Here is a 144179-nt window from a genome sequence, read left to right on the forward strand (position 1 = left end):
ATCAAGCTTGGCTATTCTCCAATCAGATTCCAAACCAACGTCGTGGTGAGGGCCCTCAAGAGGACCAAAGCTAATAGTGCACCTGGTGCAGACAACATTAGTGGCCAGGTCCTCAGACACTGCACTGACCCAAGACCCTGAAAAAAAACTTCACCCTGTGGTCCTCACTTCCCTTGTGATGAAAGCCATAGAGAGAATCATGAAAGAACACATCTTCTCTTTTGCCAACTCACAGCTCAGCTGGCTCCAATTTGCATGTCGGACAGGTAGAGGTATCAATTATGTCAAAGCCTTCATCATCGACACCTTTACCCTGGATGACTAGCTCATTCTCTGGAGCCTTGACTTTCTTACAGGCATCATAAAGAGAGTCTGGGTCAAAAAATAGACTCTACTTAAAGGAGTTCAAGTACATGGAGACCATCTTCAACACCCACCTGGGGTTCTCCTCCAACGCTGAGGTGATCCTGAGAAAGTGCACCCAGGGGTTGTACCTCCTTAGAAAACTGCTTTCTCTGTCAGTAATAAAATTCTACTGACCTTCCACTACACTTTCATTGACAGTGTCATCACATTTTCTACTGTCTACTGGTGGATAAAAAAAAAAAAAACTTACACAAGAATGTAAAGCTGTGTTCTAAGATTACTGGACTTCCTCCCCGATTCCTGGCATCTATTTAAGAGCAGCAGGTTTGCGGCCTGGCTGTCCCAATTCTCAAGGACTCCTCCCATGCTCCTTTTCCTTCATTTGAGCAGCTGCCATCTGGTTACAGAGTCCACTGTCCAGCCTCCTGGACCAAGAGGAGAAGCGTGACCTTTGTTCCTCTTTCTGAGAACAGAATGAGTTAAAGCTGTTCACAAGGGTCAATAACAATAAATGGGTGGTTTTAGTGTTGTAGCTGGACAAAGTGTGTGACTTTTTTATTACTTGCCACATCTGTCTCTACTTTATGATTTAAAGTTACTTTTGCAGTTTAATTTTGGATTAAATTTCTGTTTAAATGTGTTTGAATCTAGTTGGTATTTTGTAATGTCAAATATGTATTTGTTTCCATGAACTTATAAATCCATTTAAGTGAATGTTGTAAAAGATCAATAGTATAATCTTGTGGTTTTATTTTATGTTTGATCTGCTTTTTGAAATGGAACAACAGCAAAGAGTCCAGGCTCCATTGAAATTTTTGGTATATATGTTATGTAAGCATAAACTATAAGAGGTCATTCACTTTTAAAAGCGCATGTATATCATGGACATACATACTTGAAGTGTTTCATTCTATTGTTTATCTAAGCAACTGACACACCCAGTACCCCCATTTCCCTCTTACATGGTAGCACTCTCTCTCCCTGTCATTAACACACACTGACAAACACACAAATGTCATAAGTCAAAGAGGATTTTCAATGGCAGGAAGGGAGTGGGATTGTTAATACTGGACTTTACAGTAATATATGGTGTGAACAACTTTCTCTTCCACCAAGTACAGAAAGTCTAACTCCCCTCTACACACACACACAATCACAAATGCGCGCACACAAGCACACACACAGACATACACAATCACAAATGCTGTGTGCCAACATCTTATCGCTTCATCAGCAGACCTGGGTAGTTCCATTAGCTTCCTTCCCTATTATGCTATTATGGAGAGTCATGTTTACGTTTGTGTATGAGTTGTGTGCACTGCGCTGTTTGCTGGAGCCTCTACAATTGTCCCACCTTTACTTCCTGGAAACTACAACAAAAGCAAATTTATAAAACAAAAATACCAGAATCTAATCCCTAAGATATCCAAAAGAAAAACATAACATATAGACCACTTTTCACGTTTTCATTTATTATTTAATTTATTCATTGCTCAGAAGGCACTTTGAGACCTGTTCATAGTTTGGTGGGACAAACGCACACACCTTTTTCACACCAAAATTAGTGGATCTGTGCAGGTGTTTTGAGCACTGGTTACTGCTTTATTTGCTGTTTGATTTGTGATCACTTTAGCTAAGGGCAGGTCATTTACTAATCGGAAGGTTGGTGGTTTAATCCCTGGATGCTCCAGTGTCCAGTCTGGATGCCTAAGTGTCTAAGTGATAGTGACTTCCAAGTTGCTCTCTGATGCTTTCATTAGAGTATAAATGCGTGTGAATGTTAGAAAAACCTTAGGTGTAGAAAAAAGTGCTTATATGAATGGGTGTGGATAAGGTACGTTGTATAAAGCACTTTGGGTACTCAAGTAGAAAAGTGCTATATAAGAAGCAGTCCATTTACCTTTTGATTTCACAAATTATCTGAAAAACAGGGTCTATCAATGAAAAAAATAGCAGTGAGACCAGAACAATAGTAGTCATTAAGAGATATTTTCAAAATGTATTTTATTTAAATCTTTTCTAACTTGTGATGATGGAAGTAAGTATAATATACATAAACTCCTAATAATATTTGGGTTCTCTGTTAATGTCTGTTTTTTGACTAAGATTTGGCTGTAAAGAGTTTTTTTTTTTTTTTAATTTATCTAATGTTTTAGTTGCATACAACAATTCTTGTTTGTGCAAGAAATACATCATTAGTACAAATACTTCACTATTGTACTTAAATAGAACTTTCAGGTATCTGTACTTTCCTTTAGTCTTTTTTTGTCTGACAACTTTTTACTTTTACTCCCTACATTTTTAAACAGTGTGTGCCATAGTCAGGGGTTAAAGTGGGCCGGTATTTTTGTTTTGTTTTTGTTTTTTTCTTTGGCACAACACCGGCACTGGACTCCAGGTTAAAGTTGCAGTTGCGGTACTTCAGCCTCTAGCCAGCCATATAGAAGATGAGCAAGCATAAAGGTGTAACATGTTGTGGCAGATGATTTCAAATTTAAGGTTTTTATCAGGTCAACAAACATCAGCAAACACACAAACTGTGTGCAGTTTGATATACATTTTATTTAGATTTTATACATTGATTAATGACCTGCAGAATCTCATCATATTAAGTGATTCATAATTGTCATTTTATGCTTTCTCCATCTCTAAAGTGATGACATCCTTGCATTACATACTTTAGGTTCATTTTCTGCAGGCAGGTTTCTGACAGAGAACAGGCAGATTTACACTATAACATGCAGCGTTCTATAGATGGACACATAAAGAAATGAAAAATTACATGTATGTGCTAACTTTCTAAACACTTTGTTACATTTATGATAAAGTAGATTAAACACATTTATGTCGGCCTTGGCTCATAGTTCTTGTCTGTAAATTAACTTTGTCTGTGTGTGTTTCAGGTCCTGCACTCTCAAAGACTGAATGAACCAGCATTGCAGCCTTGGGTCATGGTGAGCATCACAGGGAAGGTCGAAGCCGCCCACTGCACCTGTAAGGCCGGAGTCGCGGAGACCTGCATCCATGTCACTGCTCTTCTGTTTAATGTAGAAGCCGTGTAAATAATTTGCATTTACTGAATATGTACTGACTGAGTCCCACTGTTCAAAAGTTGAATAAAGAAACAAACAAATGTGTGCCTCTTTTTTTTTTTTTTTTTTTATTAAAACAATTTTATAGAACATCACATCAGTTACAGTGTAGAATCCATGTCATTTATAGTTTACAAATGACAAAATGTTTACACAAAATCATGACAGTGTTTACATGATATCACCCACTACTAACATTTCATTGGCTGGTTTGCTGCAATAATGCCAAATAATTAGCAACTCTATAAATAGGAGGTAGTTCTGCAAAATCACTCAGTTTGTTCTAATTTGCTATGAGCTCAGAGCGCATCACAAATAAAACTAATAGGCTATAAAAAGTGATATGAACATATTTAGAACTTACCGGAATGAAAATGTCTGGAGCACCAACAGATATTTGGAGATGGAAGAGAACTGCACGTCAGCTCGTCTCACAGCTGCTATCCAGGCTAGACGCCTTCGTTTGGTAACATCGATACACGAGCTGCGTCATGTTGCTTCCAGGTTGGGAAAGAATGAAAAGACAAACCCTTTTCAAGCTTATTCTCTTGCTGGTCGTGCGATCGAACATTGCAGCCGACCACACAGCAAATACAAACCATGGCTGTTGCGTGTCTTCACTCCTTTTTCGCTTGCGCTTTGTTTAGACCCCCAAAATGGCGGATCGGGCCAAAATCCTTTCCACGCCCACCCCCGTGACATCACGCTCCAAAGCCCTATAATGTATGCAAATAGACCCTGTGCACGAGAAAATGCTAACTTCCTGGTTTGAGACCGGATGTGGGGTTGTACATTTTCGGTAGCTTTACTTTGCGGTCAATCGCTACTGCGAAGATATCCTCCAAAATCATGTCCAAAACTCGAAAACGGAAAGATCGCGTTAAGTTGCAAAGAGCAGAAGGTGGGAACACTCACCACTGTTGTGTCATAAAAAATCTAATGATCAGTTTTGACGTTTAAAGCGTTTAGATCGATCAGTTGTTTACATCACTCAACACAAGCAGAACTGCATCACTGCAGCAGAAGACACATCGTCCACATTCAGAAGCACATCTCTGTGTAGTGACTGGTCTGATGATTTAAACAGGCAAATGTTCAGCGTTTAAACTACAGGTGAAGAATAGTCAAACCAGATGTTTCCCCCGTTATGTCGAGATCAGCTCGTCAAGTACACACCTACACAGCATGTTAACAAACCCTGAAAAAAAGCCACACAAAAATGAATGATTGCTGGTAACGGTTTCTATACGTTAGTATTTACGAAGGCTATGTTGTGACTTACCTTCAAAATTACAGCGGTTCACCTTTCACCTCGCTGTTTCGCAGATTTTTTAGTGCAAGTTTGCATGCTTATTTTTTTTTACATCACATTGCGTCCTGCGTCCTGATCGCTGCAGACGATCTCCTCCGTGACGTCTCTCCTGTACAGTACAGAATCGCTGCATCGATCTCTGGCAGTGTGACTCTGAAGTGCAGTACTGTATGTCCACGATGTCCATGAAACGTTTTGCACCGTCAAAAAATAAAATTGGCTACTTGATTTCACCTATCACTGGTTGTTTTTAGGACATAACACCCGCGATACACGAGGGACAGCTGAGAAATATAACATTTGAATCCCTTTTCTCTTTTGCTCTGAGGCGCGGGGGAAAAAATATCGACAAGTCGATGAACATCATTTACAGAGATATTGGATAAATGCCCGAGACATCTATAGAAATGTAAATCACTGCTTGATTCATTCATTTGCTTAATTTGTTTTGGACCGTAAACAGGGCGCGAATAGGACACCGGAAACAAAGCTCCCCACAGGAGTTTCCGCACCGGAAGTAGCATATGCTAACGTGCGCATAGTCTATACATGCGGGTCGAAATTCTCTCTCTCGCCATTACCATCAGATAGCTATCTGATGGTAATGGCATCCTCCACCGATTTGCTCTGTAAGCAAACTGTTGTGGGTTAGTAGAGGAGGCTAGACAGTCTCTGATGGTGCTGACACACTATCTGCTCAAGGTACTTCATGACTAAAGACATGAGGGCTATAGGTCTGTAGTCATCAAGGCTGTCTATGCCAGTCTTTTTGGGAATGATGGTGAAGGCCTTCAGAGAGGTGGAGACCGTCTTCTTCCCTGCCAGTTGGTTGCGAGTTTGAGGCTGCTGTTGGGGTTTGGGGGGTTCTGTCCTTTGTAGTTAGTGAAAGTTTGGATACCTCTCCACACCTGGCGGGGGGTTGTTGTCAGTGAGGAGTCCCTCTGGCCTCCTTGGCCTGTTTGATGCTCTTACTCAGATTGGCTTTGGCAAAATGTTGTGCAGAGAACTTTTCCTCAGCCTGAAGGCTGAGTTGCGAGTTCTGATCACTGTCTGGACTTCACTCGTCATCCAAGGTTTTCGGTTAGGAAAAACCCAGATGGTTTTTGTCAGTGTTACATTTTCTACACAACACTTAATGTAGAAAAGGACAGACTGAGTGAATGTCTGCAGGTCCTGCTGTTCACAGACGGACCATTCTGTCAGATCGAAACAGTCCTGTAGTTGGAGGAGAGCATCATCTGGCCATCTTTTAATGACCCTGTTTCTTGGAGGATTTTGTTTCCTGAGGGAGATGTAGGCAGGGATGAGGAGCAGTGAGAGGTGGTCAGATTGTCCCAGGTTGGGGAGGAGTGTCTCTCTGAAGCGACCAACATGTCACTTAACATGTTGGTGGAATTTGGGGAGTACAGGTTTTAACCATACCTTAATATATCCCCTGGAACAATATGGATGCCCTCTGGGTGCTCTCTTTGCTGTTTGCTGATGATAAGTTGGAGGTGATTGAGTCAGGTGAGCTTAAGTCAGGTGAGCAGTGACTGTCTATATTTCTTCTATTATGGCACCAGTCCTGAAGCACATAAGCACAGAGCCTACCACCCCTTCCCTTACTGGTTTCTTTGTTGCAGTCCTGGCAGTGTAATGTCCAGCCCAGTAACTCCATTAATGGCCTGCGGATGTTTGGATGGATTTTGAATTTAGTTACAATCAGTAGACTTCGAGACAAAGCACAAAGCGGTTGTACTAAATCTCTAATTGTAGCTCCTCGTTTTGTTTGCGAGGGTTCTGGCGTCGGTGAGGAAGATGGAGGCAGGGATTTGTGCTGTTATTTTTGCAGCTGGATGCAATAGCCAGCTCTGCATCCTCACTTTTGTTTCCTCTTCCTGCACCATCTGCGCTGCTTGCTGTTCCCGACAATAACCCACAGAGCATTAGTTAAGAGTGCTGTGCAGCTGCATACATCCATACAGAACCAAAATATGTGTGCCAAGAGAGCTGAAATCGGGATACTGACAAGATGATGGGACAATATGAAGCATTGCCCTGGTTATTGAAAAGCAGATTGTCCTGGATGATGTCTGTGACTTTCAAACTGTATTTGCCCTTTTGTTTGGACTCATCTATGCACTTAATGTGGACTATCCAGAGGACTTTTGAAGTAATTCAAAGGGTGTTCATTGGTCTTGGTACCCATTGCTCTGCCTGGGTTAAGACGTTAAAGAATCATTTGCTGAAATAGCCTGTCAGCAAAGTGCTCATGATAACAAAGCCTGTTCTCATGCTGGATTTTTTTCTTTTCTTTTTGTTTTACTGACCAAGTGATATGATTTGACTGTGACTTGGTCAATAAAGTAATGATGAAATCTTAGTGCATACACTGCAGTTATTTATTCTATGTTCATTCTAGAATGGAAAAAAAGCAATATCTGACTAATATTTCAGAAATGTCCCATTTTGATATTGTAAAGATAAAACATATTGGTAATGGCATTTTTATTTGGTATCTTAGCAGTTCTTGTTGAGGTAATATCTTTTTAACTTTGTTGCAGAGCTTTTCATGTGCACTACACTGAAGGGTAAAATATTAAAGTTTTATTCAGGAATGGTCAGTCACGCTACCTGTGGTCTTTGAGCAACTTCGTTTTGTTGTCAGATCATCCAGGGTTAGGATACAGTTAGATGCGATAATATATACGACATACGATACCATTCCAATGGAATGTAGTTACTAGAGAACGAGTGTGAAATAAATCAGGAAGTCCAAAATAGTTACTGGGCCTGAATTATTATGTAATAAGTTGTTCATAATTGTCTCTTTCTTCTTAAATGTAATTCCAACACAGAAAAATACAGAAAAGTAACTGTTGACTTTGAAGTTATTATTGAAGTACTTATGAAAGATCCAACAACTAGGAGGAGGTTCCTAATTCATACCCCTTCTTTAGTAGATGTGTATTTGCTTATTGTAACATGCTAGCCGATATGTCTGGTTCTGCGTTCAGGATGTATTAGAATTTAATGTTGGGTTTTTTGTTGTTGTTTTGCTTTCATGTACTATCAAATAGGTGTTCTTAGGTTGTTGGGGTTTTTTTTATTCACTTTACATGGCAGAACTTTAGGGGTGACACAGGACTTTGTATTGCTAGAAAAACTCATTTTAAGGATGTATGTAGACCTAATAGAAATGGTATTTTTGGTTTACAGAAAAGTTTGCAAATTTTGATATTTAAAAGCCCATTGTGGAAAACTTTTCATGGTCCTTTTGTTTCAGCTTGTCCACAGCAAAACTGTACAGTTTCTAACTAAAAAATAAGGGCAACACAGCAAAAGATTTTTGAATATACTTAACTATCGAGCAGTGAAGCTAAACTAACAAAATACTTTAAGTTAAAAGTAATGTTCTCTTAACTAAAAATATGCAGTGCTGTTGTCGCATGTTGTCAATTTCTATATTATATATATATATATATATATATATATATATATATATATATATATATATATAGTTCAGTCATAATGTTATGCCACATTTTTTATTTTTTAAACTTAAGTCGACACAACATTATAGCCCTTACTGGAGTGAACTCAAAAATCCTTTGTTGCTTTGCTTTTTTAACTTTATTCAAACTTTCTTCTACAGTGTTGTACAGTGTTGCTACAAAAGAATGGATCAGTGTTTAGGTTCGAGAGGTAGGCATTAAAGGTGTGAGATTACAAGGAAATAACTGGAGGCTTTGACAGTGTTTGTAACACTCACTATATTTTGCAATGCAGGAGCACAATAAACAACTTAAAAGACTACATTTACTGAGTAAAAATGAACGGTGATTCCAAACCAAATCAAATGTAAAAAATTTTTTAAATGCCACTACAAAGTAGGTATGGGTAGGATTTATACAAATAAAAACGTAATAACACAAGTTCTTTAAGTCTGTTCTCTCAAGTTCAAATTCGCTTCTTTACACTCAACTCCGGTCCAGTCAATACTTAGTCTGGCAACTTAAAAGAGGCCAGCATTGCGTTATTATCTTCTCCAAGATGCAGAGTATTCAGTATACCCAATGGTATTCGTCGTCAATGATGTGTAGGCTTCGTTTGCGTGGCCGGGGAGAGGGAGGTCTGGGCTTCTCTGCTTAGGGTGCTCCCGGAACCTAGCCCCGGATAAGGGGAAGAAGATGGATGGATGGATGGATGGATAAATAAAATTGAATTGACTTCAACATTTAATATGCTAACTGAGGTCTGCGTTTTTTTTTTTAATGTAACTCTTGGGTTTTTGGAAGTTCCTTTGCTAATAGTAAATAATTTATACTTTATTTTTAATCAAAGATAAAATAAAAGTTAAATGAAAAATGAACTGAGTAATGAAAAGTATTCTTTCTGGATTTCGTGTGCATAGACATGATCCAGCTTTGACCTAGGTAGATTAGTGTATGTGTAATGCTGCAAGAATATGAAAGATAAGACAAGAGAAATGGTATTAAGTGTCGCAATTGTTGAACATAGAACAATACTTCAAATGTGATTTTGCTCATAGTTAATTGATGCTTAGTTGCTTAATCTAGATCAGAGAATAACCAGGTATAGATTTAACAGATATAACAAAAAAGAGAAATACAGTAATGACTCTAGGATAGGCCTCACACTGAGTCTGTGTGAAGACGGCCTTGGAAGGATGGGCGGGGTGATTGAGCGACACCAAAGAGCCACTAATCTAAAACAATGTATGACTTTTTAAATGTATGTATTTTAATAAAAGAAATTGTATTGAGCATATTGTGATCAACAAACTCAGTTTCAAAGACAAGTAAAAGAAAGTATTGTTATATAACTAGATTAAAAGGAGATTATGTAGAAATCGATTTTCATGTGAGAATGAACTGAGGATAGATCTAATTGAAGATAAATTGTATGAGCTTAATGAAACATGAAGTAAAATATAATATTATGTGACTAAATGTTCGGATAACGGAATTTTCTATGTTAAGAAAAACATAGAAAAGAAGAAAATGTGATTATGTGATTTTAAAATGTAAACTTTGTTTTAAATTATGCATGCGGAAAAGTCAGATAGTCAGATTATAAGGTGTGGCTGGAAATCAGGTGATTAGATGTGATTGGATGTCATCATAGGTGAGGTGTCAACTCAGAGGATGTGACATCCAGTTAGAAAGCAGGGAGAAAAGATGACCAGGTATAAAACTTTGTGCAGAAGAGATAAGTGGTTCTTCCCTTCATTTTCTGTAAAATGAGCATTTCAGACGATTGGACCTAATATGTTGACAGTTTGAAATGAAAGCCGAGCCCCAGAGGCAATCCCTGCCCAAACTGTGAACCTGCAAATTGGCTTTTTCTCTGCTCATTTTTTATAGAATCAAGAGGATTTGGATTTCTAAATAACAGAAAAGACAGAGATAAGTGTGATCCTCCTCACAAGATCTACTCAGAGTACGTTGATTAGATACGGGCAGAATAAATGCCATTGCCAGAGTATACAGTTTACATTTCATTTCTGTGTAAACGGCTCAAACAACTGCTCTGTAAAATATCTACATAATATCTATCAAACATGCCTTGCATCCTCAGAGTCACTAGCTGCAGCTATTGTAATTGGAAAAACATGGTTCTTGATCATAATGTCTGTGTTTAGACATTGTAATAATAACACAGCGCTGCCACTATGGTTTGCCAGAGAGCTTATTTGTGGAGTTTGAGTGTTCTCACTGGAACAGTGTGGACTTCTTCCGGGTATCCTCCCATAGGACATTCATGCTATGTAATTTAAAATTACCAGTTACTATGAACATTTAAGGCTGTCTGTCTGTTTGTGTTAGCCCAGCAATAAACTGGTGATCTGTTCTGCTGTGAAAGCTGAGATAACAGACTGGATAACAACCTAAATTAACAATATATAACATTCAGTATACTTTATTTCACATATATATTTTATATGATACAAAAATACTGATCGGTGTATTTTTATGAAAAATACAGAAATTGCAAGAAAGTTGAAAAATAACCTTTAATAAATTATATAATCAATATCTGACATAAGAATACTGCGACATAATTGATACAAAAACCCCTCAAATATTTTAAGAGAAATTACTTAGACAGTATCTTAGAAAAAGTGTCTTTCCTTCCAATGTTCATCTCAGATCAGTCTCCCATAAAAATATCTTTATATCAAAATCAGTGCATTTATCACCTTCAACTCATCAGTTTCCCATATCTTCATCCTAATCACTAAGGTTTCGCCACATTTTTTAGGGCCCACACACGTAGCTGCCCCCACATCTAATAGGGATACTTATGACCAGTAGATCTGAGGAGAATGGGTGATAAATAGTTTTTTTGTTTTTTAAGTTTAATATAATCTTGTTAATGTCCCATAGCATGGAGGTTAGTCTATCCTTCTCCAGTGGGATGGAACGCAGCGACATATTTCATCGCTGAAGAAGAAATCTGGTTCACACCTTCGCCTTCTTACTTCACAGGAAGGCCTGACGCAACTGCAATGAAAAAAAAAAAAAGACAGGACAGGATTAGCTTCAAAACCACTAACAGTCCAGTGTAGGTCAGGATATGTATTGTACAGTTTTAGTTAGCTGTTTACATACACTCATAGGCATATATCATGCCTATATATACAGATACATATATATATAGATATATATATATATAGATATATATATAGATATATGTATATATACACATATATACAACAGGGCTCGCAAAATCGCTAGCCCAACGTCCCGGGGCTAGCGATTTTTCCAGTCAGGCTACCAAAATCTATCTCTGCCCTGCCCGTCGGCCTATCATAGGAAGGAAAAATATATGTCAATGCTTTTGCATTCTTTCGGAAATGTAGCTGGGTAATTATGTCATTGGCATCGGTGAGCCACTGTCAATATGTGACATATTGAAATCGCGTTTGAATTTGCGCTTGTTTTTTGCTTTCACTTTGCAATCGCGCGAACTGTGTATAGAGAGCGACAGCACTGATCTGTGAGTGATGATAATTTGCGCACCAATTCCTCTGACATCGTCTTATCAATCGTTAGCTTACTATGCAAACATGACAAGTGAAATCTCCCGCAGCTTAAACATGTGAGAGGTTGATCGCGCAGAGAATCGCTGAGCATTATGTGAGTGCGTGTGTGTAAAAGCAGCAGCATATATATTTTAGTTCTGCTGAGCCAAATAAGACAGGTCAGGGTGAAGAAGTGACAGCCAAAGAAAAGCTTACCACAAAACGGAGAAGTTATGACAAATCAGACTATAAGGCAAAAAGAAAGTGCAGCTTTATGGTTTCATGGACAAAAGAATTTCTGTGGCTGCGATATGACAAGCTAAATAACCAGGGCTGCACATAAGTGGTCCACAGGTGCGCATTCGCTGTCAAAATAAAAAACGCGCACAAGATAAGAAGTTGCAACGCGTGTTTGTATACATAGGATTTTCTGGAGGAGGACAGACATTTGTTTAGAACTCTTAAAGATGTCGAAGAAGCTCCTTTAAGCAATTACTGTGATGTTCCTCCACCTCCAAAGAAATGTCAGGAGTCCGAACCACAAAAGAAGCGCGTATTCTCGGAAAAGTGGTTGCAGGAGGTGAGCTGGCTTCAAACAAATGATGAACGCACAGAGATTTGGTGCAGAATGTGCCCTGAAAATCCCACTCTAGCGGACAAAAACAGTGCTTTTTATATGGACGCAAACTCGCGTTGCAACTTCTTATCTGGTGCGCGTCTTTTATTTTGACAGCAAATGCGCACACGCGGACCACTTATGTGCACCCGTGTAAATAACATAATGTTCTGCCGAGTGTGTTGTTGGTTTTCCCTCGATTTCTCGATATTTCATTTTCTTATCGTTGCACAAAATTATACCGGTATTACCGTGAACTGTATGATATAGCCCAGCCCTACTGACTACGGATACTGACTACAGAATGGAGCAGTTGTCAGCCAGCTCCTCTACATGAATGACATCGAGCTGTATACCAAGAGTGAACATCGATTCAGTGATATAACCTACTAGGATCTACAGCAATAAAATTGGAATGTCGGACTGAAGAATTGTAGTCAGATGGTAACGAAGAGAGGGAACATAGTCTGAGGGGATTGCACTACCAGACTGAAGGATTGGAAACATCGAGGACAGCTACAAGTACCTGGGAATACCACAGGCAAATGGGAACCACAAAGAGGCTACTAAGAAAGCCACAACCACCAAGTACCTGCAGAGGGTTAGGCAAGTCCTGAGGAGTCAGTTGAATGGGAAGAAAAAGATCTGGGCAATCAACACCTGCGTCCTGCTGGTGATCAGGTACCCTGCTGGGATGATAGCCTGGCCGAAGGAGGAGATAGAAGCCACTGACATCAAGAGAAGGAAGTTCCTTACCACCCATGGAGAGTGTCACCCCATAAGAAATGGAAGGACTAGTGAGTCTCAGAACCACTGTTCAGGATGAGACAACAAACATCCATGAAGATCACCACAATCGGCTGTGTGCTTAGTAAATACCTCAGGCAGCAGAAACCTGAGAAATAAGAGAAGCAAGGAGAAGAACCATCATAGAAGGACAGGCCCTTGCACGGTATGTACCACCAGCTGATATAGGAAATAACTGACATCCAGAAATCCTACCAGTGGCTGAACAAAGCTGGACTGAAAGATAGCGCGTAGGGACTAACTATGGTAGAACAGGAACAAGCTCTGAGCACAAGATCCATCGACACTGGGATCCACCCAGCAGGGCGCAAGATGCTTGCAGGCAGGAAATACATGGAATGCCATAACCAAGTGGCTGGCATAACATCTGTGCCGAATACGGCCTGAAAGTCCCGAGGTCAAAATGGGAGACACCCCAACGGGTGGTTGAGAATGACCGTGCTAAGATCCTATGGGACTTCCAGATACAGATGGACAAAATGGTGATGGTTAACCAATCAGATGGGGAGATATGTGACACACATAGTGGGTAAAATTAAATAACTGTATGGCATGCTCAAAGTAACTAAATGAGCATGTCAACTTTTTTCTATTGACATGACATTTTTTCCTAATGTCAATAACAACCCATCCAATCCGCACATAACAAAATCAAACCATAGATGTCCATAAATTATGTGTAATAATTAGAAATGACATAGGGAAAAGGTACTGAACACACAAAGAAAGGGAGGTGCAAAAAAGCACAGAAAATCATGGCACCGGCTGAAATTTATTATCAGAACTAAAATCAGCTGGTTCTGTCTAATGGCCTCCAAATAATGGCCTATAAAAAGTGCCTCTTTACCAAGACACAAGAAACAGCTCATGATGGGTAAAATCAAGGCCATCTCTCAAGACCTTTTCAACCTTAGTTTTGCAAAGCATACTGATGGCAATGTTTACACAAGAATTTCTCTTTCCATAAAACTATTAAAAGAGCCATAATTCAGAAGTGGTAAGAACATCATTTTACTATAAACCGGCAACAACCAGGTACTCACTGCAAGATTTCAGACAAAGGGTTTAAAAGGAATTATCAGAAGAGTTGTCCAAGAACTAAGGATCACTTGTGGTGAGCAACATAAAATCCTGGAATCAGCAGGTACAATTGTTTCAAAGAAAACAATAAGTAATATGCTAGTTGCTATGGCCTGTATGCACGCTCACTATGCAAGGCTCCATTGCTAAAGAACAAAAGGGATGTGGAAGGGGGTTTAAATTTAGCTGAACAACATTTAGATAGGCCTGTGAAATACTGGGAGAATACAGTCTGGTAGGATGTGACCAAAGCTAAACTCTTTGGATGCCATAATACTCACCATGTTTGGAGTTCACAATATACTGCATATCTACAAATATACTTGGGCTCATACAGTCCCAATCAAAAGTTTAAGACCACTTGAAAAATGGCAAAAAAAAATATCATATTTTGCATGGTTGCATCTTAACAGTGTTTTAAGTAGAGCTTCTACATGCAACAAGAAGAAATGGGAGTGAGACAAAACATTTTTAACAACCCCCCCAAAACAGAAATCAAAGTTCCAAACATGACCTCAGTAATGAGTAGCTCCACCGTTATTGTTGATCTCTTCAAAAATTTGTTGCAGCATGCTTGATGCAAGCGTTTCCATGAGGTGAGTGGGGACATTTCTCCAAGTGGTGAAGACAGTCGCATGAAGGGCATTTACTGTCTGGAACTGTTGTCTATTTTTGCAAACTTCCATTGTCATCCATCCCCTAAGGTTCTCAATTGGATTTACATCAGGGGAACATGCAGAATGGTCCAAAGGAGTGATTATTCTCCTGGAAGAAGTCCCTTGTCCTGCAGGCATTGTGTACTGTAGCGTTGTCTTGTTTAAAAACCCAGTTGTTACCACACAGTCATGACGGATGCTCTCTGCAACATCTGCAACATCAGCAGCTGTTTGATGCTCCTGCACCTCCTGAAGCTCTATTGTTCCACTGAAAGAGAAAACACCTCCACTGTGGTGTGTGGAAAACATCTCAGGTGGGATCTGCATGTCATGCCAGTAACACTGGAAACCACCAGTACCATCAAGGTTACATTTTTTTCTCATCAGAGAATAAAACTTTCTTTCACCTTTCAGTGTCCCATCTTTGGTGCTCTCTTGCAAAGTCCAAACCGTCAGTTCAGTGGCACATTTTTGCACAGATTTGACATTTTAAAGGTATGTGGTCCTAAACTTTTGATCAGCTGTTAATCAGCCTGTTTCAGTTTAAGCGTTGTTTTCAATAAATTGCATGCTCAAAAAAATGTTTTGTCGCACTCCCATTTCTTCTTGTTGCAGGTTAAGATCCAACCATACGATTTTTTTTTTAGCCTTTTTTCAAGTGGTCTTAAACTTTTGATTGGGACTGTATATATCCCTGTACATATGTGTAATAAATGTTCTGTGTTCTGTGTCCCAGAAGCCTGCAAGTTCTCACTTCAGCCAACACGGCTTTAAGACAAACACTTTCCTGTATGTTAAAAAGGTCAAAGGTTACAAATAGTAGCCCAAACTACTCCCTTTAGAGTTACCAAATGATTTATAGCCAATGCCAGATTTACCAGAGCTTTCAACACAACAGAACAATGTGAATGTTTAAATTTCTTACTTTCCATCTTGATGCAATTAATCTTCTTTGAAATTATCTGGAGTTTTTTTTAGCCTAATAAGAAAAAAGTCAAATAATTGACTACTTAGCTATTTTGGAAATAAAAAAAATGTTCATTTCTCAGTCATAATTGGCAACAGAAAAAGAGCTTACATATCTTAAAATGATATGTCCTAGCTCATGTTTGGTTGACTATAACCTAAAACGTAGGCCTCATTGTCCAAACAGACAGACAAGCCTTGTAGCCAAGGAAGTTTAAGGAACAAACAATGATTTAATCCTTTATTATACATACTTTATCATTATAAATTCTGCAATCGCCCATGCTTTTTCAGCTGCACAGGGTCTCACGTGGTGAATGACAGAATATTTAGTTGCTGTTACTTAATACGACCAATAAAGCCCCTTTGAAATACACAGATGAGTTCAAATGGACAAGCATAATTTCTTTTAGACGCATGTTCATAGTTACATATGCATAATGATCAGATCCCAGACACTAGATTCCTACTGTTATGTTCTACTCATAAATCACACTCAGACAGGGTCACAGTGGGTTGAAAGTGGACCAGATGGAAGGATGTGTGTGTATGTGTGCACGTTTCCTCCTGTGCCATAGAGGAAATGGTTAACTGACAGCTAGGAGAAGTCATTAGCACACTAGGGTCTTGTGTTACACACCGTTGTACTGCAACAAACCCCTACATACTGGTGTGGGATCAGTGCCTTACACAGTGCCACTAACATCCTGAAGGTTTGAGTGTGTGCATTTATGTGTAGCTGTAGAGATCTTTTCCATGAAAGTGAAAAAAATGAATTGCAAAGTACATCATTAGTTAAAAAATACTTGGTACATACAGTAAATTTGCTAAAATGTTTATACTAGCATGCTTCACCTACCAAGTCAGTAAGGTAAGGAGTGAGGAGTCACAAAACACTGACCAGAAAATAGAAAAGAAAGCTTTTATTATTGCATGTAGAGGGCTGGCCATACACTGTACAGCATACACTACATTGTTAAGTTTGTGTTTAGAAACTTAACAATGTAGACATAGAAGAGCCACCTCCACAGGACAAGACTCAGTCCATCTTCATCTAAAGGACAAAGGTCACTCTTTCGAGGATGCCAATATTCACATTTTGGACAGAGAGGACAGATGAGTTTGAAAGAGGAGTGAAAGAAGCCATTTACGTCCACTGTGAACGACCATCTTCTCACCACATTCCCAAACCAGAAACCGTGGATGGACAGATCGATCCGCACTGCAGTAAACGCCAGGACCGCCTCCTACAACGCGGGTCTCGCCACTGGCGATATGAGCGCCTACAAAGCGGCCTCATACGGCGCGCGGCGCGCGGTGAGAGATGCCAAACGCCGGTACCGGGAACGTGTGGAGTCCCACTTCCACCAGGGCGACACACGGAGTATGTGGCATGGACTACGCACCATTACGGACTACAAAGCCAGGGACACTGCGCTGATCAACGCGGACTCTGCATTCACCAACGAGCTGAATCAGTTCTACGCCCGTTTCGAGGTTAGCCAGGCAGCTAATGCTATCTACCGCCTGACTACCGAGGACAGTGACGTCATCAGCGAGAGACCGGTGACCAGCATCGCGGAGCATGACGTCCGAGCGGCACTGAGGAGAGTGAACACAAGGAAAGCGGCGGGGCCAGACGGCATCACCGGCCGTCTGCTGCGCTGCTGTGCTGACCAGCTAGCAGGTGTGTTCACTTACATCTTCAACGAGTCCCTGGCGAAGTCTGTGGTCCCCACATGCTTCAAGAGATCCACCATCATTCCTGTGCCCAAGAACAGCAAACCCTCATCCCTGAACGATTACCGGCCAGTTGCACTGACCTCGGTAGTAATGAAGGTGTTTGAGAGGCTGCTGAAGAACATCATCTCCTCCTCCATCCCAGACACCACAGATCCGCTGCAGTTCGCCTACAGATCCAACAGATCCACAGAGGATGCCATCGCCCACGTCCTACACACCACTCTCAGCCATGTGGACAAGAAACAGGGTAACTATGTGCGAATGCTGTTTGTTGACTACAGTTCAGCGTTTAACACAATAGTGCCCTGCAGACTGTTCACAAAGCTGAGGGATCTGGGACTTAACAGCCGTCTGTGTGCATGGGTGTTGGACTTCCTCACTGGCAGAACTCAGGTGGTGAGGGTGGGCAGGTGCTTCTCCAACAGCATCACCATCAACACAGGAGCACCTCAGGGATGTGTCCTCTCGCCACTGCTCTACTCCCTCTACACTTCAGACTGTGTGGCCACCCATGGCTCCAACACCATTGTGAAGTTTGCTGACGACACAGTGGTGTTGGGTGCCATCTCCAACAACGATGAGACGGCCTACATGGATGAAGTGAAGAATCTGGCATCGTGGTGCCAGGACAACCACCTCCAGCTGAACGTCAGCAAGACCAAGGAGCTGGTGGTGGACTTCAGAAGGGGTCAGCACAGAGACTACAAGCCCATTATCATCAATGGAGCTCCAGTGGAGAGGGTGCAGTCCTTCAAGTATCTTGGTGTCCACATCTCCTCAGACCTGACATGGGCTGCCCACATTCAGGTCCAGACCAAAAAGGCTAGGCAGCGCCTGTATCACCTACGACAACTGAGGAAGTTCAGGGTCTCTCCAAAGATCCTCAGGATTTTCTATACAGGCGCTGTGGAGAGCATCCTCACACAGAACATGACATCGTGGTTTGGGAACAGCTGTGTGAAGGACCAAAAAGCTCTCCAGAGAGTGATCCGTACAGCAGAACGCTGCTGCAGGATTGCTCTCCCCCCGTTTCAGGACACCTACACCAGGAGATGCCGGACTAGAGCAGCGCAGATACTGAAGGACCCGTCCCATCCTGGCAACAAACTGTTCCATCTTCTGCAATCTGGTAGAAGGCTCCGCATCTTCCGGGCAAGGACAGAGAGACTCCTATCCCCAAGCCATCCGTGCCCTAAACACACACACCCGCCCTCTCACATCATCTATAATTGACTGAGTCAGGACTCTTCCAGACACTAAACCAAGGCACAATGTACATTTCAATTCCTTTAATTTTAAATATGTTTATATTGTCTATCCTGTAAAATAGTCAGCTGTCTATTCATATTAATGTACAGAATTCACCTGCTTGCTGCTACTACTGCACATTCACCCAATGTATATACTACATATCTATCTATCTATATATATATATATATATATATATATATATATATATATATATATATATATATATATACTACATATATATATATATACTACATATATATATATATATATATATATATATATATATATATATATATATATATATATATTACAAAAAAAAATAAACACCGAGCACGCCCCTGCGGGTGGTTTATCCTTCAAGCTCGGGTCCTCTACCAGAGGCCTGGGAGCTTGAGGGTTCTGCGCAGTATCTTAGCTGTTCCCAGGACTGCGCTCTTCTGGACAGAGATCTCCGATGTTATTCCCGGGATCTGCTGGAGCCACTCGCCTAGCTTGGGAGTCACTGCACCTAGTGCTCCGATTACCACGGGGACCACCGTTACCTTCACCCTCCACATCCTCTCGAGCTCTTCTCTGAGCCCTTGGTATTTCTCCAGCTTCTCGTGTTCCTTCTTCCTGATGTTGCTGTCATTCGGAACCGCTACATCGATCACTACGGCCGTCTTCTTCTGTTTGTCTACCACCACTATGTCCGGTTGGTTAGCCACCACCATTTTGTCCGTCTGTATCTGGAAGTCCCACAGGATCTTAGCTCGGTCATTCTCCACCACCCTTGGGGGCATCTCCCATTTTGACCTCGGGACTTCCAGGTTATACTCGGCACAGATGTTCCTGTACACTATGCCGGCCACTTGGTTATGGCGTTCCATGTATGCCTTGCCTGCTAGCATCTTGCACCCTGCTGTTATGTGCTGGATTGTCTCTGGGGCATCTTTACACAGCCTGCACCTGGGGTCTTGCCTGGTGTGATAGACCCCAGCCTCTATGGATCTTGTACTCAGAGCTTGTTCTTGTGCTGCCATGATTAGTGCCTCTGTGCTGTCTTTCAGTCCAGCTTTGTCCAGCCACTGGTAGGATTTCTGGATATCAGCCACCTCCTCTATCTGCCGGTGGTACATACCGTGCAGGGGCCTGTCCTTCCATGATGGTTCCTCGTCTCCCTCCTCTTTCTTGGGTTTCTGCTGCCTGAGGTATTCACTGAGCACTCGGTCAGTTGGGGCCATCTTCCCAATGAAGGCATGCCGGCTCGGACGTCGCCCGGATCAACAAGGTCCGCGTCAGGTGTTGAGGAACCAGGGCACCCTGACGAAAAGTGGGCTACTGGAACAAGAAGGCATCGGTGGGCAAGAGACGAAAACAGGGCGTTGTTGGAATGCTACTACGCAAGTAACCCCGGCGGAAGGGGCTACATGAATAGGATGAGGGACCTATGGATTCTTCGATACCCAACATCCACAATGACGGCGAAACAACTAGTAGCTCAGTGTTCCAACATTCGAAAGAAGGGACTGCTCTCACAGCTAGAGATTGACGAGGTACAACACAAATGCTACGGCAAGGAGGAGTCAGGACGCCAGGTCAGGGGGGCGATATCATCACCCCCACCCGAGATTGGGTACATAGCCCCAAGTGCGATAGGAGAAGGATCGTTGAGTGCGAGAGGAACTGACCTGAAAAATAGGATCATGGCCAAGCTTGAAACCTGGATCCCCCGTAGCCGGTTACCAAGATTACGTGAAGTACCCTCAGAAGGTCTGCTAGATGATGTTAATGCAGCACTACAGGCAATACCTACAACCACGATTACCGACACTAACAAGCTGATCTACAATACGGCAGCAGTGATCAGTGAGATGCTTGGCTACAAGTTGAACAGCGACAAGGGGCAGTACCCTCCATGGAGAAGGAGGCTAGAGGGCAAGATCAAAGTAGCACGGAGGGAGGTTAGCCAACTAACGGAGTTGCAGAAAGGTAAGACAAATAAGGTGCCTAAGAAATACAGCAAGCTGTCCATACCTGAGGCCTTGGAAACTGCCAAGCAAAGACTCACAGCCTTGGCCAGCCGCTAGAGAGATAGAAGGCAGGAGAATAAACCAGCTGTTCTCCACAGAACCAGCAAAGGTGTACTCTCAGTGGCAAGGGAACAATAAGAGAACAGCACCACCAAGGCTGGAGACGGAGCAATACTGGAAGAGCATATGGGAGAAGGATGCAACCCATAACGGCAATGCTCAGTGGCTAGAGGATCTGAGGGCAGACCACAGCAACCTCCCCGAACAGGGTCCAGTAACCATCACAGTGGCAGATATCCAAGAAAGGGTCTCCAGTATGAAGAGTTGGACAGCACCAGGGCCCGACATGGTTCACACCTACTGGCTGAAGAAGCTGACTGCACTCCACGAGCGTCTGGCAGCACAAATGAACCAGCTGCTAGTTAACGAGAGACACCCGGAATGGCTAACTGAAGGCCGGACGGTCCTGATCCCCAAGGACCCCAAGAAGGGACCGGTCCCCTCCAACTACCGACCAATAACCTGCCTCAGTACTACATGGAAGCTCCTGTCAGGCATCATATCAGCTAAGATGAACAGGCACATGGGTCAATACATGAGCGGGACACAGAAAGGAATTGGCAAGAATACCAGAGGCGCAAAACACCAGCTACTGGTAGACAGAACAATCAGCCGAGACTGCAAGACCAGACTGACCAACCTGTGCACTGCCTGGATTGATTACAAGAAGGCCTATGACTCAATGCCCCACAGCTGGATACTGGAATGCCTAGAATTGTACAAGATCAATGGGACCCTAAGAGCCTTCATCAGGAACTCAATGGGGATGTGGCGTACAACACTAGAGGCCAACTCCAAGCCCATAGCACAAGTCACCATCAAGTGCGGGATCTACCAAGGAGATGCTCTGTCCCCACTGCTGTTCTGCATAGGCCTGATCCCCCTCAGTGAGATCAAAGAGAGGGAAGGTAGTCAGAACTGAGGGGATTGAACTACCAGAAGGCAACATTGCAGACATAGAGGACAGTTACAAGTACTTGGGGATCCTGCAGGCGAATGGGAACCATGAAGAGGCCGCTAGAAAAGCTGCAACCACCAAGTACCTGCAGAGGGTCAGGCAAGTCCTGAGGAGTCAGCTGAATGGTAAGAACAAGATCCAGGCCATCAACACGTATGCCCTACCCGTGATCAGGTACCCTGCTGGGGTAATAGGCTGGCCAAAGGAGGAGATAGAAGCCACTGACATAAAGACAAGAAAGCTCCTTACCATGCATGGAGGGTTTCACCCCAAGTCCAGCACCCTGAGGCTGTACGCTAAGCGGAAGGAAGGGGGCCGGGGACTGGTGAGTGTCAGCACCACAGTCCAGGATGAGACAACGAACATCCAAGAATACATTGGGAAGATGGCCCCAACTGACCGAGTGCTCAGTGAATACCTCAGGCAGCAGAAACCCAAGAAAGAGGAGGGAGACGAGGAACCATCATGGAAGGACAGGCCCCTGCACGGTATGTACCACCGGCAGATAGAGGAGGTGGCTGATATCCAGAAATCCTACCAGTGGCTGGACAAAGCTGGACTGAAAGACAGCACAGAGGCACTAATCATGGCAGCACAAGAACAAGCTCTGAGCACAAGATCCATAGAGGCTGGGGTCTATCACACCAGGCAAGACCCCAGGTGCAGGCTTTGTAAAGATGCCCCAGAGACAATCCAGCACATAACAGCAGGGTGCAAGATGCTAGCAGGCAAGGCATACATGGAACGCCATAACCAAGTGGCCGGCATAGTGTACAGGAACATCTGTGCCGAGTATAACCTGGAAGTCCCGAGGTCAAAATGGGAGATGCCCCCAAGGGTGGTGGAGAATGACCGAGCTAAGATCCTGTGGGACTTCCAGATACAGACGGACAAAATGGTGGTGGCTAACCAACCGGACATAGTGGTGGTAGACAAACAGAAGAAGACGGCCGTAGTGATCGATGTAGCGGTTCCGAATGACAGCAACATCAGGAAGAAGGAACACGAGAAGCTGGAGAAATACCAAGGGCTCAGAGAAGAGCTCGAGAGGATGTGGAGGGTGAAGGTAACGGTGGTCCCCGTGGTAATCGGAGCACTAGGTGCAGTGACTCCCAAGCTAGGCGAGTGGCTCCAGCAGATCCCGGGAATAACATCGGAGATCTCTGTCCAGAAGAGCGCAGTCCTGGGAACAGCTAAGATACTGCGCAGGACCCTCAAGCTCCCAGGCCTCTGGTAGAGGACCCGAGCTTGAAGGATAAACCACCCGCAGGGGCGTGCTGGGTGTTTGTTTTTTGTTTTTATATATATATATATATATATATATATATATATATATATATATATATATATATATAATGTTTTTCCTCTACACCTCCCCCCCCCCCCCCAATTTTTTTGCACATGTCGAGGAGCGTGTCAGGCTACATTTCACTGTGTGTTATACTTGTATAACTATGCATGTGACAAATAAAGAACCTTGACCTTGACCTTTGGTGGTTTACAACACCAGCTTTCTGCCATCTATCCAGTTTTGAGATCCTTCCCAAATGCCTTAACGCCCACTCACATCCTGGGCCATCTGACCTCAGGAAATCACATGATAGGGTGGGGCTAGGTTTCACAATGAGCTCACCTGAAACCTTGGCTGACTGTGACCTACACCCGTTTTCACACCTTGGCTCATGTGATTAGGTAGAGGATCATTAGGGGGTCCTTTTGTCCCTCTCAGGGGGATTATCCCACAGGGCTTAAATCTGGGACTCCCCATCATTTGACCCTAGAACTGAAGAAGCTTCTCGGATGAGAGGTGAAACGTCTTCAAGCAACTTAAAGAAGTCCAGACGGTTTTCTTTCCAAGCTCCTCAGACAACAGGGTAACACAGCTGGGCCTAATCTGACATAACAAGACAGGGAAGAAGCAATACACTAACACAGGATACAGCTCTATCAAAATAAAACAGGAAACATGAGACAGAGGGTAAGACGCAAACTTTACACTGTGATCAGTGAAGAACAGACATGAGAACACAACTAACTTGACATGACACATGGAACACAGGGGAGGCACAGTAACAAAACTAACAAATATAACCGGGGCATAACTAAGGAACCTCGAAATACAAATGACCGTACCAAAAATGATACCAAATCAAAGATAATTCAAAATCAGAAACTGTCATAAACACTGGGTCCCCAGACTCAGGACCATGACACAGCCACTATAAAACTTATGATTTTATAAAATATGATGCAATGCTGTCGATTAAATCAAGTATTAAGTGCTTAAAATAAACTCAATCTAAACATCTGCAACAGTAATATTAATCCATATAACACTGATGGTAACACCTTGCTGCAAAATAATAAAGATAGAAAATAAGTACTTTTACTTTTGATCATTTATGGAAAATAAATTTATTGTAGCCATTATCTAACTCTCTGTGAATAGTACTCATGGTCATTGATCAATGGTCATATTAATAATAATGAAAGTGAGCTTGAAACTCATTGTTAGCTAGTGATCTGATCCTAGTTTTAGTCATTGTGCATCTGGACCATGTATAAATCCAGGCATTTTTCCTACTGAAAATGCAAATGATTTTTTGTGATTTGGCACTATATAAATAAAACTGAATCAAATTGAACTGAAAACACTGCATCCAGAACAACAAAAACAACTTTCTAGGAAACCCTTCCCTAGTTTATTGACCATGAATCAAAACTAATAAACTGATGTTTTCTTTGAAGTTATTTTGGTCCCTGTTGGTTTCTTCTTCAGTGTGCATCACCCGTCCCTGAAGCAATAAATCATTCCAACTTATACTGCTACCTCAAGCCTCGACCATAGGTACAATATCCTATTTTTGGACATCTGTGTTTGGTTTATGCCTCATGTAAAAGAGCTTTCTGTCATACTGTTAGGTTGTCTGAACATAAATCTTGTCCAAATGTATATAAAGTCTCTGAATGTTGATCTAGGAAAACCTGTAGGCTTATATTAACTTTACAAACCTTTCCAAAATGATCTATTTTCTATCTATTTTTGAATATTTTGCATCTGGTGATCTCTTTTAGTCAAATCTGTCATGATCCTGGGTCTTTTGACCCAGCATTTTGAGTTTTAGTTTATGTTTAAGCCCTTCAGGTTTTCTAAGTTCATTTTTCATCATGCCTAGGTTGTTATAGTTCTTTGTTATTAGATTCCCCTTGTGTCTTCCACCCATGTTAAGTCTCCCTTGCCCTTCATGTGTTTCATGTCTGTGTCTTACGTTGTCTAGTTCAGGTTGTCATGTCAGCGTCTTATGTTTCCTGTTTTATTTTGAAGAGGTCTGGTGTTCCTGTGTTCCACTGTGACGTCGTTATGTTCATGTGTGTCAGCCATGTGTTCCCACTTCTCTCATTAGCCTCCTGTGTGTATTTAGTCTGTGCGTTCTCATTCAGTCTTTGTCGGATCGTCTGTGTTGTTCCCATGCCAAGTCCTGCGTTCAGGTTTTCATATATATATGCCCGCCCAGCAGTCCTCCCTGTGTTCCAGAGGCTCAGGAGAGTTCAGTCCACAACCATCATCTCCACCATTACTACTGCATGCATTTCAGTCTATAGCTCAGTCATTAGCTCTGTTAGCAGCCCAGTCCATAGTTCATTTTCCTGTGTTTCCGTTAGCTCAGCCATCTCCCCAGTGTTCAGCTCCGTCATTTGTTCCACCACCCGCTCAGCCTTCTGTTCAGCCAGTGGTCTCTGCCCCTACTGGTCCTGCATCTGCGTCAGCTGGAGGGCCCGAGGAGCCTGTCTAGCCACCTGCAAGGCCCGAGGAGCCCGTCCAGCTACCTGCCACGCCACCTGCGGCTCCGTCGCCTGGTCCAGCTTCTGCACCGCCTGGTCCAGCTTCTGCACCTCGGAATCGCCAACCACTTTCCGGGCCACCAGCTGGACGTCGCTGCCGTCCGCACGGTCGGCTGCCAGAACTGTTTCCACACCGCTGCCATCCGCACGGTCGGCTGCCAGAACTGTTTAGACTCTGGTGCTGCTGTCCTCCGGGTTGGCCCACTGAACTGAGCTTTGGACTGTCCCCTGTGCTTCTGGTGGACATTTTGTTTTGGACTTTGTTTGGACTTTAGTCTGTGCGTTCTCATTCAGTCTTTGTCGGGTCGTCTGTGTTGTTCCCATGCCAAGTCCTGCGTTCAGGTTTTCATATATATATGCTCATCATCATTGCCATGTTTAGAGTTTTGTTTGTTTTTCTGTTTGCCAGGGTTTTTCATAGTTCGTGCTTCCTTTCTAGTTTACCCAGTTTAGGTTATTGCTTAGTTTGCATTGTTTTTGCCCTTTTATTTTGTACTGTTCTGTCTGCCTTAATAAACAGCTAATCATCAGTTAAGTTTGAGTTTTAGAATGTCTGTACCTGGGTCCACTCTTCACACTCCACGCAGTTTGCCTCGGCAAACTGTGACAAAATCTATGCGTCTAAAACTTTAAAAGACGTTGATTTAACGTGGCTGATAACAGTCTTTGGTGTATCTAATCGGTTATGTATAAGCTTAGATTTAATATTCACGCTGTTGATTGAAGACAAGGTTCTATCTATTCCAATCCCATTATTCTTGCCAACAATGTTATTTTAAATGAGTAAACGGCAGATGGAAGGTAGTGAACTTCTGACATCTTTCCTTACCTGCATGTGGCTTGGTGGAACCTCCTTCCTTTCAGGAAGCACTTATTTGGCGACTCATTGCATTCACAGGAGCACTTTGTCTTGTTGAGAGGCTGATGTCTTGGGCATGTCTTGCTGCATGTGCACTGACAGGTCTCCTTGTTGAATACATGGCAGGATAGGCTAGGTGGCAAGTTGCAAACACACTGGCAGGTATTGCGATTCAAGTGATGGTTAGGACCACAGTCTTGAGTTTGGTGGCACACACACTGACAACTTTCCACGTCCAGTTTCTTATTGGGGCCACATAAATCTGCTGAGAATATGTCTGTAGAGTTGGAAGAAAGAGAGACACTGATGAAGTTGGTTACTTAAACTTAGCATGAACTACATAGATCAGCACAAACTGATGGCCAAACATTCTACTTCAGGATTTTCTGGTACAGAGCAGAATTACTTTCTCACACAGATCCAGGTAGAATAGAATAGATTGAATAGAATTTTTTTTCCATTAATAGATTTCCATTAAATACACTGCAGGGTCCTGGCCTGACGAGGTAGCTCTTCTGTGTTGTGCCATCCGTTTCGCCAGAGGTTGTTTGGTTTCCCCGCTGTATAAATCCTGGCAATCCTCCTGGCAATTAACAGTGTACACTATATTACTCTGTTTGTGTCGGGGGACCCGATCCTTGGGGTGGACCAATTTTTGGCGCAGCGTGCTTTGGGGTTTAAAAGCCACAGAGACCTGGTGTTTAGAAAAAATGCGTCTCAACTGTTCCGATACTCCTGACACATACGGGATCACTACAGATTTTCTCTTAGGCAACGGTTGTCCATTTTTACAAGAAAAGGGAAAAGCCATCTCTGAATCGAGGAGGGGGCTTAAGGGTACATCTTTCTAGTGATGGGATTTCCGGCTCTTTTTAGAGAACCAGCTCTTTCGGCTCCGAACCGGCTCTTGAGGTTGTTTTGTTGCTTTAATTAATTTATTATTAACAATAATATAAAAATATGGAAAAGGAATTACTGATGTAAAAAAAAGTGGTTTTATTTATATATGCTTAAATATAAATATATGCAGTGGCCCGTAGAGACAAAGCACGTACAAACTCCAAAACACATTTCTAGCGTTAACTGAACTTCCAAAACAGAGCTACTATACAATTGAAAGCATATGTATATTGTTTGTGTATTTATACACAAGCACTCATATATATATTCAAATGATTTAAAAAAAAAATGTTAATTTACCTGTTACTACCACACACCAAATCCGGTCGTTGGTACTTGCTGGCTTGTGTAGCCACTAGGTAACAAAAGCTCAACACTGCGCTCTAGCATCCTGGAGCACTTCTGTTGTCTTTTGTACATGTTTTGGAGTTTTTACGTGTTTTGACTCTAGGGTACCGTAAATATACTTTTATTTAGTCACTCCACATAAAATGTAATAAAGAAATCATATAATACAAAAACCAACTATTCACATTTCAGCTTTTAAATATTTAAATTTTCAGCTTTTTCCTTTTACAAATTTAAAGTGAAACAACACAAAACACTGCAAAATACAACACAATTAAATAGAAATTACAATATGAAAACAAAAAGAAGATGCACATTCTCTGTCATATGGGCCTGCATGAATAAACTTTCTGAATCCTTTATCATCTGCAACTGAAAATAGTTGTGGATGATTACTATACCTTTATAATGTGACGTTGTTGTCCCTGGCTCTCTTTCTCTCTCTCTCTCCCTCCCGCTCTGTTCCTGTGCTACTGCCAGTGTAACTACTGCCCCTCCCCCCTTTTCCCACCGACACATCACTATTCCTCACCCATACAAATCATTGAATTCAGATGTTCTAATCACTTACATGGCCACAGGTGCATAAAATCAAGCACCTAGGCATGTAGACTGCTTCTACAAACATCTTTGAAAGAATGGATCGCTCTCAGGAGCTCAGTGAATTCATGAGTTGTTTCGTGATAAGATGCCACCAGCAACATAAGTCCAGTCGTAAAACTTCTTTGCTACAAAACATTTCAGTCAATTGTTAGTGGTATTATAGCAAAGTGGAAGCAACTGCGAACAACAGCAACTCAGCCATGATGTGATAGGTTCGTTAAAATCACACAGCGGGATGCTAAGGTGCTGGCCAATTTTCTTACACCAAATCATAACAGACCTCCAAACTTCATATGGCCTTCAAATTAGTTATAGAACAGTGCACTGAAAACTTCATGGAATGGGTTTCCATGGCCATGAAGCTGCATCTAACTCTTACCCAATGCAATGCAAAGCATCGGCTGCATGGCATGAAGCATGGCGACACCGTACTCTAGAGCAGTGTAGTGATGGATCACGCTTCCTTGTCTGGTTATCCAATGGATGAGTCTGGGTGTGGTAGTTGTTAGGTTTAATGTATGTGTTGTAGGTTTCCATTTAAAAAGCTAGAATGCTTCTGTTTGCTCTCTATGTAACCCACACATATGAGTACGTGGATTATTATACCTTTCTAATGTGACGTTGTTGTCCCTGGCTCTCTTTCTCTCTCTCCCTCCCGCTCTGTTCCTGTGCTACTGCGAGTTTAACTACCGCCCCTCCCCCCTCTTCCCAGCGCAAAGCACAAGGCTCGCATGCAGAGTGAAGCGGAAAAAAAGTGCGAGAGGGAGGGTGAGAGAAAGAAAGAAAAAAAAACAACAACCCACGGCTCGCGATGAGGAGCTGGCTTGCGTCGTTCACGTCAAAGGTCCCGCTCTAAGAGCCATTCCGTTCGCGACCAACACATCACTACATCTTTCGCCATCTTACAATGCTGTGATTGCAGCCATTCTCCAACTCTCTGTGAATGGTACTCATGGCCATTGATCAGTGGTCTTTGATCAATGGTCATGAGAATTTGCATAATGATGAAGGAACTGACTTCCCAGCCCATTGTTCCTTCAGTGGTGCTAGTTTCAGTCATAATGCAAATGCACTGTTTACAAGGTTGGATGAAACCTGCAGTCAGCTGAGACTGAAGAAGTCACTTGGATGAGTGACGAAACGTTTCTCCCACTGAAAACGCTACGTTCAGATGAACAGAATCAACTTTTGGAGATTTACTTACCTGGATGATTGAGCATGCATCAAATAATAAATTGTGTTTAATGATGACTTAAATGTGATATATATGCAAAAAAAAAAAAAAAGAAGAAAGAAGACAAAAACTATCAAATCAGAAATGGGACAGAAGCTTTTACATCACATGGGACAACACAGTGAAGAGCAACTACCTGAACTGTGCTCCCATCGAGGTCGATTATTTTGTTAATAGTATTACATGTCATTGCGTATGACTCTGAATACTGTGACACCTCTTAAAAAAATCAAAAGTACTTGACTCTCTAGTATAACTCTCAAACATGCCCCTTAAAGCAGATGAACTATAAGCTAGAGAGGAAAGGGTGTCTCACTAATTTAGAAAATCTTCATTTAACCTGGAAAATGAGTTTGCTACTCCACAAGAAAAAAAGCTGCAGTAATTAAACCATTGCTTAAAAACCATCTAAGCTAATTATAGGTCAACATATAGACTCTAAAACAGCTAACTCATTATCTGCAGAAAAGTGGTTAATTTGCAGTTTCAGTAAGGTTTCAGTACTCATCACAGTACAGAGACAGCGTTAGTGAAAGTTACAAATGATCTGTTTATGGCCTCTATGAACTCATCTCTGTGCTTCACCTGACCTCAGTGCAGTGTTCTATACTGCTGACCATAATATTTTATTACAAAGATTAGAGCATACACTAGGAATTAAAGGTACTGAGCTGCAGTGGTTTGAATCACATCTATCCTAATAGACTCCAATTTGTTCATGTAAATGGTGAGTCCTCCTCACAGACTGAAGTTAATTATTTAACAAATTTAACATTCTGCTCCTCACATACAAGGTCTTAAAACAATCAGGCCCTTAACCTTGTACCATACCATCCTATTAGAGCACTTTACTATACAGTATAAAGCACCTTGAGATGACTGTTGTTGTGATTTAGCACCAGAGATGGGCAGTAATGCGTTACTGTAATCTGATTACTTTTTTCAAGTAACGCGTAAAGTAAGGGATTACTATTGCAAAAACGGTAATTAGATTACCGTTACTTTCCCGTAGGAACGCTGCGTTACTGCATTACTAAAACCGTGATTTTTTTGCGAGAATGTCTCATGACAGTGACGTAAGCGAGTGCGACGTTGGTGACAACAGCTGTGTGCAGATCAACAATGGATCACATATCGATTGTGGGAGAGAGTATGAGCGTGCAGCGTTTAAAGCGCGGAAGTACTGACCTTACTTTGAGTTTGATTCCATAAAAAGTGACAAAAAATATTAGCGTCTGCTGTGCGTGGGAAGAAAACTTCTTTTTACAGCGAAAAAAAGCCCTAAACAAGAACAAAGTGCGCAACGACGTAATGGGAAATTCACAGAGAAACTTGCGGATTCTTCAACTGACCGCTGCGCACACCTGCACCAGGGCAAACCACTCTGCACACATACATAAAAAAAGACATCCTCATTATTATGAGTGAATAGTGTTATCATGTAAGGTTACTCTGAATTTCCTCTAATAGTTTTATCTAATCTAATTGAATCTCTCTACTCTAACCTTAAATACCAACAATAATATTTCACAGCCCAAAGGCTTCATTATAGTCATTAGATTTCTAAACAAGGCTACAATACAGTCAACTCACAATAACTTACATGACATGAAAGAGGTTGTATAGGAATTTTGGTGTTGTAGTTTACCTGCACTATAAAGCCTAGCTTTCTGCCATGAACCTGGCTGCAGATGAAAATGAAACTTGTCTTTTCGATTCTAGAACTTTGCAACTGGTCTCATAGAAACTGCTAATTTGTCCTTTTTTCAGTTTATTGACTTTGTTGAATTTTTTGGTCTCAGTTGAATTTGCTTGTGTTGTTGTACATGTAGTGTTTTGTCAGTGACACCACTTTTGTAATTTTGCTCCGTACCCTGTGTCCAATTATTATGTGATTAAAATACATGCTTTCAATAGGTATTTTCAAAAGTACTGCATGAACTGTTTAGATATTACAGCTGTATTTACATATTGTTCCCATTTTTAAAGGTTCAACAGTCACTGCACAACATATTGTTCAATGTAAGGATTGTTATTGATGCTTGGATGAAAATCTATTTCACTTATTGTTTGGCTGAAGTCTACAACCCTGTGCCATCACAAATGCAGTATCTCCTCCATTGAGACACTGCCAGGCCTTTGCAGTCTGCCATAGTGTCAAGTACTACCCAGTGGGGTCCAAACCCTTTTCTAGGTCTCCGCAAAATAAACTGGACAAGCTGAGAGCCAGGATTACAACACAATGAGAAATAAGAGAGCTCTAATTTTCACTGAGACCTGGCTTTCAGAAAAAGTTCCAAGACTGCCGTTCAGATACAAATTCACTCCGTAACTTAAGTACATGCCACACAGAAACAACTATTGTCACGGCTGTGGCAGCAGTCGTGTGGTGTAGTGAAGGAAGGACCCAAACTGCTGGCACTGGCTGTGATGCGAGTAAGCTTTATTGCAGAAGGTGAACACAACAAAAGCAAGGGCAAAACTAAAACATAACCTAAACTGGGAACAGCTAAAGAACAAACCTAAAATCATACAAACACGGGATGAAGAGCAGAAATGGCACAGAGGATGTTGGGCAGAGAGACACAGAAATTACACTAGGCTACACAGACGACTTGGCTGAGGTGTCCTGTGGGAGCAACACCAGAGCTGGTGATACCACAAAGTAAGCAAACTGATCAGGAAGACTTTATTGTTGGCTGCAAACTGGAAACCTTTGGAGATGTTTCCAAAGGTTCTGGCTCTGTTTCCTCAAGGACAGATTCTTTTAGATCATGTTCAATAGTTTTTTACAATATATTTATCATATCTTCATCATATATATATCGTACATATATCATATATATATGTTATATATCATATAACACTTTTGTTATTGTGACGAAAGAATTTCCCAAATATTTGATAAATGAATTATTTTCTATCTCATCTTAAAGTCCTGGCAGAGTATCTCAACGGGGGAGATACGCATTTATGATAGCACAGGGTTGTAGACTTCAGTCAAACAATGAATGAAAAAGATTTTCATCCAAGAATCGTGGCTCAGGGGGTTGGGAAGCGTATCTGTAACCGGAAGGTCGCCGGTTCGATCCCTGGGCTTTCTGTCCTGGTCGTTGTGTCCTTGGGCAAGACACTTTACTCTACTGGTGTTGGCCAGAGGGGCCGATGGCGCAATATGGCAGCCTCGCCTCTGTCAGTCTGTCCCAGGGCAGCTGTGGCTACAACTGTAGCTGCCTCCACCAGTGTATGAATGCGAGAGTGAATGAATAGTGGCATTGTAAAGTGCTTTGGGTGCCTTGAAAAGCGCTATATAAATCCATTATTATTATTAAAAACCTTTAAAATGGGAACAATGTGTAAATAACTGTAATTCCTAAACAGTTCATGCTGTACTTTTGAAAATACCCTTAAGCCACTGTGGGCATGTAGCTCTTGTAGCCTTTTGAAAAAGGCTACATCAAGGCTAACAAGGCTTTATCTATCCATGATGCCAGATGACTCACAACAATTAGTTTTACTGTAGGTACATGTTAAAGACATAATGATAGGTTTGTAGCTTGAACCTATTCGCTGGAACGTTGAAGGCAATATAATTACACATCAAAAGAGGGTAGTCTCACCCTAGATAACACGGTGAGGAAGTCCAGCAGTTAAAGCACTTAGACTAGAACAGACGTAGCTACGTTAATCCTACCATAAAACAATAAGACAAGGTACGACCTCTCTCGTGCTCCCAGAGTGCTCTCTAATACACACAAAGTTTGCAGACTATCACTACACAATTGATTATACACCTCTAAGCATATATGGTTAAATATTTCTAAGCATAAATGACAATCAACAATACAAAACCTAACACATAAATTCTAAATTCAGATAAAAATTAGGTTATTGTACTTGGTACTAAACATTTTAAAAACATGGTATCTAACTAGATTCTTACTCTGGATGGCATTACGGTCTTTTTTGACCAGCATATGTCCTTCAATGTACACAACAAATATGCATATCTCTAAAATTAGAAACATTTTCTTCAGAGCCATAATGAAAAACTAGTTTATGCATTTATTACTTCTAGGCTGGACTGTTGAACAGTAGCTGATTTAATTAGAGTACTTTAATTTCACATGAATTCGGTGATGAGGTTTGATTTTAAGTAGTGCAACTACATAAAAAATTAAGAACCCCACAGTACCATTAACACTGCTTAGTACTGCAGATTTAACTTTGTGGAAGCAGATGATAATCTTATGCCTACTGCATGCCTGTCACCAGCTATAATTGTTGTTTTTCTTACTCTTTTTTTTTTTTTTTCAAAATTGCTTGGGTAAAATAACCAACTGTAACATTGCAGTATTTTCTTAAAAAATGAAAAAAAAAAGATACACTCACCAGTGTGCTGCTGGGAGGGCTTTGTAGGGAACACTAGTGGAGGAAGAGGATTGACATGCATACTGGCAGTGATACTGATGCACCTACATTGCCTGTTGCTCCAGGTTTGACCAAGAGGACACGTCCTGTTGGCTAATGGACACCTTCAATAGACGGAGACAAAAAAGATTGATAGTACTTAGTTAATCCACATGTTCTGACATTTTGTTTCCTTTTTTCTGTGTTAGGCAATATAGATGTGCTCACTGGTTCACTCAGAATGCAGCAAAATGCAGCATCAAAAGAAAAGCCCATCACACAAACCATTGTGCAAGGTCTTTCTGCACCTTTGTGCTAGCAATATGCAAGAAAATCCTGAATTTAATTTTCTTGAATATATTAAATGACTTAATTCAACCTTATGTATTTTATATGATCATCAGTGATGAGCAGTCCTAAAACATTTTTAATGAGAGTGCCTTTGTTTATTTGTTCTCCCAAGTCTGGGTAATTGGTCAAGAGGAAAATAATAATTTGGACACGCATTATGTGTATATATGGACAGAGAAGAGACAGATTATGATGGAAACGTCATGGATTTAATTATTATAACAAATACATTCCTCCTAATAGATGGTTTATGCTTTTTCAGTGCTGGGGAAAAGTATTTGTATATTTATCACTCTAATAAATGTGTAAGATCACCAAAAACATCTTACTATTAGATTGAGATAACCCAAGTAAATATGAAATACAGTTTGTAAATGATGAAATACACCTTGACTTGGTCCCTAATGCTCAATGTAGCTCCTCTGTCGTAATTCCACCCCCTTCTCACTTCCTCTCTGTTTTTCAACTTCTGTCTTTAATTGATATGCTGATCTCATCCACAAATCAAAGCCTTCTACCTGCCAGTTTGATCCTATCCCCACTGTCCTTGTCAAAGCCAGTTTACCCTCTCTCCTTCCCCTCATATCTGCTATTATTCACTCTTCACTCACCACTGGAACTGTTCCTGCTTCTTTCAAAGTTGCCGCCATTACCCCAATCCTGAAAAAAACAGGTCTAGATCCCAACAACTTTAACAATTTTTGTCCTATCTCCAATCTACCATTCCTCTCAAAATTCTTGAAAAAATAGTTGCTTCACAAGTCCATCTACACCTAACTGATAATAACCTTTACAAACAGTTCCAGTCTGGTTTCCGTCCTCTGCATAGCACCGAAACTGCTCTTATAAAAATAACAAATGATCTTCTTATGGCAGCTGATTCTGGTCTCCTCTCCATCCTTATTCTCCTTGATCTGAGTGAAGCCTTTGACACCATCTGTCATCCCATTCTTCTTAGCAGATTAGCTTCTATTGGTCTCTGTCATACTTCATTAGCCTGCTTTAAATCATACTTGTCTGACCGCACTCAGTTCATTCAATTAAAATCCTTCACTTCTCAGCCTTCTCCTCTATTTACTAGGGTGCCCCAGGGATCTGTCCTCGGGCCCCTCCTTTTCAACGTGGCAAAGACCAAGGAACTGATCGTGGACTTCAGGAAGACCAGGAAACACTTGACCCCTGTTTCAATCCAGGGGGTCAGTGTTGACATTGTGGAGGAATATAAATACCTTGGAGTACACATTGACAATAAACTGGACTGGGCTAAAAACACCACAGCACTTTACAGGAAGGGCCAGAGTCGTCTCTATTTTTTGAGGCGACTGAGGTCCTTCAACATCTGCCAGAAAATGCTCAGGATTTTCTATGAGTCTGTGGTGGCCAGTGCGATCCTCTATGCTGTTGCATGCTGGGGGAGCAGGCTGAGGGTCGCAGATGCCAACAGACTTAATAAACTGATCCGTAAGGCCAGCAATGTTGTGGGGATGGAGCTGGACTCCCTCAAGGTGGTGTCGGAGAGGCGGATGCTGTCCAAGATAAAGACAATGTTGGATAACACCTCCCACCCACTCCATGACATGTTGGTCAGTCACAGGAGCTCGTTCAGTGAGAGACTGAAATTACCGAAAAGCACCACTGAACGACACAGGAAATCATTCCTGCCTGTGGCCATCTCCCTGTACAACGCATCCACTTAACACACTGTTTGCTGCTACAGCTACACATGTTTCTTTTCCAAATATTTATTTATAAGTGACTTATGTATGTATGTATGTATATATATGTATATATTGTACTATTCTTAGTTAGCGTATTGTCTGTCTTGTCTTAATGTTGGTTTAAAATGGAGCACTGTAACAAAAAATAATTTCCCCCAGGGATCAATAAAGTATTCTGATTCTGATTCATCCTTTACCTTCTTCCACTCGGACACATTTTTCATAAGTATAACATTCAGTTCCACTGCTATGCCGATGACACCCAGATTTACCTCTCTAAGTTTCGCATCCATTTTAAAATAATCCTTTATACATTTAAGGCTATTCATTCTCTCTCTCCACCATACCTCTCTGATTTAGTACAGATGAACTTCACATCTGTGAAGTTCATCTGTACTAAAGAAGAGAAGATGAAGATGTGAGGCACCGGCCTCACATCTTCATCTTCTCTTTCTCTATCTGTTCCTTCCGCTCATCTGATTACAATGGGGAGCAGGGCTTTTAGTTGCTCTGCCCCTCGACTTTGGAATTCCTTACCCCCTGACCTCAGAAATATTAGTTCATTCCCTCTTTTTAAGTCCACCCTCAAAACTCATCTGTTTTAAATTGCTTATGTTTAAACCTCTGTATGCTCTTAACTTTTATCTGTTATTCTTATTATTGTGTATATTTCCAGTTTTTGTGTTTTTATTTGTTGTACAGTGTCCTTGGGTGCTTTGAAAGGTGCTATTTTTAAATAAAATGTATTATTATTATTATTATTATTATTATTATTATTATTATTATTATTATTGTTGTTGTTGTTGTTGTTGTTGTCGTTGTTGTGTGGATGCTTTAAGGCATCCACACTATTGAGTTCCTGTTTCTCTTTATTCTTTATCCTTTATTGTTCAAGTTGCTGCTTTCTTTGCTGCTTAACTACTCCCTCAGTTTTCAGCCGTTTTTCACCGTTCAAACTCTCAACTGTTCTGCTCTTTCTGCTAATGCTTGCTATGACTTTTGGTACTTATTACTATTATACTTTTTTAACTTTTTAACTTCCAAAATTCTGCTAAAACTTGCTTGATTTTGAAACTTAACTACATCCTCATACTTTCACGTAGAAACGCCATTCAAACTTTAAAACGTTCTCAAATTATTGGGCTATCCATGTACGATTCAGCTTTTTCATATCTGTTACCGTTTTAATTTAATGCCTCTTCAAGTTTTCAGTTGCAGCTTTGTGATTTTTCAGAAAATACATGCATCGTTATGGTTGCTATGCAATTAACTTAGAGTGGACACTTGAGCTTTTTGAATTTTCTCTTCATGTCCGAACAACTTCTTGCTACTCGCTCAATTTCTACTCAAACCCCACAAATTATACATCAAAACGTAGGTATTTTTGCTGGCTTTCAGAAAATGTCACTATCATTGTTGTGGGAGTTACAGGTTTTTGCAAATCTCCTCAGAGCAACACAAAGTCTGAATACTCTCCATAGACGGTCAATGGAGAGCTTGTTCAAAATCAGCGCTGGAATTCTCTAATGAGACGCATTTTCAAATCGTCATATCTCCTTAACGAAGCAAAGTTAAGACATGAAGCTTGTCTTGTGCCAATATATCTTCAGACACTCCTGAAGACACTCACAATTCAAGAATTTTTCATTAACCTTTTATCATTTGGCCATGAACTCTCTCTGTGCCTGTGTGTGTGTAAAGGGCTGCACCAGGTGCAGCTGTTTAGGGGGGTAACAGGCAGCCTCTCTGATCAGTGGATTCAAATTGAGCAGCTCCAGGCTGTTTGACTGACCTGGAAACGTAGGTTGTGTCCAAATTCATGGGCTGCATCCTCCTGAAGACCCGGCCTTCGCGGTCTATGTGGGCCGGGTCCTCAGAAGGTCGGGTAGGCCGGAAGTAAATGGCTGGCGAAATTGGACGGTCTAGCCTTCTGATTAGCGTCACCGCTGTCTCGGCGGAGTTTAATAAACTCGGTCGTCTGCTCCTTGCTATCTAAAATATAACAGGACACTGGTGTAAATTCTCGACCGTCTCATACTTCTGTTTAATCAGTTTTCTGTTTGACGTTTAGTCAGCTGTGTAAAAACCAAGGAGGAACCCACCTAAAGTTTTATTTTATCTAATCTAATCTAATAACTTTAATCGCAGCCAAACCGATTTACTCACAAACAAACAAAACACTGAAAAAAGCCCAACAATAAATTTTTTAGGTTGTCTAAGTGACTTATATATTACGTTTAACCCGAGTAGCGAAAGTCTGCAGTGATCTGAAAATGATGTGCCGGGAGTTGTGCCGTTCTCGGCGGCTTCAGTGACTCTCGGGCTCCCGGCTAGCTATCGAGCTGGTGGGTAGCAGACGTCTCCGAAAACGTCGAAGCACTTTTGCTAATATGCAATATCTTGATAAACCGAGCAGATATTTGATGTTTACACAGCTACTTTCTACCCTGAAAATATGTTAAAAGTTTATTTTGTGACCCAGAAATAGTAGTATGAGTAATTTTAAAACTTAGTAGTGACCACCATTGTTGGAAACTGGAGTTTGGCTCGGCCGCGCTATGAATTCTGGGATATGGTAGGCCACAAAGGACACACCCGACCATCCTTCAAATTCGGGGAAAAGGAGGACGCATTTGTCGGCTGCATTCGGAGGAGTCTACGAATTTGGACAGCCTTTGGCGCGTCGCTGTGACGTTGGTTTACAAATGCGGCCTCAGGAGGATGCAGCCCATGAATTTGGACACGACATTAGAAGAAACACTATTAACAACCCCTATTCACATCCTCTCTATCTCTCTGTGTTTGCGTGTGTGTGTGTGAGTATGAGAGTGAGAGAGAGAGAGACCGTTTTTAGGCCGCATCTCATTAGTGGATTCAAATTAAATATATTCAGACTGGTTGACTGGCATAGATCCTGTATGTGTGTGTGTCTCTCTGTACATGTATTTCCATATGTGCCCATAGCTCTAATTTTGCGTATCTGCTGGCTGTTTTTCTAAAGTTTGTGAAAATTTGTTTTAGTTAAACAATAAGTAGTTTTGAGGAAAATCCACCTTGTTAAGCTGGTAATATTTGTTTTCCAATATTTCTATTTAAGTTATTAATATTCTGCTAACTCATAGTATTTCTGCTATCACGTAGTATTTCGGGTATTTTTTAGTGTTTATGGTAAATCATAGTGTTTTTTCTAAATCATAGTATTTCTGCTAAATATAGTATTTCTAATAAATATAGTATTTCTGCCAAATCATAGTATTTCTGCCAAATTATAGTTTTTCTGTTAAAATATCATGTCTTTGTTAAGTCACAATATTTTTGCTAAGATGTTATGTTTGGGGTTTTTTTTGGGTTTTTTTTTTTTTGGTTTTTTTCTTGCCTGTCCCGTTTGGCTCTTTTGCCATCAGAATTATTGTCTAAAGGCAAAGAAAGATGCCCAACAGATTTACTTTACCAAATTGACCATCCCAGCCTTACTGTAATTGTCCATTTGATTCACCTTTTATTGTTTATTTTATTTTCACTTACTGAATACGGGACAGACTTGACTGGGGGAAAGAAGGGGAGAAAGAAAGAGGGAAAGAGAAACAGCTGAGAAGAGGGACGGGGGAGAAGGGCAAAAGAACTAAGATGTTATGTTAATGCTCCATGTCAGAAATATTTTGCAGAAAGCCCATGTCTCTGTCTATGTTAGGAAGGGGTGCAGCTGTATTGACAGGAACAACTACACAGCCTGACAAAGCAGACAGAAGCAGCATCTCTGATTGGTGGATTCAAATTGGGCAGATCCAAGCTGTCATAGATACAGTTGAAAATATAAAGCTGAAAAAAGCTGATGTCAGTATTTGAAAAAGGTTTTGAACTTGTAATAACTTCACAGAAGCACTGTGTTTGTGTGTGTGTGTCAAAGTCAAAGTCAACTTTATTGTCAATTCTGCCACATGTACAGGACATACAGAGAATAGAAACTTCGTTACTCTCAATCCCTAGATAAAATAGAAAATGAACATTTAAATATAAGAGTGATTAAAAATGCAAGTAAAATATTTTAAAGTAAAAAAAATTAAATAATATAATACAATTTTACATATAACAAGAAAGCTATACAATATACAATATAAGGGTAAATGACATTGAGTGCAAACCAGGCAGAGTAGTGCAAATGGAGATTTGGTAATGTACGGTATGAGATAGTGTAACACAAAGTTAATGTGTATGTGTGTGTGTGTGTGTGTGTGTGTGTGTGTGTGTGTGTGTGTGTGTGTGTGAGAGAGAGAGAGAGAGAGAGAGAGAGAGAGAGAGAGAGAGAGAGAGAGAGAGAGAGAGAGAGAGAGAGAGAGACCCTTTCTTGGCAAAATCTCATTGTAGGATTCAAATTGAATATATTCAGACTGGGTGACTGGCAGAGATCCTGTGTGTGTGTGTGTGTCTCTGTGCACTTGCTTTTCCATATGTGTCCATATTTGTAATTGTGTGTATTTGTTGGCTGTTCTTTCTTGTTTTTGTTTTTTTGTTTTTTTTTTTATTTCTGCTCATTTGTCACAGGTGAACAACAATTAGTTTTGAGGGAACTTAACCATGTTCAGCTTTTTTCAGCTGGTCATTTTGCTTTTCCAGTATTTCCAAGTGAGTTATTACTTTCTGCTAAATCATAGTATTTGTTCTAAATCATATTAATTCAGCTATATCATAGTATTTCTGCCAAATCATAGTGTTTCTACTAAATTATAGTTGTTGTTTTTTTTTTTACTAAATATAGTATTTCTGCTAAATCATGGTATGTTATAATATTTGTGCCAAATCATAGTTTGTCTGCCAAATTGCAGCATTTCGGCTAAATCACAGTATTTCTGCTGAATCAGAGTATTTCAGCTATATTGTAGTATTTTCCTAAATCATAGTATTTCTGTAATGTTTAAGTATTTTTGCTAAATATAGTATTTCTGTTATCTTATAGTATTTCTCCTAAATTCTTGTATTTCTGAGAAGTTACCATGTTCCTGCTAAGTTACAATATTTACAATATAACTTCTGCTCTTTTATTGAATATCTGCCAAGAATCATGTTTCTTTTAAGTTATTGCAGTTCTGCTAAGTAATTACATTTTTTGCAAAGTTCTTATGCTTCTGCAAAGTTTTTACACTTTTTGCAACTTTTCAGCTTTTTCAGCTAGTTTTAGCAAACAGCTTCAGCTTTACAGCATCTACACAGCATTTTCACAGGAAATGCCAATTTTTCTATTTTTTATTTCAATATTCTACACAGAATACTCCATAATGACAATGTGGAAAAAGCTTGCTTGAATTTCTTTCAAAATTATTACAAATAAAAACAAAATATATCATAAATATTAGGGATAGTTGAGTTGGGACATGTGCAAAACAGTGGCATTACTGTACAGTATGTAGTGCATAATGTTGAAGTTCCAGTAGTGAAGGTGAGGTGTCTATGAAGTGTTCAGCAGTGTGATGGCCTGGTGGAAGAAGCTGTCTCTCAGTCTGCTGGTACGGGACCGGATGCTGCAGAACCTCCTTCCTGATGGAAGTAGTCTGAACAGTTTATGGCTGGGGTGACTGGAGTCCTTGATGATCCTCCCCGCTTTCCTCAGGCAGCGCTTCCTGTAGATGTCTTGGAGGGAGGGAAGCTCACCTCCAATTATCCGTTCAGAGCACCGCACTACTCGCTGGAGAGCTTTGCAGTTGTAGGCGGTGCTGTTGCCATACCAGGTGGTGATGCATCCAGTGAGGATGCTCTCAATGGCACAGTGATAGAAGGTCCTGAGGATGCGGGGGCTCATGCCAAATCTTTTCAGTCTCCTGAGAAAGAAGAGGCGCTACTGCGCCTTCTTCACTGTTTTGTTTATGTGTACTGACCACGTAAGATCCTCAGCCAGATGTACACCAAGGAACCGGAAGCTGCTCACTCTCTCCACAGCAGCACCGTTGATGGTGATGGGGGTGTGTACTTCTCTGCACCTCCGGAAGTCCACTATCAACTCCTTTGTCTTTGCGACATTGAGGGTGAGATGGTTGTCTTGACACCAGTGGGTCAGGGCGCTGACCTCCTCCCTGTAGGCCGTCTCATCACCATTGGTGATAAGACCCACCACTGTAGTGTCGTCCGCAAACTTCACAATGATGTTGGAGTTGTTAGTGGCTGTGCAGTCGTAGGTGTAGAGTGAGTATAGGAGAGGGCTCAGTACACACCCCTGTGGAGCACCAGTGTTCAGTGTGACGGGGGATGAGGTGATGCTGCCCAGTCTGACCACTTGGCGTCTGTCAGACAGGAAGTTAAGGATCCAGCTGCAGAGGGAGCTGCTCAGTCCTAGATCCTGCAGTTTCCTGTCCAGCTTCGAGGGAACGATGGTATTGAATGCTGAGCTGTAATCTACAAACAGCATTCTCACATACGTGTCTCTCTTCTCCAGGTGTGACAGGGCAGTGTGTAGTGTCAGGGCTATGGCATCATCAGTGGACCTGTTGTGGCGGTATGCAAACTGTAGAGGGTCCAGTGAGTCGGGTAGTGCAGAGCAGATGAAGTCCCTGACCAGCTTCTCGAAGCATTTGCTTACGATGGGGGTCAGGGCTACAGGTCGCCAGTCGTTCAATGAGGAGATGGTGGAGGATTTGGGTACAGGGAGGACGGTGGCTATTTTGAAGCAGGCTGGGACTACAGGCAGAGAGAGGGAAAGGTTGAAGATGTGCGTGAACACTCCAGCCAGCTGAGCCGCGCATGACTTGAGGACGCGGCCGGGAATCCCGTCCGGACCAGTAGCTTTGCGCGCGTTCACCTTCCTGAAGCACTTCCGCACATCCTCCTCAGACACAGTGTGCGCACTGACGTCATCCGCGGTGCGCACACTGTCCGGTCTCATGGTGTTCGCTGTGTCGAATCTAGCGTAGAATACGTTTAGATCCTCACACAGAGAGGCCGTGGTCTGCGGTGTGCTGGTTTCCCCTCTAAAGTCTGCGATCGTGTTTAGTCCCTGCCACATCCTCCGAGGGTTGTCAAACTGTTGCTCCACCCTGTCCCTGTACTCACGTTTGGCTGCTTTGATCGTCTTCCGGAGTTGGTAATGTGCGTGTTTGTAGTCCGATGTGTTCGCGGAGGCAAAGGCGGTGCTCTGTGCCGCGCGAACATCTCCGTTAATCCAGGGTTTTTGATTTGGGAAGGATTTAACTGTTCTGGATGGGACGACATCTTCCACGCATTTCCTGATAAATCCGCAGACTCAGTCTGTGTATTCATCAATGTCCCTAGCAGCCACGTGAAACATTTCCCAGTCCGCGTGATCAAAACAGTCCCGCAGCGCAGACTCCGATTGGTCCGTCCAACGGTGCACCGCCCTACGGGTTGGAGCTTCCCGTTTCAGCTTCTGCCTGTAGGCGGGCAGGAGCAGGATGGAGCGGTGATCTGATTGGCCGAATGGGGCGCGGGGGAGGGCTTTGTACGCATCCCGGAAAGAGGTGTAGCAGTGGTCAAGTAGCCGGTCTCCACGAGTGTTGAAATGGATGTGTTGGTGGAGTTTTGGTGAGACTTTCTTCAGGTTTCCCTTATTAAAGTCCCCGGCTGTGATAAACGCCGCCTCTGGGTGTGCGGTTTCCTCGCTGCTGATCGCGCTGTACAGTTCCCTGAGTGCTCGGTCAGTGTCGGCTTGTGGGGGAATGTAAACAGCCGTAATAATCACTGCTGTAAATTCCCTCGGTAGCCAGAATGGCCGGCACTTAATTATCAGGTACTCCAGGTCCGGTGAGCAGAAGGATTTGACCGGGTGCACGTTCGCATAATCACACCAGCTGTTCTTGATCATGAAACATACACCACCGCCTCTGCTTTTCCCAGTAAGATCCTGTGACCTGTCCGCGCGGTGCACAGAGAACCCCGGTAGTTGTATTGCGGAGTCCGGTACCTTGTCCGATAGCCAGGTTTCTGTGAGGCAGATCACGCAGCAGTCCCGCATCTCTCACTGGAATGAGATCCGTGCCCGAAGCTCGCACAGCTTGTTCTCCAGAGACTGCACATTAGCCAGTAATAAACTGGGTAACGGTGGTCTGTTAGTGCCCCGTCTCAGTCGAACCAGAACGCCAGATCTTCTCCCTCTGCGTCGGCGTTTGCGGCCTCCAGGGACAGAGAACAAAGGCGTCTCAGGTGAGATGAATGGGGGGTCTGAAAATGGAGCGTCCGTGTTGCAAACCTTGAACTCCGGAAAGTTATAAGAAAGACCGTCTTTTATGTCCAGTAAGGTTTGTCGGTCGTACACAAGGAGACAAGTGCTGCTCGTGAAAAAATGAAGGAAAAGTAAAATTAAACACAGAAAAAAGCTGTTGCTTGGGGGAGCTCGTGACGAGGCTGCCATACTCGGCGCCATCTTAGATACCCATTTTATTTTATTTTATTTTATTGTTTACTCTATTTAATTAGTAAAATATGTGTACACACACACACACACACACACACACACACACGTAGAAACATATTTAGTATACACATCCAGAAATGCATATACTATTATATATTGTACATATATTTATTAGTTTCAGATGTAGCCATTCTTGTATTTTGCTTGTCTACGTTATTGTATTTTGCACAACTCTGTTGCTTGTGAAGCTCGCACACAAGAATTTCACTCACATGTACTGTACCAATGTACCTGCACATGTGATGTGACAATAAAAGTGATTTGATTTGATTTAAATAGGTAACAGTCTTTGCCATGACTCTCAAAATTGAGCATTATGTTTCCGCAGATCATCTACAACTTGATTTCAGTCTACCTGTGCTAAATTCAGTTAATTACACATGATTTGGAAAGGCACACACCTGTCTTTAAAAGGTCCCATAGTTGACAGTGGATGTCAGAGCATAACCCAAACCATCAAGCTCAAAGACTTGTCAAAATACAATCTGAGATAACATTTTATAAAGCTCTTCTTTCAGCCCTTGGTACTTCTCGAGCTTCTTACTTTCCTTTTTTCTCATGTTGCTTTCACTTGGTATAGCTACATCTATTACTGTGGCTATCTTCTTCTGCTTATCCAACACTAGGTTAGCCATCACCACTTTGCCCATGTGTATCTGGAAGTCCCACAGGATCTTAGCTCAGTCATTCTACACCACTCTGGGGGGCATGTCCCACCTTGGCCTTGGGACTTCCAGGCCATACTTGACATAAATGTTCCTGTATACTATGGCGGCCACTTGATTATGGCATTCCATGTATGCCCTGGTTGCTTGCACCTTACTGTTATCTGCTGGATTGTCTCAGAGGCATCTTTACACAATCTGCACCTTCATCTTATTATCCCATCTGATCACTGGGAGGGCGTAGGTGTTGATTGCCCAGATCTCGTTCTTCCCGTTCAGCTGACTCTTCAGGACTTGCCTTACTCTTTGCAAGTATTTGGTGGTTGCAGCTTTCCTATCAGCCTTGCCATGGTTCTCATTTTCCTGTGGGATTCCCAGGTACTTGTAGCTGTCCCCGAAGTCGTACAATCCCCTAAGTTCTACTTTCCCTCTCTTTGTTACCAGTCGACTACACTTCAACAGTCTGAATGACATTCCAATGTCATTGCTATAGATCCTAGTGGTTTGAATCAGTGAATCAATGTCTCATCCACGACTGGCATAAAGTTTGAGGCCATCCATGTACAGGAGGTGGCTGACGCATGCTCAATTCCATAGTCGGTATCTGTAGCCAGTCTTGTCAATGATCTCACTTAAGGGGGTTCATCCCTATGCAGAACAGCAGTACGGACAGAACACCTCCTTGGTAAATCCAGCACTTGATGGTGACTTGTGCAGTTGGCTTGAAGTTGGCCTTGAGTGTTGTTCGCCACATCCCTATTGAGTTCTTGAGTAAGGTTCTTAACGTCCTGTTGATCTTGTGTAGTTCTAGGCATTCCAGGATCCATGGGTGGGGCATTGAGCCATAGGCCTTCTTCTAGTCAATCCAGGTGATGCACAGGTTGGTGAGCCTGGTCTTGCAGTCTTAGGCGACTGCTCTGTCTACCGGGAGCTGGTGGCCCCTTCTGGTGTTCCTGCCAGTTCCTTTCTGTGGCCTGCTCATGTATTGAGCCATGTCCCTGTTCATCTTAGCTGCTATGATGCCTGATCATGTGGTACTGAGGCAGGTTATTGGCTGCTAGTGGGATGGGATCCTTGGGTATTAGGACTGTCTGGCCTTCAGTTAGCTATTCCAGGTGTGTCTCATCTACTAGCAGCTGTTCCATTTGGCACAGTCTGCCACTGTGATGGTTACTGAATCCTGTTCAGGGAGGTTGCTGTAGTCAGCTCTCAGAACCACTAGCCACTGAACACTGTTGTTATGGATTGCATCCTTGTCCCATATGCTCTTCCAGTATTGCTCTGTCTCCAGTCTTGCTAGGACTGATCTCACATTATTCCCCTGCCAATCCAGACTCCACCAGATTATCAGCTCACCTTGTGTGGTAAACAGGCCAGTTTGTTTGCTCTTTCCTTGCTACTTGTTCCCGTGTGATACCATACCTTTTTTTGTCTCCAGTGTTAACCCTGCCTGCCTCAGAAACTATTTCCATGTGCATTCACCAACCTCTGCTGGATGCCATTTATCTCCTGTTGCCTGGCATCCCAACTAAACTGTATGTTTAGTTAGGAGCCACTCCACACAGCCTTCCTGCTCTCACAGGAAGCCTGTGGAAAATGTTGCTAAACTCACCTCCCTCTCCTCCCTCCCAGATCTTGCCCAGCTTCTCACTGCCAGTTTCCATTTTCTCTCGTTCTAGTTAATGTAATCCTTGTGTTAAGTCAATCTCTGACTCTTGCCTAAGTAAAGGCTCATTCATGAGTTTTTGTTTGTTTGTTCATCTCTGTAAACATTTGTATCATTGTTTGTAAACATATCATGATTGAATAAAGTCTTTAACTGATTCGTGTGCCTAATTTTTTTGCCTGGGTTCTGCATTTGTTTGCAATACCACAGTAATAAACATTACCCTGTATCACAGTATTTCATCAAATTCAAAATAATAATTAAAATAAATTGTACTTCTTCTCAGTTTGACTGTTGGATATGTTTTCTGTGTTCTATTGTGAATAAAACATTTGTTCGTGACATTCAGAACTCTATGCATTCTGTTTTTATTTACATTTTAACACAGCATCCCAATTTCTTTGGGATTGGGGTTGTAAATTATTGTATAATAAGAGACTAAATGGCAAACAGATGCAGAGGCGTTAAGACTGGTGGCAAAACCCTTTTCTGGCTGTAAGGGAAGGTATCAATTTATAATGATGCTACTCCTACATATAATGTAGAACACTTGTAAGCCATTATGTTATAAGTAACTAAATATTGTTATTAATCTTTTAATATTTATGTAACTGAAAATAAACTGAACTGTGAATTACTCTGGAAATCAGATACCTAGTTTGGATTTTTAGAAAATGCCAACAAAAAAATATATTACCCTTGAAAACATTGTACATAGAAACACACATGATCAATTATAAACCACCTGAATGTAAAAATTGTTGATCTGAAATGCCATATTTAGGGGAACCATTGACTTAGACACAGAGATGGACAACAGTGTGTTTGCAGACAGGGAAATTGTTTGAAGTCGTGAAAGCGTCTGGCAGTGAAAAAAGACCCAACATGGTTTCAATTATCTGCTGCGACCCCAACCGGTCGCAGCAGATGGCCGCCCCTCCCTGAGCCTGGTTCTGCTGGAGGTTTCTTCCTGTTAAAAGGGAGTTTTTCCTTCCCACTGTCGCCAAAGTGCTTGCTCATAGGGGGTCATATGATTGTTGGGTTTTTCTCTGTATCTATGAAGCGCCTTGAGGCGACTTTTGTTGTGATTTGGCGCTATATAAATAAAATTGAATTGAATTGAATTGAATTGAATTAGAGCTGCAGTGGTTTGGATGCACAAGCACACATACAAAGTATTAGAGGATGAAGTGGAAAGGGAAAGGAAAAGTTTAAGAGAGTGATAGAAAGAGAGAGATAGCTTTCTGGCGTGAGCAGAGGGGACTTCACCTAATGTGAAACATATCTGTGTGCTTCATGTTGATGCATGAGTTTTTGCAGCTATAACCTGTTTAACTTCACTGTCTGCGTTTGTCCACATATATGTGTCTCCATATTTGTACAGAAGAGTTACAACAACCTCCAGACATGAAAACAAATTCACCATCTACTGTTCAAATATTTATGGACTAAATGTAAAAAGTTGGTTAATGGGTTTGAAGTCTAAATATACGTGATTTATATTTTGTTAGTAGATCTTTGGGCAGATCATCATATTATACACTTACTACTTTTTACCTACAAACATAATCTTAACTGTCTTACTTTCCCGAATTTAAATCTAGTCTTGAGGTATAGGAGACATATAACTTCGCCTTCCATATCTGAGCAAGTCATTACTCTCCAATTTGTAGTGTATTAGTGTATTTCAAGCAGACACACACCTGAAGAGGGCTTCTTCCATTTCCTATTTCGATTTAATTCTCACAAGTCCCAGGAAAACTGTTGGCCATCACAAAATGTGTACGCAAGCCAGTTCTGTTCCTATGACCTCATAAATATAAGTGAACAATAATCATTCTAATTCAAAAAATTGAAGGAAAAAAGAAAGAAAAAGAAACATTAAAGTTAAAGTGAAAGAAGAACAAGTTTTCAGACCATTAGAGCAAATATTAGAAAAACTGTGCCCTCCATTCATCTATCCATCCACCCAATCCAGGCTTGGGTTGGGATAGAGGTACCTAGACCTTTGCCACGCCTGCAGTTGTTCTGGAGGGATACTGAGGCACTCCCAAGCCAGCCAAGAGATTTAATCCCTCTTTCCTGGGTCTCCTCCTCCTCCAGAGCATATCTGAAACACTTCACCTACTAGGTGCTCAGGAGTAGTGATATGCGAATCATATCATTCAATACTCGAGAATCACTTTACTGACTCGTGAATCATGATTCACAAGCCCAAATGACTCATTCACTGACTCATCCCTGTTGCTGTTAGCAAACTAATTTCAATAGTAGAAATATATCTAGCTTGTAATTAAAATTGTGCGGAAAAAAACAACAGCCAGTTTCTTAACAGAAACATTTCTGCTCTGAACTGGAAGAAAAAACCCTGAGTAGAAAGTTCACATCAAGACAATAGCAGGATAGACGAGATCTGCAAAGGGTGGTGCGCTCGGCAGAACGCATCATTCAATCAGAGCTCCCTGACCTGCTGTCCATCTACACCAAGCGGTGCAAGTCCAAAGCTAGGAAGATTATGATGGACCTCTCCCATCCCAACAATGGACTCTTCTCACTGTTGAGGTCTGGGAAGCGCTTCCGCTCCCTTAAGGCCAAAACAGAGAGAATGAGGAGGAGCTTCTTCCCCCAGGCTATTCGGGGCCTGAACCAGGTGTAGGACTGGACTCTCCCAAACACGTCACTATAAGACTGGACTCTCACACACGTCACCACACGCACCACCACACATTTCCTATAATCCTATAATTCCTATAATTTATAATCCTTATCTTTATAATCTCTTCTGCTATTTGCACATTCTTTACTGTAAATTCCTAAGTTAATTTGTAAATTTTTGTAGTAAATTGTAAATATTGTAGAACTTTTCTTCTGTCATTTAATGGTCGGGCATTGTACAGCTACAAGCATTTCACCCCCATGTCATACTGTGTATGGTTGTGTGTGTGTGACAAATAAAATTTGAATTTGAATTTGAATTAGCTCCTCAGTTCACAGTAGCATCGCTCTGCTAACAGCACATTTGAGTTACTCACCCCCTCCTTTCCTGTGCTGAATCGTAGCATAAGCGAATCCCTCACTCACTCACCCCCTTCCCTTGCTGTGCTGAATCGTAGCATGAAAGAATCACTCAGTCACTCACTCACTCACCCCCCCCCCCCTTTCCTGTGCTGAATCGTAGAATGAACGAATCACTCACTCACTCACTCACTCACTCACCCACCCCCTCCTTTCCTGTGCTGAATCGTAGCATAAGCAAATCTCTCACTCACTCCCCCCCCACCCCCTCCTTTGCTCACAGCTTCTTCTTCTTGGTTGTTAAGGTGCATTACCACCCCCTGGCTCACAGCTCAGTGGACATTTAGATGAGAAAATATATATTTGACACATTTGAGGAAAATACTAATAAAATAAAAATAAAAATAAATAAAATACATTTTCCCTGTAGAAATCTAAATTTTTTTGCTCTTTTTTGCTCTATAAAAATAGTTGTTTTTCTTTTTCAATCATCTTAGCAGTAGGATATACATGAAAAGAGAACCAAATTAAGTTTGAGTGAAAATGTAAATTTTTTGCACTCTCTGGGCAACTGACTCAGTGACTCAAGTGACTCAAAAAACACGATTCATTTTGGTGAGTGACTTATTCAAACTTGTTTCAGTAAAAAGAATCGAATTTATCATCACTACTCAGGAGGTCTCCAGGAGGTCTCAAATGCCTAAACCACCTCTACTGGCTCCTGTTTGACATTGAGGAGTAGCGGCTTTACTGAGTGTCTTTTCTTATTTTTTTTTCAACAAAAATAAGCACATTATAACAAGAATCAGGCAAGACAAAGAAACAGTCAAGATAGTCATTTACCAGCTCATATTTTAAAAAGCCTCGTAAGGCTATGTTAATGCAATTGGGTGATTTTCTCTCATTTCTGCATTGTAATTTGGAATCAAATGGATTTAAGGAAATGGCATTTCTTTATTTCTAAGCCAGAGCTGCTGAAAGTTCATCAAATTTTTTTACGCCAATGGACCATTGTTTTTACAGCAATGGTGGATCATGGAGCTTAGCAATATTTTTTATAAGCCAAGCTTTCCGGTTGGCTGTCTTGAGCCAATCTCTCTTTCGGCTTTGTCATGTGACAAAGTAAAAATACAGATTCAAACGGATGAAGAAAGACACAGGTGAAATGACCATGGAATGTACCAAAAACTGATCCTACACTATCTTTTGGTCTTTAGATAGAGATAAACAATGGCTTAGGTTTTGTCTGAAAATATACCCCTAATTTCCTTCGGGATTAATAAAGTATTCTGATTCTGATTCTTTCTCCTGATTATGAGAGTGATCTTGTTTTTATGGGGTTGTAAAAGAAACAGTCCACCAATCTCCACTGTTTGGGCTGTTTGAATGGGTGCAAATACATTGAGATTTTTGCACATTACATGTAGCACATTAGAGCCTCTGTTGTGGTGGTTCATTGTCTTAGATTCTGGCATTAACACAATTACTATTACTTCATAATATCCTATTAGAGCGATTAGAACATGCTGTAGGTATTACAAGTACTGCGCTGCAGTGGTTTGTATCATATCTATCTAATAGACTCCAATTCGTGCATGTAAATGGAGAGTCCTCTTCACACACTGAGGTTAATTATGGAGTTCCACAGGGTTCAGTGCTAGGACCAATTCTGTTTACATTATACATGCTTCCCTTAGGCAGCATCATTAGAAGACATAGCATACATTTTCACTGCTATGCAGATGACACCCAGCTCTATCTGTCCATGAAGCCAGATAACACACACCAATTAGTTAAACTGCAGGAATGTCTTAAAGACATAAAGACCTGGATGGCCGCTAACTTTCTGCTTCTTAATTCAGATAAAACTGAGGTTATTGTACTCGGCCCTGAAAATCTTAGAAATATGGTATCTAATCAGATTCTTACTCTGGATGGCATTACCTTGGCCTCCAGTAACGCTGTGAGGAACCTTGGAGTCATTTTTGACCAGGACATGTCCTTCAACGCACATATTAAACAAATATGTAAGACTGCTTTCTTCCATTTGCGCAACATCTCTAAAATTAGAAATATCCTGTCTCAGAGTGACGCTGAAAAACTAGTTCATGCATTTATTACTTCCAGGCTGGACTACTGTAATTCATTATTATCAGGATGTCCAAAAAACTCACTGAAAAGCCTTCAGCTAATCCAAAATGCTGCAGCAAGAGTCCTGACAGGGACTAGAAAGAGAGAGCATATTTCTCCTGTTTTGGCTTCCCTTCATTGGCTTCCTGTTAAATCCAGAATTGAATTCAAAATCCTGCTCCTCACATACAAGGTCTTAAATAATCAGGCCCCATCTTATCTTAATGACCTTGTAGTACCATATCACCCTATTAGAGCGCTCCGCTCTCGCTCTGCAGGCCTACTTGTTGTTCCTAGAGTATTTAAAAGTAGAATGGGAGGGAGAGCCTTCAGTTTTCAGGCCCCTCTTCTGTGGAACCAGCTTCCAGTTTGGATTCGGGAGACAGACACTATCTCTAATTTTAATATTAGGCTTAAAACTTTCCTTTTTTCTAAAGCATATAGTTAGGGCTGGACCAGGTGACCCTGAATCCTCCCTTTGTTATGCTGCAATAGATGTAGGCTGCCGGGGGATTCCCATGATGCATTGAGTTTTTCCTTTCCAGTCACCTTTCTCACTCACTATGTATTAATAGACCTCTCTGCATTGAATCATATCTGTTATTAACCTCTGTCTCTCTTCCACAGCATGTCTTTATCCTGTCTTCCTTCTCTCACCCCAACCGGTCGCAGCAGATGGCCGCCCCTCCCTGAGCCTGGTTCTGCCGGAGGTTTCTTCCTGTTAAAAGGGAGTTTTTCCTTCCCACTGTCGCCAAAGTGCTTGCTCATAGGGGGTCATATGATTGTTGGGTTTTTCTCTGTATCTATGAAGCGCCTTGAGGCGACTTTTGTTGTGATTTGGCGCTATATAAATAAAATTGAATTGAATTGAATTGAATTGAATTGAATACTATTTATTCCTTCTAAATAAACAAATTTGTAAGTATTGTTTTAGCACAGGAAATGTGGTTGCAGGATATGGAATTCAAGAGGCTAGAGTTCATATTTTGAGGCAGGAGGTAGTCAGTGGGGCAAACTTTTGTCCAAAGGCTTCCTAGCAGGTAAATTGTCATGCTGGTTTCTGTCATCTAGTCACTTCTATGACTAGAAGTGACTGTCTTTTAAAAAACATACACATGACAATCATAGATACATTTTTCTGTTACCGTAGCATGATAAAGAATAAAAATGGTACAGTGTACAATAAATAAACGCCACATTCCAAGTGCTATAGGCCTTATACTATGACAATTTTTTCCTGAGTGATGAGTAAAAGGTAGGAGTGCAACCGAGCAGTGCAAATTGCATTAACACATAATATGTATACCATAAAGAAGAAACAACTGCAAAAGGGTATAATGCAGAAATACGTGGGGGCAGGGATACCTCAGTAGGTAGAGTGGTCGCCCCATGATTGGAAAGTCGGGGGTTCGAATCCACTGAACGGCTACCCTGAGGGACCCCTGAGCAAGGTACCGTCCCTACATACTGCACCCTGGGTTCCTGCTTAGTGGCTGCCCACTGCTTCACTGAGTGAATGGGTCAAATGCAGAGAAAAACAAGTAATTTCCCCATGGGGATTAATAAAGTATACATTATTATTATTATTATTACATGTATGAAAAAGTATGTGTGAAAACATTTGCCTAACAGGCGTGTTCTGTCGGGCATACGTTTCTGTGGCATGCCTGTCACAGAAAGAAGAATTATGTTACAGCTTTACAGAGAATGGTGGGAATGATTTCCTGAGGTGTTCTTTTTAGTAGCAGGGTTAAATCACAAGTGGGAAGGATTTCTGATGGCTCAGTAGTGTTGAATGGAGTGGTTGAGATGAATTGTCCATGAGGGAGAGCAGTTTGTTCAGTGAACAATGATAGTTTGCATGTGACTGGACATATGCAGACTGCACAAGTAACTTACCCCACCTTTTAGTGGTCATAATTTTGGCTTATATGTGTGCATTTAGCCAATTTATTATATAATATAATATGTAAACAAATAACAACATGTAATGAACATTAAATAAAAAATTCTGATATAATGTTCTCTAGGAGAACTTTAAAATGATTTTGAGGGAGGCTGGGGACATTGAGTCCAAATGAACTATGTTCTGCACCTCTGTTTGAGGCTGCTGCGAAGGAGTTGGGGCTACAAGGTGGTTGGTGCCTGTCGTGGTGGTAATTCCTAAATGAGATGTGGACCAGCAGGCCAAGCGGAATGCAGCTAAAGTAATAGTTTAACCAAACCCCAGGTGAGGGAGGAGTTTGGTGAGACAAGGAAAAAGACTTTCAGCCTGCCTCAAAACAATTTTGGGCAAACCATCAGGAGACTCAGGATGGGAAAGAAGTGTTCTACTCACATGGTGTATAGTCAAGTCAAGTCAAGTCAAGTTTATTTATAGAGCACATTTAAAAACAACCAAGGCTGACCAAAGTGCTGTACAGTAAATACAGATAAAAATACAATAGAACACAATTTCGTAATAACACCTCGCTGATAAAAATAAAATAAAAATATATAAAACAAATAAATTAAACCTTTCTAAAAGCCAATGAAAAGAGGTGAGTTTTAAGAGCGGTTTTAAAAGTTTCTAGGCTTTTGGAGAGTCTGACGTGAGGAGGTAAACTGTATAGTGTAGGTGGGATGTTGCTGACTTCAACTGACAAGACAGTCGGGCGGTGGAAGGGAGTATGGGGATGAGGGGGAAGACTTGCCCATCACTAGGGCAAAATCATTGAGGCAGTTAAACAACTCATTGGTGTTTGGGTTTCTGGGGTGAATGAGGTTTCTGTCAATACAGTTTCTGAAGGCCCAGAATGTTGCAGGGTTGTCTTGGTTGACGCAACTCTACTCCATCATGTGGCACTCTGGAGTGGTTCCTCTGGATTATCAGACTGCTGTGGTGGTCACCATCTTTAGGATGGGGTATCGGAGGGTTAACTACAGGGAAATTATACTCTTCAGCCTCCCTGGGACGGTCTATGGCAGGGTACTGTAGAGGAATGTTAATCCATCTTTCGAACCTCAAATAAAGGGGGAACAATGCGAATTTTGTTCTCTGGTTGCTGAACATTTGATTAGTTCTTTATCCTCTCAAGGATATATAAGACTGTGTGTGAATTTGCCCAACCACTCTACATGTGTTTTGTTGATTTGGAGAAGGCACTCAATTTGGTCCCATGGAGTATCCTGTGGGAGGAGCATGGGAAGCATGGGGTGTCTGGCCTGTTGCTATTAGCCATTTGAGCTCTGTAATTGTTGCAGGAGCTTGGTCCACATTGTCAGCAATAACTCATTTCTGGTGGGTGTTGGACCGAGTGAGGGCTGCGCTTTGACACCAGTTCTGTTCATAGAGAATTTCTAGGCATATCCAGGTTGATGGCCAAGTGGCTTCAGAATATTGTCTTTAATTTTGCAGATAATGTGGTTCTGCTGGGTTCATCAGCTGGTGGCCTCCAGCTCGCACTGATTAAGGGGAGAAAGGAAGAGGAGATTGACAGGTGAATTGGGGCTACGGCTGCAGTGATGAGGACATTGCATCAGGTTATTGTAATTAAGGGAAGAGATGAGTGTAAAAAAGCAAAACCCTACCCTAGCCTAGCTTATTATCACAAGATCTGAGTACTGAGATCTGGTGAACACAATAAATGAGATCCTGGATACAAGCGGTGGTTAATAAGCTATCTCCGAAGGGTGGCTCTCCCTTAAAGAAGGTGAGGAATTCAGCCATCCAAGAGTGGTTTAGAGCAAATTCACAACTCCTACACATGGAAAGGTGCCAGTCAAGGTGGTTCAGGGATCTGACTAGAATCCCTCCTGGATGAGGTGCTTCGGGCATGCCCCACCAAAGGAGGCCATGGGACAGACCCACGACACGCTGAAGAGATTACCTTTCTCAGCTGGCCTGGGAATGCCTGGAGGTGTCTGGGGAGAGGGAGGTCCTTGCTTAGGCTGCTGCCCCCACGACCCAGCCCTGGATAAGCAGCAGAAAATAGATGGATGGATTGATGGAAGAAATCTTAGTTCTCACCGTCAATCGTTTCCAATATGAAAAGTACACCTCTGTTTCAGGTAATGCTCCACAGCGTAAGCCACTTTGTCTGCACCTAAGTAGATCACACTTGGCTGAACAAAGTAAAAAACATTTGTCACTGTAAATATGCGGATTTGTGTTAAATTATTTGCCATTTTATTCCATTCTATAACAGCAGTGTTTTCAGAGGACACAAACTGGCAAGAAGAACTTGCTAAGAGAATTCCAAGGGTCAGCTGGTCATAAATCCCAGCATGTATCATGCAGGTATAAGCACAGGAACATACAAATGCCATAGTTAACCTAGAAAAGGTTAAAGGTCTTAAATAATCAGGCCCCATCTTATCTTAATGACCTTGTAGTACCATATCACCCTATTAGAGCACTTCGCTCTCGCTCTGCAGGCCTACTTGTTGTTCCTAGAGTATTTAAAAGTAGAATGGGAGGCAGAGCCTTCAGTTTTCAGGCCCCTCTTCTGTGGAACCAGCTTCCAGTTTGGATTCGGGAGACAGACACTATCTCTACTTTCAAGATTAGGCTTAAAACTTTCCTTTTTGCTAAAGCATATAGCACTTTATATAGCCTCTGTAGAAATTATCCACATATCTCACTTATCTTAACTGCACTACTGTATAGCTCTGTGTAAATAATCATTCTGTACATACGATAATTTTTAACCCTACAACTGTTTACAACTTGCATAGTTCCCATTTCTGTATAACTGTATATCTCAGATTTCTGTAAAGTTATTTATTTCATATTCTGTATAGTTTTTCATATTTATATCCTGTTCATAGCTTGTACTCACTACAGCCTGTACATACCTATAGTTATAGAATATTCACAACATACTTCATACCGTGTACATTATAACATACCATAATAGACCCATTCTGTAATATAATTACATATCTATACTATTGCTAATATATATTGTAATATATCTATATCACTAAAGCACTTCTGGATGGATTCAAACTGCATTTCGTTGCCCTGTACCTGTGCAATGACAATAAAGTTGAATTCTATTCTAATTCTATTCTATATAGTTAGGGCTGGACCAGGTGACCCTGAATCCTCCCTTAGTTATGCTGCAATAGACGTAGGCTGCCGGAGATTCCCATGATGCATTGAGTTTTTCCTTTCCCGTCACCTTTCTCACTCAGTATGTGTTAATAGACCTCTCTGCATTGAATCATATCTGTTATTAACCTCTGTTTCTCTTCCACAGCATGTCTTTCATCCTGTTTTCCTTCTCTCACCCCAACCGGTCGCAGCAGATGGCCCCGCCCCTCCCTGAGCCTGGTTCTGCCGGAGGTTTCTTCCTGTTATATAGGAGTTTTTCCTTCCCACTGTCGCCAAAGTGCTTGCTCATAAGGGGTCATATGATTGTTGAGTTTTTCTCTGTACCTATGAAGCTCCTTGAGGCGCCTTTTGTTGTGATTTGGCGCTATATAAATAAAGTTGAATTGAATTGAATTGAAAAATTTGCAATGTGTTGAATTGCAACACCTGCTGTAGATACACACAGTCCAGGAACCAACCATCGTCATAATAGAATGAAACCACCACTGGAAAAGCAAAGGCTGTTTTATTCCTTTTCACACACAAACACACACACACACATATGCGCGTGCGCCGGGTTATTAAGTCAGATCTTGTGATAATTAGCACATACAGCTAATCTGTGTATGTACATTGACAGAGACTTACTCAGGCAATGCTCTTCTGATGATGCTGTGAACTTGCTTGTAGATATCCAGTTTGGACAGACAGCTGCACTGGGTGTGGTTGGCTACACTGATGGTCACTGGTTTCGTCCCTTGGGTGATTGGCACTCTGATCTCAAACAGCTGCAAAGAGTTGTAAAGAAGCAACGTGAATTAAAAGAATGTATATTGATATGCACTGTAAAAATAGCAATGCACATCCTATCAATTTGTCAAGGAGAGTATCTCAAAAAAGTCAATACAATGGTACATTACAATGTGAAATAGCTACTATGGTAATGGTCTATACTCACTGAGAAGATAAGGGCCTTCTCTAAACAACTATTCAGGAATGGAAACATAGTCTAAGGCCTAAAACCTATTAGCTTTATTTTTCTTTTACTAGTTTGGGGATCACAATATAACTAGAGAATAACTAGCCCGTGTTACATATGGTTTATGTGTTTTGAAAATGAATTAAAAGAAAGAGAAAAAGTCTAAAGCCCCATACACTTATAAAATAATTTGCTTGCCAGACATCACTTGGTAGCTAGTGAACATTCAAGGCTCCAGTGGCGTAGGTAACCCTCAAATGGATTTACCACCCAGTCAAATGTCAATCAGTGTCATCCTTCACTCCCAAATATAGTCTGTTCAGCTGCTCCATCACACTTAAACTTGCACATCAAAGGTTCAGTGTGTAAAATATCACAGCTAGATCCTAGTAGGTTGCAGATAACAGTTAACTGAATTCTTTTTTCATACACCTCAGATTTCAAGTGCATTAATGCTGAGCACATTGGGCACTGTAAGACAAACACATTTCAGTCAGCCAAGAGAGATCAAGAACATTACATTTAGACTGTAACACCTGCGGTTGGCCACTTTGGATTTCCCTATAGCAGTGCTTCTACTGCTTCTACAAAGATCACCAAAAAAAATTTGGCTTCAATTCATTACCAGTACTTTGGTTTGGATCACTTTTTTCTCAGTATATAGTAGTATATCATATATATCATGTATCAAATCACAGAGTACAAATGAGTAGAACTGTCCAAACTTTGACTGGTACTGCATTTGCATCACCTTATCCCCAATCTCCTCTAAACTTCCTTTCATTGTGGCATTGTGTGATTCTGAGTGAGGCAGTTTAGCCAGCTTTACTTTGCTAAACAGTCAATCTGGTGAGCATTCTGGTACAGCATACCCAGTTACCAGTAAGTACTTTTCTACACTGCCAGTTGTAGTGTTGTAAAAAAAAATTTAAAAAAAATATGATTCAGTGAATACAGTGAAGTATCTGTATAACATCTTTTGCCTGGTCAATGCACAAAGTTGCAATTTGACCGAGAGAAGACAACAGCAATAAGATGTTAGTTTTCACTGGCTGAAAGAGGGGCCAAGTGCAAATTATACTGGCATTTTAAAATAAGATTTGCTCTGATTATGCAGTATGAAAGCTCAATGTGTGGAGAAGGGCGTAGTGGACAATTTTAAGATACCAATTCCACAGCCACAATTTGTACAGCGGGAATGGCTTCTTAATTTTTTACAAGAGAGCAAAAAAGAGCAAAAAAATGTTTTCTGTAAAGGAAGCATTTTGTTCTCTCAGCTTTTGAACAATGACATTTTTTATTAAATTGTGCCTTTTGTATCAAAACAGTGGATTTTAATCCAATCAAAGATGTGCAGATTCTGCAAACAAGTGCAGAATTTCAGCTTTAGTTCAAAGGTTTAACAAAGCATTTGCATTATTATAGAATTTTTTATACATCTTTAATCACAAAAAAGTATTTTTGATTGCAGACTCTGACAATGTAAGCAAGGAATCTGAATTTGTGTTATTTCAGTTATTACATTATATATAGTATAATGTATATATATATATATATATATATATATCTGATGATGTCTAAGGCAGGAGAAGGAGGGGAAAAGAGGGGTAGGGGTACAATAAAATGATAGAGTGCAAATAGAAATACACAATATATTGCCAACTGGTCCTGTAAGAAAAGAAAGCAAAGAAAGATAGAGCACCAGGACCACAGAAATTAGAAAATACACAGATACATAAATCAAGAGTCTTGTTGTAGTGTGAGTGGGAGAGAGTTTGTGTTAGAATGCCTGTCTTTGTCACAAATGTACTTAATAACAAGGGTGGGAAGCCTCAACAATGCCCCCCGGAAGCCAGAGGCAGACAGACATGGAACCAGGACAACTGCACCATCCGCAGCCTCCAAGAGTACTGAAGACTCAAGGCCACACATCTTGGTGACAACCAGAGATGGGCAGTAACGCGTTACTTGTAACGCGTTACTGTAATCTGATTACTTTTTTCAAGTAACGAGTAAAGTAAGGGATTACTATTGCAAAATCAGTAATTAGATTACCGTTACTTTCCCGTAGGAACGCTGCGTTACTGCGTTACTAAAACCGTGATTTTTTTTGCGAGAATGTCTCATGACAGTGACGTAAGCAAGTGCGACGTTGGTGACAGCAGCTGTGTGCAGATCAACAATGGATAATATATCGAGTGCGGGAGAGAGTATGAGCGTGCAGCGTTTAAAGTGTGGAAGTATTGACCTTACTTTGAGTTTGATTCCATAAAAAGTGACAAAAACATTAGCGTCCATCGTGCGTGGGAAGAAAACTTCTTTTTACAGCGAAAAAAAACCCCTAAACTTCCGAGCAAGCACCGAGTAGCTACGACGTGATGGGAAACTCACAGAGACACTCGCGCGGATTCTTCAACTGACCGCAGCACACCTGCACCAGGGTAACCCTCCGCCTACCCTGCTCCTGCTTTACAGGTGAAAATAGAGCAAAAGGACCGCTGAGTCTTTGACTTTATTTATTTTCTGCTGTGTTTTACTTGCATCTGTTTGAAAGAGTGAGTGAAAACACAAAAAATATTTTATTTTATGTGCTGGAATGTGTAGAAAATAGGTTTAAATGTTAAACTAATTTATTCAAGTCAGAGAATGTTGCATATAATTAAATGTTTTGCTTGATGCATAAAGTTAAAAGATTAAAACTGATAAAACAAGTTAAAAAAAGAGACTTTTCCATTTGATTACATTTTGTATGATGGATTATGTAGAAAAAGTAGAATTGGGCTGAAAGATCTATCACTTTATCACCTCTTCAGGTTGTAAATCGTGTTTTTAAAAAGTAACTAAGTAACTAAGTAACGAAGTAATTAATTACTTTTGAAAATAAGTAATCAGTAAAGTAACGGGATTACTTTTTTGGGGGAGTAATCAGTAATTAGTTACTGATTACTTTTTTCAAGTAACTTGACCAACACTGGTGACAACCGCACACCCGTTCCAGCAGAAGAAGGAGGGAGGCCCCGATGGGCTTCCCACTGCCAAAGGGCGAGAATCCCAGAGAGTCAGGGGCAATGGGCAGTCAACCCTGCTAGAGCCTAGCCACCCTGGTACGAGTTGGAAAGGACCACCCAGCACCCGGCAGCGTCAGAAGGTGATTTTTTTCAGGGGCTCCTCCATTGCGTTTCCCTGTGTAGACCTGCAAGTTACATGCATAAGATGAACCTGCATCACAGGCGCCCAAATCTTTATACCATGCTTGGCAGGCTTAGATGGTATATACTGGGCAGCAGCCCTGAAATGGCATCAGCTGCTCATCAATGATGACATTGGGGCCAGGGTTGTAAAACAGTTGAGACCGGCCGCTCATTTGCCCCACACCATCCTGATGGCAGCTAGCTTGTCTCTCTGCCGTCAAGCTGGTCTATGATCATGGTCATCAAAACGGATGGTCCTGGAAATTATTTTGAAAGTTTTCAGAGACATCCTGGTCCAAAAAAGATCTCTGCCAGTTTCTTCATCCTGCAGGGATTCTGTGGTCTCCCATTTGGACCTGAAAACACCAGCAAGGATAAGAACCCCAAAGTGAGCATCCAAATCGGTTTTGTCCAAGACTTTCCATGTCTTTCCAAAAACTCTGCTTCCTTTAAATTGGTGCAATCCAGGATGATTTTCTTGATAGGGTATTGCATGCAAAGGTCAAAAGAAGACTTGATGTTTTTTGCATGACTGCCCAGCGTGTAGGTTCTGGTATTATTCGAATCACATTGGTTCACATTGGTTCATTTCGTAAGCAGGAAGACCATTCAATTTTGCCATCTTTTACCATCCATACGGTGTTATTTGCAAGCTGCTGACAGTCTGCTCACTGGTCTTGGGGCTGGCTGCTCCCTGCTGGTCTTGGGGCTGGCTGCTTGCAGGCTGGTCCTGAGGTTTGAAGCTTGCTAAACTTTAGAGCTGGCCGATGCTCATCGTCCTCTTCAATCCTCACATTCTTAAACTTTTTCCTCTGCATCGCCATCAAAACCCTCTGTCTCTTCCAATAGCAACTGTAAGGCAGTCTGAACAGAGAATCGCTTTGCCATCTTGATCAGGTGTGGAACCACAATGAGATATTTATAGTGTCAGGTCCCCAATATTCATTCCTGCAAGACAAAGGGTGAAACGTGTGGGAATGTGTGTGCAGACAGTGTTGGGTGCTCCAATTTTGCAACCTTGTGCGGGAACAGCACTGCTGGGTCACACCTGGGTCAATTCACAATGCTTTACTTTCTCCTTCTCTCTCTCTCTTCCTCACACACACACACACACACACACACACACACACACACACACACACACACACACACACACACACACACACAAGCCCAGAGAGGAGGAAGGAGAAATGAGGGTACACAGGACCTATGATTTCCACACTTCCACTAGCCACGGGTCCAGTGGACCTGAAGACCTTGCCTGTTTCTTTCTGACTGCCCAGACTCATTCATGGCCAATTTACAGTACCATGCATCAGCTGCACATGCTCGCAGGTGCTGGAGCTCAAGCAGATATCAAAGACGTTTAACAGGAACGACTACTCGGTCACTGAATCCCCAGGTGTCCGTGTCCATGTCTGAGTATAATCTAGGGTTAAGTGTTTTAAAGTATGTGTGCTCATATCTGATGCATCAGAAACTACAACACAGTTTCTCTATATGGTTAGTGGTAATGTCTTGAATGAGTTTTAAAAACCTGCCAGTGTAGATTCTGTGTCACATTTTAAATCAAATTATGTTTACAGGTTCTGAAAAAACAAGTCTTATTTGAAGCATAGGGATTCTTTGAAATATCTTCTAGTGATTTATGACAGCATTAAATTTAGCACACTGGCAGCACCGTGGCACGGTGGTTAGCACCGTTGCCTCAGAGCAACAAGGTCCTGACTTTGACTCCACCATCTGGCTGTGGCCTTTCTGCGTGGAGTTTGCATGTTTTCCTCGTGTTTTTGTGGGTTCTCTTTGGGTACTCTAGCTTTCTCCCACAGTCCAAAGACATGCAATTCAATCCATCAATCAGTCTTTATTAACAGACCTTATGTCCATAGTTAAAGCCATAATATACATAAAATTAATTTTGGTTTAATCAATTTAACCAAAAATCTATTTCAATATAACCTAACCCCAATTTTTAAAAAAAAATGGGGTTAGGTTAAATGATGATTCTAAATTGCCCATAGATGTGAATGTGAGTGCAAACTGTTATTTGTTTCTATGTGCTAGACCTGTTCAGGGTGTACCCCCCTCCCTCTCGCCCTATGACAGCTGGGATAGGCTCCACCCCACTCCACCTCTCAGACCCTGATAAGTAAAAGCGGAAGAGAATGAATAAATGATTTATGTCAACATGAAATTTATCATACTTGCAGTGATAACAGAGAAGCAATTTACTTTCATATTTATGACAACTATTCATTCATCTGGGCTTAAAATAAACTAATGAAAAGTTGCATGAAAAAAATGGCATACAATATACACCCAAATACAGTGAGCAACAGTTACATTCACATTCTTCTGTGGCATAGTTAACTTAGTTAACATAGTTAACTTAAATAGTTAACTTCCTGTGCTGAGTGAATCCACTAAAACAGTTCATCTGACTCAGAATGCTACCCCCCGTTCATTCAAGCAGTAATGAATAGGAAATGAATAACACAGCTGACTTAAAACTTAAAACTTAAAACAATAAGCCATCCTACAATTCATAACTGAGTCCATAAAAACAGCTATGTGACAATTAGAAGGTGAGGGAATATACTCTTTGTTTCAAGGTAAGTGAAAATCCAATGAACCACTTGGTGCCTCTGCTTTAACACAAACTGTGTGACTTTTGATCAGCTGCAAGCCCTCTGTTTTATTTGGGGTTTTTTGCCCTTCCATGTCTGCATACAAACCCACTGCACCCACTTTGCTATGGTTAAGGAGAAACAAGTTCAGGTAAACTTTTGCAATTCTGGCACATTTTTTAAATATAAAACTCTTCTTGACTTTTCAGAATCTTAGAATCTGAAGGAAGGAACGCCTCAAAATTACAACATCAGAAACATATTTATGCTATGCTTTTTTCAGTTTGCAAAGTGCAATTAATCAATGGACATTTAAGTATCATACAAAAGTCCAATTTTTGTTGTGATTAATTCAGTCCCAACGGAGGAACAACAGAAGTCCTAAATAAGTTGATTGAATACATCAGTTCGAATGATAAATACCATAAGTACCATTGTTTTTCTTGTGACATTACCAATAAGTGTGATGTGTCACATGGCCCTCTTCCTATTGAAAAAACAAAAGTTGTATCCAAGATGGCCGACTTCTAAATGGCCACCATGGTCACCACCCATCTTGAGGAGTTTGCCACTCACATATACTAATGTGCCACAAACAGGACTTTAATATCACCAACCATTCCCATGTTATTACGGTGTATCCATATAAATGGCCCACCCTGTACAGTCTCATCATGTACTTAGCTGTGCATGTCCTCATGGTGTTCTAATGTTTTGCACTCTGCTCCTTGTCGAGCTGCTAGAGAACTACATACTGCATGATCTGCCTCTTCAGGAAATGTTTAAAGACAACATAATCTAATCTGTACAACTTCCACATTTTTGAAACACTGGCCTGGATCAGCAGCAAGCAGTAACATTTACTTTACTCCAAATGAAACATTATCATGTTATATGAGACATCAGCCTCGAACGACTGCTTGCATGCCTCGGCTCCTTGTGTGCATTCTCCATGCGAAACATCATTGTTATCTGTCACAGCTGTCTGTGTTCTGAGCAGTGTCGGTCAAGTTACTTGAAAATAGTAATTAGTTACTAATTGCTGATTTCTTATTTTCAAAAGTAACTAGTTACTTAGTTAGTTTTAAAAAGCATGATGCAAAACCTGAATAGGTAATAAAGTAATAGACCTTTCAACCCAGTTCTATTTTTTCTACATATTTGAGTATATAAAACTGAATCAAATGAAAAAGCCTCTTTAAAAAAAAAATGTTAATTTGAATCTTTTAACTTTATGCACATTGCATCAAGCAAAAAATAATTCATATGCAACAGTCTCTGACTTGAAGAAATGTGTTTAACATTTAAACCTATGTTCTGCATATTCCAGCATATAAAATAAAATAATGTTTTTTTGTTTACACTCACTCTTTCAAATAGATGCAAGTAAAACACAGCAAAAAAATAAATAAAATCAAAGACTCAGCGGCACTGAGTCCTGTCACTCTTAAATCTATTGTCACCTGTTTAGCAGGAGTGGGGCCGGTGGGTGGAGGTTTGCCCTTTGCGGTCATGTCAGTGGGGGATCCGGGGGTTTCTCTGTGAACGTCACATTCCCGTGGCAGCGTGCAGGGTGCTCGCTCAGATTTGAAGTTTAATTTTTCACTTTGGAAACAAGTTTTATTCCCACGCAGAGTGTACAGCAGACACTAATGTTTTGTCACTTTTTACAGACTAAAACTCAGTAACCCGTTGCTGCCCATATCTGGTCCTGAGTGTCTTTTAATTTCAAATTCAAATTCAAATTCAAATTTCAAATTTCAAATTTCAAATTCAAATTTTATTTGTCACGTACACAGTCATACACAGTACGATATGTAGTGAAATGCTTGGACAACTGCTCGTGACCTAAAGAAAACAAAAAAGGAAAAGGCTATGAATAAGATAGGAAATAAATATGAAAGATTAAAAAGGGTAAATTTAACTAGGAAGGAATAAAATATAAATTAAGGTTAAAAATGAAATAACTGTACAACACAAATTAGAATGAAGGGTAAATTTAACTGGGAGAATAAGATAAAATATATAAATTAAAGTTGAAAATAAAAAAACTGTACAACAAAATACACAATATAGAACTATATAAGAATGTATGAAGAAATATAAATAAATATATACACAATAACAGCAGCGTGATTTAAGTAATGAAGTGAAAACAATGTCCAGAAAGTCCAGTGTGTGTGTAAGAACTATATGTGTGGGTCAGGACTGTGTGGTGGTGTGATTGAGAGACCGTATCGCCTGCGGGAAGAAGCTCCTCCTCAGTCTCTCTGTGTTGGTCTTCAGGGAGCGGAATCGCTTTCCTGACCTCAACAGAGAGAACAGTCTGTTGTTGGGATGGCTGAGGTCCTTCACCATCTTCCTGGCCTTGGTCCAGCACCGCCTGCTGTAGATCGAGTGCAGGTCAGGGAGCTCGGAGCGGATGGTGCGCTCAGCTGACCGCACAACCCTCTGTAGAGCTCGTCTGTCCTGCATGGTGCTGTTCCCGAACCAGGTTAAGATGTTTCCCATCAGGATTCAATTCAATTCAATTCAATTTTATTTATATAGCGCCAAATCACAACAAAAGTCGCCTCAAGGCGCTTCATAGATACAGAGAAAAACCCAACAATCATATGACCCCCTATGAGCAAGCACTTTGGCGACAGTGGGAAGGAAAAACTCCCTTTTAACAGGAAGAAACCTCCGGCAGAACCAGGCTCAGGGAGGGGCGGCCATCTGCTGCGACCGGTTGGGGTGAGAGAAGGTAGACAGGATAAAGACATGCTGTGGAAGAGAGACAGAGGTTAATAACAGATATGATTCAATGCAGAGAGGTCTATTAATACATAGTGAGTGAGAAAGGTGACTGGAAAGGAAAAACTCAATGCATCATGGGAATCCCCCGGCAGCCTACATCTATTGCAGCATAACAAAGGGAGGATTCAGGGTCACCTGGTCCAGCCCTAACTATATGCTTTAGAAAAAAGGAAAGTTTTAAGCCTAATCTTAAAAGTAGAGATAGTGTCTGTCTCCCGAATCCAAACTGGAAGCTGGTTCCACAGAAGAGGGGCCTGAAAACTGAAGGCTCTCCCTCCCATTCTACTTTTAAATACTCTAGGAACAACAAGTAGGCCTGCAGAGCGAGAGCGGAGCGCTCTAATAGGGTGATATGGTACTACAAGGTCATTAAGATAAGATGGGGCCTGATTATTTAAGACCTTGTATGTGAGGAGCAGGATTTTGAATTCAATTCTGGATTTAACAGGAAGCCAATGAAGGGAAGCCAAAACAGGAGAAATATGCTCTCTCTTTCTAGTCCCTGTCAGGACTCTTGCTGCAGCATTTTGGATTAGCTGAAGGCTTTTCAGTGAGTTTTTTGGACATCCTGATAATAATGAATTACAGTAGTCCAGCCTGGAAGTAATAAATGCATGAACTAGTTTTTCAGCGTCACTCTGAGACAGGATATTTCTAATTTTAGAGATGTTGCGCAAATGGAAGAAAGCAGTCTTACATATTTGTTTAATATGTGCGTTGAAGGACATGTCCTGGTCAAAAATGACTCCAAGGTTCCTCACAGCGTTACTGGAGGCCAAGGTAATGCCATCCAGAGTAAGAATCTGGTTAGATACCATATTTCTAAGATTTTCAGGGCCGAGTACAATAACCTCAGTTTTATCTGAATTAAGAAGCAGAAAGTTAGCGGCCATCCAGGTCTTTATGTCTTTAAGACATTCCTGCAGTTTAACTAATTGGTGTGTGTTATCTGGCTTCATGGACAGATAGAGCTGGGTGTCATCTGCATAGCAGTGAAAATGTATGCTATGTCTTCTAATGATGCTGCCTAAGGGAAGCATGTATAATGTAAACAGAATTGGTCCTAGCACTGAACCCTGTGGAACTCCATAATTAACCTCAGTGTGTGAAGAGGACTCTCCAGGATGCTCTCTATGGTGCACGAGTAAAAGTTCCTGAGCACCTTGGAGGGCAGTTGGAAGTCTCTCAAGCGTCTGAGGTGGTAGAGACGCTGTCGGGCCTTTTTCACCACGGTGTTGATGTGACAGGACCATGACAGGTCCTGCGTGATGTGAACTCCGAGGTATTTGAAGCTGTCCACTCTCTCCACTGGGCACTCGTTGATGACGGGGGTCTGGTAGTTCCTCTCCTGCTTAGTGCTGAAGTCCACTATCAGCTCCTTTGTCTTACTGACGTTTAGAAGGAGGTTGTTCCTCTGGCACCAGTTCTCCAGATTCCTAATCTCCTTCAGGTAGGCCGTCTCGTTGTTATCAGAGATCAGGCCCACCACGACGGTGTCGTCAGCAAACTTGATGATGGTGGTGGAGCTGGTAGTGGCCACACAGTCATATGTGTACAAAGAGTACAGCAGGGGGCTCAGGACACACCCCTGGGGGGCTCCAGTGCTGAGAGTGGTGGAGGCTGAGACATGTCCGCCCATCCTTACTGCCTGTGGTCTGCCAGTTAGGAAGTTGGAGATCCACTGACACATAGATGAGCTGAGTCCCAGATGCTCCAGCTTGGTGGTGAGTGTGGAGGGAATTATGGTGTTAAATGCAGAGCTGTAGTCTATGAAGAGCATTTTAACATAATTCCCCCTTCTAGTGTCCAAGTGAGTGAGTGATGTGTGGAGGAGGTGAGAGATGGCATCGTCTGTGGAACGATTTGGACGGTAAGCGAACTGTAGTGGGTCCAGTGTGTCTGGTAGTGAAGAAATGATGAAGTCTCTGACCAGGCGTTCAAAGCACTTCATCACTACTGAGCTGAGGGCTACAGGGCGATAGTCACTGAGAGAAGCAGGGTGGGGTTTCTTCGGGACAGGAACAATGATGGACTCCTTGAAGCATGTGGGGATCACCGACTGAGATAAAGAGATGTTGAATATCTCAGTGAACACAGGAGCTAGCTGGTATGCGCAGTCTCTTAGGATACGACCTGGGATGCCGTCTGGTCCTGCTGCTTTCCTGGTGTTCACTCTCTTGAAGGCTCTCCCTACTTCATGCTCGGAGATGCACGTTTCCGCTGCTGGCAGTATCTTCTTGTCTGCAGCCGTTAGCGCCGCTAGCACTAGCATTGTTGGAGTCCTTAGCTGCAGCCTCGAAGCGAGCATAGAAAGTGTTCAGCTCGTCTGCCAGAGTCACGGCCGCGTTCGTCATACCGGTTGTTGGTGCTTTATAGTCCGTTATTGTCCTTAGTCCCCGCCACAGGCTCCTAGAGTCACGCTGTTGGAGTTGTGACTCTAGTTTCCTCCCGTAGCGCTGCTTCGCCTCTTTCACCGCCCTCCGCACGTTATATGACGTGGCTTTGTACGGGTCCATGTCCCCCGTCGTGAGTCCCGTGTTGTAGGCAGCGGTGCGGGATCTCAGAGCGTCGCGGATGGTTTTATCCACCCACGGCTTCTGGTTGGGAAACGTTGTGATAGTCTTTGTCTCCACGGTATCATCCGCTAGTTTCCCGATGAATCCCACAACCGCTTCCGTAAACACGTTGACATCATCATCGGAGCTGTTTCTGAACATGTCCAGTCTGCGTCATCGAGTGCGTCCTGTAACGCGGCCACCGATTGATCCGTCCAGCGCGCGACCTTCCTCTGAACTGGAACTTCCGGAATTTAACAGTGGTACTGAATAATTAAGCAAGTCACTTTGTAAATGTCCCAAAAGGCTGGTTGACATCTTCCACCTACCCTACCATAATCAATGCATAATCGATTTCTATAATAATCAATAAGAACAGGTTAATCTGAGAAAATATCTTATGCTGACCCAAGCCACTCTGGATGTCATTCTAAGAAGATGGAAGAAATGAGATCCACAGGTTTAGTGCCCTCGATGGGGAAATGCAGAATAGAAAACATTTGTCTGCTACGCACAAGAGATAGAGAGAGAGATGCAACAGCTGGCTATGAAAGCTTGTTTCCTACGTGCTCCTGGCATATGCAATGAAAACAGTTCTCCAGTGTTTTTGAGGGACATTTGAAAGCTCTTCTTTGGATGTTGGCTGACTTTTGGTTTCGATCCCTGTCAGGATGATCCTGCACTGCTTAAATAACGTTAAGGTCCATCAATATGCTTTTAATGTATTGGCAGTATGTTTGGGATCACTGTCACGTTACAAAAGAACAAAAAAAACAAATCACACACTTTCCAGATGGAAGTGGATCCAAATATGACAATACTCAATTTTGACAAGATCCCCAACACTGCTGGCGGAAAGGCAGCCCTAAACCACAAGTGAGTGGCTGGAATATTTTTCAGTCATTACTCCATACAACCTGCTGCCACTGATTTTAAGTCCAGTTCTTCTTTGGCATACCTCAGTTTCTTCTCCCTGTTGTTTTCCTGTAAATATGAGATTCTCGGTTTCAGATTCCCAGATTTCTCCGTTCCTATGTAAGGTTTTTGCTCGAATTTTTCCTTTTTACTAAGACCATGACTTTCAGATACTATTCATCTACTTTAGATATTTTTTAGGCCTACCACGTTTTTGCATTTTTTTCAATTTCCTCACTATTTTTAAATTCACACCTTATACCATGCTGGCAAGGTTTGGGGTAACAGCGCTTTGAATATGACTATTTTATGCCTATCAAGCTGTGTTATGTTTTGCATTTTTCCTAGATTCAATTAAAGAAATGGGAACAAATGTGTTTTAGTGAGAGGCCTGTTAGGTTTTGTATTGTTGATTGTCATTTATGCTTATAAATATCTACTTATACATGCTTAGAGTTTTATAATTAGTTGTAGATTGGTAGAGGTTTGATCCTTGATAGTCTGCAAACTTTGTGTGCATTAGAGAGCACTCTGGGAGCATGGGAGAGGTCGTACCTTCTCTTATTGTTTTATGGTAGGATAAACGTAGCTATATCTGTTTTAGTCTAAGTGCTTTTCTTTAGATGAACTGCTGGACTTCCAGACCAGCAGGTTTAGGGAAGTCTTTATGGGGTCACACTCTGACCACACACACACACACACACACACACACACACACACACACACACACACACACACACACTAGTATTGTTCACATGTATACCTATGTAAGATGTTATATGTTAATGACCCTATGCATATTCATGTAACCACAATAAAAGGAGCGCTATGGGGAACCTGGCTGAGAGTCTGACGGAGGTCAAGTGGTGGAACGACACTTGGCTCCAGGCAGGTCTCCCTCATGCACGAGTAACACGAAGAACTTTGCCTACTTGGTGTTCAATGCTTTTGCTGCGTTTTTAAATTGTCTCGTTCCAGCGGTGGGCCTGTGCTAGACAGACCCAACATTAATTGGTCCTTCAAAGCCGGATCCCTAGAATTGACATTCACCGAGGGGAAAAGGAGACATGCCGAAAGACGTCAGCCAAGACGTATAGAAGTTCCTGTAGTAAAGTCCCGAGACATGAGAATTTGTCATCGGGCCGGTGGATTAGCTGTCTGTTTTTTCTCCTCGCTGGATGGTGATTGACGGGATTCGAGATTAATGCAAGAACAGCACCAAGTAAGTACTGTTCAAAGAAGAGCGCTGTAGCTGCGCGGGTTCACGCGGACCTGAGCCGTGCGGTTAATCGCAGGCTTATAAACAAAAGAGAGCAACGCCTATGCTGTGCGGTTTCACGCAGGCAGGTGCAGCTCAGTGACTGCGCGGGTACACGCGAGTCCAGGAGCTCAACGGTCGTGCGGATTCACGCAGGCTGGGGAAAGTTATAGGCCTATTTGTGTTGTTTGTGTACGTCTGTGTCAGTTGTTAAAAGTAATCTGCATTAAGCTTAGGGTTGCTCAAATTCAGTACAATGACATATGAGGTGAAGTGATAGATGAAAAAATTGTGAATGTGTCTGACGTCACAGTGTCTTTGTGCACTGTGTAAAAGTAATTGCCTCCGATTGTGAGAGCGGTGATGTCTTAGTTTGTCACTTTCAGATGAAAAGCAGACCTGAATCAATTTTCCACATGCAGCGGTCGGAAGAAAGTTATAGTTTAACATCACTGGAAACGTTCAGGCCAAGTTTATTATTTACAGCTCCATGTGTCCCTCAACCTCACATGCGAGCTCTCACTCCTCCCTGAAGACAAGGAATGCAGCTCCAAAGAGCAATAACATGGCAGATAAAGAGACAGCAGCAAAGTCCTGAGCAAAGAGACCCAGCAAGCAGCAGCAGTGTGGACAAACAGCATCAGAGAAGAAGGGCAAACCCACCATCCTGCCTGACTGGATGAATGGCACTGTGTTTCCAACAAGCTGCACCTTCACTGTGCATGTGACAAGAACATTTGAGGAGAACTGAGGAGACTGTTGGAGTTTGACATTTGCCACCTTTGGAGTAAAATGGCAAGAAGAGACAGTGGAGGGACTCATACCAGGTTCCCCCCCTCGATCTACACACAGCTTGGAGTGATCACACACCTGTTCCTGATAACCTTGCCTGGCTGCCACTACTTAAGGGATTCCACCATCTTTGGAGAATCATTGGAGAACTAACAGTTAGTGAGGCCCCCGTTCTGTCATCTGTGATCACTCTGGTCGTCTTTTTCTCTAGAATAAATACCCCTGTCTACCTGTGCACAGATTCCTGTGGCAAAAACTGTTAGTGAGAGTGGTGAGTGGATCTGTTTTTGTGAGAGAGATTCTGTGGAGAGACTGGACCCTTGGAGAACCTTGCCCTGTGGAATCAGGACCATCCCTGATATTGTTCTTGTGTTTTGGATTGTGCTTTACCTTCACCTTGTAAATAAACATTCTGCAATTGAGTCCTGTTGACCTAGTGGTCCGTTGATAGAACAAATCAGCAATTAACATCAGAATCTGAATCAGAAAGGGTTTTATTGCCAAATGTTGAGCAGGTTTACAACATTAGGAAATTGCTGCGGTGCTTCAGTGCAAACATACTGTCATAAATTACGCTTAAATAGACATGAAAATAAAAATAAGAATAAGAATTAAAAGTGCTACGTAGATAGATAGATATATACATGATATATACATGAGTGCAGGTGGTGATCAGTGCCAAACATGGAATGATGCAGTGAACACAGCGTAGGGTCATGTGTTAGTGGTGGGAACAGTCATATGGTTATTGTTCATGTGTCCAACAGCAGAGGGGAAGAAACTGTTCTTATGGCGAGAGGTTCTGGTGCGAATGGACCGGAGCCTCCTGCCTGAGGGGAGCAGGTCAAACAGACTGTGTCCAGGGTGAGAAGGGTCAGCTGAGATCCGAGCTGCACGCCCCAGTGTCCTGGAGGTGTACAGGTCCTGCAGAGATGGGAGTCTGCAGCCAATCACCTTCTCAGCAGAGCGCACAACACGCTGCAGTCTGTTTGTCCCTGATAGTGGCTCCAGCGTACCACACGGTGATGGAGGAGGTGAGGATGGACTCGATGATTGCAGTGTAGAATTGCATCATCGTCCGTGTTGGCAGGTTGAATTTCTTCAGCTGCCTCAGGAAGTACATCCTCTGCTGGGCTTTCTTAATGACGGAGGTGATGGTGGGCTCCCACTTCAGGTCCTGGGTGATGGTGGTACCCAGGAAGCGGAATGAGTCCACAGAGGTGATGGGGGTGTCAGTCAGGATGATGGGGGGGAGTGGAGCTGTGTGTTTCCTGAAGTCCACAATAATCTCCACTGTCTTCTGGGCATTCAGCACCAGGTTGTTGTGGCTGCACCAGGACACCAGACGTTCAACCTCCCTCCTGTAGGCAGACTCATCCCCGTCCGAGATGAGTCAAATAACGGTGGTGTCATCTGCAAACTTGATTAGCTTGACAGACTGGTGGGTGGAGGTGCAGCATTTGGTGTACAGGGAGAAGAGCAGAGGAGAAAGAACACAGCCCTGAGGGGAGCCGGTGCTGATGGTCCGGGAGTCCGAGACATTCTTTCCCAGCCTCACATGCTGTTTCCTGTCGGTCAGGAAGTCAGTGATCCACCGGCAGATGGGATCAGGCACATTCATATGGGAAAGCTTGCCTCGGAGCTGGTCTGGAAGGATGGTGTTGAAGGCAGAGCTGAAGTCCACAAACAGGATCCTGGCGTAGGTTCCTGGGGAGTCCAGATGCTGCAGGATGAAGTGTAGGGCCATGTTGATGGCGTCATCTACAGACCTGTTGGCTCTGTATGCAAACTGCAGGGGGTCCAGGAGGGGGGCCGTGAGGGTCTTGAGATAGGAGAGAACCAGGCACTCAAATGACTTCATGACCACAGATGTCAGAGCCACGGGTCTGTAGTCATTTAGTCCAGTGATCCTTGGTTTCTTGGGGACAGGGATTATGGTAGAGGACTTGAAGCAGGCAGGCACATGACATGCCTGCAGTGAGGAGTTGAAAATGCCAGAAAACACTGGGGCCAGCTCGTTTGCACAGTGTCTGAGGGTGGCAGGAGACACACCGTCTGGGCCGGGAGCTTTTCGAGCATTCAGACTCTTAAACTGCTTCCTCACATCTGCTTCATGAATATGAAGAGTTGTGGTGGGAGGAGGTGGTGTGAAATCCTCTTTTGTGTGGTGTGAGGAGGGGGATGTTGTAGGTGAAGTGTTTGATGATGGTGATGGCTCTATGGAGGGGGGAGAGGTGGGGGAATGAGTGTCCAAAGTGTCTCTATTGTTGGGGCCGTTGGAGGTGTGAAGGCTGCCTGATGGCTCGTCAAAACGGCAGTAAAAGTCGTTAAGGGTGTTGGCTAAGAGCAAGTCATCAGTGGAGTGGGGGGTTTTAGGCTTGTAGTTGGTGATATTCCTAAAACTTTTCCACACAGAGGCAGAGTCATTCTCTGAGATCTGCTGCTGCATCTTCTCAGAGTGCTGATGTTTAGCAATGTCCACTTCTTTAGTGAACCTGTACTTGGCCTCTCTGTAGCAGTCCCTGTCTCCGCTTCTGAACGCCTTTCTCTTTTCCAGCCACAGCTTTTTGAGTTTAGGAGTAAACCAGGGTTTGTCATTATTATAACTCACCCTGGTGCGTGATGGCACAATGCTGTCCTCACAGAAGTGGATATAGGAGGTGACGGTGTCCGTAAACTCGTCCAAGCGTTTAGAAGCAGCCTTCAATGTGTCCCAGTCTGTAGACTCCAAACACGTGCGAAGCTCCTCCTCAGCCTCGTTGCTCCACAGTTTTTTGGTCCTCACAACAGGTTTGGAGAGCTTCAGCCTCTGTCTGTACGCGGGGATTAGGTGGATCATGACGTGGTCAGAAAGTCCGAGTGAAGCGCGGGGCACCGCACGATAGGCCCCGCTGATCGTGCTGTAACAGTGGTCTAATGTCCTCTCCTCTCTGGTCGGGCATTTAATATACTGCTTGTATTTGGGAAGCTCATGGCTCAGATTGGCTTTGTTAAAGTCCCCAAGAGCAATAATGAGAGAGTCCGGGAATGTCCGCTCCATGTGCAGTATCTGCTCCGCGAGTGCGCACTGAGCTGCCTGCACATCCGCATCTGGCGGGATGTAAACAGCGGCCAAGATGAATGAAGCAAACTAGCGCGGAGAGTAAAACGGTTTGCAGTGAATAAAAAGGTATTCCAGAGAGGAAGAGCAACATGGAATCAGAGTTAGTTTGTAGGATCCTCTCAATTCACAAAGCTTAGCTCAGAAAACATGAAAATGCTCTGGAGAGCAGGGCACAATTGTTCAAAAGCTTGCCAAATTAAAAGATATGATGAAACCTCCAAATTTTTAACCAAATGTTAACCCTACTCCATCTTTGAGTTCCACACAGGTACTGCATTTGGAGCTTCCACAGAAGCCACTTTTTCTGGCGAGCTAGAAAATAGTGGTGGATATCTCACACAGTGTTTTTTAGCTTTTTGGGAACGCAGTAGAACTTTTTCCTCAGGCTGTGTAAAATTGCCTGCATGGTTGAGCTATTGCCTGCAAGTGTTTTGAGAGCTCAGGCAGAGTATAAATGCACTATATAAGAACCAGTTTATTTACCATTTACAAGCCCTGAGATGGGCTCAAGCTGTCCTCAAGTCTAATCGAAAACTCTTTTTTGAGCACTTCATCGCAGAGTATAAAATTTCTGACAAGGGATTGAACCCTGATCAAGGAGTCGAGGAGTGTGGTAAAAGGCAAATTAGCTACAAAGGATCTTAATGACTCACTTGATGCCTTACTTTCTGTGTAAATGTATCAGAATGGATGACCATATATGGGAGCATAGGAGAAGACACTGCAACTGCCATGGATCATCGGCCGAGCCATTTCTGGAACTGAAGGGGTTGCCCTGCAAAAGCTTGGCCGTACAAGAAATGAGTCAGAGGAATTCTGTAACATTTCATTGATGCCTGACCTGTGCCACCAAAAAAGCAGAGCCTGTCAGTAACTGTAGGGATATTGGTGGGTAAAATAAACAAAGCTAACTGTCAACTCTCAGACCCACTCACTTGAAGCATTAGTTGACTCAGACACCGAACAGACTTTTATTGATCAGACTCTGGCTAATGATTCAGTCATTCCCCTGATCACACTTCCCAAAGGATTACAAATTTCTGCAATAAATGGCACGTGGCTCCCACAAATAACCCGTAAAACTCAACCTGTTTCTCTCTCTCTCTGTCTGGCAATCACCCAACACTGAGGCAGGCAACACTGCCCTGGTTCTCAGACACCCTTGGCTCAGCACACATAACCTGAACATTGATGGAACACAAACGGTATCTCCAGTTGGAGTCTCAGGTGTCATCAGTCCATTTAAGTAACTGGTATTGCCGTTTGGGACAATACCAGTTGTCTTTCAGACCCTAGTCAGTGATGTCCTGTGTGACTTCATCAATCACTTCTTTGTGTACCATAATAACGTTCTGATTTTTTTCTAAGTCAGTTACAGAACATGAATGTGATGTCTGCCTTCAGCAGCTTCTGGAGAGCCGCCTGTATGTAAAAGGTGAGAAATGTGAAATTCATGTCGAATCAGTGTCATTCCTTGGGTTTCATTGTTGAAAAATGCCAGTTAAAAGTAGATGCCGTGAAGGTGCAAGCAGTGATTGTGTGGCATATCTCGCGCCAAAACTTCTGCACTGGTGGACAGAACCAAAGAGCGTGAATGTAATTGTCTGGTGTATTGCCTTGACAGTGTGAGCAGTTGTTGGAAGATGTAAAGCCCATCTTGAACATCCAATGACCTGTATAGTGCACTCTATGTATGGAAATTAATCATATTATTGTTTTGTAATATGTCAGGGTTATTCCAGATAGGTGTACGTTTGCATGGGATTAATGAAGACTCCGTTATTTTTAGAAACTCCCACCATGCTGTCAGAGAGAAGCTGATGTTGATACTTTTAAAGCATTCATGTCTTTTGATGTTTGAGCTAATAAATGGTAGGTCTGAAATCTCTAGATCCTTGCATAGTGCCTGTTCAACATCTAGCTAGGGCTCATCTAAGAAGGTATGTTTTAACCATTCTGAGATGAACTGAAGCCTGTTGGCTAAGAAGTATTGGTGAAAATTAAGCAGATCTAATCCTCCTCTATCCTTGGTTCTTTGTAGCATTTTTAAGCTGATACGCGGGGGTTTATCTTTCCAAAGGAATTTGGAAATATATGAATCCAGAGATCTGAACCAATCTTGTGATGGTTTGTTAGGGATAATCAAAAATAAGTAATTTATTTTTGGCAAGATCATCATTTTTATAGTGGCGACCCTTCCCATGAGTGATATGGGTAAAGATTTCCATCTAGTCAGATCGCCTTCTACTTTCTTTAGAAGTGGGATGTGGTTTAATTTAGTTAAGTCTGAAAGCTTAGGAGAAACATTAATACCTAAATATTTAATATTTCCGGATTGCAGTGGGGCAGAGGAAGAATTATGGAAGGAGCAGTTAATGGGGAGAACTGTAGATTTTGGCCAGTTAATTGAATAATCTGAAACTCTTGAAAACCAGTTTATTAGAGTAATTACCTCAGAGAGGTTGGTTTGTGTGTTTTGCAGAAAAAGCAACACATCATCCGCATAGAGACTAATTTTATGTTCTATGTTCTTACATTTTATGCCCTTAATTGTTGTAGCCTGTCTAAATGCTGCTGCTAGAGGTTCGATAAAAATTGCAAAAAGTGAAGGGGAGAGTGGGCATCCCTGTCTGGTGCCCCTCAGGAGACAAGCTGGAGGATGTCTGGTCATTTGTTCTGATACGAGCTGTTGGGGAATTGTATAATATTCTTATCCAGTTTATGAAAGAGTTTCCAAAACCAAATTTGTGTAAAGTTGCGAACAAAAATTTCCAGTTAACTCTGTCAAATGCTTTTTCTGCATCTAGATATAATATTATGGTTTCGATGTTTTTATTGTATGAGTAGTCTATTAAATTAAGTAATCTACGAGTGTTTGTTGAGGAGTGCCGACCTTTTATGAAACCAGTTTGGTCAGGATGAATTAAGAGGGGGGTTATTTTCTCTAATCTCTTTGAGAGAGCTTTGCAGATTATTTTAAGGTCTACATTTAAAAGAGAAATTGGACGATAGCTTGAGGGAAATAAAGGGTCTTTGCCTGGTTTTAGCAGGAGACTAATGTTGGCAGAATTCATATTTGGTGGTAGTCTGCCATTTTCCTCGATTTCCTGCAACATGCCGTGGAATACTGGTGCCAAAATTGTCCAGAATTCTTTGTAGAATTCTGCAGGGAAGCCGTCTGGACCTGGAGCCTTATTATTGGGCATACTTATCAGGGCTTCCTGGAGTTCACTTGGCGTCAGTGGCGAATCCAGTTCCATTGCTTGACTCTCTAGTAATTTTGGAAGAGTTACGTTGTCAAGAAACAGATCAATTTCATTTTTAGATGGGTTTATTTGTGGTGAGTATAAAGTTTCATAGAAATCCCTAAAAATGTTGTTTATTCTTCCAGGGTCATATATTGTGTTCCCCGATAAATCTTTAGCAGCACATATAGTTGTTTTTTCTTTCTTTATTTTTAACTGGTTAGCTAGAAATCGACCTGATTTGTTACTGTGTTCAAAATTCTGCAAGCGAAGTCTTTGTATAAGGAATTGTGTTTTTTTTATTAATAGTTTCATTTAATTCTAGTTTTGTCTTGCGTATTTTGTTCAATGTTTCCTGATCTTGGTCGCACGCGTAGGCTTCTTCTAGTGATTTGGTGTTTTTTTCTAATTCCTGAATATTTTTGTTTTCTTCTTTCTTTTTGTGTGATGAGAAAGAAATTATTTTACCTCTCATCATTATCCTGGACTTTGTTACCGGCGTTCCTCCATTTTCAACAACCCTAATACTGTTGTACTTACATAACTGATTGCTTTTTGAAGGCTGCTCATTTTATTGCTCTTCCAAATCTTCTTTCTACTTTCAAGACTGTAAATAAGTAAGTAAAGTTTATTTATTAAGTGCTTTTCACAGACAGGCAGTCACAAAGCGCTGTACACAAAGATTAAAATAAAAAGTACAATCAATAGACATTATGCACAATGTAAAAGGTCAAATATAAGTTAAATAATGTGAAGAATATAAAATACGTAGATCAACAAAAGGCTTGTTTGAATAGAAAAGTTTTTAACTGCTTTTTAAAAGAATCCACAGAGTCAACCAAACGTAACTGGTGGTAGACTGTTCCACAGCCTTGGTGCAACAGACTGAAAGGTTCTATCCCCTTTTGTCTTCAGTCGTGTTCGGGGAACAACCAACAGACTCTGAGTCTGTGAGCGGGGACGACGAGCAGCAGTGTATTTTGTAAGAAGCTTGGATAAATAATCTGGGGCCGTTTAATGCTCTGTATGATAAAACAACGCTTGCTAGAACGAGTTAGTAGTCTGGCTGCTGCGTTTTGTATTGCCTGGAGGAGAGAGAGAGAGATGATTTATCCAAGCTGGTAAACAGGGAATTACAGTAATCTAAACGCGATGACACAAATGCATGAATGAGTTTTTCCAGTTCAGCTGACGAGACCATATGTCGCAGTTTAGAGATGTTTGTTAAGTGAAAGAAACACTGCCCACTTGCTCACTGATCATGTACTCTGGCTATACGACATCCCCTTGGACATAATCTTTGACTGTTGGCCCTGGTTCACCTCGCAGGTATAGAAACAACACTGTTCAGCAATTGCAGCCAGGTCAGTCTTTCATCCTCAGAGTAAGTGTCAAACTGAGTGAGTAAATCAGGAGCTGGAAGCCAGCTTTTGCTGTGTCACTTCGGCTACTGGACGGTCCCCATTTGAATCATCACTTGGGCATCATCTTCCACTATTCCCCACTACAAAAGGTGAGCTCTCTGTCCCTTCCATGCAGCACCACCTTCACCACAGTCGCACCTTCATATCCTCCAGGTCAGAAATTGGTTTTCTACCAAAAAATGTTTCATTGCATACTGAGTCAAAGAAATGATCTCTCAACTTCGTTGGATCTTTTGAAATTAAATCCATGACCAACCCAGTGTCTGCTCACCTGAAACTGCCTTGTAACTTGACGATTCATACATTTTTCCATGCCTCTCAGTAAAAACCACTCTGTTATGTCTAGGCCCCCCACGAGCCCAGTTCAATGACAGCCAGCCAGCCTTCCCTGTAACACGAATCCCAGACACTATGGGAGAGGCTTCCAATATGTGGTTGACTGGGAAGGTTATGGTCCAAAAGAACACTCCTGGGTGTCACAGATAGTCAGGGAATTCCACCGTAGGCATCCCAACAAGGTTGGAGTGTCGCCATGAGGCCCTGTGGAATCAGGACTTTTTCTATATTATTATTGTGTTTGAATTATTGGTTTATCTTCACTCTGTCCTCAGTAAACCTTTCGATTGAGTGCCTCCTGCCTAGTTACCCCTTGACAATACACAAACATAGAACATAGAAGCAGGTTAAGATGTACCTGATGTTAACACAGAAATGCCACCAAATAATGAACCGGTTAAAATTGGATTCACCAGGCTTTATTTCTTCATTATGAAAGCAGGTTTAAAGTAAAAAACCAAAAATGCAGCGACAAACTACAATACGGGATAATCTGTGATTTATTATAAAATTAGCATAATAAAACCTTAACTTTCAGTTATTTTTGTATCAAAGAAAACTGTCATTACACAAGCAGTTCAAAGGATTTGGGTTTTGTTTTTGTCTATTTCCACACTTGTACTTCCATATCTTTTTTGTTCTCCGCAGGCAGAGTCATGGCTGAAGCTGTCATCTCAGCCTGCCCTGTGACCGCACTGATGACTTTTGCACTTCTGCTGAATCTGAGTACAGTACTTTACTGGGTAGATGGCAGAATTCCATCAGATCATTTAACCTCCTTTGGCACTATGTGGATCCCAATGAAAACCTGTTATCACTTCACAGCTTTCCTTAACTCCTTGTTTCAGTCTGTTCCACAGCTCCTCGTTTCCTGAAATCAAGCTCATCTGCTGTTCTGATTTACCTGCTTGTCGGAAGAGCTCAGTAGCCATCATCAACCTCCCTCACCTGACTGCCCACTCTCTGGCACTACATGCTTTGCCATTCATCCATTCTCTTCTGCTTATCCTTGGGGGTGCTCTAGTCTATCACAGGGTGAGAGGCAGAGTAATCCACCAGCCAACCAGACTCCCCCATTGACTCAAACCTGGACCCCCCCGAGGATAACTCCATTCCTTGTCCTCTGACAACATTTTCATTCCAACGTTGACCTGGAGTAATCTTGCCTCTTTTCTCTCACAGATAGCACTTCCATGCTGCCCACCGGTTCCCAAGGCCATTAACTTAGTGCTCAATAAAGCTTTTAAATCACTATCAGTGTCCTGAATCTGTCTATTGTGTCCAAACATTGTAGGTAAATGGCCTGTATTTGTATAGCACTTTACTTGGTCCATAAGGACCCCAAAGCGCTTTACACATTCAGTCATCCACCCATTCACACACACATTCACACACTGGTGATGGCAAGCTACATTGTAGCCACAGCTGCCCTGGGGCGGACTGACAAAGTGGTCTTAAGGTGTGCTGACTGGGGACTACTAATGCTTATCAATAATAATAATAGAAGGAAACATTTTAAAAGATATAAAACAATGTGCTTACATTTTTGCTGAGGTAACCAGTGGAGATATTCCTGCATTGTTTGTCCTCAGAGTGGCAGCATCCTCCACATCTGTAGACGGACACACATGGTGGCTTATAGAAGACGTTGGTAGGAGCACCAAACTCTCTCCCCACATCAATACACACTTCTCTGGGAGAACACTGAGTCTTCCTCCATTCTGACTCTATACCTGCACACAGAGAGACAGTCAGACCACTGTTACGGTGACTTGTTGTTCTTCCTAATGTAGTATTTATCATGTATATTGTGGAGAGAAAAGCAGACCTAATAACAATCATTTGAATAGATACATTTTGTTTTATTACAGTGGCTATGATTTCTGTGCAAGATGTCAAATCCTAGTTGACTCATTCAATCTCAAATGAGCATGGGCCTTGGATTAGATTTAGAACTGGATACATTCACTAAAGCTTAATTATAGTAATTCTAGATGATCCAAAATCAAAGAAGACTCACTCTCCTCTTTATGAAACTGAAAGAATTAAGAAGTAGAATTTGAAGAAAGAACATAATAAACAAAACATAAACATACTTTTCAGGATATCCAAGTTGAGGTAGACAGCAGCAAATGTTGGCTCTTCTGTATCACCCAGTGGCCTAAGCTGACGGACCTGTGACTGCTGGGAGAGTTTGGAGGATGAAGATGCAGCAGCAGAAAGTTTGGATTTACACTTCACAGCAGCCCAGTATGAAGGATAGATGAGACTCATCAGCTCATCTACACTGGAGGCTGAACGCAAACTCTGTTCCAAGTCTGGCGTTGGTGAAGTGTCCTAAAAGTGAAAACAGACACCTTTACTCAGAACACTGCTTTCACTGAGAATTATTACATATTTTATAATAGTCAAATGAAGAGGGCTAGAAACACTTTTCTACCTAAATGAATGATCGTAAAATTGTATTTTTGCAAGCTAGAAATTTCAATGAGGTAACAGTCAAGGCCAAAGACTGGTTTCAAGTTTGGATCAACACAATTCAAATCAATATTGGAGTTAAGGCAAACATCCCAAACTAATTCATTTCAAATTGTCCAAAGCATGCCCTAAAACTTAAAGGTTATTTTCTTAAACGCAAATAAAAATTTCCTACTTTTTAATGTCAATGTTAAATACCCCTAAATTCTTCACAACAAAATCTTTAATCAGAGTCTCAGAAATATGACTCTGACAAGACTATCAGCCTAATGACTCAAAGCCTTTTCCTATGTAACCTATGTATACTGGGGACCTTTATTCATTTTGTATATCACCTGTTTTTGTGGGAGCACTTTAAATGGCTTTGACTTTATGACTTTTATGAATATAGAAAAGGATTCTTCAGCATTCTTCAGCACTGCAGCTTTCTTACTGCTGCCAGTTGGAAGACTCGAGGGTGAAACCACAGGAACACTGGGAAAAAACACTTTTCTTTTCTACTACAAAAGTATCTGAAGTAACAAGACAACAAATAAAGTTTGTGCAAGATCAGTGAGGCAGTTCATCTTATTGGTTTACCATGAGCAAACACTTGCTTTGGATATCACAAATGAAGAACACGTGCTAGTGGTTACTCACTGCCAAATGTCTGTCAGTATGACGAGGATCTTAACCAAAGGGCAGGAGGGTGGGAAGAATTACAGTATGCATCACTTATAAGGTTTCCAGTCTGATGGAGTTAATGAATAGATAAAGCAATTTACTGCTGTGAACGTAGGCAGCCATACAACATATTTAAAACACCTTAAAAAAGCCCACTGAAAAAAGAAACAATACAAAACAAAATGCAAAAAAAAAATAATAATAATAATTAACGGAGAACTGGAACATCAATTCTACCTCAAATAACACTGGAGCTGCTAGTCCATTACTCCGTCAGTCAGTTTGTGCGTTTTGGGTGACTTTGACATATCAATGCATTAGTCCACAGGTGAGCCCATTTTAAATGGCTAAACTCCATTTAGCTTTTCAGAAGTGTTTGGTTAACTCATTCTTTTGGCTGCTTCTCCAAGCTTGGGTGTCTGTGCAGATCCCATCTTCTACTGCAGATAATATGCTGTTTATGGATGACATATTTTGATTTTTCATTTACTCTGTGGGGTACTAAAGACTTCCAGTCTATTGGTGGAAACAGACTGGAAACAGTCTTTAGTCTTTTTTTCTTTTCTTTTTTTGCCTGTCCCGTTTCGTTCTTTTGCCATCAGAATTGTTGTCTAAAGGCAAAGAAAGATGCCCAACGGATTTACTTTACCAAAATGGACCATCCCAGCCTTGCCGTAATGGTCTATTTGATTCACCTTTGCTTTTATTGTTTATTTTATTTTCATTTGCTGAACATGGGACAGACTTGACTGGGGAAAAGAAAAGGGAGAAAGAAAGAGGGAAAGAAAAAGAGAGGGGAAGAGGGACGGTGATAAAGGGCAAAAACCAAAAACCAACAAAACAAACAGACAAAAAATACAAATATCAATCACCTGGATCACCTGTTGAAAAAGAAAAAAGAGAAAACAAGCAAAAAAAGAGAGCAATATAAAAAATAACATCATCGCAATGATCTATGTGAATATAACAGTAAATACTAAATATTAAACATTATTGTGCAGCACGTAAGATCGACAGCGCACAGTGTGCATTGAGGTAGAAGCCAAAAAGGGTGTACTTTGTGTCTGTGAGAACCCGTCTGTACACCTGTGAGCGTGAGCGAGCTTATATTTAAAAGGTTCCTTCATGTAATGATCTGCTAGAGGGTGTGGGGGGGCCACAGCCCCGTCCTCCAAGGAATGAGCAGTGACTTTGTGACTTTTTTCTATTAATTAACACACTTTTGTTAATGAAATGACAGGAAAAGCAGATTATTACTGTACATAAAGGATGGATGAAGCCACAGGGACGTCACCGTCTGATGAAAGTGAAATCCTGCCCCGAGGCAGGCCACTTCAGCACCGGGACTCTTCTACTACCATGTTAAATGATGCAGTCAGTGTTCACGTTTTCCCAAACAGAATTGCATATTATCTTCTGGACGACGTGTAGCATGCCCACCCCCAAGGTCCGATATGTATGTGTTATGAGAGTGTGAGTAATGTGAATGTCTAAGTTGTGGGATAAAATTAAGGCACAGGCAGCCAGAAGGGGACAGAGGGGGACATCCCCCCCAGATGTCCCCCTGCACCCTGGTGACACACCTTTGCCCTAAGGTCCTGCATGTGTGGGTGATTGTGGTGGAGCGGGAGAGGGAGGCAGGTGACCCCTCCCTGGGGCCAGCTCCCCCGCTGTCCCCAGTAGGGAAAGGGGGCCCAGGCCCATCCGGACCGGGGCCCAGTTCAGCAGCGCCGCCCGGCCCCACAGAGCCCGGGACAGCCCACCCGACCCCACCACAGAGAAAACTGCACCCACCCCATCATCCACTTATCTTCCAGACTACACAAGACCATAGACACCCAGGCTGAGTTCTTCCTCCACCTCTCCTATATCTCTCTCCACCTGCAGAGTCAGTTCTTGGAGAGAGGAGACCTCCTGCAAGATGTAACAGCCTCCCCCACTAGTTGAAGAGCCCACCAGGTGGCTCGATGCACCGGTGGCATCCTGCACCAGGGCTGAGCCCCCATACACCCACCCGCCCACAACCCCGGCGACACACCAACCAGGATCCAAGCTCCCAAGACCCCGAGGCCCAGCCAGGGCCCCAGCCCGGAGACGGAGCATCCCCAGAACCCCCCACCTGCCCCGGACCCACCCAGGGACAGCCAGGCTCCCAGGTCAGTAACCCACGTCCGTCAGCACAGACCATCCCCTAGCCCCGCTGCACGCAGCCACGAGGAAACCATCACCTAAGAGCCAACAGAGCCCTTAACAGGCCATGACCACAACCCCGGGTTGAGCCCTCCAAGGAAGACGCCTCTGGGGAATCCCCCGACACCCCAAGCCTGTCCTCACCCTCACACCAATCACAACAGTGAAGGTGGGACCAAACTATGACCCCCTACCCCAATAGGTGATGGAGCTAATCAAAGGAGCCCAGAGCAATTGATCTGATGTGGTGGTAGAGGCTGTATCAAGACTAATGTAATCTATTAGAAAATTTCTATATTGGTTAGAATTAAGATTATTTTTATTTTTCCAGTTCACGAGGACAGTTTTCTTGGCTATGCATAGGGCACTGAAAACCATATGGGCTATATTTTTTTCTGTAGTGACATAATCTAAGCTGCCCAACAAACACACTAAAGGGGAAGTTGGAACGTTACACTTCAGACACTTTGATAAGTCTTCACATATCTCGCACCAAAACTTCTGAACTGGTGGACAGAACCAAAGAGCGTGGATATAATTGTCCGGTGTATTGGTTTGACAGTGTGAGCAGTTGTTGGTAGACGTAAAGCCCATCTTGAACATCCGATGACCTGTATAGTGTACTCTATGTAGTATTTTGTATTGAATTATTTTAAGACTGGGATTTCTAAATAAATGAAAGGTTTTTAAGCGTATCTGAGACCAGAAGTTTTGGTCTAAGTTAACTGATAAATCCGCTTCCCATTTTGCAATAGGAAGTGATACAGGGAGTGCAGAATTATTAGGCAAGTTGTATTTTTGAGGAATAATTTTATTATTGAACAACAACCATGTTCTCAATGAACCCAAAAAAACTCATTAATATCAAAGCTGAATGTTTTTCGAAGTAGTTCTTAGTTTGTTTTTAGTTTTAGCTATTTTAGGGGGATATCTGTGTGTGCAGGTGACTATTACTGTGCATAATTATTAGGCAACTTAACAAAAAACAAATATATACCCATTTCAATTATTTATTTTTACCAGTGAAACCAATATAACATCTCCACATTCACAAATATACATTTCTGACATTCAAAAACAAAACAAAAACAAATCAGCGACCAATATAGCCACCTTTCTTTGCAAGGACACTCAAAAGCCTGCCATCCATGGATTCTGTCAGTGTTTTGATCTGTTCACCATCAACATTGCGTGCAGCAGCAACCACAGCCTCCCAGACACTGTTCAGAGAGGTGTACTGTTTTCCCTCCTTGTAAATCTCACAGTTGATGATGGACCACAGGTTCTCAATGGGGTTCAGATCAGGTGAACAAGGTGGCCATGTCATTAGTTTTTCTTCTTTTATACCCTTTCTTGCCAGCCACGCTGTGGAGTACTTGGACGCGTGTGATGGAACATTGTCCTGCATGAAAATCATGTTTTTCTTGAAGGATGCAGACTTCTTCCTGTACCACTGCTTGAAGAAGGTGTCTTCCAGAAACTGGCAGTAGGACTGGGAGTTGAGCTTGACTCCATCCTCAACCCGAAAAGGCCCCACAAGCTCATCTTTGATGATACCAGCCCAAACCAGTACTCCACCTCCACCTTGCTGGCATCTGAGTCGGACTGGAGCTCTCTGCCCTTTACCAATCCAGCCACGGGCCCATCCATACTCACTCTCATTTCATCAGTCCATGAAACCTTAGAAAAACCAGTCTTGAGATATTTCTTGGCCCAGTCTTAACGTTTCAGCTTGTGTGTCTTGTTCAGTGGTGGTCGTCTTTCAGCCTTTCTTACCTTGGCCATGTCTCTGAGTATTGCACACCTTGTGCTTTTGGGCACTCCAGTGATGTTGCAGCTCTGAAATATGGCCAAACTGGTGGCAAGTGGCATCTTGGCAGCTGCACGCTTGACTTTTCTCAGTTCATGGGCAGTTATTTTGCGTCTTGGTTTTTCCACACGCTTCTTGCGACCCTGTTGACTATTTTGAATGAAACGCTTGATTGTTCGATGATCATGCTTCAGAAGCTTTGCAATTTTGAGACTGCTGCATCCCTCTGCAAGATATCTCACTATTTTTGACTTTTCTGAGCCTGTCAAGTCCTTCTTTTGACCCATTTTGCCAAAGGAAAAGACGTTACCTAATAATTATGCACACCTGATATAGGGTGTTGATGTCATTAGACCACACCCCTTCTCATTACAGAGATGCACATCACCTAATATGCTTAATTGTTAGTAGGCTTTCGAGCCTATACAGCTTGGAGTAAGACAACATGCATGAAGAGGATGATGTGGACAAAATACTCATTTGCCTAAAAATTCTGCACTCCCTGTATTGATTTATCTGTTTTAGAAAATATTCTGTATATTCTGGATAGTAATTTGGGGGTTTTAAGAGTAAGAAATTGAACCACACTTGATGGTGTTTGTAGTTCAGCTTGACCGGATTTAAATTTCTTTTTTACTATGGATTTAATTTGTTGATATTCTAAAAATCTTTCCTTTTTGATCCCATATTGTGTAACTAGTCTGTCAAATGGAATAAATTCTGTTCCTTCTAATATATGTTCTAAGTATTTGATTCCTTTACCACTCTAATCTGGAAAGTTTATCATATTATTGTTTTGGAATATGTTAGGGTTGTTCCAGATAGGTGTACATTTGCATGGGATTAATGAAGACTCCGTCAATTTTAGAAACTCCCACCATGCTGCCAGAGAAGAGCTGATGTTGACGCTTTGAAGCATTCATGTCGTTGGATGTTTGAGCTGATAAATGGTAGGTCTGAAATCTCTTAGATTAAAGTGCTTGTTCTACATCTAGTCAAGGTTCGTCTAAGAAGGTATGTTTTAACCATCCTGAGATAAATTGAAGCCTGTTGGCTAAGAAGTAGTGCTGAAAGTTAGGTAGTTCTAATCCTCCTTTATACTTGGTCTTTTGTAGTGTTTTTAAGCTTATACGTGGGGGTTTATCTTTCCAAAGAAATTTGGACATACATGAATCTAGAGATCTGAACCAATCTTGTGGCGGTTTAGTTGGGATCATTGAGAATAAATAATTTATTTTTGGTAAGACCATCATTTTTATAATGGCAACCCTTCACATGAGTGATATGGGTAGACATTTCCATCTAGCCAGATCACCTTCTACTTTCTTTAAAAGCGGGATATGGTTTAATTTAGTTAGATCTGCAAGCTTGGGAGAAACATTAATACCTAAATATTTTATATTTCCCGATTGCAGTGGTGTAGAAGAGGAATTATGGAAGGAGCAATTAATCGGAAGGACTGTAGATTTTGACCAGTTAATTGAGTAATCTGATATTCTTGCAAAAGAGTTTATCAATTCAATCACCCCAGAGATATTGGTTTGTGAGTTTTGGAGAAAAAGTAACACATCATCCGCATAAAGGCTGATTTTATGTTCCACATTCTTGCATTTTATGCCCTTAATTACTGTATTCTGTCTAATTGCTGCTTCTAGTGGCTCAATAAAAATTGCAAACAGTGAAGGGGAGAGTGGGCATCCCTGCCTGGTGCCCCTCAGGAGACAGAAGCTGGAGGATGTCTGGTCATTTGTTTTGACACAAGCTGTTGGGGAATTATATAATATTTTTAACCAGTTTATGAAAGAGGATCCAAAACCAAATTTGTGTAAAGTTGCAAATAGAAATGTCCAGTAACTCTGTCAAACGCTTTTTCTGCATCTAAAGAAAATATTGTAGTTTCGATGTTTTTACTGTATGAGTAGTCTATCAAATTAAGTAGTCTACGTGTATTTGTTGATGAGTGCCTACCTTTTATGAAACCAGTTTGGTCAGGATGAATTAAGAGGGGGGTTATTTTCTCCAGTCTCTTTGAGAGAGCTTTGCAGATTATTTTAAGGTCTACATTTATAAGGGATATTGGACGATAGCTTGAGGGTCTTTGCCTGGTTTTAGCAGTAGATTAATGTTTGCAGAAAGCATATTTGATGGAAGTCTGCCCTTTTCTTTGATTTCCAACAACGTTCTGTAAGAAATTGGGGCTAGAATCGTCCAGAATTCTTTGTAGAATTCTGCAGGAAAGCCATCTGGACCTCGAGCCTTATTATTGGGCATACTTATCAGGGCTTCCAGGAGTTTTATTCCTAATTTTAATAGTTTGCTGATGCGATGACAACAAATATGTAAAATCAGGCTCATATTTGACGGGAATCATAGGAATCAGAAAACATGAGGGTTCACAAATTCACTTCTACAATGTCTTAGACACATTGTACTGCATACATATTTCATTCAATTCAATTTCATTTATATAGCTTTAAATTACAACAGCAAGCTCTTTATATTATAAGGTAGAGATCATGCAATCACAGTACATATGTATGCATATATATGCAGTACATATGTATACATATGCATACATATGTATTAGTTGTGCAACAGATCAAAAATCTCACGGTTCAGATCAGATCACGGTTTTAAGTCACTGATTGGATCAATTTTCGGATCAGCAAAAATAGAAAAAAAAGACAAAAATTCGACTCGCCATTTCCTTATTTAAATATTTTTTGCCTATTAAAAAACATTCAACTGAAGACTCATTCCAGGCACTTATATAAAAACAAATTAAGGTGCAATATGGACATTATGGACCATGCTGGGCATCCTCTGCATCCTCTGCACACAGCCATAAACAACCAGAGGAGTCTGTTCAGTGAAAGGTTGCTTCTCCCAAAGTCAAGGACAAGTAGACTTAAAAAGTCCTTTGTCCCACATGCCAGCCATCAAACTGTTTAACTCCTTGCTGGAGGGGAAACAGGGACAAAGGAGGGGGGAACAAGTAAGCTGTAGTGCCTTTTCACTGTGCAATAGTTTTTGTTCATATCCAACAGTTTCAATACTTGAAATGTGCCATTCCCTTGTATTCTTATTCCTATTTATTCTATTTATCCCTTTTGTATTCTCTGTATTTATATTTGTGTATATATGGTATATTTCTGCTCACATTCTGCAACTTCTGTCGGTGCTGTGCTACTGGAAACTGAATTTCCCGGAGGAACCCACCCGAGGGATAAATAAAGTTTTATCTAATCTAATGTAATCTATAGGGCAGTACAGGGCTTTGTATCTACCACTACTTGTGAGTATTTATTATTTAATCTGCTCTTTCACGTGATTCAGTTTATTTTGAAAAGTCTCAACAGGATCTTGAGCTTTATTGTGAAAGGTTTATGTGGAACATAAACAAGCGGACACGCGATGGTGTTACCGTCGTTGTTGCTAACGACAACGCATAAAAGCAGGCGCTTGTCCGTCTGTAGTGTGGTTATATTAAATATAAGAGAAAGAGAGAACTTTAAGAAATTAATATAGCCACTACAGTGACCATCAAAACGATGAAAAAATATTGCCATAAACAGTTTATTTTGCGGCACCACAAAACAAACGATAGCATAAAATGAAACGATAGACTTTTTTATATTGTCAGCCGATATATATCATTATATCGAACAGCCCTACACCACTCTACATTTAATTATTAATTATTATGAATCTCCAGCTCTCTTCCACAACGTGTAGCTCCCCTGTTGCTCCAGGTGGGACACGGTAGGTGTCTGGTGATTCCCACCTATAATATACAGATATAATAGAGTCTCAGGTAGAGGACCTGAGCTTAAAGGATAGACTGCCCACAGGAGCAAGAGGGGTATTTTTCTGATGTGTGTGTGTGTGTGTGTGTGTTTAGAATAATATTTATGAATGATCACAATGTAAAGAATCAGACTGACAGTAACAATACAACTGTTTTGTGCAAGCAACACTGTACACACAGACATGCATGCATTTATACATGTTGTCATTTAATAATTAGAAGGAACACACAGCAGAAAGTGGAGCACACACTTTCCTACTAGAAAAATGTAGTAATGTTATCTTACATGTCTCTATATACTTACTGGAGTTTCTCCGTACAGATTTTTTTTCCTTTCTCCTAATGTTTATGTCTCCATATGTCTGACTATTGTTTTGTTTTTGTCTAAATCCCCAAACCACCCACCCTCTCCACACACACACAAACAGACACACACACACACTCTGACCCTTTACGTGGGAAAAACTTTTCCCAGCTGTCGCATGAATTCCATCCATCCATCTATTTTCCTACTTTTACCCAGTTCAGGGTTGCAGGACTGGAAGCCAAAACAATTGAGAACAAAATACTCCTAAATAAGACTTGTTTGTCACCTGATAAAGGGCACAGTTTCCTGCTCTGACTTCAGAGCAGGAATCACAAAGCTGACTGGGAACTCAATAGAACTGACATCAAATCAGCCACCATTTTGGCCTTTCCTGCTATTTACTTTTTCTAGAAGATTTAAACATTTGATGGTTAGAAACTACTTTGGAAAATTAACACAGACACTGCCATATTCAGCCAAACATTTTAATATGGTTGGCATTATATTAAAGCACCCTATTGATCATTTTACTTGTGTTAGCCTATTAACTTCTAAATGTGCATGTAGTAAACTGCTGTAATTTTCCCGAGTGTGGAATACATTCTTAGACAGATATCAAAACACAATCATTCATATCTGACTGGATCCTTGAGGTTAATTATCCAGCAAAGTGAACAGCTCACAGCACGGATTTTTGTTACAGATAGGGGCTCTTTAGCTTTTACCAGCAAGCTTTTTCAAATTTTCTAAAAGTTCCAAATTTCTGTTACACCAGATGTCCTTGAAGTATCACACTCCACTTTGTTGACCTAAAGCTGAACCAAGAGTTCAATGCAGTTTCCAAGATTTTAAGCAAACCAACTACCCTGGGAAAAATAAGTAAAAGAACTTGTGTGATTGACTGTGTTTAGTACGCACATGTCTTATGAATAAGCTGTAGTTTTTCAAATTAATGACCTCGAAATGCATTTCAGTGTAGTTTATTCACAACAAGAGTTCATTCACAAGATCCAATTTATGGCAAAAGTCATCCCAAGGCAGAACAAGGAGACAATGTAGAAGAGAGCCAAAGACTAATAATACCTAACGATAATAACTGATAATAACTAGTAGAGAGTGTCTCTGTCTTCTGAATCCAAACTATTCGAGACTTGTTTGTGATGAGAATGATTTTAAATTCAATTTTGGTTCTCAACAAGGAGTCAATGGAGCCAATACAGGAGAAATACGCCCTTGCTAGTCTCTGTGAGTATTCTAAGGTAATGCCATCCAGAGTAAGAATCTGCTTAGATACCATATTTCTAAGATTTTCAGGGCCTTGTTCAATAACCTCAGTTTGATCTGAATTAAGAAGTTAGCGGCCATCCAGGTCTTTATGTCTTCAAGATATTCCTGCAGTTTAACTAATTGGTGTGTGTTATCTGGCTTCATGGATAGATAGAGCTGGGTGTCATCTGCATAGCAGTGAAAATGAATACTATGTCTTCTGATGATACTGCCTAAGGGAAGCATGTACAATGTAAACAGAATTGGTCCTAGCACCGAACCCTGTGGAACAGAAACAGAAGACAGCAGGAGTTTTGATACGAATAGAAACACAGAAGAATCAGTTGAGAAGCCAGAGGCCTGCATGCGTGTCAGAGACCTGAGGTAATATTTGTAATTATGAGACTTAGAGAATTCAGAGAATTGAAAACTGTACAATTAGAAATCCCAAATGAAATAACAAAATTTCTTTTTGTATATGCATTTAGTTGTGTCAAATATTCAAACTCAACAATCCCAAATAGACTTGAGTACATGTGCATGTAGTAAAACAAAGGACAGCAAGCTATGGAAACTAATTGATGATTTACTTAAACAAAAAAGTGCAAAGTTCACTTAAAATAAAGAAAGTCAGTTTATATTTTCTCATCCTCTGGTAAATATCATCATTTTATGGCCTTTCTTGGCCTCCTGTAACACTTTGAGTCATTTTTGATGAGAACATGTCCTAAAATGTGATTATTTAACAAATATGTAGGACTGCTTTCTTTCTTTCACACGGTGATTTGCATATGCACAATTTACCCAAAGAGAATACCTTTGGGTAAATTGTGCCATTGATTATGAAAGTAAAACTGTAGATTTTGATCTCAGAAACTGTCTAGCTATATAAAAGTTAGACAAAATCAACACAAAATTACTTAAGGTTTATTTAAAGTTATTTTACAACATCAAAGGCCAACTGTGTCACGTGAGCACATCAAAAGTCAATTTTCTTAAACAAGGCCTAGCACCACATGAACACATGTTCAGAACAAAATGAAATTCAAATGAAGACAAAATTAACTGGAATTCTCTTCACACATCTGGCCAGCTCCATAGCATCCCACTTGTTGATGCTACCCACTGCTCCCTTCTGGGTGTACTGCAAAGTTTTTGTGGTGTGGTTATTTTTTGTTTGTAAATGGTAAATGGACCGATTCTTATATAGCGCTTTTCCACTCTCCCAGAGTACTCAAAGCGCTGTATACAACATGCCACACTCACCCATTCACACCCACTTCTAAACACAAGTGCAAACTAATCTGCATTCACACTACGATGAACGTATCGGAGGGCAACTTGGGGTTAGTATCTTGCTCAAGGATATTTGACATGCAGAACGGGGAAGCCAACGATTGAACCACCAACCTTCCAATCAGTAGCTGATCTGCTCTACCACCTGAGCCACAGCCACCTATGTTTGTTTATTTTTTGTTTTGTTTTTTTTATGCACATCTTCTCTTGGGATGACTCCATCACTTTCTTTGAAAGTGAAAATGGGCTTTCCATTCACAAACCTATTACTACTTCACCTTAAAAACTTTGCACCAGTGTCGGCACCATCAACCTTCTCAACTAATCCAACGCGGTTGTAGGATTTGGTTTTGCCTGCAAAGTTCACAATGATAATCACAATTACTTTCAGATTTAGAAAAGTTGAAACTCTACGCTCCAAGTACCCAATTTTGCTTCTCTGTGAACTATCTGCATTTTGATAACTGATAATGAGCATTTCCTGGGTAAATAATTATTAATGTTCTCTACTACTTTTTCTTAAATGCACACTTAACCCAACTTGATTTTGCCTCTGATATCTCTGCCAGCTGGATCAAAATATCATTTCTTTGTGCATACTCAAATACTGTGAACTGGCTTTTGAGAATGCACAAAGTAAAGAACACATAAAAGCTGCTAGTGCTTTTAAATGATCTGCCAGCGCTTTCTTCATATTTTTGTCAAAGACTTGATTGGCAAGTCCAGTTCTTTTAGTTCTGCTAGTTGGAAAAGAAATGAGGCTATATTCTTTTTAGTCTTATTTCTTTTCCAACTAGCTTTTTCTTCTCCATGTATCGTTTTAATGTCATCCTGAATATGTTCATTTTCCTTGCCACCTGATGAATGGACTTCCCCTTCTCCACCTCATTCACTGCTCTCCATGTGCTCTAAAGGAGTGGAAGCCCTGCCTGTCCTCCCAATTAAAACTCTGATCTATTTTTAGTTTCATTATTTTTCTTTTCATATTATTACATTAAAATGTGTTTAAAATATTCATAAGTTGGGGTGAGTTGTGCCACTGCCACACTTGCCTTACTCTGAAAGGCAAAAATCAGTTTTTGAACTTAAGTGTGCTTAATTCTCAAAGAGGCTCTCTTCTTTGCAGGATGAGTAAAGTGGCTGACTCTTCAAAAATGAGCGGTCACATGACCAATTTCTTCTTTGGTTCCCTAGAAATAGTGGGTGGCACCCCACTTTCCCCTACTGTCTTATGGATTACTGACTACGTAAGTCAGGTAGTACGTGAGACTTGGCAGTGCTCTGATTTGCTCTTGTGCAGTGTGTGGACTGTGCTGTCTCCATTCCTGTTCACCTTATAAGCCACAGACTTTTAGTATAACTCTGGGTCATGCCACTTACAAAAATGCTCTGATTCTGTAGGGCTTGGATGCATCAGTCACAGACAGGAGGAGGGGTACAGAGCATTGAGTGTATGATTTTTGTTGAGTGGATTGGGAAGGGAAAATTCTCAATATAAATAAGACCAGAGAGATGGTGATTGACTTCAGCCTGCGTCTATTCTGAGAAAGGATTCTCATGTGGTATGGGAATACGAGTAACTTGGCATCCTCAATGACAACAGGAGGACAAACACAGGGGATAAGCAGGCTTTATTTCTCTAGGAAGCCAGTATCCTTCAATTTGTGCAGCAAAAAGATGAAGATCTTTTCTCAGTCACTAATCCTGAGCACAAAGTACTTTGCTGTGGTGTGCCAGGGAGCAGCTTGGGAGCTGGTAACATCAACAGACTAAATAAATTGGGTAGGAAAGCTGGCTCACAGAAGGAGGCCACAGAACAAATTTCTGTCCAACATGGACAATCCTGACCACACACAACACTGAAATCTTAATAGTTTTTTCCCCACCCTGCACACTAAGACATGTTATTGCACTTTTTTGATATTCAGCAGGGGATCACTTCAAGTTAGACTTAAATTTACACACTTAAGTTTGTTCACTTTAATTTAGTAAGCCATTTTAAATTGTGTTTTTATACATTTAAGCTTTTATTTACACTATTTGTCTATTTATTCTTAAGTGTGCTTAATTCTCAAATTTATTCTTTGTGTTTAATTTAATTATTTAATTGTTTAATTTATCTTGAACAGCTGTAACAGAACAGTTTCCCTAATCTGGGATAAAGTACATCTCACTTTAACAATCATGTAATTTCTCTTCCCAAACGTAAAAAATATGTCACATTTAAAAGTCTGTCACACTATTTAAAAAAAATAAAAAATAAAAAAGATAAATCAGATAACATCTGCTTTCCAAAACTCATCAACCCACACAGTGGCTACAGATTGAGTATGCTGCTTTTCTGCTCAAGATTTTCTAGCTGAAAAAAGAAAAGAGAGAATACAACACAGCAGCCACAGTTTTAGTAAAGTATAGGTTAAATCTGAATATATCACAGGCAGTCAAAAAGAGCTCATCAGTGTTACTTTTAACTACATTTGCATTTGAATGTCATTAAAGTAGGGAGCGTGGGCTTTATGTGAACCTTCCAGTGACTGTAGAAATAAAGCAGGTGAGTGGCAGTTTATGTGGTGCTTTCTTAGCGGGTAGTAGCTGTGAAACAGCAGCAACAATGTGTGACACATGTAATGCTGAGCTGCTGAAAGCTGTACTCACAGGCAGACAAAGGCCTGTCTTAGTTTTTATGTGTATCAGAATGGATGACAACGTGCGGAAGCATAGAAGACGAAGAGACTGTAACTACCATGGATCATCAGGTCAAACCATTTTAAGAACTGAATGGGTTGCCCCCAGAGAACATGGCCTTAGAGGAAGTGAGTCAGAGGAATGCAACAAGCGGCTTATGCAGCACCAGCCTATCAACCTGTACTTGGAGGAAAAAGCTGCTGCCGGTGTGTTTTCTATAAAATTGCCTTACCATTGACCAACTTGTTTTTCATTGGAACAACTCTGCCTCCAAAAGCGTTTGACAGCTGCAAACTGTGTTTTGCCTCATTCAACTTGAACTGACGACGCTGTTCATAGGGGAGGTGGATGTCTCCGACTCCAGTTTGTTAAGATCTCTTGTGATGCCTAATCTTCGAAGTCCAGTAGCATTGTGTCTGCTGCCATTGCTTTATGTCTATCTGCCATTGCTTTATTAATTACTAATTTGCAGTCTCAAGAAACCTTGAAGCTGGAACTTTTACTGACAGAACAAGTTCCAGATACTTTTCAGGGAAAATCACCTAAGAATAATAATATTTATAATGCAGAGATCACAGAGAAGTTACTCTGGTATTCGGTTAGTAAAGACTTCTGTTGTTCCAGGCAGTTATTCACAGTTATTCACTAAACCATGTCCAGCACACAATTCTGATATTGTTCAAGTTGTGTCAGATGTCATACACTCGTACACTTTCTGTACTATGAAACTCAAATAGCCACAGAGAGTTGCACGCAGCATGTTATATAGTACTAGAAAATGCCCTGACTGCATTCTTTAAGATAAGGCTGTTTTTTGGGTTGTTTTTTTTTTTTTCTTAATGTCACCAAATCCCATTGAAACACCAAAAGCAGTATCTAACAAATATTTTGTATAACTAACACCTGTTAACTTTCATCTGAAGGATCAACATTGTTATTGAGCACACATTTACTCTGGATAGTTTGTTGGTATGAAGAATATGAGCAATTTAATTCGATAATAATTATCTTCATGTCTACAATGATTGTCTAGTGACATTATGTTTTTTATGTTGTGTTAATGGGATTTTTCAGATGTTTAATTAATATGTGCTAAAAGTAAATACTAAAGAAAAGGGTTACAATCAAAACTTGCTTGCTTGATAGAAGTGTGTATACCTAAATATTCAGTGTTGGGAAGGTTATTTTTAAAATGTATTCCATTACAGAATACAGAATACATGCCCCAAAATTTATTCTGTGACGTATTCCGTTACGTTACTCAATGACAGTAACGTATTCTGAATACTTTGGATTACTTAATATATTATCGTGGTTTTTACAACAACGTGAATGTACTATTGCTGTGTGATTTATTACTATTACTGAAGGTCCGCGACTCCGAACTGTAGTAAAGGGACCTCTGACTAATATGGCGGGGTGCCTGTCAGCTCGTAGCCGAAAAATAGCTTTACTTTGTTGTCTGGGTCAACTTTTCTTGCGAAAGACAGAGGCAGGCGTTGAAAGGCTGCTCCAACAGAGCTTATTGTTTTCGGAGGAAAACACGAACACAGTGTACAGTCGAGTCTTAATAGCTTACTTACAACTGGGCTCGTCAGGCACTCTTCTTGGCTGCAGTGGTTATTATTATATTTACATGCTTCCAGCTCCCGTTTTTCCTCGAAGACAACTCGTACCTTTCCACTCCCCTTTTTCTCCCTCCTCGCGCTCACAGACCCATAACGTGTATGGCAGTCCATTCTCCCTGCAACACGGACTACACTGCCCATGATGCTACATTCTTTAGAGCTATGCTTGTAGCATTCTGCCTGTTAGCTTAGCACAACAACAACAACGAAAAAGCGCTCTCTCACCCAGGAAACACACAGTCGCAGAGAGAGAGCGAGCGTCGCCCTGTAACCATGGCAACCATAACGCTGCCGCCTGGAACAACAGAACGTAGCTGTCAAACAAAACCCAAACAGTCCTGACCCGCGACAAAATGAAACGGGAAAGTACCGCAGTGTAATCCATTTATTTCAACAAAGTAACTGTATTCTGAATACCACCTTTTTAAACGGTAACTGTAACGGAATACAGTTACTCATATTTTGTATTTTAAATACGTAACGGCGGTACATGTATTCCGTTACTCCCCAACACTGTAAATATTAGCCACGATTACGTCGACTATCAAAATCGTCGATGACTGATTTAATAGTCGACGCGTCATTTGAAGCTTTGTAAGATCCCAAAAGACGCAGGAATAAGTAGCAGGATTTAAGAGTGTAATAATGGACTGAAACAGAAGATGGCAGCACCGCATATACAAGGATGCCAGCTGCCGTTAAACCCCGAAGAAGAAGTAGCTCTGTCCCAGAATTCATAGCGCAGCCCTGCTTAGTTTCCAACAATGGCGGCAGCTAGTTAGTTTTAATATTACTCTTATTATTCTTTCTGGGTCACAAAATAAACGTTTAACATATTTTCAAGCGAGAATGTAGCTGTGTAAACCTCAAATATCTGCTCAGTTTATCAAGACACCACATATTTTCAAAAGCGCTCCGATGTTTTTGGAGACGTCTGTTACCCACTAGCTCGATAGCTAGCCGGGGGCAAGGCTCACTAGAGCCGTGAGAACACCGGACTCCCGGCAAATCGTTTTTAAACCCACCGCCGTCTTTCGCTACTCAGGTTAAACATGATATATAAGTCACGTAGATAACTTAAAAATGTTACTGTTTGGCTTTTTGTAGTATTTTATTTGTTCCTGAGTAAATCTGCTTGGCTGAGATTAAAGTTATAGTTTTTACACAGCTGAATAAACGTCAAGCAGACAGCTGATTATCAGAAGTGTGAGATGCTCGAGAATATACTCCGGTGTCCTGTTATATTTTAGATAGAAAGGAGTTTATTAAACTTCACCAAAACAATCTGCAAATTTTATTAAAATGTAATAAACTATCATCTTGTCTTTATTTTTAGTTAGCACATACCTTAAACACTTAAAATTGTAAGCTAATGATAGTTATATAAGAGCAGATGCAACTTTGTTAAGAGTTGACAGAAATCTCTTGTCATGTTTTAACTCAAGGATACTCCTTGGCCACACTGGCATACCCTCCCCCTTTTAGCATTGATTTCTAACATGATGAACAACATAGGCTTACAGAGATCCACATTATGAGGCAGTCTCACAACCTTGATATGAATTTGCATGCTATCTAGGACCCCCTTTTTTTTTCTTTTTTCACTGCCTATCTTAGCTGGCATGGGTTAAGAAATGGTAAATGGTAAATGGCCTGCATTTGTATAGCGCTTTTCTAGTCCATAGGACCCCAAAGCGCTTTACACTACATTCAGTCATCCACCCATTCACACACACATTCACACACTGGCGATAGCAAGCTACATTGTAGCCACAGCTGCCCTGGGGCGCACTGACAGAGGCGAACTGTGCTTGGGGTAACTAGTAGAGCTGGGCGATATATCGAGTTTTTAAAACATATCGATATATTTTTATACGAGATATAAGATGTGACAATATCCTTTATATCGATATAGTCTATGTTACGTTATAATTATAGTTGTGGAGCCGCAAGTTTGCCTCTCTTTCGTCCACTTTTGTCTCTACGCAACGTTACTCCGCCTCGCCTTCACTGAAGACAACTCCCCCTCCTCCCCCATCGCTTCACATGCAGGCAGCGACAAGACGGACACGGCAAATCTCCGTTAACGAGTTACTGCGCATCGCCCCATGCGTGGGGCTGGACGGCGTCAACGTGCTAACGAGCTAAACATGCTAACGAGCTAACAGCGCTAACCCTAAAATCCTTTCATTCTCTCAAAAGTTGATAGCGCGCCTTATGTATGAATTCTGGTTGTACTTGATGGCCGCGAACTGATTTTATGTGGTACACGGCGCTCAGCAATCTGTCAAAAATGTTTGAGTACGACTTTGGTAAGCTACGGAGCTGCACCGCTTGATAGATTGTCGGCGCATTACGGCTACCGAGGAGCTTCGCGGAGTGATATGTACTGTGCATCAACGTAATATTACCGTATTGTGTGTGTATAAGGACCATAAATGGCACCTGTAAGAGACGTGGTTATGAAGCGGATTTCAAACTCCAGGCTATCAGTCACACAGTAAAACTTGGGAACAGAGCAGCTGTGAAATCTGTCTGTCTTTGTTATTACGCTCAGCGTCTTTTAGTTTACATTTTGACTGCACAATTGTGAGCTCTTTGTTTAGCACAAAAACAACCTTGTTTTCTTTTATTTATGGAGCATTATTATTTAATGAATGCTCATAATTTAATTTTGAGTAATTTTTCATGTACATCTGTGCTGTATGTTAATAAAAGTGCCTGTGTGACATCTGGGACACAGCTTTGACTAAGAACTCTCTTTTTGTTCTTACTTTATGGCTTAAAAAAAAATATCGAGATATATATCTTATATCGCCATCCAGCTAAAAAATATCGAGATATGAATTTTGGGTCATATCGCCCAGCCCTAGTAACTAGCTCAGTGTACTATGTAGTATAATGAAAGATGGACCCAGTGTGTCATAGCATGTGATAGTGTGACGTCCCTGAATGCTGCCTAGAGTCACTATGTGATATGGCGGGACAGAATGGGTGTCTTAAGAGTATTTGGTTTAGCATAATGCCTACTTCTTTTACACCATTGTTCTATGTGACATAGGACTGACATTTCAGCTGTTGTGATATGGTGCTATATAAATTTTAAAAAAATGTATTCCCTCCATGAATCAAAACCTTGGTGGAGGGGTTTGTGTGCCCCAGGGTTCCCAGGAGCTATGTTGTCGGGGGGCTTTTGCACCCTGGTAGGGTCACCCATGGCAAACTGATCGTGGGTGAGGGACCAGACAAAGACTAATTCAAAATACCCCTATGAGTATGCATTGACGGAACTGTTCACGCTGCCAGGATAGAGTTATCAGGGCCTCGCCCTGGAGCCAGGACAGGAGAGGGTGCCAAAGGGTAAGCGTGTGGTGCTGGTGGGCACAGCCCTAAAGGGACATGGGTCCCATCCTGAAGGCCCACCACCCACAGGGGGTCAGGTGCAATGTTTGTTGAGCAGAGGCCCTGGCGAACATCCCTGACTACCAAAACTAGTGATTGGGACATGGTGAGTTGGATCAGGTGGTGTGGGAGGATGCTGGACAGACCTGGCACACCTAAGTATATAGTGACACTACTCTAGGAATGCCTGGCAGAGGCCCCAGTCCCCAAGATCTTTTCTAGGTGTAGAATTGGAAAGGAGGTTTACCCTAATTGGAGAAGTTTAAGTATCTCAAAGTATTGTTTATGACTACATCTGACTACAATGTCTTCTGGGTGTTTTTTTAAATCGACCACAGTCATTTTATTTTTTCACAGTGGTAAGGTTATGTATATTTTCAGCAGGCAGTACGTGGAACCAAAGGGTACATATCTCTGTACTGAGGCAGAGTAGTAAGCCTAAGCTGGATAAATCACAAAACATTCCTTCAAAATGGTTGTTAATTACACACTACATTCTTCTGCAGACTCCAGGGGTTTGTGAAATATGAGTGAGAGATACAGACAGACAGCAGTAGGGGGGAGATTGGTAGAGGCTAGACAGAAACTAAGAGATGAAAGAGAAACTTTGTGGTAACTGGTTCAAGATAAAAGCTTAAAATCTATCCTTAGTCCTATAAGATGAAGTAAGTGATGGACCAACATAAACCCACATACAGGATGATACTGAGACAGATTCAGTGAGAGAGTGAGGGAAATACACTGTTAATTCACCACATCTATTTCAGAATTTAGGGTCACTTACAGTTTCTATGTTACAGATCAGTGTAAACCATAAACTCATTTAAAAGATAACAGAAACAGCAATATTTGACTTGCTTTTTCATCCCTACTTCTATTCTCAATTTGTCAAGATTTCCTGGAGTGAAAATTAATACCAGAAACACAACTTGCACTGTTTCTGTTCAGTCAGATGGAAAATCTAGTGCTCAGCATGAACAAGTGTAGTAATATAAGCATGAGATGTTGTGTAATGACCTCTGCAGGAAACATACTCTAAAGACACTCCTGAGTAAGACCACTTTGTTATGTAAAAAACTGGCATGTTAACACAGCTTTAGACTTTGGTTGGAAAATTTAAATTTCAAAACCTCCACTCATCAGTCTATTGGTGAAGAAAATACTAATGAAAATAGCAGGATGTGCATTAGTGTTCATTTCAAGTTTTATACTTCTACCTAATTAACAGAAATGTTCACGTTTCATTATACAAACCAATTTTTAAACCATGTGTCAACTTTAATAATTCTTTTTCACTTACTGCAACCGATAAGTTACCACTTATTACCTCTAGTATAGACATCAAACAATTGGTCAACTGTCCACACAGAAGGTCAAAAATACATAATTAAAGAAAATGTTTCTTGAGCACATGAGGAGACAGAAGATAAACATTATTAATTGAAGACATCAGATTTAAAAACAGGCGTTATTGTGATGTGGACTTTTCAAAGCTCCACCATGCCAACATCTGAGGTCTAAAGAGGCAAAAACAGGCCAAGAAACGGAAAAATAAAGTTGTTCAAAGAGGAAAGATAAGAACAGCATGGAAAAATTTGACAGCATATGCCAAAAATGCTCTGGCAAACATGTGCAAACATGTGCCAGTAGCAAATATAAGGCCAAATGCGGGGTGGTAGCTAAAATATGTTTTTTTCTCAATCTCCTTTTCAGCTCAGCTCTACAGTGTTTCAGCATCTTTCAGCTCACTCCTTTTCACTTTTAACACAAACTAGAGATGGGACGATGCCACTTTTTTTATGTCCGATACCAATACCGATATCATAAATTTGGATATCTGCCGATACTGACATGAATCCGATATAGTGTATTTTTTAATCAATAAAAGTGTTTTTTTTTTTATATCTTGCTGCATTTTGTATAAGTTCATACTCAAGTTAAAAAAAAAAAAAAAAAGCAAACAAACACTAAAGCTATTCTGTTAAACCTGTATGCAAAAAATACACTGCACCCAAAATATTTCATAGTTCAGCAAGCAAGCTAGTTTGCATCTCTTTCGTCCACTTTTGTCTGTACGCAACGTTACTCTCCACCTCGCCTCTCTCTTGCACTGAACACAACTCCCCCTCCCCCATCGCTTCACCTGCAGGCAACGACAAGATGGACACGGCAGCTATCAAAGATTAGCTGGTCGGTAAAAAGAAAACATTTGGAGGTTACCATTTTAGTGCTGTTAGCATTAATCTTGTTAAAATGACGTTAATGCCATAATGCGGCGAATCACCGTTAACGAGTTACCACGGATCGCCCCGTGCCTGGGGCTGGATGGCGTCACTCGAGGCTGTCAGTTTCACAGTAGTCTTTGTTATTATGCTCAGCGTCTTTAGTTTACATTTCGACTGCACAATTGTGAGCTTTTTGTTATGCACAAAAACAACATTTTTTTTATTTATGGATCATTATTTTAATAAATGCTGATAATTTATTTCTGAGTAATCTTTCATGTACATCTACACTGTATGTTACTACAGAGATGTGTGAGATCTGGGACACAGCTTTGATAAGAACTCTCTTTTTGTTCTTACTTTATGGCTAAAAAAAAAATCGAGATATATATCGTATATCACCATCCAGCTAAAGAATATTGAGATATGAATTTTGGGCCATATCGCCCAGCCCTAATACGGAGCTAATAAACTTAAACCCTACACCTTCCACCCTATTCTGGTATTTTAAAGAGTAAAGAAATATTAAACAACCTAACTAATAGGGTTGCCAACTCCCAGCAAAAAAAAAAAATAGGGAACCACCCCCCGCCTCGTGATGCTTAATCGACGTAGTCAACTTTAATTTAATGCACGTGTAAAAAAAATTTAATAAATAAATAAATAAAAATGCACAGAAATCAATTATTTTTCTACAATAATTACATAGATTCAACATCTTTCTTCAACAGAATTGCAGACTGCACAGATGGTTCCCAAAGGAAAAAGTACTATAGCTGACTAGGGTATATTAGACTTAATAGTTACTATATACAGTAACGGACACACATTTTACATCAGATTAAAACTTTGGGTGTAAGATTCAGATAATTATTTATTAAAAGCTAGACATTTTAAATGAGAATAAGAAAGAAAAGTATTTCTTTGTGCCCCCCTTTTGCCCCCCTGGCAAAACTTTGCTAGATCCGCCCCTGCACAGTTACCAGCTATCAGCTACGTAGAAAAGGATCCTGGTGTAGAATTTATTTAATATTACTTTCTAACAACAGCGTATCAAGCTTAAACGTGCTGCTGTTGTTTAGCCGCTGGCTTCCTCTTTCAGGCACAAAGTGGGCAATAAACAAACAAAAGAGACGGAGTCATGAAAAGCCGATCAGCTGATCAGTGATCAGTTTCATGATTGAAGTAGCAACAGGAGAGGGAGAGAGAGAGAGGCAGTCGCTCCATATATCAGTTGTTAAGCTTAACGCTGGAATGCTTTACAAACATTCAGAGATGAACTTACACACTTGCTTTACTTCTCTCTGGGATAATGGGATAACTTTCTCTGAGATGAAATGCCAGTTTGGTAGCGAGGCTCCAAAATGCTCAATTAGACACGTCTCACACGCCACAGCCGCTCTATCACTAACGCATACTGCTCCGACGTGCTAAGGTTATGAGCTGAGTTACACCATGTCTCAAGTTTTCTAAGGTGCTTTAGTGATATTTAATGGATCGGATTAATTTTTTTATTTCTCTCCTATATCAGATCCAGTAATTTAGGTCAGTATCGGACAGATACCAATACGTAATATCGGATCGGCCCATCTCTAACACAAACATATGACTTTGACACCCACAATGCCATTGTCTGGGCTCATCCTGTGGTTACTTTTTCAATATTTAACAAAAAAATCTTTTTATTTATTGATATATTAGCCAAACTTGTCAGCATTCATAGTGGCAGTATGAATAGCCATTCATGTAAACTTACAACTACATTACTACAACATCTATGAAAACACTGATCTTTCCAACTTCAAGAGTTACGCACAATCTGTGGCCCTGCTCATAATAGTCAGCTCTTCGATGATGACTGACTTATACCTTAGCAATGCTGCCAAACCAGCGGTCTTTCACCTTCTTTCAAAACACAGAAATAAAGGAGAGGATCTTCAGACACCCACCAGATTTAGATTTAATGTGAATTCAAAAAAGGCAAACAAGCATGAGTGTGCCCACATGTCAAAGCCTTTTCAGTTAGAATGATTTGAATTACAAATCTCTTCACAAATGTAGCTCAACTTCTAACGACGTGATTAATTGTACATATGAATACAAAGCATTTTACTGTATCTTAAAAATCTCCGCATCTTAGTTTGGCTCTGATTTTTTGCTTACCTGTATTATTAAATCTTCACTGGAAGTTAACCTGTGGCTCTGACTGTCACACATGTCTGGGGTTGTCCCGTATTGTTGCTATAACAATGATATCACAATGACACTTAAAATAGTTTATCAGTATTATCGTGGACAATATGCTATAGTACAGCTCTAGCCTCTACCAGGCAGAGCAGCAACTATTCTAAGATGTTGGAACAGAGGTGGCAACTGACTGAAACTCTGTCTGATTTATGGTAACAATACCTAAACCTCAAGACAATCGAAGAGCTTTTGCCAGTTCCTCTGGTAGGATCCACTGAGTCTTTGAATGTGCCACTGTCTACTTGAGTGGTTAAAGTTGTAACAGTCTCTGGCCTGCCTCCTCTTATCAGAGGGCCTTTGAAGTCCACTGTGGCAGGGGTGGAGCAGTGGGTTCAGGGTGTGGTGTCAGGGGAGGCTAATACACATAGTTGACCTTTATCATCTGATCACATCTCCCCATTTGAGCATCTGCAACAGGTTTCCAGCTGTCTTCTCAGCTGCTGCAGAAACTGTTCAAAAATAAAAAAAATAAAAAAAACCTCCACATGTAATAAAGGACCCATGTGTGCATGGGTAATTTATTGACACATTGGTGCCAAAACCCAAGCTGCAGTGTGGTGGACCTGCAATCAGCCAGCTGAGGCGCAGGCCCAGATGGTGGCCGAGCTGACATGCAGCAGGAGCAGGCTGCAGTGGTTTGCCACCAGTTTGAACAGCTGCAGGAGTATGAGCCCTGAACAAAGGTGTTGGACAGTCTGGTTGCTTAGGCTGGTCGCTGGCGTCACTGCAGTTCACACCGGGCCCACGAGTATGCCTCGGCGGAAGGAGATGACCTCCAAAAAATGAAAGTCAACACGTTCCGGACCTAATCACCGCCTCACTGACCAGTCAGAAAAATAATTGACAGATTAGTTGACTACCAAGTTAAACTTTAATTGCACCCTTACTTAATATAAAAGCAACTGAATGCCTTCTAGCCAGAACCACACAGTGAGAGTAGTTCCACTGAAAGTCTCAGTAAAAACTCATTTCAATGTGCTAACATTTAGCACGCTGTAAATTAATGCCCAGTATGCTGCCAGTAACAACAAATTTGGCCTTTAATGTGTTTGTTAAGAGTCCCTAGCACATGCAGTATTTCAATTTGTGGTTAAAAAAAAACAAACGAAAAACAAACGTTCATCTGTTATTCCAGGAGTGGGTTTGTGTAATGTGTTATTATTACCCTGCAACACTATTTATATTCTGAAATTGTTTTTGTGATCAGTAGGTTGATAGGGTTTAACTAAAAATATACATATAAAGCTATCAAGCAAAAAAAATAAAGTTAAAATCTTGTGGGCCAATGAAAACGTGGAGGAGAGGTAAAAACAAAGAGGAGCTAACAGGAAACTGGTAAAGATAAATGACAACAAGATTCACTGGAGAGGCTGACTGGGAATCCTTCCTTCAAGACCAAGCCAAATGTAGTAAGTCAAATGAATCAGGGAAGGATGATACACAAGTGTGCATTATAATGTCTCACACACACACACACACACACACATGCACACGCACACACGCACATTCCTTGCAAGGAGTTAAACATGTTTTTTCTTCTAGATCACATATTAGAACACGTGTCAAACTTAAGGCCCACCAGCAAAATGTGGCCCGTCATGTTATTTTATGTGGCCCATGAGAGCATGTGCATGATTGTCTTAAAATAAGTTTACTATATGGTGTTTAAAAGCGCACACTGACTATAAACTACATCTCCCAAAATGCATTTGGATTGTTTGAACCCTAATGCCCCCGGTAGCAGGGGCAAGAGGGAGAACTTCTAGTTTGACGTGATGTACTGCCAGATCTGATTTTTAAAATACAGATGTGTATGGTATCCACAGAAACATCAGAATCTCAGCTAAAAGCTCATAAAGCCATTTCAACGACCACCAAACAGCAAAAACAGCAAACAATTAAAGAGCAGGTAAACAGATTCTGCAAAAAGATCTTACTTTGGCTGTCTTGCTGCCACCACGATAAAATTGCACTTCCTTCACGGCTCTACCTCTCAGGAAAGTTTATGTTTTTCACTTTCTACAACAGAAATCTGTTTGTTTTATGACTACAGCTAAAAAAGAACAATATCAACAAAAAAATTGAAAGTTTGAGCAATGACCTACCAGAATTTTAAGAGCTTTTTCTTTAACATGTAGAAAAACAGTTAAATAGGCCATTTGTTTACACTCACATAAGAGGAGTTTCACTTGTCTGGTCTGCTTAAGATCAAATCGGGCTGTATGTGGCCCACAGTGTACAATGAGTTTGACACCCCTGTCTTAGAAGAAAAGATACCTAGTAGGGAGCGCTCCAATAGAGGCTCCAATATTCATTACGCTTCATAGCTTAATATATAAATCCCATGGATGAGCTCCAAAGCAATGTGTAAAACTGTAGGAAACAACAGCAGTCCTTCTTCTATAGGCTCAGTGGGCACTGCAAAGTTGCACGTGAACATGAACTAGTTCTCCATCTGGTGAAGGTTCAACTTAAAGTAACCCATGGCAAGTTTCCAGAAAATAATAAGAAATAGCAGTGCCAGCTGCAGTCCAGCACTGTGGAGTTGGAGTTTGCCTCACTGACAACAGCTGAATGACTTTAAGGACTGCCACCCGAGCAGCATTGTCAGCCTCAAGGAAACAGAAGAAAGGAAGAGCTTGGGGTAATTTACTTGGACAACATTGCTCAGTTAAAGTCTGAGCAATCAAAAATCTGATTATGTTAAATTTGGTGCTTAGCAGCAACTAGCAAGGGAAAGAAAACGCAAGAAGCCAGTCTGTCTTGAAAAGGTTGACAGCAGGGATGACTTGGTGAAACTTCTCAGAGTAACAGCCAGAGCTACAAGAGAAACTCATCATTGCAGCTTACAATACCCTGAGATCACATGACTTCATGCCACTGCTCAGCATTTATCTCTGCCACCTCACCCTCATCAGACACAGTGAAAGGCCCCCCACCCAGACCCACACACACAAACACCCTTGACCCCTGTGACACCTGCCTCCATTGGCTCTTTTCTGTGGCTAATTTGAAAATACCTCTTCCTAATCCCTACTGCTACCCACCCCTGCTGCCCTGAAAAATGTTCCCTTCCTCTCCTCCAGTTCCTCTGTTCATTCAGTTCAATCTGTGTTGCTGGCAGCTTTTTGGTGGTGTATTAGTCCAACTATTGCTGTAACACTCAACAGGTATGTATGCATGATCAAGGGCGATCGTGGCTCAAGAGTTGACAGTTCGTCTTATAATCGGAACGTTGCCGGTTCGAGCCCCGGCTTGGACAGTTTCGATCGTTGTGTCCTTGGACAAGACACTTCACCTGCCGCCTAGTGGTGATGGTCAGAGGGGCCGATGGCGCGATATGGCAGCCTCGCTTCTGTCAGTCTGCCCCAGGGCAGCTGTGGCTACACCTGTAGCTGCCTCCACCAGTGTGTGAATGTGAGAGTGAATGAATAGTGGAATTGTAAATGCAATCCATTATTATTATAATAGCAATTTAACACAAGCCAGTTAAGATCCTCTATGTAAAAAAAAAAAGATGCTGGTTCATGAACCAATGCTTGAAATCCAGTGTTTCTGTGTTCCTTGACCTGAGATGCGGGGAAAAAGTGTTGAATCAAGATGAAATGAACTATATACACTGATCACGCACATTATGACCACCTGCCTAATACTGTGTTGGTCCCCGTTTTGCTGGCAAAATCTCTCTGACCCATTAAGGTATGGACTCCACAAGACGTCTGAAGGTGTGCTGCGGTACCTGGGACCAAGATGTTAGCAACAGATCATTGAACTCCTGCCAGGTGGGGCCCCCATTGATCGGACTTGTTTCTCCAGCACATCCCACGGATGCTCAATTAAATGTCTATGGGATCCAATCGATATCTGTGGAATCTGGGGAATTTTTGGTTTGTGGCAGGACACGCTATCCTGATGAAAGAGGCCATAGCCATCGGAAAATACTGTTTACATGAAAGGGTGTCCATGGTGTGGAACAATGTTTAGGTAGGTGGTACATTTCAAAGTAACAGCCACAAAACCCAAGATTTCTCAGCTGAACGTAGCCCAAAACATCACACTGCCTCCACTGTTGCTTTCGGTTGTGGACAGAGGTCAGCATGGGACCGGTCTGCCACTGTGCGGTCCCATGCGCAACAAACTACAATGCACTGGGTATTCTGACACCTTTCTATCAGAACCAGCATGAAGTTTGTCAAATCAATTGGACTGGCCCACGCAAGCCAGCCTTCACCCCCACATGAAATCAATGAGCCTTGTCCCTGTCGCTGGTTCACTACTGTTTGCCACTGTCCCGGGGCAGGGATAGCTCAGTAGGTAAAGTGGTCGCCCCATGATCGGAAGGTTGGCGGTTCGAATCCACTTAACGGCTACCCTGAGGTACCCCTGAGCAAGGTACCGTCCCTACACACTGCTCCCCGGGCGCCTGCTTAGTGGGCTGCCCACTGCTTCACTGAGTGAATGGGTCAAATGCAGAGAAAAACAAGTAATTTCCCCATGGGGATCAATAAAGTATCCATTATTATTATTATTATTAACATAGCCCACCCACAAATAGATGAAGAGATCATTTGTGTTTCAAAAAAACTTGAATATTCTTGTCCATTCAGTTACTTGTGCAAATAAATTCTCTGCAATATGCAAAGACTTCAACTTGATTTAAAAATAAAAGTGAACTTTTAGGCTAACAAACAATATCCCACATACCGTAGAAGAGAAGAAGCTACTTCTGGCTGCTCACAAGAGGTCACCACAGTGGGTTGCTCCCTGAGTTTGGGATTTGGCAGAAGTTTATGTTGGATATAGATAGTTGTCAACAGAAAAACAGCTGTACCAGCGTGAACAGCTGGGATAGTTAGTATTGGTGTTAACTCTTATGATGAGCAGTTATTTCCTTTAAGAGACCAGTAAATAAAGTTACATGTGAGACTTACATTATTGACTCCTCTAAGCTTTCACTTTATTCTAGGTCTCTTAAATACTAATACTAAACTAGTCAAAGTCTGAATGGCTGCAAATCATAAACTTGCTTTTCTCCTGATTTTTGGTCCCAGAATCTTTAAGAAAACAGGGGCAAGAGAAGACAGAGAGAGCTCACCAGTCCATCTTTCATCCATACTAACTTTCAGTTGGACAACAGCGGGATTATTTCATAGTCTTTAGAAGTCCACTCCCACCCTAGCTTAAAACACAGTTAAAGAATGCAACAACAAGGTTTTCTTTCTATATTCACTCTCGATTTTACTTTTTAGATATTGCTGTATTGTTCGGATACACATCTTCATGCATGAGTGACACTTGTGTAGAGTTCTGTCTATTCTAAACTAACAAAATGTCAGTGAAGACAACTGTCTGCATTCTTAAACAACAGGAACCAGAGTCACATAGGGAACCCTGCACCTCATTCCTGATCCCTTCATGAACGCAAAATGAATGAGATATTCAGCTGATCACGTTAATCCCTAAATATCCACAGCATGAACAAAGTTGATAATATACTGTGATTCAGTGGGAACGCCATCTCTGAGTCACTGGACGTCCTCAGTGACTGCATCAGCTGAAACTTTACTGTAAGCAGAGACGTGCGCTCCTTTCAAACAGCTTCACACTCACCGGCTCATCCAGCTGCTCCTGCTCGTAGTATTCATAATAGTCGTTGAGACTCAATGCGCTGCCGAGCGTGGTGTTGAGAAGGTATGCCAGTAAAAGAGAAAATCCTCGTAAGTGCATGTTTATATGAGCAACTCCTGAAGTGTTTATGATCCGAGAATCGTAAAAAATGTGGAATTAAAAAAAAAAGAAAGCTCCCCAGTATCTGCGCTCCCCTCTTTCTGTCGCTGAAAACACACGCTCGCTCTCTCTCGCTCTCCTTTGTCTTCTTGGCAAGGTCCAGTACTTTCTCCTTGGAGGGCCAGTGTGTGTGTGTGTGTGTGTGTGTGTGGATGAAAGCCCGGTCACATGGAAACTGATAAATCCGGAGGGTCAACAGAGGCTGTCCCGGCAATTAAGAACGCCAAGGCGCACAATTACAGGAAAATAGGCTGCCTTCAAAATAAGAGCATACTAGTAACCACGTCTCTGAAAATACAGCTCAGAGGATGGCAACAGTAATCGATCATTTCTACTGACCTCTGTCACCAGGGCCCTATTTCAGGAAGCCGGTTTAGAGCAAAATCTGAGTAAGTATACCGTGAGTTAACGAAAACTCTGGGTTTTCGGTTTCACAAAGCGAGTTCAGATGAAGCCTCAGTGAGTCACTATGACGACACACTCCGTGAAGCTAACCTGCCCCCTAGCAGGTTTACTTCAACTAACCCTGACTGTCTCCGCCCCTTTGTCGGAAACCTGACTGTAGGAAGTGTCAGACATGGCGTGCTCCTTCCTTGAAGAGCCAGTAGATCGTGAAGCCCAAATTCTCCGCAGAGCTCTCCGCCGGGAGAGAGTGATCAGAGCGCGTGTGGACATTTTATCATTACCTGATGATTTTCTGTGTGAACGTTACCGTTTCTCAGCACAATCTATAATTTATTTGAATAACATCCTCAGGCCTAATATTACTCATGTGACACATCGCGGACATGCTCTCAGTTCTGTACATATTATTTGTATTGCACTTCGGTTTTTTGCAAACGGGAGCTTTCTGTATAATATTGGTGACGCTGAGCACGTTTCCAAGGCTACCGTCTGTCGGGCGGTCAGGAATGTTACAGTTGCACTGAAACGTCTCCTGTACTCGTTTGTGGTGTTCCCCGGTCATAGACCCACAAGATTTATCAAAGAGGGATGCCACAAAATTGCAGGTATCAGGATGACCAAAACTTAATATATGATGTGGTGATACTTGAACTACTACTTAAATTTTACATTTATTCTCACGGTTCCCAGGCGTGATTGGCTGTATAGATGGCACTCACATTCCAATCATTGCTCCTTCAGTAAATGAAGGAGACTATGTGAACAGGAAGTCTTTCCACAGCATTAATGTACAGGTACATAGTTCCCTGTAGCATTTCAAACTAACAAATTATTTCATTATAGTAATGGATGCTAATTTGTGTTCTCTGCACTGTGAAGATCATATGTGATGCTGCCAACATTATCACAAATGTGGAAGCCAAGTGGCCAGGCTCTGTCCATGACTCACAAATATTCCGTGAATGTACACTGAGCACAAAATTTGGACATGGTGAGTTGAGAATACTTTAAAATATATAAAGACCAATTGCTTCAGGGACATTTGAACTGAAGTGTATCCTTCTGTCTTAGGAGAGTTCACTGGCTACTTGCTTGGTGATAGGGGGTATCCATGTTTACCCTATTTGCTTACCCCTTACCCTGACCCTGAACCGGGCCCACAGCAGCGATATAATCTGGCTAATTGCAGGACAAGAGCCAGAATTGAAATGACTATCGGAATGCTTAAGGCCCGGTTCCAGTGCCTGCAAAGACTCAGGGTCACCCCAGAAAGGGCATGTGACATTATTGTGGCATGTGTGATTCTTCACAACATTGCCACAATTAGAGGAGAACACTGTCCTTCTGAACCAAACATCAGCAGTGATCCAAACCATGAACATCCTGACCCTCCCACGGACATACAAGATGGAAGAGCAGTCAGAGACACCATATGACACAATCATTTCCTTTGACCCATCACCTCAACATGTTGAAAGACGAATAAACAGATTTTCTGTTCAACTGGCTTTATTGGTCGCCTGTATTTCCTGTACACAAAGTATTAAAAGATGTAAACCTCATAAAGTGTCTCTGTTGCTTCCTCCTCTGTAACAGCTGTCAATGTTTCTTCATTATTTTCCTGTAGTAAAGAAATTAACAACATTGCTGTTCTACTGTACACTCATATAATCTGTGGAGTATTACTCACAACTGCATGTTGGTCTGGCTCAACAGGAGGCTGCACCAGATGCAGTACACCACCACCATCAACTGATAGAATATGAGGTTTACACAGGTCACTTATAACTTACAAGGGACCAAATGGCAATTAACAAACATATACCAATCACCTTACACTTCATTGTCATTATGCTCTCAAAGACAACCAAGGCTGAGGGAAGGCAAAATCAGTAGGAAAATAACTTCACTACAAAATAATTCATTATGGTAAAGAGTTTATCAAATGAATGTGTCGCACTGCAAAGGTGACTGTGAAGAAAGGATGTATGCACATCATGTATTATTTTGAATTTACCCCCTATGTAGGCACTTGTGTCTTGCGGGGTTATTGACTCAGAGGATGTCCCCGCAGAGATGCCTTTGGCCACAGGGCGCCCACTGTTTTGGCTGAGGGCCAACTGCTCAGCCTCTGTGAGTGGTGGTGGTGGAGGACCCCCACCTGTTTTTCGGGCCTCCGCTTTTTTTCTGTTGGCTATAACGGGTCACATTTGAGCACACAGAGTAAGCAAATATGTACTTGTAATGTGCTCAGATAATTTCAATAAGTGCTTACAGAAAGAAAATTAATGTAGCCTCTAACTGCAATTGATTTACATGGGACAAACAGACCAAGCACTATGGCTCATAATACAATTACACCTTACCTGTTTGGACTATATTTTTATATTTCATTTTTACTTGCTGCCAGGAACGTTTGGGGTCTGTTGGGTTGCACCTGCGCTCACATCATGTCACAAAATAAAATGTATAAAATAAAAAATAAAATAAAATATAATAAAATAACGTGTTAAATGGGTGGAAATCCCCAGATCAATGTTTAAACTAACACTCACGCACTGACTCTGTCGGCTTTGTTTTGCCATGCATGCTCCCTTTCTTTTGCAGCTGAGGCTGTGTTACTTTTTTTCCGCGGAATTTGCATGTTATCGGCATATACTGCAATCAGAATTTCGGCGTCAAGCGCTGTAAAATACATTGACCGCGCCTTCTTTCCCTCCGTCTCCATGGTGACTCGCTTAATCTGTGCTCCACTAATCAGGGCTTTATGTATCCTCGTGCGTGCGCTTAACTTGGGGTTAAAGCAACTCCGCGTTGACTGAACTAATTGTTATCAGCCTTTCTGAAACCGAATATTCCGAGTTGGACAGTTCGGGGTTACTCAACCCTGAGTATTGTTTTTCACTCTGAGTTTTCTAAACCGGCTTCCTGAAATAGGGCCCAGGGGCCCGTTCTTCGTACGTCGCTCACTACATCCAAGATCAAATGACACATCCAAGACCAAACCATTGCGCTAACCGTGAGCTCGCTAATCCGGTTCCCCGAACACACCTGTTGTTGACGATTAGTACAGCTGGACGCAGTAATGTGACATCACTGGGTGTCGTAAAAGGGGCTACGCATCGATAGTAGAAACATTGATCGGCAACCCGCTGATTGGTCGGCGAAAATGTCGAAGGGGCGCGCTCGGTATTTTCCGGCAGCAGAGCAAGAACTCTTGATTGAGGGATTTCAGGAGTTTCAGAGTTTAATTAAAACGCAAGGGAACACTGCAAAGGCTGCAAAAGCAAGGAGAGAGGGCTGGCAGAAAGTTGCTGACAAATTAAACTCGTAAGTAATTCAATAATAACAATAATAATGGAGTGGATTTATATAGCGCTTTTCAAGGCACCCAAAGCGCATGACAATACCACTATTCAGTCACTTTATTATTTATTCATAGATTTATTATATTACACTATATTAACCAATATTATATTACATTATATTATATTATGTTATATTATATCCCCTTTCACATTAGAGCCACAACAGGACCCACTAGAACATGGGAACAAGTAAAAGTGAAATATAAGAATATTCTACAGAATGGTAATATTTATCACTTATATTGCTTTTCGTCTCTTGGAAAGAGACCCTGAAATAATCTGTTTGTTTGTTCATAACAGCAACCAAGAAAAGGGCAGAGCAAAAAAAAAGACAGGTGGTGGTCCTGCACCCCCTCGTCAACAAGTTGGTTAAGTGAATAATACCCTCACGGGAATATCGATATCTCTCAATAAGCACACTGTCGCGCTGAGCTAAAGGATCCTGTCTGTCCCGCAATATACGCTGGATTCTGAGGACTCTCCTTATCAATCTTGCACCTTCCGCAATGGGTGGCTCGCGTAAACGGACAGGACATGGCTGCGACAGACTTCCCAAATCCACCTTCGCTTTTATAGCCGTGGTCTCTCATCTTGATTACACGAAGTGATTTGCAATTACTACTCTGAAATATGAATTACATCTGTAATAATCACATACATGTAATAGAATGTTAATAGTACATTTCCCTTTTTTAGGAAATGACCTGTATGTATCTGTGTGACATCAATAAAAGGATCAAGTGCTGCATTATCTTTAGTTACATTGATGTTATTTATTTATGGTGAAACAGTGGTGGAATATCGCTGTTGCTTTCGTATAAATGAAGCGGACATACCTGCGTGGCCGCGATCTAATCCTGTTTACATAAAGTAAACCTGCTCCCGAGTAGGTTTACGCTTACGGCTCTGTTGCTATGACAGCAAGTCCCGGATGGGCTTCGGGGAACCGAACGATCCAAGATCACGCGAAATCGTCAACAATCTAATCCAGCTAACTTACTTAGCGAGGTACGAAGAACAGGCCCCAGGTGACAGAAACTGCATCAACAGTTTGTTTTTGTTTTTGTTTGGTTTTTAGTTCTTTTGTAGAATGCTATATAATACAAATAAGTTATATGTGTAGAATAGTACTGAAGAACGGAAAACAGCCCTTTATTGTTATTGTACGTGTACGACGAAATTATGGACAGAGTCACAGCTGAAACTCTTACTCCAAAAATAAAACATTAGCATATTCATTCTTTCATGGTTGTTGTGGTGCTATCACGGTTAAACTCAATTATGATTTGATGGGAAAAAGTTGTTTTGCAAGCTTTTGATAACTAATTTAGTCTCAAGATTTGACAATATTTACTATAATTTAAGCATGGGTTTCTGCAGTAATGCAGTATTTTGCAGTTGTTCGTGGGAAAATCAAAATGACACCAAAAAAGTAAGATGCATTTATGGTAATTTCACTGCATTCAATAACAGTGAGATAGCACAGGTTTGAATGTATTTTACAAGTTGGGTTTTGAATAACCTAACTTCAGCAATCAGGTATGTGGTCAACACAAAGTGGGAATGTTTCTATGGTATGTTTCTATCCCCAGTGGGGATATAAATAATTTAGCAGAGGCAGGGATCTAATTTTTTAATGTTTCATTTTCAGGGCTATTCATTTTTAATGCTCTTAACTTGTACTTTCTGCCTTGACCAAAAAATTTCCCACTTTCCAGGAGTTAATAAAGGTTTATCTTATCTCTTATTAACCATTTTGCCCTTAGATTGAAAGAAAACAAAGGAAAAATATCTGCCATAACTTATTAATGCTACAACAAATTTTGATGAGGAACTGAAACTGAAGGTCACATAAACATTATATACTGTTGGACTGCAGGTCATTGACCCTGGTGGCCTGTCAAACTAACCAGCTACCTTTTAAACTGGCTCATTCATCATCACACTTTTTTCTTATTTTTTTCTAAATGACATATTACATTAATATGTCATTTATGCCATCAATTATGTTGTTGCAATATATGTCTTCAATCCTACATCACCCACATCTGAACAAAACAGAGTATCATTGTTCCGGGCATTCTAGAGTGAATTCATGCATGCGTTGCATTTAATGAAGCCATTTACAATTGTACACCTCAGCATTCTGTTGGTACTTATGAAGATGCAATTATTATTCCTTGTGTGTGTTGAGCTTGGCAGAGCCTCAGTGCTATCACAGCTGCATGCAAAACCTACAAAATCATTCATCTGCAAACTTTTTAATAGTCTGTAGGTCCATGGTAAGACTACTGCCACAAAAACCTAGCAGGACAAAGACTTCTCTGCTTATTGTCAATGATGGACACCAAATGATTTAGGAAGCAAGTCGATATATCGTATATCATTTAATATTGTATAATGACTTCAAAAATGTGCCTTGAGTGGTCAACAGTCCCATTATATTAAACTAGTTGCTGGTGTTTATGCTGGTCTGTGGTCTCCTTTGCTGCTGTTGTGGTGTGGCTGGTGGCCCTTGAAGACTGGTTTTCTGTGTATCTTTAACTGTGTCTCTTTAACAATGCACTGGCCCCACCCCTGAGTGGGATCTTCTGTGGGTGTCATCCTTCCTACACCTGCTTCATATTTTCCTGCTTCCAGTCATTCAGTCAAGACTGTAAATGTTTGACTGAATCCAAACTTTGCACGCTCTCAAAGTAAGCACTCACCTGTTCCCTGACCTGCCCACTCTTACTCTGGATCATTCATAGATTTGTGTTCAGTCAAAAGCTGCACAAGCACTCTCTCCATGCCTTTGTAAGCCAGCTATTTAAGAAAGACCAACTCAGTAAATTCCCCCCGCCTCTGTTTGCACCTTATCACCGCTGGATATTTGCTAACTCTCTGTGTCTTTTGGCAGAGCTCCTGTGCATCATTCTTTGGAGCTGTGGAATATCCCCTGTATCAGCCCACTAACTTTCAGCCAGCGCACAGTAAATAAACATTTAAAATCTATCCACTGCTTTCTGAGTCTGGTCACTGGGTGTGTAATTAGCTTCATTATAATAGATGCAGATCTACCTTTTAATAGATTGGTGCATTATCAATTTAGTGGTTGATATTTTTTCCTCATTTATGGCCACAAGCGGCGAGTAGCTATTTTCAAAGCGTTGATAATAAGATTCTCCTGAACGGTTTCTGGATTAAGGCTTAAAAAAAGCTCATAACAGAACCACTGCTCCTCAGCATCAAAAAGACCTAGCTGTGGTGGGTCAGGTGTCTGAATAGGGTGCCTCTTAGGTGAGTAGGTATTTAAAGTTTATGAGGCAAATAGAGCCAGGCATTGTAGTTTTGATGTACTGTTTTTCAAAAAGCACTTATCAACCAACTCAAACTCTTAAGGTGGCTGGGTCATTATGGAAAAAATAATTTATAACCCTAGTTGTTAGTTATGTTAAAAGTAATGCAATGAATTACTTGATTTAAAAAATAATTGATTATATCTGCAGAAGTGTAGAGTCCACAGTGAACAAAATGAGCTGCTTCAAATTTGGCGAATAGCATTGACAGATAGAGTGACACTTATTATACAGGCCTCAGGCTCTAGGCCCAAAAATGACATATACACAGAGACACAGAAGCACATATACACACATACTTAAAACTCTGGTGAAGGGTAAAGGCAGTACTGTGCAGGAGGTCTGTCTCCATGTTGAAGTCTAGCCAAGATTCTTTTATAGTGTGTGTGTGTGTGTGTGTGTGTGTGTGTGTGTGTGTGTGTGTGTGTGTGTGTGTGTGTGTGAGAGAGAGAGAGAGAGGCCACTCTACAGACATTTAGGGGATATGAAATACTTCAGCATGGCCAGCATTCCAAAGTATTGCGAGACACACCGCAGACTAGAGTCATACGAAGCAACAGTTAGCTGGGGTCAAGACTGAGACAGAAATACAGACTCCTGCATATGCATATTTATAAGTACGCTTTGTTTTAGATCAATGCATGCAAAACTTTCTCCACCGAGGTCCAGGGTCATGTTCCTTCTCACCAGGTGGACGTCTCACAGATACCGGGGTAAGCGAGGTGGGTGGGTAGTGAAACTAAAGGCCTGGTTGTCCCACTCTCCTAAAGATTCCCTGTCCCAAAAGGAATTGGTTTCTCACATCTGTCTCTGTGGACTCCTGGTTGGTACCTGTCATTGGCTTGGATAAAGGCCCACTACATGTGCGCCAGCAAGGAGCAAATCTCCCAAACCTGCAGCCTTTGACATTGTGACAGTGTGTGGTTTGTATCTCCCCATTTAAGTTGGATGCTGGAGCCTGATGGGAGAGCCGTGTGTTGTGAGGGGTTGATGAGGGCAGCTGAAAAGCTGGGCAAACTCGAAGTCCAAGCAACACTGTGAATAAAAAAACACGGCTTGCAACACTGTGCTTCTCTGGCTATTCCATTCTACATGCCAAATATTCTTGAGCAAGATGGTAACCCCAAATTGCTCTCTGCTGCATTCATTAGAGTATGAATGTGTGTGAATGTTAGATAGAGAGCACTTGCCAAGAAAAAAAAAAGCTTGTATGACCGAGTGTGAATGGGTGAATGAAGCATGTGTGCTTAGGTAGCGTAGAAAGCACTATATACAGGGAGTGCAGAATTATTAGGCAAATGAGTATTTTGTCCACATCATCATCCTCGAAAGCCTACTACCAATTAAGCATATTAGGTGATGTGCATCTCTGTAATGAGAAGGGGTGTGGTCTAATGACATCAACACCCTATATCAGGTGTGCATAATTATTAGGCAACGTCCTTTCCTTTGGCAAAATGGGTCAAAAGAAGGACTTGACAGGCTCAGAAAAGTCAAAAATAGTGAGATATCTTGCAGAGGGATGCAGCAGTCTCAAAATTGCAAAGCTTCTGAAGCGTGATCATCGAACAATCAAGCGTTTCATTCAAAATAGTCAACAGGGTCGCAAGAAGCGTGTGGAAAAACCAAGGCGCAAAATAACTGCCCATGAACTGAGAAAAGTCAAGCGTGCAGCTGCCAAGATGCCACTTGCCACCAGTTTGGCCATATTTCAGAGCTGCAACATCACTGGAGTGCCCAAAAGCACAAGGTGTGCAATACTCAGAGACATGGCCAAGGTAAGAAAGGCTGAAAGACGACCACCACTGAACAAGACACACAAGCTGAAACGTCAAGACTGGGCCAAGAAATATCTCAAGACTGGTTTTTCTAAGGTTTTATGGACTGATGAAATGAGAGTGAGTCTTGATGGGCCAGATGGATGGGCCCGTGGCTGGATTGGTAAAGGGCAGAGAGCTCCAGTCCCACTCAGACGCCAGCAAGGTGGAGGTGGAGTACTGGTTTGGGCTGGTATCATCAAAGATGAGCTTTTTCGGGTTGAGGATGGAGTCAAGCTCAACTCCCAGTCCTACTGCCAGTTTCTGGAAGACACCTTCTTCAAGCAGTGGTACAGGAAGAAGTCTGCATCCTTCAAGAAAAACATGATTTTCATGCAGGACAATGCTCCATCACACGCGTCCAAGTACTCCACAGCGTGGCTGGCAAGAAAGGGTATAAAAGAGGAAAAACTAATGACATGGCCTCCTTGTTCACCTGATCTGAACCCCATTGAGAACCTGTGGTCCATCATCAAATGTGAGATTTACAAGGAGGGAAAACAGTACACCTCTCTGAACAGTGTCTGGGAGGCTGTGGTTGCTGCTGCACGCAATGTTGATGGTGAACAGATCAAAACACTGACAGAATCCATGGATGGCAGGCTTTTGAGTGTCCTTGCAAAGAAAGGTGGCTATATTGGTCGCTGATTTGTTTTTGTTTTGTTTTGAATGTCAGAAATGTATATTTGTGAATGTGGAGATGTTATATTGGTTTCACTGGTAAAAATAAATAATTGAAATGGGTATATATTTGTTTTTTGTTAAGTTGCCTAATAATTATGCACAGTAATAGTCACCTGCACACACAGATATCCCCCTAAAATAGCTAAAACTAAAAACAAACTAAAAACTACTTCCAAAAACATTCAGCTTTGATATTAATGAGTTTTTTGGGTTCATTGAGAACATGGTTGTTGTTCAATAACAAAATTATTCCTCAAAAATACAACTTGCCTAATAATTCTGCACTCCCTATACACTGAACAAAATTATAAACACAACACTTTTGTTTTTGCTCCCATTGTTCATGAGCTGAACTTAAAGATCTGAAACATTATCTACATATACAAAGGACCCATTACTATCAAATATTGTTCACAAATCTGTCTAAATCTGTGTTAGTGAGAACTTCTCGTTTGCCGAGATAATCCATCCCACCTCACAGGTGTGGCATGTCAAGGTGCTGATTAGACAGCATGAATATTGCACAGGTGTGCCTTAGACTACCACAATAAAAGGCCACTCTGAAATATGTAGTTTGATCACACAGCACAATGCTATAGATGTCGCAGTTTTTGAGGGAGCGTGCAATTTGCTGTCTACCAGAGCTGTTGCCTGTGAAATGAATGTTCATTTCTCTGCCATAAGCCATCTTCAAAGGCGTTTCAGAGAATTTGGCAGTACATCCAACTGGCCTCACAATCGCAGACCACATGTAACCACACCAGCCCAAGACTGCCACATCCAGCATGTTCACCTCCAGGATGGTCGACCAGGTGGAGACCAGCCACCTGGACAACTGCAGCAACAATCAATTTGCATGGTAAATGGAATGGCCTGTACTAGTCCCTCCTAGGGACCCCAAAGCGCTTTACACACCCAGTCATCCACCCATTCACACACACTGGTGGAGGCAAGCTACAGTTGTAGCCACAGCTGTCCTGGGGCAGACTGACAGAAGCGAGGCTGCAATATTGTGCCATCAGCCCTTCTGGCCATCACCAGTAGGTGGAAGGTGAAGTGTCTTGTCCAAGGACACAACAACCTAGACTGTCCGAGCCGGGGCTTGAACCGGCAACCTTCCGATTACAAGGCCCATTGCACACCATTTGCCTCACAAGGTGCAACACATCTCCATCCTGGGTCAGCAGGAGGCTCATGTTGAAGGGGGGGTACTGTCATGGTCCCCATGTCTCTCCAGCTGGCTCACGTTGGGCCACAGTGTTGTTTTTGTTGTTTCTCCATACCTCTCTCTCCTCCTCTCTTTCCTTCACTCTTCTCTGTCTGCCTGGGCAGAACTCAGGTGATCTGCACCTGCCGTTAATTAGTTCCTGTTTTCCCTGGCCACTATTTAAGGTCCTCTCCTACCTTATCGTGGTGGAGGGGTTTGTGTGTCCCAGGGATCCCAGGGGCTATGTTGTCAGGGGGCTTTTGCCCCCTGGTAGGGTCTCCAATGGCAAATTGGTCCTGGGTAAGGGACCAGACAAAGAGCGATTCAGAAGACCCTTATGAGGAAAACATCAAGGTAATAGTTTACCCTGCCTGGAATAGGGTTACCGGGGCCCTGCCCTGGAGACAGGCCCGTCGAGGGTGCCCGAGGGTGAGCGTCTGTTGGCCGGGCCTTAGTCCATGGGGCCCGGCCGGGCACAGCCCGAAAAGGGGACATCGGCCCATCCTCCCACAGGCCCACCACGCGCAGGAGGCGCTGTAGGGGTCGAGTGCATTGTGTGCTGGGCAGCGGCCAGGAGCGGAGGCCCTGGCGGACTGATCCCCGGCTACCAAGACTGGCAACTGCAACATGGAATGTCACCTCTCTCGTCGGGAAGGAGACCTGAGTTAGTGCGTGAGGTTGAGAGTGAGGTTGAGAGGTACCGGTTAGATATAGTCAGGTTCACCTCTACGTATGGCTTGGGCTCTGGAACCAGTCTCCTGGAGAGGGGCTGGACTTTTTCTCAGTCTGGAGTTGCCCCTGGTGACAGGCGGCGGGCTGGGGTGGGTATTCAAATATCCCCTCGGCTTGCTGCCTGTACTTTGGGGTTCTTCCTGGTGGATGAGAGGTGTTTTGTTATTGGACTTCTGTGCAAAATCACAGTTTGGCCATAACGTGCCACAGAGTGTCCATAAGTGCAGGTGGCACCAGGATGCTCTAGGCCGCAGGCCGATGATCGATTTTGTAATCATATCACCGGACCTGCGACCATATGTTCTCGACACTCGGGTAAAGAGAGGGGCTGAGCTGTCAACTGATCACCACCTGGTGGTGAGTTGGATCAGGTGGCGGGGGAGGACGCTGGACAGACCCGGTGCACCTAAACGCGTAGTGAGGGTGTGCTGGGAATGCCTAGCAGAGGCCCCAGTCCATGAGATCTTCAATGCACACCTCCGGCAGAGCTTCAACAGCATTCCGAGGGAATGGACCATGTTCAGCATCTCCATTGCCGAAGCTGCTGCATTGAGCTGTGGCCGCAAGGTGGTTGGTGTCTGTCGTGGTGGTAATCCCCGAACCAAATGGTGGACACCAGAGGTGAAGGGAGCCACCAGGCTGAAGAAGGAATCCTATTGAGTTTGGTTAGCCTGTGGGACTTCGGAGGCAGCTGACAGGTACCAACAGGCCAAGCGGAATGCAGCTCGGGCAGTGGCTGAAGCGAAAACTCGGGTGTGGGAGGAGTTTGGAGAGGCCATGGAAAAAGACTTTTGGACTGCCTCGAAGAGATTCTGGTAAACCGTCAGGCGTCTCAGGAGGGGAAAGCGGTGCTCCGCCTGCACTGTGTATAGTGCTGGCGGAGCACTGCTGACTTTGACTGAGAAAATTGTCGGGTGGTGGAAGGAATACTTCGAGGACCTCCTTAATCCCACTGACACGTTTTCTGAGGAGGAAGCAGAGTCTGGGGATGAGGGGAATGACCAGCCAATTTCCGGGGGCGAGGTCACTGAGGCAGTTAAACAACTCCTTGGTGGCAGAGCCCTTGGTATGAATGAGGTCCACCCTGAGTTCCTGAAGGTTCTGGACGTTGTAGGGCTGTCCTGGTTGACACGCCGGCGGTACCCCTGGTCTGGCAGACCGGGGTGGTGGTCCCTATCTTTAAGAAGGGGGAGCGGAGGGTGTGTTCCAACTACAGGGGGATTACACTCCTCAGCCTCCCTGGGAAAGTCTATGCCAGCGTGCTGGAAAGGAGAGTTCATCCGCTAGTCAAACCTCAGATACAGGAGGAACAATGCAGTTTTCGTCCTGGTTGCAGAACACTGGACCAGCTCTTTATCCTCTCAAGGATACTTGAGGGTGCATGGGAGTTTGCCCAACCAGTCTACATGTGTTTTGTGGACTTGGAGAAGGCATTCAACTGTGACACTCGGGGTGTCCTGTGGGAGGTGCTACGGGAGTATGGGGTGTCTGGCCCATTGCTATGGGCCATTCGATCCCTATACAGTGGGGCAAAAAAGTATTTAGTCAGCCACCGATTGTGCAAGTTCCCCCACTTAAAATGATGACAGAGGTCAGTAATTTGCACCAGAGGTACACTTCAACTGTGAGAGACAGAATGTGAAAAAAAATCCATGAATCCACATGGTAGGATTTGTAAAGAATTTATTCGTAAATCAGGGTGGAAAATAAGTATTTGGTCACCTCAAACAAGGAAAATCTCTGGCTCTCACAGACCTGTAACGTCTTCTGTAAGAAGCTTTTCTGTCCCCCACTCGTTACCTGTATGAATGGCACCTGTTTGAACTCATCATCTGTATAAAAGACACCTGTCCACAGCCTCAAACAGTCAGACTCCAAACTCCGCCATGGCCAAGACCAAAGAGCTTTCGAAGGACACCAGGAAAAGTATTGTAGACCTGCACCAGACTGGGAAGAGTGAATCTACAATAGGCAAGCAGCTTGGTGTGAAAAAATCAACTGTGGGAGCAATCATCAGAAAATGGAAGACATACAAGACCACTGATAATCTCCCTCGATCTGGGGCTCCACGCAAGATCTCATCCCGTGGGGTCAAAATGATCATGAGAACGGTGAGCAAAGATCCCAGAACCACACGGGGGGACCTGGTGAATGACCTGCAGAGAGCTGGGACCAAAGTAACAAAGGTCACCATCAGTAACACACTACAACGGCAGAGAATCAAATCCCGCAGTGCCAGACATGTTCCGCTGCTGAAGCCAGTGCATGTCCAGGCCCGTCTGAAGTTTGCCAGAGAGCACATGGATGATACAGCAGAGGATTGGGAGAATGTCATGTGGTCAGATGAAACCAAAGTAGAACTTTTTGGTATAAACTCAACTCGTCGTGTTTGGAGGAAGAAGAATACTGAGTTGCATCCCAAGAACACCATACCTACTGTGAAGCATGGGGGTGGAAACATCATGCTATGGGGCTGTTTTTCTGCCAAGGGGACAGGACGACTGATCCGTGTTAAGGACAGAATGAATGGGGCCATGTATCGTGAGATTTTGAGCCAAAACCTCCTTCCATCAGTGAGAGCTTTGAAGATGAAACGAGGCTGGGTCTTCCAACATGACAATGATCCAAAACACACCGCCCGGGCAACAAAGGAGTGGCTCCGTAAGAAGCATTTGAAAGTCCTGGAGTGGCCTAGCCAGTCTCCAGACCTCAACCCCATAGAAAATCTGTGGCGGGAGTTGAAAGTCCGTGTTGCTCGGCGACAGCCCCAAAACATCACTGCTCTCGAGAAGATCTGCATGGAGGAATGGGCCAAAATACCAGCTACTGTGTGTGCAAACCTGGTAAAGACCTATAGTAAACGTTTGACCTCTGTTATTGCCAACAAAGGTTATGTTACAAAGTATTGAGTTGTATTTTTGTTACTGACCAAATACTTATTTTCCACCCTGATTTACAAATAAATTCTTTACAAATCCTACCATGTGGATTCATGGATTTCTTTTCCACATTCTGTCTCTCACAGTTGAAGTGTACCTCTGGTGCAAATTACTGACCTCTGTCATCATTTTAAGTGGGGGAACTTGCACAATCGGTGGCTGACTAAATACTTTTTTGCCCCACTGTACAACCGTTGCATTGCCGGCAATAAGTCGGACTCATTCCCGGTGGGTGATGTGCTCCGCAAGGTCCGGTCCGTCGTGGTGAAGAGAGAGCTAAGTGTAAAAGCGAAGCTCTCAATTTACCGGTCGATCTATGTCCCTACCCTCACCTATGGCCACAAGCTATGGGTAGTGACCGAAAGAACGAGATCACGGATACAAGCGGCAGAAATGAGCTTCCTCCGAAGGGTGGCTGGCCTCTCCCTTAGAGATAGGGTGAGAAGTTCGGCCATCCGGGAGGGGCTCAGAGTAGAGCCGCTGCTGCTCCACATCGAAAGGAGCCAGTTGAGGTGGTTCGGGCATCAGATAAGGATGCCTCCTGTGCGCCTCCTGGGTGAGGTGTCCCGGGCATGTCCCACCGCGAGAAGGCCTCGGGGCAGACCCAGGACATGCTGGAGAGATTATATCTCTCAGCTGGCCTGGGAACGCCTTGGTGTTCCCCCGGATAGGCTAGAGGAGGTGGCTGGGGAGAGGGAGGTCTGGGCTTCTCTGCTTAGGCTGCTGCCCCCGCGACCCGGCCCCGGATAAATCAGAAGAAAATGGATGGATGGATGGCTATCTAAGGTTACAGCTTGGAGCAGCTCATCAATGGAATGTTGAACCCCCTGAGTTCGTAAAGCCCGGCTAAGTGTAAGTTTCCTTTTGCGATTGCTTGGTGTAGTGTTAACACTCGCTTCTGTGCGTAGATTCCCTGGACCTGTTCGTGTTTCCTTCCCTGGACCCCTTGTGCAGTAATGTGGACTGGAGTGTGAGAGCTGAAAGGTGTGAGTGGCAGAAGAGGAGTGCTGTCTGAGGAGAGAGTTACGGAGCATGTCTGAGCGGAGAAGAGATTAGATCAGCAACTACTGAAGATTTGTGTGTGTGGATTTCCTTCCCCTTTCCTCCCCGGAGCCCTGGAACCCCACTTGTAAATATTCTTGCACCCGGATGATTGTGTAAATAAATTGTGAACTTTTGTTTTCCAAGCTGTGTCTGCACCTGAGTCCGTTCAGTCCTGTGTGACATAATGTTTAGTAATTCAGACTGGACAGTTTTACTCTTTGGTGAAGCTGAGAATGCTTTACTGCTTTTTTTGTGAACTTTTGTTCCCTAATTATTTTTTGCAAATTTTTGGTTTCTTTGTTGGTGATTTGGGAGCAGACACAGTTCCTGAGGGCATGAGGTTTTAGGGGGGGAAATAAAAATAAAAAATAAGCTGGAAAATAAAAATAAAGTTGATATCAAGCAATGATGAGATGGTCCTGCTGTTCTGTTTAAACAAGAAAGGAAGAAACTGTGAGTCTGAGTTCATCTGAATCTCAGGAGAAGGCAGCAGCTGGTGGTTTGAGACAAGCTGTATCACCACCACTTTCATACATATTTTACGATGTCAGAGGGCACTTTGAACTCTTCTTGGAAGTGTTGGGACCACATCTGAGGACACAGAGAAATAATTTCAGAGCCCCACTGACCCAGAGCTGTGTCTAGCTGTGCATCTGAGGTATGTGTATTGAGTACTGGAGTGTGTTTTGAGCTACAAGTGCAAATGTTGCCAAATACAGCCGTCTGTGTAGTCAGATCTGTTTACACAGATCTGAAAAATCAGGCTAGGTTAAAAAATAAATAAATAAATGCCACATATTCATCCAGTGAAATCAAAGCTGCATTAAAAACAGTTGACTCTGAAAAAATTTTTTTAACACATGAAATATTTGCACAGATTTTAGGCTCCTGGTGTGCAAAGAATGGAAGCCTCCTTCCTGGTTCATCCATCCATCCAATCTCTTCCACTTATCATTGTCACATACTGGGGGATTTAATAAATTTGGCCAGATTTCTAGAAATGAATGCTGCTCTAGCTAAAAGTCAAGGTCAAGGTCAAGGTCAAATTTATTTATATAGCACATTTCAAACAGCCGATGCTGCACAAAGTGCTTAACAATATAAAAATGGTATTAAAAAGCAATAATGTAATACAATAATAACAATAAAAAACAATAAAAGGACAATAAAAGAATTAAAACAATAACTAAACTAATTCAAATAAGACCAAAATGCTTGGGTCATAGTGTGTTAAAAGTCAGGGCATAGAAATGTGTCTTTAGTAATGATTTAAATTGCTCAAGTGTTTGTGCAAATCTAATATTTAAGGGGAGACTATTCCAAAGTCTGGGACCTGCCACAGAGAAGGATCTATCACCACAAGATTTGAGATTAGTCCGTGGGATGGACAGCATTAGTCTTGAGCTAGACCTCGTGGTTTTTCCAAGAGCATAGGCAGAGAGGAGCTCAGACAGGTAAGGAGGGGCTCGAAGGGCATTAAGTGACTTAAAAACAAAAAGTAAAAGTTTAAATTGGGTCCTGTAGGAAACAGGAAGCCAGTGTAAAGAAGCTAAAACTGGGGTTATATGCTCTCTCCATTTGGTACCAGTTAGCAGGCGAGCAGCTGCATTTTGAACCATCTGAAGACGATGGATGGTGGCCTGATCTAGACCATAATACAATGATTTGCAGTAGTCTAATCTGCAAGTAAGAAAAAGAGGTATGGCTTTACCTTGGCTAGCTGTCTTAACTGAAAAAACAGGACTGAACTACTGCACTCATCTGCTTATTCAATTTAAAAGAACCATCAATGTAGACACCGAGGTCTTTTACATGTGTTTTACAATACGAGGAAAGGGCGCCCAGAGTTGTGTCAATATGATTAAAGTTGCCAAAAATGACAACCTCAGTTTTATTTTCATTTAGCTTTAAAAAATTTAATGACAACAACTGTTTGACATCATCAAGGCAGCGTAATAGGAGCTGCGGATGGTCTGACCCTGCTTTTAAAGGTAGATAAATCTGCAAATCATCAGCAAAACAGTGAAATGAAATGCTGTACCGCGAGAAGATGGAGCCCAATGGCAACAAATAAAGTGCGAACAGGGCAGGACCCAAAATAGAGCCTTGAGGTACACTGTATTTAAGAGGGGCTATTTTGGAGTTGTGGGGGCCCATATTGACATGAAAAAACCTTTCTGACAAATAGGACCGAAACCACTGTAGGGCAGATCCTTTTAGGCCAGCATGAAATTCTAGCCGTGATAACAGGATGTCGTGGTCGACCGTGTCAAAAGCTGCTCACAAGTCCAGCAATAAAAGGGCAGCAGGGCTGCCAGAGTCCAGAGTTAAAAGAATATCGTTAAAAAGCCTTAAAAGTGCCATCTCAGTAGTATGTAGTGATTTAAAACCAGATTGAAATTTTTCAGAGATCATATTAAAATCAAGGTGGGCCTGCAACTGTAGGTAGACCACTTTCTCCAAGACTTTAGATAGAAAAGGAAGCTTTGAGATAGGCCTGTAGTTGGACAGATTAGTTGGGTCCAGGTTTTGTTTTTTAAGAAGAGCTAAACTATTGCTTGTTTAAAGCATGATGGGACGCAGCCTGTAGCATTAATTAATCTCAGGATGAAAGGCCCAACAGTATTAAAAGTGCTTTTAAGCTTCACTTCAAAAAAAAAAAAAAAAAAAAAAAAAAGTGCTTTTAAGCAAGCTCGGGGGGGAGACAATCAGAGTGGCAGTGTGATGATCTTAGGTTACTAACTACCCCGGTCAAGTCATTAAGTGAGACTGGATCAAACTGCTCTAAGACAGCTGAGCACACAGGAGAAAGACTCGGATCTGAGGCAGCAGACAACGAGACAAGGGCCCTAATCGATAGGATCTTGTCATTAAAAAATGCTAAAAAAATCATCACACATACTTGGTGAAGAAATGACTCCAGCATTATCACGTGAACTAAGAAAGCGATTAAGAACGTTAAAAAGTACCTGAGGCCTGTGACTGTTTACTGACACTAAGTTTGAGACAAACTGTGTCTTTGCAGTTTTTAAAGCTTCTTGGTAAGCAGAAAGACGAGTCCTTAAAATCTGTAGGGAAACGTGCAATCTGTCCTTTTTCCATCTCCTTTCAGCACGTCTGTAGTCACGTCTGAGGGAGCACGTATGTTCATTCAACCACGGCTCTGATAAATGCTTAGCGCGCACAGTCCTGAGCAGAGCAATAGAGTCCAAGATATCAGTGCAGGTAGAATGAAGAATGTCCGAAAGGTCCTCAACATTTTTACAGTTGGAGATCATTATTCCAGAATCCATAAAGGCAGCAGAAAAAGCGGGCACTGTTAGAGTATTAAGCGCTCGCTTTTTGCGCGCTGGGACGTACGGCTTATCTACCGAGCAGCGCAGCGTTAGAGTGAACAACACAGGAAGATGATCGGAGATGCGCAACTCAGATATTTCCGTGATGCACACATCCAGCCTGGGGGAGAGCACCAAGTCCAGTGTGTGACCTTTTTCATGCGTGGGACCGGTAACCCACTGGGTCAAGTTAAAAGAGTCAATAATATTTAAAAAGTCCTTGACCAAAAGTTAAGAGTCACAGCAGACATGGATGTTAGAATCACCAAGGATTAAAAAACTGTTGAATTTAAGAACGATTCCAGCCATAAAACCTGAAAACTCTTTGATAAAATCCTTATTAAACTTGGGAGGGCGGTATATGAGGGCACACAGCAAAGGCGCAGCAGAGTTCAGGTGTAACTCAAACAGCTGGAGTTCAAAACTAGAAAATGAGTCGTGCTGTAATGTTTGATGGCAATGAAATCGAGCGTTGAACACGGTGGCTAAGCCTCCCCCCCTACCAGAGGACCGAGGGAGGCTGAAGAATGAGAAATTAGGAGGAACCAGTTCTAACAAAGCTACAGACTCACCGGGTTGAAGCCATGTTTCTGTCAGAAACAGAAAATCCAACTGTTGTGACTTTAGGAAGTCATTTAATACAAACATCTTGTTTGCTAATGATCTTACATTTAGTAGAGCCATTTGATGTGTGTAGATCCTAACATCAGATGTTCCAGCTCGGTTAAGTGTGCGAAGATTTCTGTGGTCCACACTGCATCCACGGGTCCGGGGCCGCTTAGGGAAATAGAATGCTGAGAGCGGGAGATCAAGTGTCGTGGGAGCTCCAGGGACAACAGGCAGGATCCATCTAAAGATGCACTCTGCTGGTCCAGTAGTTCCACGAGAAGCACGGAGAAGAGCTCGGACTTTAATGAGTGTACCAGCCCGCTTTCCTCGTTTCCTCGGGCGCTTCTTCCAGGAAGTGGTGTAGGAGTGTTGGCACAGATAAACCGGGATACAGGGCTCAAAAAGTGGTGGAGGAGGCCCATAATCATCTCCTGTCTCCGTTTGTTTAAGAGCCAGGTCATACGATGCTTTGATTTCTAAGAGTACAGTAACTGGCGATAGTACACACGCAGAGCGAGGGCATTTAATATAAAATAGAAAAGGATAAGGCTAGCAAAAGCCAAAGCAAAGCTAGTAGAGTTGACAGACGTGTCGCCGTGCATACTGCTGGCGCCATCTTCAGTGCCTGTTTTAAAGTGCGATGGATGCCATCTCTCCTAACATGACCACAATTTTGGTAGAAATTTTCTGAATTATCTGTAAAACACATATTTCCTTGGATACTACTGGTATAGCCAGCAATGTAAGGAGAACATGCAGCGATACATTTCACTATGAGTTAGGAGTGGGTTTCAATATTGATTTATTGATTAAAATAGATTTTAGCTTTAATAAGGTGATATCGATTCATTAAAATCCTGAATTGATTTTTAAATATACATGTATTTTCCCAGAAACACCAGAATCTCAATTTAAACGTCTCAAAAATATTTAAACAACCACCAACCACCAAACAGGTGGCTTAGAAACCACTACTTTAGAAGCCTCAGCTAATAGCTAAGGTTATAGCTATGCTAGCGAAGCACAGTGGAAGACATATCTTGTTCAAAAAATGCTCCAAGTGACTCACACTATTACTAAAGCTAAGGTAATTGTAGCCCGGGTATATTTTATGGGGCTAAGTTTTATTTCCAGTTGGATATATCTTTTTTTTTTTTTTTTTTTTTTTTTTTTGCCTGTCCCGTTTGGCTCTTTTACCATCAGAATTGTTGTCTAAAGGCAAACAAAGATGCCCAACGGATTTACTTTACCAAATTGACCATCCCAGCCTTGCCGTAATGGTCCATTTGATTCACCTTTTATTGTTTATTTTATTTTCACTTACTGAATACGGGACAGACTTGACTGGGGGAAAGAAGGGGAGAAAGAAAGAGGGAAAGAGAAACAGCTGAGAAGAGGGACGGGGGAGAAGGGCAAAAAACAAAAACCAACAGAACGGGCAGAGGGGAAAAAAATGCATATATCAATCACCTGGATCACCTGCTGAGAAAGAAAAAAGAAAACAAGCAGAAGAGAACAAGAGTAATAGAATAAACAGCATCACAATGATATATGGGAATATGACAGTAAATACTAAATGTTAAACATTATTGTGCAGCACATAAGATCAACAGAACACAGTGTGCTTTGAGTTAGGAGCCAAAAAGGGTGTCGTTTGTGGGTGTGATCACCCGTGTGTACACCTGTGAGCATGGACGCGCTTGTTTTTTGTTTTTTTAAAAGGTTCCTTCATGTAATGATCTGCTAGAGGGTGTGGGGGGGGCCACAGCCCCGTCCTCCAGAGCATGAAGCAGGTATGGAGGAGATCAAAACTCCAGACATCCAGAGGCCCCCAGAACACAAGAGACCAAGGAAGACCAACAGAGGGGCAGCCGCGCCACTGTCCCAGAAAGAGCTGAGGAGAGTCCCAGATGAGGGCTCACTCAGCAGCCGCGGAGCAGAAGCCAGGGGGAGTTGCAGTGACGCGCCCGTGAGCTCCGCCGGCAGCCAGCTGTGCCTGAGTGACCGAGCCCCAGGCCGAGAGGCCGGGGGCACCCCACCTCCGAAGTGGCCCGAGCGAGCCCCAGGCTCCAGGCCCCGATAAGCGGCCACCAAGGAGTGAGCCGGTGTGTACCTGGACGCCCGTCCCCGGATACAAAGAACCACCAATGCACCGATGTCTGAGGGGGTCCGCCACTGGCAGGGGAAGTGGTGGTGGGGGGAGATAGGCCTCCAAACCGTGGAGGGCCTGAGATGTCCCCAGAGAGGTGGCGTCTGATACCCAACCTGACATATAGACACAGACATACAGGCACACACATATACAAACATCCATTCCCACCCTCATGCTCTCATATGCACTTACTCCACACTCAACCAACGTGGAGACAGACATAAAGAGACGCTGTACACACGATCACACTCCCCAAGCGTACTCTACAAACCGGGTCTAGGTACCCTTGCCCCTGGAGGGGGGAACTGCAGACCCAGGTGGTGTTACCCTTTTCCCTGCGGTGGGGGGAGGCAGACCGCCCCGACTCCGCAGCAGCAGGAAGGCCCCACACTCCAGACCGCAGTCGGACGGCCAACTCCTCCTCCTAGCCCCCCCGCTCCAGCAGGTCGCAGAGAATGGGGGTGAGAGAAGACTCCAAACCTCCCTCCACCCGCTCATTGTAGTGTTGATGCATGTGTGTTCTAAGGTGCATTTAAAACCCAGGAGGGCATGGAGCTACCTGCCAGAGAGCAGCAGGTAAGCGCATGGTCCCTCCTGCTAGCCCTCAATGTCTACGTGTATTTAAAATTGAGAGGTGGGCAACGACGCCAGGGGTGGGGTGTACACCCTGATGGTACTTTGGATTCCGTGTATCGTGCCCACCCCCAAGATCCTATATGTATGTGTAATGAGAGTGTGAGCTGGATATATCTGAATAGTTCTGTTGTTCGTTCTACTGTGTTGTAGTAGTAATAAGGAAGTGTGTTTAGGTGCTTTTACTTTGAAAGGGAGCGGGCGGAAGGAGAGAGCGGAGCCAGCCACGAGAGAAGAGAGGAGAGAGAAAAGCGTGCGCGAGATGCGGCTAGGGTCTACAGAGACTTTTTTCCAATGGACAGTGAGGATAAATCATCCCACGCCCACGGCTGAGTAACAGAGCGTGACTGTGAGGTGGTGCAGCCCGGACTGGTTTGCACTGTTGCCTCGAAATATCCCTAGTTAGCGGCGTGCTAACTTGGCTAATCGGAGTTAGCCATGAAGGCGGACTTCGCTGGATGTCACCTGACCTGCACAGAGTGGGAGGCTACTGACTGCCAAGGCGGGCCGATCAGGTTTGCTGCCTAAAAGGAGTAAGCGTGCAGCTCGGCGACCTAAGGGCGTGCCGTGAGTGTATTGTGGACAAAAGACTAAGGTTTCCAGGTAGGAGCACCATTTTGTTTTCTTTTAGGACCGTTGGTTCCTACGCACCCTAGCATCGATCCAGGCCTGCACCGAGGGGACTTGGGAAACTGGGTGGTGTGAGAGTGTGTGTGTGTGTGGGGCCCATTACAGTAAAGAACTGTGTAACTGTTATTATTGTTATATTTTGTCATTGCAAGAGACTTCTTACTTTATTGATTTATTGGGTGTTTACCAGTTCCTTCAGTAAACCTGCTTGGTTTAAACATAAGAGCTTGTGTCTAGTACTGTTTCTTATCTATAGTTCAAAGTAAGGTAAAAGTGTATCTGTGTGTTATACGTGTGTAAATCAGGGGAACTTGCACTGAGGGCAACTAAGTAAGTTTAAGATAACTAGAACTCAGGGCGTACCCGGCTATAGTGGAGTAGACAGTCAGGGGCGCTACATAATGCTGTGTGAAGTAAGCATCTGGTTAGATATACTGCTTCTAAGATTTTTAGAGCTGAGTACTTCAACCTTGTTTTTATCTAAATTTAGAAACAGGAAAATAGAGGTCATTCCTGCAGTTTAAGTAACTGGTGTGAGTCCTCATGGGTATCATCTGCAAGTATCATTGAACGATACTTACTAAAGAAACTATGTATAAGCATGTATATAATGGTCCCAGCACAGAACTACTTAGAACGCCAGTATTAACTTTTATGTGTGAAGAAGACTACATATTTACATGAAAAAGTTGGAGTCTGTTAGACAAATGACATCACAACATACTCTGATCTCTGAAATAAAATATTATGATAAAAAGTACTGAACATTGCACTTGGGTCATGCAGGACAAGCACAGAGTTGAGTACACTGTCCACCATTTGTAAGCTTCACTAACACTTCACTATGATGAATTCTGAAACACAACTTAAATTCCTTTTTTTTTTTTTTTTGTTTCTCCATGTAACGATCTGCTAGGGAGTGTGGGGAGCCATAGCCCCGTCCCCCAGGGCATGAAGCAGGTATGGAGGAGATCCAGGCCCCAGACATCCAGTGGCCCCAGAGTACGAGGACCCGAGGAGGACCACCAAAGGGGGGGGAACCGTGCCACCCTCCTGGGAAGAGCTGAGTAGAGCCTTAAACGAGAGGTCACCCAGCAACTACGGAGCAGAGGCCAGAGGGGGTTGCAGTGGCGTGCCCGCGTGCCCTGCCGGCAGCCAGCTGTGCCAGAGCTTCAGGCCCAGAGGCCAGAGGCCTGAGGGCATCCCACCCCCCGGAAGGAGCCCAGCCGGGCCACAGGCGCCAGGCCCTGCCAATCGGCCACCAGGAGTGAGCCGGTACATACATGAGCGCCCAGCCCCAGTCGACAAGAACCACCAACACACCAACGTCTGAGGGCATCAGCCACCGGCAGGGAGTGTGGTGAGGGGAGATAGGCCTCTGTACTTTGGAGGGCCTGAGATGTACCCAGAGAGGTTGAGTCTAAGACCCAACCTGACATATAGACACAGACGAACAGGCGCACGCGGACACAAACGTGCATTCCCACCCCCAAATACACAACCAAATACTCTGCACTCACCCAACGTGTAGACCAGGGGTCCCCAATTCCAGTCCACGACAGCCGGTGTCCCTGCAGGTTTTAGATCTCATCCTGGGTCAACACACCTGAATCACACGATTAGTTCATTACCAGGCTTCTGGAGAACTTCAAGACATGCTGAGAAGGTCATTTATCCATTTAAATCAGCTGTGATGGATCAAGGACACATCTAAAACCTGCAGGGACACCGGCCCTCGTGGACTGGGATTGGGGACCCCTGGTGTAGAAAGACACAAATAGACACTGCACAGACAGTCACACTCCCCAAACATACTCTATATCCCAGGTCCAGGTACCCCCGCCCCCAGAGGAGCAAGCCGCACCTAGACCCAGGAGATGTAACCCTTCTCTCTGGGGTGGAGGCAAGCGGACCACCTCCTTATCTGCAGTAGCAGGGAGGCCCCGCATCCCAGACCCCAATCTGATGGCCAGCACCTCCTCCCAGCTCCCCAGCCCTGACGGCTAACAGAACCGGGGTGACCCCAAACCTCCCTACGCCCGCTCATATGTAGTGTTGCTGTGTGCTGTTCTAAAGTGCATTTAAAACACAGGAGAGCATGGTTCCTGCTTCCTATCAGAGAGCAGCACGGCTCCTCCCGAAAACCCTTAGTGTCTATATGCATTTAAAATTGAGGGTAGGGCACCAGCGCCAGAGGTGGGTTGGAGTACACCGACCCTCCTCTGGATGCTGTAAAACGTGCCCAGCCCCAAGGCCCTATATGTATGTGTTATGTGAGAGTGTGAGTAATGTGGATGTCTAGGTTGCAGAATAAAATTGAGGCACAGGCGGCCAGAAGGGGACAGAGGGGGAGTGCCTCCCCTGCACCCTGGTGACATACCTGCACCCCAAGCCCTGCATGTGTGGGTGGGTGTGGTAGAGCGGGAATAGGGAGGCAGCTGAGGATGGGGAGGGAAGAAGGGAGGGGCAAGTGGCCCCTCCCTGGGGCCAGCTCCCCCGCTGACCCCAGTAGGCACCCCCACACTCTGGAACCAGACATAACTTTAATTCTTAAAATACACCATTCCATTGGCTCAGTTAGCTGTCTTACAACTACTTTTTCAAGAATAACTGAACTTAATTAAAGTTTGTAGATTTGCTTATAATTAGCTAAAACAACTGGGTCAAGTGATGTTTGCCTACTGGTGTTGGCCAGAAGGGCCGATGGCGCGATATGGCAGCCTCGCTTCTGTCAGTCTGCCCAGGGCAGCTGTGGCTACAACTGTAGCTTGCCTCCACCAGTGTGTGAATGTGTGTGTGAATGGGTGGATGACTGGGTGTGTAAAGCATTTTGGAGTCCCTAGGGGGGACTAGTAAAAGCGCTATACAAATACAGGCCATTTACCATTTAATGTTATTTTACCAATATGTTAATATAGGACAAGGTTCAGTTAGCTCTGCACAGAAACAGCTGGTAAAAAATGTCCTCCAAAGAGCTCATTTTTACTTTCGTACTTTGTGTACATTTCAGCACCTGTTGTCACGGTTTGGGGCAGCGGCCGTGTGAAGAGTGGAAGGAGGACTCAAATGCAGCACTTATTCAGATGTGAAGGGTGATTTATTAACAATACCAGACATAAAGTGGAGATGGCAAACAGAACTAAGGACGAACTAAACTGGGATAAACTACACAAAGGAGTGGCAAACCTGAACATGAAGGGAGAACAGCAGGGAGAGCACGCAGGGGATTTCACAGGGTATGAACACAGACGACGCGACGAGGAGCAGAGGAAATCACACACTATAAGTACACAAAGAGACACTGGGAAATCACACACAGGTGGGGGAAACAGCTGGACCTGATTAACCTGACGAGACAGGGGAACACTAACACCAGGGACCAACAGAGGGAGCACAAACCCAGAACCCAGTGTCTAAAATCCCAAACACAAACCATCCCAAAACAGCCATGAATAATAATGAAAGTAATAACAATAAAGAACATAAACATAAAGTCACTGAGTCATGGTCGCAGGACCATGACACCTGTACCTTTTTACTTTTACTTGAGTAAAGAAGTTGAATTAGTACGTCAACTTTTCCCAGTGTATCTGTACTTGCTCTTAGCTTAAGAATGTCTGTACTTTCTAAAAGAACCCAACATTAATATTGATAGTAGGGTTAGTAGTCAAGAGCATTTGAGTTAAGGTGCACAAGTGTGAGCAGTTTCAGGTCTGACTAGATGAGTAACTTTTATACGAGCAGCATTGTATAAGAAGCAGAAGGACCTCCATTACTTCTTTTTCCATCATATTTCCCACAAGTAACTATACAGAAATTCCCCTTATATGGACCCAAAGATGAGTGCAAAAGAAATAAACAAACCCTGATTTGTTTCTCATAGAGTAAGTCCAACTAACTTTGTCAAATGGGACAAGTAACGCAGTTTCTCTTTCTCTCTCTCACATGCACAGACATATACACACAGTGACCAGATGGAAGGCATAGGAAAGCATGTTAGCCATGAGATAAGCCTCCCTTGTTAGCTGATTGACACTTAGACGCCATTAATTAGACTGGGCCCAAGGAAAAAGGCCATTGACTTAACTAATAGCTGGTTCTTTTGTATCTCTCTGTGTGTTTGTGTGGTACAATCTCCTATTTCTCTAAATAACTCCAACTTGTAATTTTACTTTAGACATGGCATTCCAGCTCGCACTGGAACGGTTCGCAGCCGAGTGTGAAGCAGCGGGAATGAGGATCAGCACCTCCAAATCTGAGGCCATGGTTCTCAGCCGGAAAAGGGTGGAGTGCCCACTCCAGGTCGGGGATGAGTTCCTGCCCCAAGTGGAGGAGTTCAAGTATCTCGGGGTCTTGTGATGGGAGAAGGGAGCCGGAGATCGACAGACGGATTGGGGCTGCAGCTGCAGTAATGCGGACGCTGCACTGGTCCGTCGTGGTGAAGAGGGAGCTGAGTGTAAAAGCGAAGCTCTCAATGTACCGGTCGATCTACGTCCCTACCCTCACCTATGGCCACGAGCTGTGGGTAGTGACCGAAAGAACGAGATCGCGGATACAAGCGGCAGAAATGAGCTTCCTCCGAAGGGTGGCTGGCCTTTCCCTTAGACATAGGGTGAGAAGTTCGGCCATCCGGGAGGGGCTCAGAGTAGAGGCGCCTCCCGGGGTGAGGTGTTCCGGGCATGTCCCACCGGGAGGAGGCCCCGGGGCAGACCCAGGACACGCTGGAGAGATTATATCTCTCGGCTGGCCTGGGAACGCCTTGGTGTTCCCCCGGATAAGCTGGAGGAGGTGGCTGGGGAGAGGGAGGTCTGGGCCTCTCTGCTTAGGCTGCTGCCCCCGCAACCCGGTCTCGGATAAAGCGGATGAAGATGGATGGATGGATGGACATGGCATTGTCTTCTTATCAGCTCTATCATCTATATATTTAACAGATATAGTGCTTTATTCCTTAAAATACATTAACAATTGGCACGTTACACTAATCAAACTTCATCCTTTAAGCTAGTTTTTTCCCACTGGAAAAACCTCCCAGTTCAGTCAATAACAATTTCAAACCTATAAAACCAAAATTAACAAGACTGTGTGTAAAACATGTTAGTAAATGTAGTAACATACACTACCGGTCAAAAGTTTTAGAACAATTATTGCATTTATTTATTGTAATTCAAGTCATTCAGATCCAATGAATAGCCTGAAATGGTACAAAGGTAAGTGGTGAACTGCCACAGGTTAAAAAAAAGGTAAGGTTACCCAAAACTGAAAAATCATTAAAAAAGGTCTTTTTCAGGGAACACAACATAGGTTAGACTAAGGAGCTTGGAAAGAAAAGCGTCTGGACTTCTTTGAGTTGCTTGAAGACGTTTCACCTCTCCTCCGAGAAGCTTCTTCAGTTCTAAGGGTCAATTAGTGGGGAGTCCCAGATTTAAACCCAGTGGGAGTTTCCCCCCAAGGAGGGACAAAGGACCCCCTGATGATCCTCTACCTAATCACATGAGCCAAGGAGTGAAAGCGGGTGGGGGTCCTAATCAGCCAGGGTTTTGGGTGAGCTCATTGTGAAACCTGGCCCCACCCTATCATGTGATTTCCTGAGGTCGGATGGCCCAGGATGTGAGTGGGCGTTAAGGCGTCTGGGAAGGGATCTCAAAACTGGATTATAGATGGCAGACAGTTGGTGTCGTAAACCACCGCCTCTGTTCAAAGATGGTCGCTCACAGTGGACGTAAATGGCTTCTTTCACTCCTCTTTCAAACCATCTGTCCTCTCTTTCCAAAATGTGAACGTTGGCATCCTCAAAAGAGTGACCTTTGTCCTTTAGATGCAGATGAACTGCTGAGTCTTGTCCTGTGGAGGTGGCTCTTCTGTGTTGTGCCATGCGCTTGTGAAGTGGCTGTTTGGTCTCTCCGATGTAGAGGTCTGGGCATTCCTCGCTGCACTGTACAGCATACACCACATTGTTAAGTCTGTGTTTAGGAGTTTTGTCTTTCGGGTGAACCAGTTTCTGTCTGAGTGTGTTACTGGGTCTGAAGTACACTCACTCACCCATGTCTTTGTGAACTTTGCTCTGTACATTGGTGTGCATCCATGATGGAACAGGAAGTGCCATCCCCAAAATGTTCCCACAAAGTTGGGAGCATAAAATTGTTCAAAATGTGTTGCTATGCTGAAGCATTTAGAGTTCCTTTTACTGGACTTAAGGGACTGAGTCCAACTCCTGAAAAACAATCCCGCATCTTAATCCCCCCACCACCAAACATTACAATTTGCACAGTGCAATCAGACAGGTCCCATTCTCCTGACAACTACTGTCAGAGTTTTACCCCTGATACTGCTGGATAAACAGAAACTCACTCAGGAACGAGGTCACACAGAGCTCAAGTTTTCACTCGCAAGAGGGAAGCAGTTGTCTCCAACCCACTTCAACTTGCTTTCCCCCTGCAGGTTGTTTTTATTGGTTACACACATGAATATTCATAAAGTTTGTTGCTGTATTACCTTTGAGAAATTGCTATATTTGGTTACAAAGTGTAATTGTGCAAGCATGGTTATACAACAGGATGTTGTAGGTATCTCGTCCCAGCCAGGTGGCTTCCTTCATTGAGTAGAATCTGTTCTTCTCAAGGCCGCTTGTTCCCCTTATCGAGGTCGTGCACGTACTCATATGTGTGGGTTACAAACAGAAGCATTCTAGCTTTTTAAATGGAAACCTACAACACATACATTAAACCTAACAACTACCACACCCAGACTCATCCATTGGATAACCAGACAAGGAAGCGTGATCCATCACTACACTGCTCTAGAGTACGGTGTCGCCATGCTTCATGCCATGCAGCCGATGCTTTGCATTGCATTGGGTAAGAGTTAGATGCAGCTTCATGGCCATGGAAACCCATTCCATGAAGTTTTCAGTGCACTGTTCTATAACTAATTTGAAGGCCATATTAAGTTTGGAGGTCTGTTATGATTTGCTGTAAGAAAATTGGCCAGCCCCTTGGCATCCCGCTCTGTGATTTTAACGAACCTACCACTTCATGGCTGAGTTGCTGTTGTTCGCAGTTGCTTCCACTTTGCTATAATACCACTAACAATTGACTGAAATGTTTTGTAGCAAAGAAGTTTTACGACTGGACTTATGTTGCTGGTGGCATCTTATCACGAAACAACTCATGAATTCACTGAGCTCCTGAGAGCGATCCATTCTTTCAAAGATGTTTGTAGAAGCAGTCTACATGCCTAGGTGCTTGATTTTATGCACCTGTGGCCATGTAAGTGATTAGAACATCTGAATTCAATGATTTGTATGGGTGAGGAATAGTGATGTGTCAGTCGCGAACGAAATGGCTCTTAGAGCCGGATCTTTGACGTGAACGGCGCGAGCCGTGGGGTGTTTTTTCTTTCTCTCACCCTCTCTCTCGGACTTTTTTTCCGCCTCACTCCACACGCAAGCCCTGTGCTTTGCGCTGGGAAAAGGGGGGAGGGGCGGTAGTTACACTGGCAGTAGCACAGGAACAGAGCGGGAGGGAGAGAGAGAGAGAAAGAGAGCCAGGGACAACAACGTCACATTAGAAAGGTATAGTAATCATCCACAACTATTTTCAGTTGCGGATGATAAAGGATTCAGAAAGTTTATTCATGCAGGCCCATATGACAGAGAATGTGCATCTTCTTTTTGTTTTCATATTGTAATTTCTATTTAATTGTGTTGTGGTTTGCAGTGTTTTGTGTTGTTTCACTTTAAATTTGTAAAAGGAAAAAGCTGAAAATTTAAATATTTAAAAGCTGAAATGTGAATAGTTGATTTTTGTATTATATGATTTCTTTATTACATTTTATGTGGAGTGAATAAATAAAAGTATATTTATGGTGGCCCCTAGAGGCAGAGTACATACAAACTCCAAAACATGTACAAACTCCAAAACACGTACCAACTCCGAAGCACGTACAAACCCCGAAGCACGTACAAAACACAACAGAAGTGCTCCAGGATGCTAGGAGCAGTGTTGAGCGTTTGTTACCTGGTGGCTACACAAGCCAGGAAGCACCAACGACTGGATTTGGTGTGTGGTAGTAACAGGTAAATGAACATTTTTTTTTAAATTATTTGAATATATATGAGTGCTTGTGTATAAATACACAAACAATAAACATATGCTTTCAATTGTGTAAGTGATTTAGGTAGCTCTGTTTTGGAAGTTCAGTTAACGCTAGGAATTTGTTTTGGAATTTGTACGTGCTTTGTCTCTAGGGGCCACCGCATATATTTATATATAAACATATATAAATAAAACCACTTTTTTTACATTAGTAATTCCTTTTGTGCATAATTTTATATTATTGTTAATAATAAATTAATTGAAGCAACAAAACAACCTGAAGAGCCGGTTCGGAGCCGAAGGAGCCGGCTCTTCGGTTCGGCTCACTAAAAAGAGCCGAAAATCCCATCACTAGTGAGGAAATACTTTTGGCAATATAGTGTACTTGCAGTCCTCCAAACGAGGCCCCATTTTCTCTCACATAATGGGCAGTTGACCCTTTCCTGCTCTTGGACATGAAGGTGCTAGTTCCCATCTCAGACACTTTGCACTCTGCTGCAAACCTCCCCGGTGCAAGCTGGAGGTCATAGCTTGGTGATGCCATTAGGACTGCATTATCCATGAAAACCAGACTTAAATGTGTGTATCTTTAGCAATATTATGTCTGGATAAACAAATGTAGTCAAGTCATCAGGGAAACATTTGCTATTATGATGCTGTTTTTTCCATTATGAGACTTGTAGGGCCCAGTGTTTTAATAACAATATATCGTGTTTTAATAGAGCACAACACTAAATCATACATTTTTAATATACAAAAAAATACACTTGTGGTAAATTCTAGTGACTGACTACAATCTTGTGGTAGACAAGAGAAACTTGTTTGAATAGCTCCAGGCACTCACAGATATTCTGGCTTTCTATTTTACAACCTTTACCACAGTTAGAGAAGAAGTTATCCATATGCTGTTTTCTCTCCCCGTGTCTTTCGAGCCCTCGGTAAAATAAACAGTAAATCCTTGGCTTACTATTGACCTCCTGGTTAAGCAGTTAG

General features: G+C 42.3%; 1 protein-coding gene across 1 annotated transcript; it reads right to left on the reverse strand.

Moving 5' to 3' along the window:
* Positions 1-9735: 9735 nt before the first annotated feature.
* vegfc (vascular endothelial growth factor c) lies at positions 9736-112574 on the reverse strand. The gene is made up of 7 exons (XM_085275834.1): positions 112024-112574; positions 82505-82745; positions 81951-82141; positions 57833-57972; positions 34129-34271; positions 26622-26928; positions 9736-11279 (listed from the first exon to the last, which is right to left on the reverse strand). The coding sequence occupies exons 1-7, from the start codon at positions 112138-112140 to the stop codon at positions 11171-11173; spliced, it is 1248 nt and encodes a 415-aa protein (XP_085131960.1). The 5' UTR covers positions 112141-112574; the 3' UTR covers positions 9736-11170.
* Between the last annotated feature and the right edge of the window lie 31605 nt (positions 112575-144179).

This window comes from Mchenga conophoros, linkage group LG6 (genome assembly GCF_057382185.1).
Source record: "Mchenga conophoros isolate Kocher_MC1m ecotype Shallow Benthic linkage group LG6, M_conophoros_male_GT1.1, whole genome shotgun sequence".
NCBI classification, from domain to species: Eukaryota; Metazoa; Chordata; class Actinopteri; order Cichliformes; family Cichlidae; genus Mchenga; species Mchenga conophoros.

What these genes read in the sequence shown, in the direction of transcription:
- vegfc (XM_085275834.1), bottom strand. Translation starts at nt 112,140, where the DNA reads ATGCACTTACGAGGATTTTCTCTTTTACTGGCATACCTTCTCAACACC. An exon ending in AGGAGCAGCTGGATGAGCCG is followed by an intron (nt 82,746 to 112,023) that starts GTGAGTGTGAAG and finishes TTTCACTTTTAG; the next exon opens with GACACTTCACCAACGCCAGA. An exon ending in CTGGTTACCTCAGCAAAAAT is followed by an intron (nt 57,973 to 81,950) that starts GTAAGCACATTG and finishes AACTCTTTGCAG; the next exon opens with CTGTTTGAGATCAGAGTGCC.